The sequence below is a fragment of the Leptinotarsa decemlineata genome, unplaced genomic scaffold (genome assembly GCF_025532065.1).
Source record: "Leptinotarsa decemlineata unplaced genomic scaffold, Ldec_3_MD MMD2_tig00026314_RagTag_RagTag, whole genome shotgun sequence".
Classification (NCBI taxonomy): domain Eukaryota; kingdom Metazoa; phylum Arthropoda; class Insecta; order Coleoptera; family Chrysomelidae; genus Leptinotarsa; species Leptinotarsa decemlineata.
This window is the reverse complement of record NW_027412684.1, coordinates 18,151,712-18,253,529: the sequence shown is the minus strand read 5'-3', so window position 1 is coordinate 18,253,529 and position 101,818 is coordinate 18,151,712. Positions and strand designations below refer to the sequence as shown.

Genomic DNA, 101,818 nt, shown 5'->3' with positions numbered 1-101,818 from the left:
ACGAACAGATTATAAAAAAAATGAGATATTTTGAATGTTTCATCACCTTTTATTTTTTTATGTGTGAATGCATATGGTTTTCATTTGAAATGGTTTATATGTGAATATGTCGAATCCCTGTTTACTACCCATGATAATAATTGAACAATTTTCACAAACTTTTTATTTCTACACGCGTTTTGCTAGCACCGTAGCTTCCTCGAGGAAATAAAAAATGTCAATAAAAATTATTTAATTTTATCACCATGGATAGTTTTATTGATTTTCATCAAGTAACGGGTCACGGGTCCATTCCCAATCCATGTTTTATTACCTGGAAAGATACAAACAGAAAAAGATTTATTTTTCCTTTGATGAAAACAGGTACAAATTTCACTGCAAGAAACTACCTGCTAGGTAAGTAAGATATTAGATATTTGAAGTTCTCAAAACTTACTGGATAGCTGTAATGTCATTCGTAAACAGGTATACAGTTGATCTGGATTTTTTTATTTCACAGTGTCACGTCTGTGAATTTGACAAAGAGATTTGTGAGTGTATTTGAATTGACATGTTAAAACTGAACTCACATGTTTAATTTTATAGTATATTAATTCATATTATTTGAACCGAACAAAATATCAACGTCGTACAAAATATATGTAAATTTGTATCATTGATTAACAATTAATCTCAAAGATTTGATTTATAATCACTTCTAAATAATATATGTCTCATAATTTTTAGTTTTCTCACCAATAAACCCATTCGAATAAAATCAAAGATGATAAATGTTTTTTAAGTGTGAATTACATTGAATTACAGGAAAGAAAAATACTTTCGAAACAACTACTTTTAGGTATATGAACACTGAATTATACTAAGACGTCATTTTTTTCTCAGCCATTTTTACTACTGTCCCAATGGACTGTTCACTAGTACGCGGTTTGAATTGACCTGAGTGACGGCGGTGTTTCATTTTTAAATAAAAATAGCATTACCTTTTTTACTGCACCTCTCCGGAATATAATCACTATTCTGACTCCCACCTAGGAGTACATGTTTGTGAAGTTGTTTCCTAGCTTTGTCTGCTAGAGGCGCAGTGGACCATCCTACTGCATCAACTGCAGATGAAGTTCATGACTGGTTGGAATTAGTTTTGTTTGTACGAGATACTCAGACGGTTCTCTCCGTCTGAAGTGACCTGCCTGGTACTGATAATGGGCAAGTACCCCGAAACCGGTCTATCGGTTGGTGGTACCGACCAAATGAAATTAATTTCTGCTTTCCGTAGTGGGAAGTAACTTGAGACAACTTTTTCAAATGGAAGATGTTGCACAGGTGCCTGATGGTTTTGCTTCAACTCTCTGCGCGGCATTAGCTGGGTTAGCTGTTGTTTTCCCGTCGTACCTACAAAGTACGTGCCACACGTACCTACAAAGTCGTAGGTCTACATGTGAGGCAGGGGGTAAGGTGTTTTTCACCTGAACCTGGAGTATGTCATATATAAATATTAGAAAACAATCAAAATCACCACGTAGGCAGCTATATAGCTACCTGCGTGACATCCGAGTTCACGAAATAATACAAATATGAAGGTTATTGAGTGTCTTGATGTAGATACACAAGTTAATAATCCGACACTGCACTCAAGAAACTGGCAAACCATAGACACGTGTTTTTTTCCCAAAACTTAATCTCTCCCAAAAATATATACCTTAAATTGTATTGTAATTTCGTTAGTTTTACAAATGGTATAATACAGGTTGAATGAAATATTAATTTAATGCAACTTGCTTCAATTTCAATCGAATATAAAAAATATTAATCGTGCCTGATATAATTGAATGTTGGCAATAAATATTTTGAGGACGCCTGGTACAACGATGTTGCAACTGTGAAGAATATTACATTACCACAAAGTACTGAAGAAATTAAATTCCCTAGACCAATAACTGCACAATTCTTTGTTGATTACTTTTAATTTCAATTATTTATTATTCGTATACATTCACCAATATTGAGTGAACATGTATTCCACAAGATAACAGTTCTTTTATCGTTTATAAAGAACTTTCGCTTGGTAGCTCAAATAACGATTATCGTGATAAGTTAATAAAATACCTTCAATATGGGTGAGTAGTTTAAAATAATTAAAAAGTGTATTGGTATCTTATCATTTCATCAGTAGGTGTGGTTTCAAAACATCAGAGATAAGTCTGATTAACTCAATATAGGGTTTATATTAGTCATATATTTTCACCTGTATATGTTGTTTTAACCTAAAATATTTCAACAAAAATGCAAAGAAATTACAATAGGAACGATCATATGGCATTAAAGCCACTTGAAACCAATTTAGACTACGAATTATCTAGATCAGTAGAGAGCATTTATTCTTTGCAAACAGTATTAGAAGATGATAATCGCAGTATGGTATATAACTTATAATTGAAGCAATTCTAAACCTTTAATAATTTCAGCTTGCTGCGAAAAGTGCCTCACCCGAATACCTTATGCCACTTTGATCGCGACAATAATGTGTGCCTTAGGCGTAGTGATATATTGCAGCACCATGTACAGAGGAGCAACGTTATCCGTTCTGATGTTCAGCGAAGTCTTTGGGATGCAGGTGTTCTGGTAAAATCCCATTAAACCTGTTTAGATTAACTTAATGTCTTCGTATACATTTCAGGGTCGAAGCAGTAAAGATGGCGTTTGTTCTGATTGGTGCTTGCATGGGTGCCCTAGGTCTAATGATTCTAATGGTAGGATTCCTGGCTACTGGAGCAACGAGACACAAAGTGTACAGGGGATGGGGGTCTAGAGTGACAGGCAGACTGAGTTGTGCAACGGTTAGTAGAAAAGAATAATGTGGTGAAAACAAATTCAAGTTTATTTCAATCAGTTATTACAAGGAATGCGCTGAAGGATCGTAGATTATTTTTCAAATTGACAGTTTGAATAGTCACTTATAGGTGTTCAATTTTGAAAGCAAAGTTTCATAATGTAGATTTATTAGTTGGCTGTCTGTATCGATTATTATGAAAACTGCGCTGGATATATCTTTACAGAACGTTGGAAATGTATATTGGTTGGAGATCTCAGCTTAATCTTGATATAAACGCAAGTCAATGCCGAAATTTGAAATGTTCATTCCTAGTATAGGTGTTGATCAATTAACACATTTGAGGCAAGGGTGAGGTGTTTTCACCTGAAAATGGTATGCACCTCTCCGGAATATGTTTAACCTTACCTTAAAAGGAACATGAACTCACTATTTCATAGGGAGCTCTTAAGAGTACAATAAACTACCATATGATATTTTTTTCAACTATTTTTGTAGCCACTGTAATAATAACTTCAGCGACATATTACAATATAGGTCCGTATTACTTCCCTATACCTATTCGAAGAATACTGTTAGTCAGTATCCCTTCGATACATCCCCATTCACAAAGACAGAAATTCTAGGTACTCTGGAAACAATGGCAAATAAAAACTCCGCAGGTACTGATGGTATCTCAATAGTTACTGTGAAAAAAATTGTAGACCTTATAATCGAGCCACTATTGTTTTTGATGAATCAGTCATTTTTTGTAGGTTGTTTTCCAAATGTATTTAAAACGGCTCTCATATTTCCTCTATATGAAAAAGGCGACAAAACTGAGGTAGACAACTACAGACAGATATCTTTACTTTGTTCCCTCTCTAAACTGTTTGAGTTAGTTGTTAGTAACAGAATTCTGAATTACATGGATCAAAATAATCTTTTTAGTAATAACCAATATGGCTTTAGGAAGAACAAATCAATTGAATCAGCTTCATACCATTTATTAAATTTCATTTATACACAGGTTGACTCGAATAAACTAGTTGTAACACTTTTTTTCGATTTGTCAAAAGCATTTGATACCATTTCTTCCGAATTTCTTATAATTAAACTTGCAGGCCTAGGTTTCCCAAATAATCTATTGAACTGGGTGAAATCATATATGGAAAACTGTAGTCTAATAGTTAGCTGCAATGGAATTTTATCAAGTCCCAAAGATGTAAAACTAGGAGTGCCTCAAGGTTCTGTCCTGGGACCATTGTTGTTCCTCAATTTCATAAATGACCTGTCTGAATTCTTTTCTGAGTGTCACATAACCATGTTTGCGGATGACACTGCAATTACTGTGGCCGACAAAAACGAAGTTGAGTTGTCAGACAAAATAAATAAAATAATAGATAAATTCAGTGCTTGGTGTCAAAGTAACAAACTTATTCTGAATAAATCTAAATCTGTTTCAATGAAATCATTTATTAGGAAAAATTTCAGCAGTGACTCTTCCACAATAAATGGTATTCGATCTTCCAGCGAAGTCTTGTTTTTAGGAACGTCTTTAGACGAAAATTTGACCTGGAGCGGTCATATTCAGAAGGTCTGCAACAAACTCAATTCCGCATATTACTCAATCAAACAATTGAAAAACACTCTAGATAATTTTGGATTGATGAATGTCTATTTTTCTATGGCTTATTCTCACATCAGCTTTAATATCATTTCTTGGGGATGTGCAAGGGAATTTCCACGAGTTTTTGTTGCTCAGAAAAGATTGCTGAGACTAATTTTTAATATAGATTTTCAAGATAGTTGTAGACCAATTTTTTTAAGAGAGGGCCTATTGACGGCACCTTCTTTATTTATCTTGAAGTGTGTCACTTTTGCCCGTAACAATATAACTGAATTTGTCACAAATGCGGATATACATGGTAGAGACACCCGTCATGGGAAACTGTTAAGAACCCCCTCACACAAAACGGCTCACTTTAGATGCTCCCCACTATTTAATGCAACAAACTGTTATAATAACTTGCCGGCATCTATTAGGAAAATCGAGTCAGATAAACTTTTTAAAATTGAGGTGAAGAAACTTCTCTTACAGAAGTGTTACTACAGTCTTGAGGAATTCTTGCACGACACTTTTTCATGACATTTTGAGAGTATTTGCTAGAACTTCTCCGATTTTTTATATAATACTTCTATGTTGTGAAAGTTTGTGGACGTGAACCATATTTATTTTTTTGTATCGTTCAACTTCTGTAGCTTTATTTTTGTTTTTTAATTATGACTTAGCACATGTACTCAATGTACCAAAGTGTCAAATAAATAAATAAATAAATAAATATTAATAAAAATTGATGATGAAATCTAATGAACGAAACGTCAAATTGCGAATTGGTTTATATCAGATTATAACAAATTTGAAGCAGTACTGAAAGTTTCTCTGTCTTTTTTATAGAGCCAAGAAACGAAATTGGACCATTCTAGTTATTGGTGAATATTTCAAAAACTGATATTCTCGATCTGAAAAAAGATTATTCTAGTTCTCTAAAATAGGGACCTTTCATCAAATTCAGTTGAATTGCTACTGTACGTATTATCGTTATTATCATCATTAATAATTATTGATTATGGCGCCTAATAATCAACAATTTAATTATAGGTTAATGCCAGTTTAAACTGACAAATATATGTAAGTGAGAGTTTGAACTGTCAGTTGCAAAATTAAAATACTTTGTGGTCCTTTAGCACCTTTGTATTTTTTTTTGTTTCATCATGTGTTTTTTTTTTAGTTCATGTGCATCACATATGTCCTACAAATAATTTGGATTATAAAATTCTGCATTTTGGTCATTGTGACTTTTGTTTTCACAATATTTTGGAAAATGTGTGAAAATCCAAGGGTTGCATCCCTACAAGATGCTATTGATCTCACACAGTTCTGTAAGTATTTTATAATTGAAAAACTGTTTCCTTATTTTTTATTTTTCTACTTGTAGAACCAAATTCATCTCTTAGGTATATTAACGGAAGGTGTAATATCTCAACTTCTCTCATTATAATAATAATAGCATTTATTGAACAATAGATTGTACAATCCTCTTAAAGAGCCTTATAGTATGCCCACTGACTATATGTGATTTTTTTTTTGAATTGTTCAAAATTAAAACAAAAACTAGCCAACAAATCATACTAATTTTTTCTTCAACTTCAAATGGTGGCTTTATTGGAAATATTATTTTTCTGTACTGAGTTTAATACTTGAAAAACCCTTGTCCATTTTTCATTTCAGATTTTCTGTTTCCTGAGGGGACCGAAACGGACCACATGAAAGTATCTGGTGAAAGCAACGTAAAAGCCTTTTGCAAAGATTACGTTGAAAAAGTCGAAAGTATGTTCATACTGGCATCAGTAGCATCGATACTTGTCATATTAAGTTTGGTAAGTAATACAAATAAACAGTATTTCATTTGAGAAAAAGGGGACATTTCCGTTGTATGGTTGGGGAACCTCTGTTGTTGGAAAAGCTGTAAGGTTTGTCAAGGAAACGATAGGTTTGCCTTTAGCTCACATAATCAATGAATCTTTTTTGTCAGGACAGTACCCATTGATTCTAAAGGTCTCTAAATCTATACCAATTTTCAAAAACAAAGGATCTAGAGAGATAGTAGATAATTACCGAAATGTCTGCTTACAGAACGTCTCAATACATTTTTGAATCAACATAACTTATTATTTGATTGTCAGAATGGATTTAGAAGGAACAAATCAACAAATACCGCCATATCTGATCTCAATACTACCGTCTATAGCTGCCTTAATAATAAACAAAATCCCATTGCTCTTTATTTTGACCTAAGTAGAGCGTTTGATACAGTTGATCACCAACTACTCTTGGAAAAATTACACCGAATTGGCATACGAGGAGTTACAAGTGATTGGATTGCTTCATATCTCCATGACAGACAACAAATAGTGGTGATAAATGGTAAAAAATCTAAAGAAAATATTGTGAACATTGGTGTCCCTCAGGGGTCTATATTGGGGCCAGTTCTCTTCACAATTTTTATAAATGATATGGTTTATTCATGCTCTGAGCCAAAAAAAATCATTATGTATGCTGATGATACTAATATTCTGATTTCTGAGAATAAATTACAGGATACTGTAATCAAGGCAAATATTTGTGCTAATGATTTTCATGAGTGGTGTGTGTTCAACGGATTGCTAGTGAATTTGTCCAAGACATTTTTTATGGTGTTTACAACAAAAAATATAAATTATGATTTCAGTCCTCTAATAAGAGTTAATCATCAAACAATAGAACAGGTGAATTACATCAAATTTCTAGGTATCAAAGTAGATCAAAAAATGACATGGGATCCTCATATTAATGATCTAACAAATAAATTAAGCACAAGTTGCTTCATCATCAGGCAATTGAAAGGTACAATATTTCTGGAAACCCTTAAACTGGCTTATTTTGGAATAGTGCAATCGACAATAAGTTATGGAATAATGTTTTGGGGTAACTCTGTACATATGAATAGAGTTTTTGTTATGCAAAAAAGAATTATCAGATGTATGGCAGGAGTGCACTTCAAAACATCATGTAGAAAATGGTTCAATCAACTAGGAATTCTCACAGTCCCCTCACTTTATGTGCTGCAGATCATATTATACATTAAAAAAGATGAAAATTATTTGAGGAAAAAAAAAGATATACATAATTACTGTACAAGAAACAGTGAAAGATTATACCAGCCATACTCACGATTAGGAGTTGGTCAAGACTCCCATGTATATCAAGGTATTAAATGTTATAACAAACTCATGGCTATTCATCCTGAGTTAAGTTTAATGAGTAGGAATGAACTAAAATGTTGGTTGAATGAATTTTTAAAAAACAAGGTGTTCTACTCTCTTCAAGAATTTTGAAATTGTTGATGTTCATTGTATATTTTAATATTTTACTTATCAAAAATGTATATGTATAATCTTGTAAATTTTAATTACTTTTAAGCTCTCTTTGTGACTAGTCCAATAAGTTTCATGTATTTACACTTTTTTTATGTTGTACATGTGAACTTTAGTGATGAATAAACTTCTATTCTATTCTATTCTACTACAAATGTCAATAATTCCATCCTAGCGCTATTTTTATACACTTTTGAAAGATGAATAAGACAATTTTGACATTTTATTTGATACTTCGTAATAAACTTGATAGCGACCGTATCCAATATTAGTTACAATCAATGACATTTTTTATTGTTTCCTCTAGATACATTACCTAATGTGCCTGGCTGCAAACTACGCTCACATTCGAGACCAGGAGAAGTTTCTACAATTTCAGGACCTTCAGATGTTGAACGATAATGACGCACTAGTCGGGAAAAATAGATTCTAGGATACGGCCCAGGAAATCCACATGCCCGAAATCAGGTGGGAACACATGACAGCTAATTTATAGTATTTTCACAGCTTCTTTTTCAAAGCAAACAATAACTGATATGCAATGCGCTATTCTACTGTGATAGTAACCTAAAAGTTGTAATTGTGTTTTATTGGTTGATTTGAGAATGACACTCAACAGTTGTCATTAATATATCTTGAACTTTCTGTCTTCCCTTATACTTCATAATCGTTACCTGGTTGGGCGTCTGTATTTCCTGGGAACTGTCTTCTGCACATACTTAAGATGCATACTAACCATGGTACGACACCTTTCGTTACAGTCCACACTGTAAATTCATTTGAAAAAACAATCTCAAATCGATAGCTAGTTTTTTGTTTCTAGAGGCCGTACCAAGGTTTTAATGTATCTTGTATTTATTATTGAATCATATCAAGATGCCTATGAGCTCTGGTGAATTTTCTTCCATTGCTTTGGTGAGCTGTCAAACGACAACTATTTTTATAACGGAAATTAGTTGGCGATAGATGTGATTGATATTCACCAGGGTCCTTATGCTTTTGAAAACTGAACATTCTATTTGTCCGTCCACTGATTTCAACGGATCATTCCATATGTTGTTGCTTTCAACTTGAATTTTCAAGTTCATTGTGTAAGTGCTACCATATTACTTTAGGTATAAGCAAAGGATCTATTAATGTATTGTCATGTTTGTGAGAGATGTCAAGAATCGAAATTGTAGTTAGTTTTGCCAATGTAAGAAGTTGTATGAAATTTTTGACATTCATTTTCACGTTATTATTATATAAGGTGCGAATCTAGTAAAGTTTCTGATATTTTTTAAATCGATCAATGGTCTTTTAAGTTTATTAAAATTATATTATTTTTTCGTTTTTTTTCTCTTAAAAAGTTAGTTTTACAAAAAGCACGAATCCACAACCACTATATATTAATTTTAATAGTAAGTAGTAATAGTAATTAGTTGCCTCTAAGGCAAAGGATGTTTTTTACTACAAAAGTGTAAATATTCTAAGCGATGATAAATTAAAAAAAATATGTTTTTTATGAAATATACTGTTTTAAAATGATTGTTGTTTTTATTACCTTAATCTTATATAAGAGAAGGCAAGTAGTCAAAGTTGGAAAAAGTCTAAGTACTGAAAGAAATATTGAGGATGGGGTACCACAGGGATCCATTTTAGGACCCTTCTTGTATTTAGCTTTTGCCAATGTACCTAAATAAGAACTCGGCCATTCACTGTACATGTTATGCTGACGCAAAAAACACAGCTCTTGAGACCTACAAAAAAGTTATTATGTGGTCAAAGAAAAACAATTTAATGTTGAATGAAGCCAAAAGTAACTTGTTAATTTTTGTATAGGAAATACTTATTTATTATTATATTTATGTGGTATACATCTGTGTACGTTGTATGTATATATGTATATGTATATATATGTATATATATATGTATATATATATATGTATATATATATATATATATATATATATATATATATATATATATTTCAATATTAAATTTTTACAAAAAGGATTTGAAGCTTTATATCTTCTATTAATTATCTGCGAGCGCTTTCGACAGTTGGTAGTACTGTCATCTTCTAGACACTCCTCAGTTTGAGGAGTGCCTAGAGGAGTTGTTGCAACACACGCCATACAAAACAAACATAATTTCCCCCCACCAGAGAACATTAAACTAATAAAACAAATCAACAAGGGAAACCGCATGGACATTTGGGAAAACTTGAACATCCATAAATTCAACAGTCTTAAATCACTTATCGAGGAACAAGTACAAATCAAAACACAACAAGATCTCACATTCAATATATTAAACAAAACCATACACATTCCTAGAGAAGATCTAACACGAAGAAGAGTACCTGATGCAGAACAAATACAGGCAAATTTACCTAAAGTACCTGAAATACCTGAGTTAAGACGCTCTAACCGTATAAAGAGACAGACAACAGGATGACCAGTTCAGTTTGAGGAGTGCCAGAAGATGACAGTACTACCAACTGTCGAAAGCGCTCGCATATAATTAATAGAAGATATAAAGCTTCAAATCCTTTTTGTAGAATTTACACTTTTTATTTTATAACTTTGTGACACTATCTATTTCGTATAGTTTTATTTATTTTCAATATTGTACATTGACGTTTTCCTCTTTCATTTGTACTTCTGCTCCTTTGATTATACAAATCAATCTGAGTAAATAAAGAGATTATTATTGAAATCAAGAATATGATTTATGTAATAAAAGGTAAAACTGGAACCTTTTGCATAGAATACGAGGTTTGTTCGAAAAATGAGTGCACCAACATGCAAAAAAATCCCTAATCGAAGGTACGTAGCCTGCGAATTTTGAACATTCACCAAATTTTTTCAACAGACCTCGTAAATCCAAAACAAGCACTTCTCCCATTCACCAAAAATGCAATACTCTTATCGACGCTCGTTTCACCAACCCAGTTAGCATCTTCAGGAGATGAAGAAAACTAATTTCTAACTCTAAAAACTGATCTCTATATCTAACAGGGTACACTTTCCGACACACATCAATGATTTCAGGTAGAAATTTGCGGAAAATTTTCTGGTGAAAGTTACGGCAAAACTTTTAACAGAGTGATTCATAAAAAGGTAGGCAATGTGCTATTAGTATGGAGTATGTTCATAGTTCTCGTGCCAAACTGCTACTTCCAGACTTTCGAAAGCATCTAAAAATTTTGCGCCAACCGATCTCGAACAATTTCAGACAGTTTTCATTTATTTTGTGGCCATTTTCCAAGGCGTATTGATTGACACTGGATTTTTCTGATCTTCAGAATCCGATATGTGTTGTTTGTTCTTTGAAACTAGTTTCAATGGCTAGCTTAGTCTGACCCATATACTTTTTGTCACAGCCCTCTCTGCTTATTTCACATATGTACGAGTTTTCATTTTCCAATATCTTGTCTTCAGGGGAGCCTAACATTTGTTGAAGTGAGCAAGAAGTTTTGGATGCTACTTTCACATTCAACTTTATGAAAATACGATCTGAACCGTTAGTGTATCTTTGTTCATACAGAAGGACAATAAACTTTCAATCCGTTTTCATAGTATTAACGTTTTCTGGGAAGACTGCTTTCACTAGGTCTGCTGGTCCAGGGGTCTGAAACTCAATCTCCAAATATATTAGATTTCATCAAAACATTGTATTGTGCTCTCTGAAGCTTTCTATTATAATAAATCTTTATTAAACTAAAAAAAAAACTTCAAAAATTATATAATCAAAAATATTTTACAAATGGGACCAAGAAATTAATATCTTTCCGAATTTCCACAAAATCGGAACAAACTCTTTTTATTTATTTTCGATACTCATTAAAGTCCGCATGTGATCCTCCAACATGGAGGCCAAGTTATACCGTTTGAACCTCATTGACTCTCTTATGATCAGCTTGACCATCCTTGCTTGAACATTGTTGTCGCCTCTGAACGTTTTTATGCTCTCCAACAGTTCACTGAAATTCTTCCCGGGCTTGCGCACTAGCCTGTTCAACTTTTTCCGTATGTCAAAGTTCTGCTTCTCAATTTCCTTCTCATCTTCTTCTTCCTCTTCTTCTCTACCCTTCTCCTCTTCTTCTTCTTCTTCCTCGACCTCGACCTGAAGGCACAAAACATGGGATGTAATAAAAAAAATATCTACCTCTGCAGCTAAAGATGTTTTCAACACCACTTACTTTGTGCTTCGTCTCTGGAAGGAAACTATTCACGGAATTAGTGTTATGATTTAAGTTTGCCTCTTTTAGAATCTGCGAGATCTGTTTATCGTCTGTGGCGGAAATGCTGGAATAGATCGGAATGAAATTATCGACCGAAGTAGGAGGGGTGTAAGTGAAACTAGTCGGAATAGCGCGGACGTTGAAGTTGACTTCGTTGATACCGTAAGAGAGAGGTTCCGGAACGTTGGGCGGAGATGGAGATCTAGATCGTTCCGACATGGGGCTGGCGGAGGGGCTTTCCAAGCCGTTGATCAAGATGGGGGGTTCTTCGAAGCGGGGGAGATCCTTTTCGATGGAATTCAACCTGAAAATAAGTGCAGGAGTTATATATCCGAGTTCACAGAATTTTTGTTGGAAATGGTAAACAGAACAAGCAAATTAAAAAAAAGTGGTCTGAATATGCAGAAGTGGAAACAATTACTCATGATTTCCAAGTAATTCTCAACATTTTGTTTAATTCCTATCTAGACTGATGAAGGTTTCTCTGGAATCGTCTGGAATGCTTTTGAAATATTCCAAAATATACCACATATTACAAATAACCATAGAAAATAGATAAGTGTCTGAAAGATTGCATAATTCCTGAAGTCATCGAAGAGTCCCACTAAAATGGTTGTGAGAACTGTGACAAACATTATACTGGTCAGACTAAGCAAGCCATTGAAACTCGTTTCAAAGAACACGCAGCCCTATCCGATTTCGAAGACCAGAAAAATGTAATGTCACTCAACACGCCTTGGAAAATGGCCACAGAATACATGAAAAAAGAAATCACTGTCCAAACCAAAGAAAAATAATTTCACTCACCAAGGAATGGGGGAAGGAAGTGGTGAACTCTGAGGGCTAGGAGGAAGAGAAGAATCAGTGCTGGGACGATTGAACCTATAGTTTTTAGGAAGCGGACCTGGTTTCCTTTTCGAGGGCAACCTCATCATAACCTCGCTGGAGGGATTCGCTCGTTTGTTATTTCTGCTGCTACCTGTTGGTGAACCAACCAAATCTATATCGGCCTCGTCCACCTGGAATGAAATAAGGCGTGGTAATGTATGGCTGGGCCAAAGAGAGCTTTATATTAATGTTACCATCATCCTTTTATCTATCTTGAATGGATTGCCAAACATGTGTTGTCTAACCGGCGCTGACTCGATCTCTCGAAGCTGTGGCGTTTGCTTTTTTAGATACTCTTGGTAGTTGCCCATTTGGCAAATCGGCAATGAGTGAGCACTGTCTTGATCCAAAGAGATCCAGTCGGATTGCAAGAAGTTGTTCCTCATCCTCACTACCTATAAAATATAAAAGATGTTGGAAAATGAAAAATCGGAGTATTACGTTGAATACAAATTTTTGCAAAATTTGTAAAAAAAAATCCTATAACATATAGTAATTTTTACTATATATGAGCCAGAGTTATTTACTTTCAATACATGTTTCAGATCGTACTGACAGAGGATCTTAGAATGTTTACATATTAATCAATCCATCAATCATTTATTTACCCCAAGAAACATAAATGCTTATAACATAAACAAAATAATAACAAGAAATGAGAAACTTCTGAATACAAAACATATAATACATCTTAATTTGAAGAAAGAAGAAGATGGTCATCAGTTCATCAGGCGATTTTTTAATTTCCCCTTTGTTATAAACATAAACGAGGATTTTGCTATATTAATTGTTAATTTGTGACTATTCAACCATGATGATATTATTTTTAGATCTTTATCAATGCTTTGAAGTATTTCTTGACTTTTTTCTGAATAAATTAGGGTTGTGGCACCTGGAAACAGTTGAATTTCTTCACTCAAACTCAAATTCGGAAATTTAATATAAATAAGAAATAACACAGGTCCCAGAACTGAACCTTGTGGAACGCCACACATGTTACACGTTTTAATGAACCTCTTTTATCTCTCATACATAAAAACTACTATTATTTGAAAAATTATTGAATCACACATGAGTGGTCGATGTCAAATGATTTTTGTTATAAATATTGATCGCTGCTTATTCAAAACCTCTATATTTCCGCTTTTAAAAACTGATACAATTTTGGCTATTTTCATGTCATTTGGAAATTCCCCTTTTCAAATGAAATATCAATAAGTTCAGTTAACAGATACACGAGGTCTGATAAAAAAATAATATGAATGATCAAATTTCCCAGACTACGTACATTCAAGTAGAGATTTTTTATGTTGGTACACTCGTCTCGAACGTATGTTCACTGTTTAGCTGATTGTCATGTTTAGTTTGTTGGTGAGAGACATAAAAGTTGGAAGTGTTTAGCGTGTTCAGTGATTTTCTGCTATTGAAAAAAAAATTATCAAAGAATTTGCATTAAATTTTGTGTAAAAAATGGAATTGAAAAAACACTTGGAAATGTTAACAGTGGCATACTGTGATTGTACTCCGAATCAGATTTAGACTCTACGATTTTTACTCACTTGTTGTATGAGCCTGTTCCTAGGTATATCAAAAGCATTCTTGAAACTGACGGTTTGTCTTTCTTTGTCCAAAGTGCAAGTCCACGAAATCGGATGTTCAATAATGTGATCCTTCTGGGATACAAACTTATCAGTTAACAAAGGATGACTAATCAGCTCTTTCTTCGGCGTTACTTTGGGCACCACTCTTATTTGTTCGGGGCTGTTGAAGTTTGTTTTCAAAGCATTCATCTGAAAGTACTTCATTAGATAGTGAGCCATTATTTTAATATTCAACCACACTTACATTCGTTTGTCTCTGAATGATTTCACTGCACATTTTATCGTATTCAACCTTCGCTTGGTTTTTCAGTCTCTTCAAGTAGTTTGAAATGGAAAAACTGAGCCCGTTTTCAGCGTTCTCAGGAATTAGAGTCTGAGCCAAAGCAACGGGGGTACCTAAAAAGCAAAAAGAAAATCAGTGTGATTGTTAATTTATATCAACCCAACTGTTGTACCCATTCTAGTGAGAGCCCTTCTCAAAGGCCCTGCGTAGTAAGCTGGCAGAGTCCTCATGTAATTCTGAAATTGCGTCCGCCATTCGTTTGTCGGTTTCCACCTGTGGATCTTGGAAAACCAAAGTTATCTTATGTGTTTGAAAGGAAAGAGTGTGTCGGTAAAGCATTTTTCGAGAATCTTCAATAAAATAATTCCATGAAATTGGGTTCAAATCAATGATCAATGAAACAAAAATACTGAGTTATGAAAAATAATTCCCTTCCTTTATTCCATTGATCTTTTTCTAAGAGATCCTTGTCATATAATCTACATTATATTCATTTTCATTCATCTCTTTTGTTTCCATACTTATTTTCAAACTGTAAATTTTTATTTGTCTGTATGCTGTCATTATTTATAATTTTTATAGAAACCATTATTTATCTTTTCGTTTTTTATTGATCTGCTACAAATTACAGAAGTTACTTGATGTGGTGAAATGAAGTATTTATATTTCATATACGAGGTCTGTTAAAAAAATAAGGTGAATTTTCATTTTTCTCAATAAATACTTATTTATTCATCAATTTCTATTTTGAGCTCTCTCGGCGAATAGGTTTTTATCTCCTCGATCGTCGCAAAAAGACGTCCTTTCACGAGTCTCTTCAATCCTGGGAAGAAAAAAAAGTCGCAGGGGGTCAAATCTGGTGTATACGGTGGCTGTGCCATGATTACGGTGTCGTTTTTGGCCAAAAAATCACCAACAAGCTGTGATGAGTGAGTAGGTGCATTATTGTGATGCAAAAGCCATGAGTTGTTTTTGCACCAAACCGTTTTCTTAGTATTACTTCTCGCAAGCGGCGCATAACTTCAAGATAATACTCCTTATTGACTATACGACCATATGACAAGAACACCGCTACGGTAATCGAAGAAAACAGTGAGCAAAACTTCAGCATCTGATCGAACTTGACGTGCTTTGTCAGTCTTGGTTCTCCTGGGATCTTCCATTAGGGCGATTGGACTTTAGTTTTGATGACATAACCATATACCCATGATTCGTCACCAGTTATGATTGGATCGCCATTGATGTCATTCAACAATTTCTGAGCAATGCTTATGGGATGTTTTTTTTGGTCAAAATTCAATATGCTCAGAGAACAATCACCGTATGCCCCTGTCAACATTTCAAGTGTTTTTGAGCACTCATATGTTCATAAAAAAAATTAAAAAACCGCTTTTGATGCCTGGATTTTTACATTAGTATCATTTAAAAAAAGTAACCAAATATAGAAAATTGAAAAATACATTTTGACACACATTTTTCCTTGTTACAATACACAAAAATCAACATTTCGTTTTAAAAAAACGGTAAATAAATATCAACCTACCTTGAACAATTCGTCTAATAACGGTAATAGAACCGGATAATTATAAGGCATAACGAAAAGATTCACGCAAGTTAAATTTGTACTTGCTTTCAAGTAACCAAACGGATGACCAACCTCAGTATTTTTATAACTATTAGCTACAAACACCTGCGAAATTAAAACATTTTTTAATTCAAATGTATACAGGTTTCAAACATCCTCCAGCCACATGAAACAATTGATGATTTTTTCCTCACCTGCCAGCAAGTTTTCGGTTGCTTCCTAGATAAAATGAATTGCGTGAGTGGCGAGGGCTCCAACTCATACTTGTCGAAGGGGAGATTCTCTATGACTAAGGGCTCTGCATTGGTGCAAGCAAATTTGATATTCGGATGAGCCGATCTAGGGGGGAGAGCGGTGACGTTAATTTCTGGCCAAAACGATTCAGGAATTGGCCAATATCCTGAAGAAATACAGAATAGTAATAAGTTAGCTATCAATTAATATTACAATCTTGCTTCTTACCCACACAATATGCCTTACTGGCCTTTGGAACGTAAATCATCTTCCTGCAGTTATGCCATGAAGTATTCATAAGAATATTCGACCCCCTGTCACCAGACAAATCTGTCAAATCTCCTTCTTTGCACGGTTCATCCTTACCGTCTTCTTTATCATATTGGGGAGGAGGAGGATCAGGTCCGATTTTCTCAAAGTTTATCACAACCCCATTCTGAACCTGTTTGATACAAAAAAATTAACGAAAACAAGCTGGGAATTACTTCCAAAACTGAATTTACCTTTTGGACTAAACTGTCAATACACTGATTCAACATGCGATGAGAAGTGATGCAATACGATCTACCTCCTGTGACTTCACACATGGCATCGATAGGACTGCTATCACTGGGAACCAAGCCAGTGTCTCGCTCAACAGCCGGTGTACCTGAAAATCACAATAATTATGACCTTCGTAAAACTTTTTGTAATGACTCAAGATTACCAATACCAGCTTGTACTCTAGTCAAAGACTCCTTATATTATAATGGTCTTAAAATGTTCAATCATTTACCGGACGAATTAAAATTTTAGAGGAAAACTGTAAATTTCAGAAATTAGTGAAAGATTTATAGTAGACCCTATTAGTAGTATAGTAGACCCTATTAAAGTTTAGAAGAGTTATATGAGGACAGTTTTCTCTAATTTATTTGTACCATTTGTACTCTCTTCCTCTTATTTGATAGTAGTGAAGCTTCTGCAGCAATATTTCATGATTCACACTGTCAAATGCCTTTTACAAACTACATTCATTTTAGCAGAAGAGGGATTCTTACCTGATAACCTCAAAACTAGAGCAAATAATCTCTGATCCCACCGGAAAGGTTCTCTAGTCATTTCAGAACCTGGTATTGGTGAATTCATTGGCAAATTGAACTCTTCTTGGACTCCATTCACTGAAAATGACAACAGTTCATCTCTTCATTCGTCAAATGCAAATATAATACTAACCTGTGGTCAATTTCCCTCCATCAGTTATTAGGACAATAACTGCAGTCTCTAAAAAAAAAGGACACCTTCCTTGTCCGTATGTATCTATACCCGACGTCATCCTATTTATGTTCAGTATGTCAAATGCTTGTTTTACTGCAACTCCCATTGTTGTCAAAGAGTAGGATTGCAAGTTTTTCAGTTCATTCATGAAAGTAGCTAAATTCTCCTTCCAACCTTAAAAACAATTTTTGTTGAAATCTGCATGATACCAGAACTCGAAGGTATTTATATATGTGTACCTGCTTTTATGTTTGTAGGAGATTCTTCAAAAGTTAAAAGCATGTATCGGTCTATTCGGCTTTCGATGCTTCTCTGTCGAATCTTGACAAACGTTTCCACAGCCGATTTTGCAACATCAAGAAGAGTCGTTCGACCTCCAATATAAGTCCTGAAAATTCACTAATTATTCAATGAAAAACTAATAATTCCTAGGTTGGTCCAAAAATATTAAGTTCACGTCTGCCGGGGTAGTAGATACTGCCGATTATTAAATAAAATGTACCTCTGCAACATCGATGCCGAAGTATCAATCAAAAACACTATTATAGTCATTTTCACTTCCAGTTATTCAACTTTTTGGGAAAATATGGTATTCAAGAATTCAAGTGAAGTTTATATGTCAACAAAGACCATGAGTACTGACAGTATTGAACTAATTTCATATCTATCATGTCAGATCTTATGATACAGAAATTATGTTTCTTCGCTCAACAGCTTCATCAAGCCACGAAGTAGAAGTAAAAGTAATTTCTGGATTTCGCTTCTGCATCTAGCATAGCTACAGCTCATACTATACAGTTTTAATTAGACCTTTCCCCTCCTTAGGAAATAACTTCAACCACATTCGATGCTTGTAATAGAAGGGGGAGGCGGAAAGGGACTGTGATATGTGACGTAAAGTTTCTACTTGTGACATCTATGTATGAGAGTATGAACTTTTTTTAAGAAAACAAAAAAGAATCCTACTTCTAACACTTTCATCATTGTCTCATTATTATTTTGGTAACTGGCCAAAAGATGGCGGTAATAAAAAGAATGATTCTAAGGAATCTCGAAGAAATATGGGAACAATACAAAAAATAATAATATTTAAGCTAGATAAACAAAACAAATCATCAGATCATAAAAAAATACTCAATTTATACTCAATGCATATACTAAAATGCATAAAGTATAACCATTTATGAAGAAAAAAACCTATATTTTTTTACTTTTTTGAATAACTTGTGTAACAATTGACTTTCTTCTTCTTCTTCTTTTTCCATTAATGGCTTCAGCTGCCAGGGCTATCCAGCCAGGAGTTCCAGGATCATGTTGCTACTACAGGTGGAGCCCACACTAAAGTGGATCTGAGTTGGACCCAAACCCCACTTGGTTTTGCGCTATAACAAAGTTCGACTGTAGTTTGAGGTCAGTTAACAAGCAATGTCCGTCTGCATTAGAGTGTAAGCACTAATGTGAGGTGATGCACTACGGTTACGTGCATGGACACTACGGTTACGTGTATGGACACTACGATCAGGTCATGATTGGCGAAGCACTGCATGCACACAAGTATTAGGTCTGTCTTGATCACTACAGCTTTATATTGGATGCAATCAGGAATTTGGATATGGTTTGTATGTTAGATGGTGATATATGTTTGAAAAATATATCGTGGAAGGTAAGAGGCTGAATGGTTGAAGGAGGGATGCTAAGAGAGGCATGCAGTATTTGTATATTATGAGAATTATTAGGGCAGGCAAAGAATATATGTAGGAGAGTCTGTATTTCCCCACATTCGCAGCGGTCGTCATCAACTATCTTAATTTTGTGGAGATGCGCTTTATTGAGGGAATGAGTGCTCCTAATTCTGCACATATTGACGATTTCTTTACGAGAACAAGTAGCCAGATCCTTGAACCATGGAGTTTTGTAAGGTTGTGGTACGGAGGAAAAGTAAAGTTTGGCTTTGAATTGTCCGTCCTCGCTATATTGATTGGTCCAGTCTATCCAAATATTATGTTTCAATAATGCTTGAAACTCTCTATAGTCTGCTTGAGGGTGATTAGAGAGTGGATGATTTCTTCCAATATTGGCTAAAGTATCGGCTATATCGTTACCCTTGATGTTGGAATGACTAGGAATCCATGCCAAATCTATGCTGAATCCCTTTGCGACGGCTCTGTATATCAGTTGTCTTGTACGTAATGAAAGGTAATCATTGTTTGCCGATATAGTTGACCGGGAGATTTTTGCCAGGGCGCTTTTTGAGTCGCTAAAAATAACTGCGTGTTTGAGATCGTTGTCCACAATATACCTATTGTATTGCTTCTTGGATGGCTGTTATTTCAGCTGAGCATATTGAAAATAAAGAGGGTAATCGTCCAGAATGGTTTAGGTTGTGTGAAAAAACTCCAATGCCAACATTACCGCGTTCATCTTTAGATCCATCGGTGAAAAAATATGTGTGATTGGCAAATTGTTGCTGGGCGAGTCTGAGAAAATCCTGGTGGTTGTCGTTCTCTTTGGAGAGGTTCATTTCATGGTGGGGAATTGGGAATATTTGACCATGTAAACTATAACGGTAACAAGGAAAATAGGGAAGCAACATAATATCTGGGATGTGGGGTATTAATCTGATATATGCAGTAAGGATGGGGGGAAGACAATTGAGCCGCCAATATGTAGGATATTGAATATATGTATCATGCAACTTCATAACGGAATGAATATTAGGATTCATGTAGGATAACAATTTAGAAATGCATCTCACTCCCAACCAATTTCGCCTGTGAGCAAGAGGCATCTCTGAGCTTTCCGATAGTAGTATGTGACAATTGACTCTTTGGACTTATTGACAGCAAATCAGTAGTTATGGAGTGATAATGATGAGTGTTATCAAGTTCTGTGGTTTGTTATCTTTAAAGAGACATTACGCTCGTGCCCTATTCTGATTAAAAATCGAATCGTATGACGTAAATAAACGTCAAAATTAAAAACAAAACAAAGTCCAGTCAATTTCAAGATGGTGGAAGAGGTAGAGGGAAGATTGAGAGCAAAATAATTTAGAAAGTGGTTAACAAATGAATCTAATTCCAACAGCACCTTCCCGTAAAAATTATGTAATAAACTAAATATCGATTTCTGAGATTCAACCAATATTTACACCAGTGAAATAAAAGGCAATCCTACAATGAGTAAATTATTCGATTATTTTGTTATTTGTGGCTTTGACTACAATTCTGGGTTAGAGCCAGATAAATACGCAGGTAATCTAGAATGGCCATTACACTCTCATTTATAACATACAAGTTATTTCAGAAGACAACCTTCATGCCTCTCCTTTGGAAAGAGCCTACAAAGGCAAGGTATTGGCCTACTATCCACAGAACGAACCATCCAACCCATTTGATGAATCCGCCGTGTGCATGGTGAGAGAGGAAGTTTATAGGTTACTGTTTTGTCTCTATGATGAATTTTTGTAGTTTTCCTTGCCAGCTGGACTCAAGTTTCGCACACAGAAACATCAAGTGACTCAAACACCTTGTTTCCATTCATATGTAATAACCAGAGAGGATGGTAAACGCTGCTATGGATTCAGCCTTGTATTTTATGAAGAAGTTAAGAACAGAGATATTTGTACTGCCATGCAAACGTTACAGGTAGGGGCAGTCTCATTGTTTTACTTATTTAGATAATCATTTAGATATAGGGTTCACACTTGAAAAAAGTCATTGGATTTTTTTCTGCTTATCATGAATCTGAAGTCAAAATAATGTGGCGTTCCGATCTACTGGTAGAGATATGGCTATGTTAAATAACAATTGCCAGAAGTGAATTCCTGAAATTTTGGATGGCCGTATTTCTGAGAGTAAACCTGAGGCCCTGTTTTGACTTCAGATTCATAATCTGTGGACCAAAATATGTAAGTCTAATAAAATTTTTTTTTGGAGACGTGTGAGCCATGTATCGAATGATTAATCCTTTTGATATTTGTGGAATTTTAGGCTATGTACATAACCGAATTATCAAGTGGATTGAAAAGTCGCCCCTTGCCAAATTGCCAAACTCAAGGGCCTCAATCTAGATCCTTGCCTCGATATTTTAAATTGAGTCAAAATCCAAACGGAGCAGCCTTGATGTACTATGACATTTCCAAAGATAAACTGTTTGTTTCTAAGAGTATAGGTCTGATCAGTCGCCAAACTTATGTGCATGCAGCGAAAACATTTTTAGAAAATTTATACAGGTACAGTTATAGGTTAAAAATTATTTTTAGTTAGGAAAAAACTAGGTGAATATTTGTTTCAATGTCTCATGCAGAATCTAGATCAGTGGACAAACATTGTTCAAAAACTGGCCCGACTCATCGAAACAAATATTGTCATTATCATCTAATTTTCAGATGCGTTCCCAAACGTTCTTCTACTCCCTACGGACTCAGTCTCGAAAGTTATGTGTTCAATATTCTCTACGAGGTGTGTTGATCAGCCTCAGCGTGTTGTATTAATGCTTATTTGAATATTGGTTTCAGGTACAAATACCAGCCCCCGGTAAAAGCCTTCTGGTTCACTTGCCTCCCTCAGATCCGATGCTACCTCCTTCAAGTGCCATAATACAAATGACGTCGCCTCCCTCGGAGTTGCCCCATCTGGACTATTCGTTGCGGCTCATGTTCTTGTGGTTGGGCGTCGATAAAGTCGTGCAACTGTTCACTTGTCTTTTGCTTGAATATCAGGTCCTGCTTCGCAGCACAGGTTACTAGATTTCAGTTGAAATGTTTATTACAGGATCGTACTTGCGTGAAAATTACTGAAAGTGTAGTTTTTGGTTCTTTTTTCAGATTCTCAAAGATTGACGATCGTTGCCGAAGGGATAACTTCGTTGTTGTTTCCATTCAGTTGGCCCCACGTGTATGTGCCAATCTTGCCTGCTTCGCTGCATCACTTTTTGGATGCCCCCGTACCTTTTTTGATGGGTAGGTTTTGTTGTGCTTCATTTGAATAGAGGTATTGAAAAAACCGAGAGAAAAAGTAGATAGAATAGAATATAATAGAATAGAATATAGCTTTGTTTTCAGAAGTGCCAATCATGTCAAATAGCATATCAAAGTAATCAGAATTAAAGAAAGAAGTATCAGGTACAATTGATTGAATCAATTTGTAGTTTGAAGAAAATTATTTATATGGGTTTAAATATTAAAAGCATTTGCATGAGTTGAAATCTTGAAATAAATTAAGTGCTTTGAAAAAACATTTGTCTTATTCTTATTCACTTTGTAAGAATATCTCTTCTCCCAAATATTCTCCAGAGTATGGTTCTAGATCTACTACAATATCGATTATATCTTTTGAATACTTTTATTTTATATTCTTGTTTAACTGCGGGGGAAGAAAGCAAAAACTTGAGAAATAGGAGCGTCATGAGAAGAAAACTTACAGAATTGGGATGAAAAGATAGGTGGGGAGAAGAAAAGAGAGAAATAAATTCATTTTTATACTTCTTGTAGGTTTATATGCCTCATCGGATAATATCAAAGTAGCTTCCGAGGCCAATCTCTGTTTCGTAGACCTGGACAGGTGTAAAATTCAGTTACCGGAAGAGATGGCAGCTTTCCCTCATCTGGAGCCATTCACCGCTGAAATTTGGTCAACTCTGGATAAGTACAGCGTCCACGTGCCAAATTCCGAACAAGTCAGAGGTCCCCAGGTATGTACAAGATTTTTTTTTTAAATAGAAAATAATATAATGGAAAAATTGTTCTGGAACAGGTTGTGTTCTTCAAAATATTCTTTAAAATTAATACACTTGCAACCAAAACAATTTTTTTAACAGTTTTACCACTCTGAAGCTGATATTTTTTAAAGGCTTCAACAATTTCTTAACACAAAGAAAATCACTGTCAAAATATTTATTCTTTGACAGCAGAAAAAAGTCGCCGGGCAACATAATAAGTGTAATGTTTTTCTTCTTCAATTGAATCTAATTTTCTTTTATGTTTCCTATTGTTATATATTATATTACCATACTTTTGATGATAACTAGATATAAGTATTAGGATTAGGAACTGTCATGTTTGTTGTTAATTACAAAAGTACGTTGTTGAATAATTAAATGTTGAAGTGAATATTTCCTTTATATATTATATATTCATTAAAGAAAATCAAATATATAACACCTATAAAAACTGATTCATTATGGTTTGAGAGGTACCATTTTGAGTCTCCTCAGCTCCTATCTTGAAAACAGATATCAGTGTGTTGATCCCAATAATATCAAATCCGACATCAAACCGATACAACATTGGAGTACCTCAGGGTTCAGTACTTGGACCTTTTTTATTTATTGTGTACATAAACGACTTATGTCAAAGTATTACACCAACAAAATGTATTTTATTTGCTGATGACACTACTCTTGTGGAATCGGATAAGTCACACATCGATTTGATTCGTACTGTTGATGAGAACAAAAACTAAGTCAAAAGCTGGTTCACAAAGAATAAACTCAAATTAAATGAAAGTAAAACACAGAACTTAATTGTCTCCTCAAATCTACTCTATCAGAAAGGAGAAAATGTATCTTTTCTTGGTAAAATCATCGACGATTGGTTAAACTGGCCCAGCCATGTAGATTTTGTATTTCGAAAGCTCTCTAAAGTTTTATTTGCAGTCATCAAAAAGTTTCTCATCGAGAAATGTTTCTACAATACAATGGAATATTTGAACCAAGCAAGTTCATTAAAAAACCCATAATATATATTTTTTTAGCATCAAATGATAATTTGGTCAGCCAATAATTATTTTCAAATAATAATTTTATTGTGTAATTTATATGTATTCCTTTTATGTGTTTAACATTTTATTTTTATTGCAATGTTTCATCTTATGTACTGTGACCTGCCATAAATGTATTTATACGCAACATGGTTAAATAAAACTCTACTCTACTCTAATGTATAATGTCTCCATGTATACGAGATCTGCTAAAAAAATTGGTAGAGTTTTCATTTTTCTCAAAAAATATTTATTTATTCATCAATTTCCATTGTGTCCTTTTCAAAGTAGTCCTCCTCAGTTATAATACACTTGTGCCAACGAATGTCCTTCAGCTCTCTCAGGGATTCGGTTTTAATTTCCTCAGTCGTCGCAAAACACCATCCTTTCAAGGTTCTCTTCAGTCTTGGGAACAGGAAAAAGTCGCATGCGATCAAATCTGGTGAATACGGTGGCTGAAGCATGATTGCGGTGTTGTTTTTGGCTAAAAAATTTCGAACAAGCAATGGCAAGTGAGCACGTGTATTATCGTGATGCAAAAGCCATGAAATGTTTTTCCACAATATTGGACGTTTTCTTCGTTTATTAACTACATTACATTAGTATAAATGTTTGTAGCAAGTCGTTCAAGATACATCAATAGATTGATAAATTTTTTTAAAAGATTAACAAAAATTATTGATTGTATATAACATACATATGTCACAGATTTCGAAAATGGGTGACATATTCACTGACAGAATAAAAGCAAAATCTCAAAAGATAAGCCTTTAATGTTCTTTTAAATTTGGTTATACTAAGGTTCTTCAAATATTTTGATAAGTAATCGTGAAGACTATAATCTAAGGTATTTTTCTGGCTCTTACTGAAATGGTACCGATTGGTACGAATTCTGTTTGCATTTCTGATGTTATAAACATGTATATCTGATTGTTTTGTCAAAGAGTCCGTGTTTTTATGTATTTCTACCAAGACACTGTACAAAAATAAAGTTGGTAGCGGTATTATTTTCAGTTTTAAGAAAAGAGGTTGACAATGATATCTGTAAACGGAATTACTTAAAATTCTGATAGCTTTTTTCTGAACTTTAAAGATTTGCAAGGCATTAGTGGAGTTACCCCAAAGTATAACACCATAGGTTATATGCGAGTGAAAAATATGTCATTTTAAGGATATCATAACTGGTAATATCTTTAAGTTGTTGTAAAAGAAAAAGAGTTCTATATAATTTACTTTGTAGTTGGTCGATATAGTGAGACCAGGTGAGAGTACTATCTAAGGTAATGCCCAAATTTGACTTTATTTATACCTGATGAAGTATTACTAGTAGAAAAACATAATTTTTGAGTTTTTTCTGAGTTTAACTTGAAACGGTTAACTGAGAACCAAGTTGTAGCTTTATCTTCTACCTGTTCAGATACTTTAGAGAGTTCTGATGACTCTCTATGTGAATAGATGAAGGTAAACTGCAAAGGTAATAGTTTTGAAGGGGTTCATGAAAGATGAAATGTCATTCACGTAAATGATAAACAAAAGTGGACCCAATACGGACCCTTGAGGTACACCATGTTTTGCTAGTTTGAAATCTGATGTAATATTATTAATAGATACGGCTTGATGACGATTTTTTAGGTAGGATTCTATAAGTGAAAGAGGAATGCCCCTGATTCCATAGTAATGAAGTTTTTCAATCAAAATGTCAGCCTATCATGCCATCAAGTTTTTTCCCCATACATTACTGTACAGGGCGTTCACAAGATTGATTGAGAGTTTCAATTTTTTTTCGTTTAGGAAATAGTTTCGAGGAGCTGCACTTTGCCGGGGCGACCGCAGAATCGGCGAAAACTATCGATCCACGACACCCTGGATAACGAAAGGCCCCCTTCGCCCCCTGGGTCTGCTAGAACCGAGGCGCTCCAGAGGATCGTGGATATCGTTCGACGGACAGGGGTCGCTATAGATTCGAATGAAATAAACCAACCTACGGACTCCTACGTGGAGGATATGAGATTCAATAACTCCATTCGGGAGATATTTTTAAACAGATTTGTACATATTTTCCACTCATACGAGAACTTCGTAATATTCCCCAATCAGGACAAAGAAGACTGGTTCAACAATAGAGACTCGATGCAGAATTTCGACAAGGCTTCTTTTTTATCCGATCAGCCGGAACAAGACAGGCTGTTTCTGTGGCGGTTCTTGGAGTCTCAGATGTTCGCCACTCTCATCGACAACAAGATACTGTCCGCGTGGGGGGAAGTGGACAGCAACCTGCTGATATTCGACAATAGAATAAAGCTGCTCAGAAAAAGATACGGTGGAGAGAATCTGATGCGTTCGCTCTGCTACGAACCGTGCACCAGCGCCTACGACACACAGAAACTCATCGACAGACGACTGTCGTATCCCGACTTTGAATCTCCCTCTCCAAGAGAAATCATGAATAACAGGGCCGCGGTGTCGCGACAGTTCCCCTTGCTGAACAAGGAAGTGTTGAATAAAACTCCGGTAGTGAACAAAGGGAGTATTCCAAGGGCCAGCGCTCTCAAGAAGGGACTGTCCTTCTCGAAACCTCCCATAGGACCGACGAGCGATAGGAACGTCAAAAGTACCAACAACCAAGACACTTCACCTGCGCTCATCGCGCAGGCCAATTGGAAGTTCGTTGAGAAACTTCTCAAAGTGAGTAAATCCTCGCTGTGTGTGAGAAATTCTAATTTTTACTTTAGTACTGTAGCTCGATTCTAGAAATTTGAATTTTGCACGCTTTCAGTTAAAACTATACACACTATACGAATATTTTTCAGGACTGCAAAGCTAAAACCAAAAGAATGCTCCTTGCAAAATTGGGAGCCGAGGGAGTAACTCTTTCGAGCAGTGGTAACATAAACGACAGTTCCGGTGCCGTAGAAGAAAGCACCCTAGTGACTTCCCTTTGCGATTATCTCGAGAGAGTTTGGTCTCACGGCCTGCAGAAGAAGAGGGGCAAATCCGCATTGTGGTCGCATTTGCTTGCCTATCAAGAAAAGTACCAGCATCTGAACAAGAAGGACGATTATATATCGACGGATGCCATAGCTAGACTGATGCCTCACACCGACAACTGGAATGTCGATTCGAGGTTGAGGACGGAGCTCAACGAACTGCCCTCATCTTTGCTGTTTGATATAGCGTGAGTATGTGGAACTGAAGTAGTTTTTTTTTTCTTTTTAGAAATTGCTCGCTTCCAATTTTAGGTATGATTTCAATGTAGTTTTTTAGACTGATACATTGTTTAATGATTATAGCTTGGGCACTGTGTTTTCCAGTACAGAAGATTAAAGCAAAAAATAAAAGGAAGCCTTGGATAACTTCTGGTAACAGAGTCTCAGCGATGAATCTGCGATCATTGCAATATATCAATAAATACATGTCCGATGAACTCTTCTCATCATAAATAACCAAATATAAGCGTATTTACAGATCTATCATTGAAGCTGCCAAAGAAAAGTTCTATCGGAATAAAATTGACAAGGCAAAAAATAAACTGTTCCATTATAAATAACTTGAGAGGTAAAGCTGCAAAACTCCCCAAACAACCAATAATAAACCCAAACATACTCAATAACTTCTTTTGCACTATAGCTTAAAAATTTACCTCAAATATACAAGCGCAAATGGATCCACTAGACTACTTAGAAGGCATATTCATTCCTGATAGCTTTTATTTATTCAACACAGATATTGATGAGCTCAAAAACACTTTTAAGGAAATCAAAAACAAAAATTCTTCTGGTATCGACGAAATATCTGTAAGAAAATTAGAAAATCTACCAGACGAAGCATTACATACTCTAGCAGAAGAAATAAATAAATCCTTTGCTAGTGGTGTTTTTTCGTCATGTTTGAAAACAGCCGTTATAGTGCCAATCCATAAAGGAGGAGAGCTGGATACTCCTTCAAATTTCAGACCTATAGCTTTACTATCTTCCATTTCAAAAGTTATAGAAAAAATTGTAAAAAAAAGAGATTATTGGCATTCTTGAACCAACATAACATATTATCTACAGTACAATTCGGTTTTCAAACTTCTAAACGCACAAGTGATGCAATTTTCAAATATCACAAATTCAGAGAATAGCAATAAGTTAGTATTTTGAGATGTTATCTAACTAAATCCATGTTGATTCTCTACCATTACTGGATTTTATGGGGTATTAATTATTTCACAAACAAATCCAGACCAATTATCTACAAATCTTTTGGAGTTTCATTTTTATATTGTTTTTGATATTACATTCATTGGGTTGTTACATTGCAAAATACAAATTTTCTAAAAGTCTTTATTTTTGAGTTAGCGAATTTTTATTTTCAAATGTCCTCCATTGTATTTTTTATTTTTTTTTGTTTCTATTTTTCTAGTGATTGTGAGAATTTTAACTTTACCACTTAGACAAAAAGTAAAGTGAATCATATTCACTTGTTTCCAATGTTTGAATGTTTGTTAGGAATGTCCAAGCCATGTCGGACGTTAAGACAGCGATAGGGATGGCGAGAGCGTGGGTGAGACTCGCCTTGGAAAAGAAGCAGTTATCTAAACACTTCCGCACCCTTCTCTCCGACCAGACCACTCTACGCGCCCAGTACAAACGTTTCGCTTTCCTGCGATCCGAAGAGGAACGAGACCAGTTCCTGTACCACCTGCTCTCTCTGAACGCTGTTGACTATTTCTGCTTCACCAGCACGTATATCAGCACTGGTGAGTGAAATAATAATAATATTGATGTTTTATTGTCATAAAAAATCGCAGGACGTTGACATAATGGAAGGTATACCTAACTAAATAGAAAAATCATGATATAATGATAAACAAGCATATACTCTGTCTTAAGAAGATGTTCTTATTTACAAAGTCTACGAAGTAAAATACAGAAATATAAAACATGAAAACAACAATTAAAAAATCAAATTCAGTGATTATAATCAAATCACAATTCAAACTATACTCTCAAAAACATAATTCAGTGCTTGAATTACTTTGATAGAAACTCATCTATAGAAGACCCAATTGTTGAGAAAAAATGCAAAAACAAGTCGATTTTCAATTCAAGGGGAACATATTTTTATCATATCTTCAACAATCATACTTCCTCCCCCGCCCCTTGTCGACCATCACCCTTGAAATTCAAATAGACTGAGTCGGTCTACTATGGAGCTTACTATGAATTATTTCAGAACAAGGCCATTAAAATAATAGCCAAAGCAGGTTACAAAGAGCGCTGTCTTTTTTTTATTCAACTGGGCATTATGCCAATTCCAACATATTAAGTCTGTAAAGTTTTACTGTAGATTTTCGAAAACGTTCATAAATTTAACAGACTTTGTGATATTCATGCATATAGAACGAGAACCTCAAGTTTATTAAATCTGCCCAGACATAAATTAACAATTAGTAAGACAAATGAACTATTAACTTACATTTTTATATTCATCTCCACCTATCTCTGCAGTCACTAAGCCTTGTAAAATTTGAATCTACTATTGAACACTGTTTTTTAATAACATCGAGGGATATAATGACATGGCTGGGTATTTAACTTGTGAAAGACCTCATTGATTACTTGGTTTATTGATTATATTATACTTTTAAATGACCTATACTCTATTTTTTTTCTAGTAGATGATTTTATCTTCTATTCTATCTAACTATTCGTACTTGCCATAAATATACTACAGTATGTAAAATGGTCAAATAAAGTAGTCTAGAGTACCAAGTGTGACACATCATTATCAAATCAAATTATACTTTATTGTCCAAAAATTTGCAACTTATTGACAAAGTCCTAGAAATACAATGTTAATATAAAGAAAGTACTAAAAAAGTATAAATGTAGTTATAAAGAAGTTCAATAAATGTATAAATATAAATAAGTTCAAAAAATGTATAGATAAAATACCACCATGTACAAAGTGATAGTACAAAGAATAAATTGCTAATATATTGTTAAAAGGATTTGCTAAAATACTCTTCAAAACTATAATAGGGTCTATCAACAAGTAGGTTCTTCACCGCCTTTTTGAAATGAATGTTGCTTAAATTTGCAGATATCATTTTAATGGTAAATGATTGAACAATTTATCATCATTATAGTATATGGAATACTTGATTAAATTCGAAATTGGGATGAGAAGTCTAAAGGGAGATTCAAGTCAGAATTCTGACTTGCAACTCAGAATTCTGACTCGCAAGTCGGAATTCTGAGATGAAAGTCAGAATTATACAAGAAGGGCCACACAAAAATATATTTTTCGATTTGTATAATTCTGACTTTCATCTCAGAATTCTGACTTGTAAGTCAGAATTCTGAGATACAAGTCAGAGTTCTGACTTGCAACTCAGAATTCTGAGATGAAAGTCAGAATTATACAAGAAGGGCCACACAAAAATATACTTTTCGATTTGTATAATTCTGACTTTCATCTCAGAATTCCGACTTGCAAGTCAGAATTCTAACTTGTATCTCAGAATTCTGACTTGTATCTCAGAATTCTGACTTGCAAGTCAGAATTCTGACTTGTATCTCAGAATTCTGACTCGCAAGTCAGAATTCTGAGATGAAAGTCAGAATTATACAAATCGAAAAAAATATTTTTGTGTGGCCCTTCAACGCTTTCGTAATTTATATACATGGGCAAGCCCAATTCATTTCAATTTCAAATCAGTTTTTGTTGCATTGTATTTTTTAAACCAAGCTTTGCACCTCTGTGAATTGTGAGCTTCAGTGATGACTATTTCTATTTCAATTCTTCTGAATCTTTGGCAATTTCTTATAGATAGTAAGTTTTTGGAATTGAATTTAGGTATACCGAGAATTAATTAGTTTTCTGGAAGGATAAGTATGATCGTGTCTCAATATGCTGAATTCAGAAAAAATATTTTTCAAAATGAAAATTGAATGAAAAGGTAGAATGTCCTCTTTCTTTTTCAGTAATCCCCTACCGCATTGTGATAGTGCCCAATAAGAAAGGGGCAACTTGTTCAGCAAACGTTTGGGTCGTTTTGTCAGGGACCCTGCTGGAAACTAACAGGGTGGCAGTGCCGAGGGCAACACTCAACTTCGAATATAAGGTGAGAGAAGTGTCAATGAAGGGGATACTGTTACATAGTACAGTCAAAAATTGGTGGTATTTGCGATCTTTGATGAGTTTATGATATTGATCCCTAGAGCGGATTTAAGTTGTGTCTTCAGCAAATAAGACATTAATTGGGATGCAAAAAGTTGAATATATAATTTATATAAATTATAAAAAGTAGTGGCCCGAGAACAGAGCCTTGGGGTACACCAGGAGCGACCTTCATATATGGTATCAAATGCTTTGTCAAAAGCATTTGATACCATTTCTTCCGAATTTCTTATAATTAAACTTGCAGGCCTAGGTTTCCCAAATAATCTATTGAACTGGGTGAAATCATATATGGAAAACCGTAGTCTAATAGTTAGCTGCAATGGAATTTTATCAAGTCCCAAAGATGTAAAACTAGGAGTGCCTCAAGGTTCTGTCCTGGGACCATTGTTGTTCCTCAATTTCATAAATGACCTGTCTGAATTCTTTTCTGAGTGTCACATAACCATGTTTGCGGATGACACTGCAATTACTGTGGCCGACAAAAACGAAGTTGAGTTGTCAGACAAAATAAATAAAATAATAGATAAATTCAGTGCTTGGTGTCAACGTAACAAACTTATTCTGAATAAATCTAAATCTGTTTCAATGAAATCATTTATTAGGAAAAATTTCAGCAGTGACTCTTCCACAATAAATGGTATTCGATCTGCCAGCGAAGTCTTGTTTTTAGGAACGTCTTGAAAATTTGACCTGGAGCGGTCATATTCAGAAGGTCTGCAACAAACTCAATTCCGCATATTACTCAATCAAACAATTGAAAAACACCCTAGATAATTTTGGATTGATGAATGTCTATTTTTCTATGGCTTATTCTCACATCAGCTTTAATATCATTTCTTGGGGATGTGCAAGGGAATTTCCACGAGTTTTTGTTGCTCAGAAAAGATTGCTGAGACTAATTTTTAATATAGATTTTCAAGATAGTTGTAGACCAATTTTCTTAAGAGAGGGCCTATTGACGGCACCTTCTTTATTTATCTTGAAGTGTGTCACTTTTGCCCGTAACAATATAACTGAATTTGTCACAAATGCGGATATACATGGTAGAGACACCCATCATGGGAAACTGTTAAGAACCCCCTCACACAAAACGGCTCACTTTAGATGCTCCCCACTATTTAATACAACAAACTGTTATAATAACTTGCCGGCATCTATTAGGAAAATCGAGTCAGATAAACTTTTTAAAATTGAGGTGAAGAAACTTCTCCTACAGAAGTGTTACTACAGTCTTGAGGAATTCTTGCACGACACTTTTTCATGACATTTTGAGAGTATTTGCTAGAGCTTCTCCGATTTTTTATATAATACTTCTATGTTGTGAAAGTTTGTGGACGTGAACCATATTTATTGTTTTTGTATTGTTCAACTTCTGTAGTTTTATTTTTGTTTTTTAATTATGACTTAGCACATGTACTCAATGTACCAAAGTGTCAAATAAATAAATAAATAAATATATTCAGAGATATCATCACCATTGGTAGCGCTGATAAGACTCACTAAGTAATATTCCAGTTCATCTAAGGCCATAGTAAGATAACTTTTCAAGAAGAATGTGAGAGACACCGTCGAAAGCCTTGCTGAGGTCGCACAGGGTTGTAGCAGTGCTTGCCAAATTCAAAATTCTCCACTATCTCTCTATAACATGCTTATTTTCAAGACTATGCAGTCTGTAATCACGATATTCACCACCATAACACAAGATCCTTTAACAGTATTCACATCAACTACCAATAAACAAAGTACTATGAATTCTATACCCTTCAAAAGAGTTTACCAATTCAATAAACTTCCACTTAGTATTAGAAGTAATCAGAGTGTTACCATATTCAAGAATTAATTATACAATAATAGTCTCATTCCTAGCTGAAAAAATCAAGCCAAAGCTGCTTGAAATATAATAGTATTAAACATCTGAATAATGCTGAATTTTTTACAGCATCAAAATTTGGGCGTTTTGACAACCTTAAGGATCGGCCATGATGGAGCCGGAATCTACGCCAAGTGGATGATTGATCATGTTATCGTTCGCAATGAAATAACTGGTCACACATATAAGTACGTATTTTTTTGGAATTTATTCTGTCGCTATTATCATGTTCTCTTCTAGGTTTCCTTGTGGCAGGTGGTTGGGCAAAGGTGTTGATGACGGATCGACTGAGAGACTTCTCGTTGGGACAATACTCTCGAAAGCCGACATCCTTGAAGAAGTCACCGTGGGGCAGGGAGGGGGTAGTTTGGGTCGATCGACGCCAAGATCCAGGTCTCCAGCACCACTTCCAAGACCTGAACTGAAGCCTTCTCAGATCCAACACATGTTAGGTAAGAGAGCTATTCAACATTGAACCATAAATAATACCGTTTTGTGCTTTCCGTTACAGGAGACTGTGTCAATAAAATAGTGAAATGGCACTATCGAAGATCATCCGAGAGACACACAACCCTAACCGCGCTCTTGTGCAGCGACAATGGTCTAGTTTCTTGTCTAGAAAACGTCTTTCTGCTAGGTTTCAAGTCCATGAGACGTTTCATGGGAAAGCATTACTTGTGGGATTATTTTGGTATAGTTTATGTCTGTAACCTTTTTTTTTTGTAAAATACTTTGTTTTTCAGTGAGAGTCAAGGAACAGTTCGAGTTGGAATTGTTGGAAGAAGTTTCCGGCAATAGAACGGCCAGTTTGGAGAGGAATCATCAAGAGACTGTAGCGGTTTGGAGGTGCTACTGCCATCTCATAGACGAGATGACACACACCAGCAAAACGCTGGGAAAAGATGGGAAGTTTCAGCAGTTTATATGTCTAAGTGTTAGGTGAGTTTATGCCTCATGAAATACATTAATTCAACAAGTCTGGCTGCTTTAAGAAACAGTTCCACATGTTGAGAATAGATTAGCGTTTTCAGTGTTTCGGCAGATCATTCACCAAACAACTTACATGGCAGAAGATAACTGAGTCAAAGCTATTTCATTTTATCATTCGTTTGTTTTATTGATTCATGGATTCCAATACAACTTCAGAAAATACAATATTTGAATGTCGATAATACAATACAAAAAACACACAGAACAATATATAACAGGTCAGCGATAAAAAATGTAGTCACAACAATTGGAAACATTCGTAGGCTAACAAACAGATGGCGCCACTAGTATTGAATTCATATAATGTTTAGTTAACTCTAACCTTCAAAAGACACACATAGAAGTTTCACAGCTGTCGGACTATTAGTTTGTGGGATAAAAAATTTTGAATGAAGAAAATAAAAAAAAGGAATTTTGTGTGTTAATAAAGCATTATTTTTTGGAAAAAATGCTATTGAAGCCAAGGCTTGTCTTGATAAACATTGTTCGGACTTTGCACCAGAAAATTCAACCGTTGAAGAGGGTTTGCTAAGTTTAAACGAGGTGAAATGAACACCGAGGACTGTGTACGCAGTGGAAAAGTCCCCAAAATAATTTTTTGATGACCGCGAAGTGAAGTTGATCGAGATAGCTTAGGTAGATAGATAAAGTTCTAAAGATATCAAAGTAACGTGTTGGAAATATCGTGTATGAATATTTGGGTATGAGAAAACTCTGGGTGCCACACGAGCTCACAAGTGACAAAAAAAATAACGTTATTAGAGCTATCCCTCCAATAACGCTATGTAATAGTCGCGGAAAACGGCCTTGTTTGAAGAAAAAGAATGTGCTGTTTCAGCAAGACTATGCACGTGTCACAATCAAAGAAAACGATGGCAAAATTGCATTAATTGGGCTTCAAATTGCTTCCGCATTTACCATATATTCTCCAGATCTGGCCCCCAGCGACTTTTTCGTGTTCTCTGGAAAGAAATTTAGTGCCGATGAAGAGGTAATCTTCAAAACTGAGGCCTGCAACACGTATTTCGCTCAACAATAGCTTCTTCAAGCTTGTGTATACTAACTAAAGTCTACATATTCAATGCTTTTTATATGTTTTTACAATTTGAAGTACTTGAATTCTAAGTACCGAGTTTTAACTACCCAATTAATGTTTAAATGTGTGCCTGAGTTTGAGAATAAATCAATTGACATAAGAAGAAAAGAGAAACTGTACTAAGTCATTAAAAGAAACATATAATGAATGAAATTACCTGAGCTTACGTGTCAGTTTTCACAAATCTATTTGGTCATTCAGTAAATGACTCGAATTCTTAAATCTATTTATTTCTAAACATTCTAAAAGATTGAGTTCCAAACTTTCTGCTGAAAGATTGTTTGCACATGTGGAATTGGTCTCTCCATTCAAAAAAATACTTCTATGGTATTTAATCCTTTGGGAAAAAGTTCTCCCCGTTTGACCAATATAAAGTTTTGAGTACGCGACACAAGTCAGTCAACTTATATACTCCTGATCTATCAGAGACTTTGTTTTCAAAAAAATTGCTTAAATTATAATAAACTTCCTATCAACATTAAAAAAAGCAATTCACTCCAACAATTTAAACACTCCCTTATGGAATATATACGATCACAGAATTATTAGATTAAGATCTGCATCTATTGTTTTCTTTTCATTGTCCATTTTCCCACTAGTACATTTTTCTTATTTTCGCATGTTATATCTAATACTATATCTAACATCTAATAATATTATATATTTCGTCTAAAATTTTATTTAATATTCACAATCATATTACCATTTGTATATTAGGATGTCTATTTTGAATAAAGATTATTATATTATTATTATATTATAATTTGTTCTGTAAGCCACGTTCAAGCATTTCTTTTTTAAAAAATTAGTGATATTATCGGTGGGTTCACCAAGATATGACTATTGTTTCTTGAAGTTGGGTAGACCTAGTTCATGGTTTGTTTTCGTAGTTTTTTGGAAAGAATGGAGTCGAGAATATCTACCTTGTAACAGATGTTGGCGATTTTTTTGAGGAAATTCATCTCTCTCTGAAAATTACTTTCAGACAGTGTAATATTCAAGAGTCTGTGAAGCATACTATTGAATGCAGCTACTTTATGCTGGTTGTGTGGAGGAATTATGTATGGCAATTACTCTATAAGATGGTTGATGGAAAATTGCTAAATCATGTTTATTTATTTTGAGTTTTGCTTTTGTTAAACAATCACCTCAGTGATCAATGTAATATTTTTTTACTGCACAGGTTTTGTATAACTTGAAAAATAACAATTTTCTGCCTTGTTGAGAATAACGTATATATTCTAAATATAGTCATCAATGCAATGAACTTAATTTACGTATTTTTCAGGGAACATTTGCTCCATAGAATGTTATTGCCGATGTCATTGTGTAAAGTTACTCTAGAAATGTACGAAGAAAACTCTTTCCTGAGAAACAGAGGACTGTTGACTTTCCTTCGGCAGATACTCCTTCCGTTAGACGAGCTCGATGTTGTACTAGAAAAGTCCGTGTCGTACGGGATCTCGTCCCCGTCGCCCCGCGTTTAGATTTTTTTACTCAGAACCTTTCTAGTCTTTCCTTTATCCTGATTAGTTACCAATGATTTAATGATATTATTATCCAGAGTGATATTTTCCTTTCAATTTTTTCTCAGGCTCGGTGGGAAGTTTATATTTAGTTGTTTCGAAGGAAAATTTTGATTTCGGCTCTGATCACAGTGTATTTATTCCTTGAGCGAATCCAGTGTTTTTCGTCGAAACAGATCCTGGGAATGAGTAAATTGTAGTGTGTACCTGAGATACGCCAACCGAGCAAAGATTTTACTGATTTACCATGTGAATTTTTTTATACTTTTTGCATAGACAAAATATTGAATGTAATATCTATTTTGATGTTTTCTGTTATATCGTTTTTTATATGTATATATATATAAGAAGTATCTCGCCAATTAAAAGACATCTCGAACAATAAAGTATATTCTTGCCATTCCAGATTTTCATTTATTTTTCTCCCCACGACGCAAATGAAAGCCCCATTTTACAAATGATAATCATTTTATTAATGAGTGTGTGCTCGTTATAAATAACCAATGCTGAAAATTTACAAAATTATAACAATATCACTTTTTAAAAAAACATCAGAGCACGGAAATTAAAAAATGCACAGCATGACATGGTAATCACCATAATATATAAAACAGATTACGTACTTAGTCAATATATATGCATATTGATTGCTAATCTATCTTAATTACATTTTTCATATTATTTCATATAAACTCTCTCATTGAATGTACACAATTTTGATTTAAATTATTCGTCATAACTAAAAAAAAAAAGAAATTAAACTCATAACATTTTATAATAATCACTGTGACCGCACTGAATTTTTCGTATTCAAACTGTGTTCTATACTGTCTATCTCGGCCCAAGACGTTCGCACTTCTACGAACAACTGAAACAAAACAAAATAACGTTCATATTATGCCACAACTAAAATTTCATCAAAACCAACAATTCCAATCACCAGATGAATATTACTTTACTGGTTAATCCTTGACAACTTTATGCAACTTGAATCCAAAGGTGTAACTTTACAACAATATCAGTCGAGGTACTAACTAGGAAGGTAGAAATTCAGAATCTTTTGTGTGAAACTCATTATTTCAGGTTAAAAAATTATATGCAGCATGTATTTTTATTTGATAATCTATTAGAATTTCCAAAAACTTCATCATAGTGATATGTAGGGCAGGAGTAATTTTGGGACGAAAGTGTTTCAATATCCGCCGTGATATTAACCAGAGAAGTAAATTTCAGTATGAAAAATCGGAGAAAATTAAACCGTTCATAAAACAAAACACATTATGGAATGTTTCATTAAGAAAAATGAAAGAAATTCTGATGTACCTACAAAAAAACTCACCTGATTCAGCCAACTCTCATCGGCCAACAATTCATTTAATATACACGTTGTATCTTTAGTTGTATCAGTAGTCCGTTTTTCACTAACACGTTTCGCACATTCTATATACATAAGATACTTTTGATGCGTCACTTTGCTCAGGAGTTCTACGTGAGTTGCACATATCCTACACATCAAGAAATCCTGAAACAAAAAAAATATGCGTTAGTCTTGAACGCGATCTGAAATATCATTGGACACCTCGATACCATTTTGGGATCATGAATTTCAATTTTGAACACGTGCTTCAGTTAATCTGACACCTTTCAAATAAACAACAGCTGAACAAACTCCAATCATTTGTTGGGAATCTGCAATGTATTGTTTTTTCAAGTTCAAAATAGTTTTGTATCTATTTTTTTTGTTACGTAAATGGTTTATGCCAAAAATTTTTTATAAATTATGTTTTTAATCTTCCAAATTATGTTTTAATCATATGTATTTTTATTTCCAAGTTGTGTCTGAGTTATTTCTTTGCACAATCTGCACATCTCCGTAAAAAGGTTATTTTGAAATAAATTACTTTCTTCCTTTTTTCTCAAAGATTCCCAAAATTTTTTTTGCGAATGTTTAAAGAACAAACTGAACAAAAAAAGGGGATTCTTGTGTAAGTCAATGTTCATAAGAAATTAGTTGTTTCAAGAGGGTTCCAGAGGTATGTTCTGAAAAAAACATTATTCATTTCTCTACATCAATGTTGCCAACCCCAAAATAGTTTTTCAGCGCCCCTTATAATCTTTGAAACACTTTTCAAACTCGATCTTTAGGATACCCTTTTGCTCACACAGCGATACATTTTCAATGTCATCTATGCTTGTGAAATGACAGTCCTTTGAAAGTCTCTTTATTTTTGGAAATAAAAAAAAAGTCACACGAAGCAATGTCTGGTGAATATGGAGGCTGGGGCATCGTAACACTATCAATTTTTAGCCAAAAATTCATAAACAAGCAATGAAATATGAGCAGTTGTATTTTGGAGGTGGAAAAGACAAGAATTGTTCTTTCGATTCGGGACGCTTTTTTTCGAATAGACTCAAACAAACAGCGTTGAACTTCTTATTGACAAACTACCAATAAAGAGTACTTAGCTTTCTCTAGATGCTTGTCAAAGAAAACTGAAAAATTTAAATGGCTTTTTGTAGTAATTAGATATTTTGTTCTGTTCAATTTAAATGTTGTTATTTTGAACAGTTAAATTGATGTCAAAAGTGAAATTAAACAGCTAAAACATTGTGTAAATATTCTTTGATTTAACCGACACTTGAATACTGAACTGGAAAAACATTATTTTAGATTTCAAAACATTTTCTGTGTTTCATTCCCTTAGTAATTTCAAATATACGCATACATAATGCCTCAACATGGTATATCAATAAACGTCAGGCATAAGTTCGACGTTTCAGATATTGGGACCACTCACCTTTTCATTTATGGCATTAGGATCCGGCTGACAGCCCTCGAGGGTAGTCGAGTTGTACGGCTGGCCGTACATGAGAACTCGCACAGCGACTCCGATGCGGCAGCAGGCAGCGCACGTCTTCGCCAGCGAGTCGGAAGCGCTAACCTCCTTGATGACGTTGAAGCACGGCCACGTACATACCGCGCCCTGCACGGCTGCCGGCCACCTCAGCAGAGCGAATAGCTTTTGCTTCTTAGATTCCGTTACTTCGTCAATCGTCTGGACATTCGACAGGAAATAGTCATCTGGAAAACAAAAAAAAACTATTAGATAGATTCATTGGTGCCATACAATTTGTATACACAAATGTCATTGAAAAACCTGACTGAAACTAAAATAGAATCTGATATTATATAGAAGGTTTTTAAATCCCGGAAAGAACTAATAAAAAAGAAGTATAAAAAAAATAGCTGATAGTAACAATAATATTAAGCAAAAATAACCTGAAATGAAATGACAGTGAAATAAAATACAAGTAAAAATAGAACGATTGAACAAAAAAATCAAAAAATAAAAAGTTGAGAGATTCCAATTCACGACGTTTCGATTGTTAGTATCCACAATCGTCTTCAGGTGATGACTGGACTGATTCCTCCAAGAGATGACTATTTATGGGTCATTTATCTCCGCTTTCCTTTTTCTGCTTCACCGGTTTAGTGGATTTTATAATTTTGTCTAACAGTTTGAAATTATATATAATCATAAATATAAAGTAGTTGTTTCAAAAGTATATTCCTTTAATGTAATCCAATATTTATATAAAAGTAGTTGTTTCGAGAGGGCCAATATCTTTGACATTTTTCATGAGATATATGCAGATAGCTTATTCATTTCTCAAGATTGATTATATGAATCTCACACTCATTTGAATCTGTATGTATGGCTAAATAATTTCAAAGACATAGGTTGACTATTTGCAGTAGAAGCTAGCTGAATGTTGATCTTTACAACATACTCTATCGCTCCTTCAAAGCATTGGAATTGAAATAGTAACTGTTATGCTATAATAATAATATAGACACGTCTGAAAAAGCTCTGCCCGTTTGTTTTGGAATAAATTAATAAATAAATCATTCTATATACGTATGGCTACTTCTTCAAATTTATCTTCACAGTCACGTATATTTTTGAACTATTTAGTCAACATCTACCACAAATGATAATTTACCATAATTTGCTCAAATCAAGTACTCTATTATTATCATCAGTTTTTTCACGTATAGTCAGTGGGCATACTTGAAGACTGGCTATAAATCAAATCATCTAAAAGAACAATTCGTTCAGGCCAGTCTTCAAGTATGCCTACTGACTATACGTGAAAGATTTCTCTCCTTATACGAGGAATTGGGCAAATTTCGGATATGCAGTTGGTTACCTCGTTCACAGGCAGATGGGGCGACGACAAACCTGTTGTTTGTTGTATGTTTCAGTTTAGTTCTAGGAATGATACTCTGACGAAATTTGATTTTCAATTATCGGAAATCATCGACTTTATGTTGATGATATACACTACCTTGCACTGACGAGTGGCCAAACAGCCCGAAACCGGTCTGCAAGTGTGTTCCAATAATTGAAAATCTATTGCAGCAGTTGTATCGCCAACAGCATATGCAGGAATAACTTCAATGAAGAATCCTGCACTGACACCTGTCGGATATAATCCAACGCCCTTCGTGGTATTAGCCAGAGAAGTAGTTGTTTTCTGATAGATGTCAGTCCATTAACCTACTGTGTAGGGTGTTGAGATTGGCCTGAACGAATTGTTCTTTTAGATGATTTGTATTATTATTAGAGTGAAACTGTAGTGAAATACGTCCGACTTACCTTTCTCTTGGAAGATTTCCATCAGGAAGTTGCTATCGAGAGCTTGCGAGATGAGCGTCTGAATGTACACCTCAAAGTTGTCTTGGTAGGATTCGAACTGCTTTATCAACTGTTCCTGGTATTCGTAATCTATTATAGTCATTTCGTGTTTGAGGAACTCTACGATGGTCTCCAGTTGACCTTGCGACCTGTATTTTACTGGCACTGAAGTGTATTGCTTTTTACTTTCCGGCGTCCATGAAGTATACTAGAGAAATATAAGGACAATCAGGGATGTGATTCACAATACAACAAAAGTCAAGTCATGTTCCTGTGCCATAGGCCCACATTTGAGAACTTTTTTTTAGAATAAATATGTGATTGATTGTTTAAATGTATGAGGAATTTAGCAAATTTTCATAATAACATATTATTGACAGATTATTTACCATATACTCATTTGAATTTTTCATAAATAGAGAATCCTTGGATGTTGTCCTAAATAAAATTATTTAAATCTAATGAAACTGTTCTCCATTCTTCATTGGTTGTAGAAAAGTCAAATTTGCAGTGACTGATTAAAAAAAAATTGAGGACCACAAAAATGAACCATTTCAACTTGAAATGTTATTAGAAATTCTGATTTATTAACTCTTGATCCCAATTATTTGAAATGAAAACGTCTTTCTTATATTGAAAAATTTCCTACGATTTCTCAAGCTTGTTTTTCAAAATAGATTCGAGAAAAATACCAATGAACCATCTAGAAATGGCTCCGCACTCATTCATTTACCACCCAACTTACTGTAGATATGTTTCTGTACAGCGTGATACCGTTTTGTTCAAACGGTTCGTACTTCTGGAGCAACGTCTTCCCGTCCACCCTCCAAATAGGCGGCCAATCCAGCTTCAGGTCCGACTTGATGGCGACAAACTCTCCTGGCTGTAAAATGGTCCGAAAATCAATCGTGGCAATCACGAAAAATTCAATTCGACAGCTAAATTACCTGATGCTGTTTCTCTCTTAACCTACTGGACTGCGTGCGCAAAAAAGCACAATTTAGTTTGCAAATTCATTCATAACTAAAGAAACGTCTGACAAGTGTAAATTCGAAGTAAAATCTTTTATCTGCACTTCCCACCGTCGTGCACCTTATCGCTTCACCCGAAACTTTGAGATATGGAGGAAATTTTATGCTTACCTTCAAAGGACCGTCGTCGTTTATCTGAGGAATACTGTTATGTAACGAAGCTGCTATGTTGTCTTCTAACGTCGGTGGAATGTTCTGTTTGCTTCGGTTCGACTTCTTTTTGTGAGGCAGTGGATCGGCGTACATATCGCCGATTCCTGCCTCTTGCGCTGCCGCCGATATCAAATTTTTCATGCTCTTCTTAGACTTCATGCCGCCTGAAACAGAATTTGAGTTTTTTATCCGAGATGTTCGAGAATAGTGGAAAGAGAGGAATATAAATGAGAGGTAATACAAAAGGGAAAAACAAAAACATTTTCAGTACATCTTTATATTTATTAGCCTTTATTTTTGTGGCTGTAAATTTGTGACACCTTCACTAGTCACTCTCATTTCTTTTTTGTCTTTTAATCTCGTTCCTTGTTGAAAATGTTCATTTCTTGATTTGTTCTTGTTTCTGAGGACTATTTTTCACCAGTTATTTGTGTTTATTTTTTATTTTGTTTCTTTTATCGTATATTTTCTTTTAGTCATGTTTTTTTTATTTCAATTATCTTGCCTTGTTGAAACTAGAGCTATGGGCATTCGGTTCTCTATAGATTTTCTCAGGCTCAACCACAATTGCATAGCTAATCTCAAATGTCCTCAAAAAAGCAGCCTGAGAATGTAAAAGGGATGAATAATCTTCTTACTTATGAAGATGGCCTTTATGAAATCGATAAAACTCAACTCTCGAATTTCAAAGATAAGCGAGGCTGCAAAAGGCGTTTTGTTGCAACCCCAACTTTGATATTAACCTCAGAAGAGATTCTTCCTACTATCTTTCACTACCACTAAGTAGTCTCCCTCCACTTCTTAACTTTTTAAGGGAACAAGATATCACAGTTGGATAAAATGTATGTAAAAAGGTATAATTTCAAGTAATTTTTGATAAGAAAGTAAATAGTAGAAAACAGAAGTTTTGGCTTTTTACTTCTCCACATGGTCCTTGTAAAGTTGGTTTTCACTTTAAATATATCTTTTGTCCTCTATTTCATCAAATTCCACCTACCCAATTTCTCATTCATTAATGCTGTTCTTTCTCTCACTCACTCAGCGATCATTCCACTCACTCACCCAATGGGGAATGTTCCTCCTGACGAAAATTAAGTAGTTTTCATAAAACAGCTCTAAAACAACGCATTTTAAACTTGTCATTCCATCCTTTTTCTTTAAAAAATTATTTAAATACTTAAAAATGTGGAATGAAATAATGCATTCAAAATTTAAAGGGATTCGTTTCTATTTCACCATTTGGCAATATCGGTTATAGCTATTAAAGGACAATGAATATGTTACCTGTACGAGACAAAGATGACATATTTCAGAGGCGTGCTGTTCTGTTTACTTATGTTCCGAGTTCCGAGACATCTGTGACATATGATATTTTGTGCACCTAACCTATCTTCCTCTATATAAATAAATAACAAAACAACTGTTGTCTATGTGGCTTGTGGAGGTGGTATTGAACTGTAATTTATATTTTGCCTTAATTGTTGATTTATATAGATAATTCTCCTTATTTAAAGTAGAATATCTAGGTACGTATAAATTATTTCTAGGCGCTGTTGCCAATATGTGAATTAGAAACAATTCCCTTTAAAAATTAAAACTAAACATTTGAAACATCAATTTGAATACTTTTCAAAGTGAATTTGAAAAGCTCATGAATTAAACTCAACTTTATTTTGTTCAAACTTGCATTTGCTGTAATAACCCAAATTGAGGAACATTCCCCATTTCCGTTTGATTCATATTTTTTTCTACCCCTTCTCCCTCATCTTACCTCTGCGCGTCTTTTTGACGGGCAGGGCGAGCTCCTCGCCCTCGTTGCTCGCGGCCGGCGTCCAGGCGGGGTCTTCGTCCGAGTCCTGGAACTCGGCCGGCTCCTCGGGCTCGTCATCCTTGTTGATCTCCGCCAGGCTGTTCTTCCCCTTGGCCGCCCTCTTGGTCGACTCCCTCCGAGGAACGTTCTCTGCCGCCGCATGCTGCTGCTTCTGCTTCTTGCCCTCTTTGTTCTTCTCCTTGCCGCTTTTCTCCTTCTTCTCCTTGTGTTTTTTCTCCTTCTCCGGCTTCGGCGGCTTCTCGAGTTTCATTTTCTTCTTCTCTGCCGCCGCCCCCGCCTTGGCAGCCTTCGCCTTTTCTTTCTTCTTCTCCCTCTCCTTAACAATTCACAATTATAAATTAATAATTCACATAAACCGAAAATGATTTAACAATGCATTAGAGAGTGTAAACTTTGTTGTTCTCGTTTTTCCGAATGACCTACCTTCTCGCGTTGCTCCTTCTCTTTTTCTTTATCTTTTGGCTCTGTCTTGACCACCGCAGTAGCCGATGCCGGGTGTTTTCGGTGCCCGAAAAAGTCGTCGTCCGAACTGAAACCATCATCGGAGCTGTCGAAACTGTTTCGCTTCCTCTCCTTCGGCAGCGGGAAGTACCGCGGGTCGTCCTGCGGATCACCCTGCGACAGCCTCATCACCGGGGTTGGTATCGGCGGCGGTGGCAACACGACCGGCGGGGGCGGCGCTGGGGTCGGCAGCATTCCGTTGCTCTCGGGCGGTTTTTCATCCATGTTCTTCGTCGGCACCTTCGGCCACGGCTGCTTCCTGCCGCCCCCTCTGACCGGAGGCGGCGGCGAGGTGTCCCTCTCGCCTTGCAGGAACTTCAAGTAGCTGCTCATGAAACCCGAGCTGGCGCCGCCGGCCTGTTTCTCCGGGGGTTTCACCAAGGGTGATGCCGCGGTAGCCGATTGTACGGACTTCCGGTGGTTCTGCCCTGCTCCGGGCTGTGCTTGGTGGTTCGATCTGGTCGTATCTGAAACGAAACAGGCATTAGAAACATGCGTAGGCACATACATCAAAATTTTTTTTCTGGGTTCATTGGGCACCACTTCTTTTCTGATTCTATATCAGTGACATTGAAAATACTTCAACGACACTGATGACCTGAAACTATTCAGGACAGTACCATTTACCCAGCATTAACAGTGACTCTATCAATAGTGAATAATTATCAGGAACTAGAGTATGAATATTTCTACTTTGATTTTGAGAAAGCTGATTACTTTGGATTGAATTATTATTTAGCTGGTATTGATTGGGAATAACATTTGAGAAATATAACAGATATAAATGCGGCTACCAACATTTTTTATAATTTTTGTATGAGGGTATATGTAGCTTTGTACCGTATGTTAGGCAAACTAAGTCAAAATTTCCCCGTTGGTTCAACAATGATTTGAAGAAACTCATTATTGAAAAGAAAAAAGCTCATAAAGCCTATAAACTTAGTAAATCTTGGGATGACTACCAAATATTTTCAGATTTCAGAGCCTGATGCAAACTGGCGTCAAAAATTTGTTGTGATGATTATATTAAAAGAATTGAAAATAACTTGAAATCAAGCATGAAAAGCTTTTGGAATTTTGTTAACAACAAACGGGAAAATTATGGCTTTCCTGATACTATGTACTACGGGGATAATATTTATAAGAATGGAAATGACATTGTTAATGCATTTGCAGACCAGTTTCAATCAGTTTATAGACCACATAAAGATAATGAAATACCAATATTAAGTTATGAGAAAACAATTGATATCAATAGTTGTACAGTTTCCTTAGAAATTATCCTACAAAAATTATCGGAATTAGATCCATATAAGGGTCCGGGACCAGATGGCATTTCACCGATGCTTCTGAAAACCTGTAGATTTACACTAGCTAAACCATTATTCTTATTATTTTCAGCTTCACTTACTTTGGGAAAATTCCCCCTCATTTGGAAATCAAGTTATATAACGCCAATTTTCAAGTCTGGTAACAAAGCTGACAAATAATTTTAGACTGATCAGCATATTAAGTACAATACCCAAACTGCTTGAACGCATCATTTGTGATAATATAAAGAGTCCTTTAAAACAAGTGATTATTGACGAACAGCACGGATTTAGTAAAGGTAAATCTACCAACACTAATCTACTGTTGTACACCCAGTATATTTTGAATGCTCTGGAAAATAATCAACAAGTGGACGTAATTTACACGCATTTTTCAAAATCATTTGACATCGTGAACCATAAAGTTCTTTAGCAATTGGCTTTTTTGGGAGTTTGCAAGACTGGTTCTCAAGTTACTTTTGTAATAGATCTCAGTTTGTGAAAATTAAAGGATTTATCTCTCAGGAGATATATGTTACCTCAGAAGTACCTCAAGGGAGTCACTTGGGATCTTTTCTCTTCAATATCTTTGTAAATGATATCAAAGAAAAAATTACTGACTGTGAAATACTGATGTTTGCAGATGTTCTAACATTTTTTAGAGCAATTGATTTGTTGCAGGATTGTGCGAAAATTCAAATGGACCTTAAATCTTTTTCTGATTGGTGTAAGATGAATTATATGGATGTCAATGTGGCAAAATGTAAAAGTATTTCCTTTTCAAAGTCATTAAACCTTTATACAGCTGGTTATAGTATTGCAGGAAAGAAGTTGGAACGTGTACAATCTATACGAGATCTGGGTGTTATGATGGATGACAAGATGGACTTTCATTTAGAGTATGAACACATATCTAACAAAGCGATGAAAATGTTAGGATTCATATGCAGATCAACAAAAGATTTTACCAACATTTTTTCTATTAGATCAACATTGGTTAGATCAGTGACTGAGTATTGCACTTGTATCTGGTCTCCAACATACTTCAATCACACAGTTATGAAAAGTTCTGAATAAATTTCTTAGATATGTTGCCTACAAAATGAACATGCCAGCGAGAAGTCATTCACTTTTTAAAATTCGCTCTACTAGTGGATTGCTCAAACTCAGTACAAAACTCGGTACAAGACGTTATATTTGCTTTCGGGGTGTGTGTTCTACCACATGTCTTCAATCAGTATTACTAATACAAAAACGTGCAATACGATGCATATTCAAAGCCAAGCCTGGGGACTCTTGTCGGCCTCTTCTTGCCTCTAACATAATCCTAACTGTGGTCTCCTTATTTATATATGAGACAATCTGCCTTCTCTTCAAAAATAGGGTATTGTTCAACAACTTGGACGCGCCAATTTATCAAACCAGACAAAGATTCAGCTTCAAATTACCGCTGCCTTCTTCGACCCTAGTTAAAGATTCCATTATTTACAACGGTCTCAAAATGTTCAATCATCTTCCTCAAGCTATAAGAATCATAAATGACCTTAGAGCTCTTAAGAAAGAGTTGAAAGACTTGCTTTCTGTGAGACCTTATTATAGCTTAGCAGAATTCTACGATGATAATTTTAATTGAAAAGACTAACTGTTTAAAAATCTGTTTAAAATCTGTTTTTCCGTTAATCAGCTGCCGCCCCCATACGAAAGACAACTCTCAGAAGTTGAGAAACTTGTGCGAGCTAAGGACTAACGAGGTCTTACCTTTTAACGTGTGATTCCTAACACGGTTGCAGAATAATTCCAGCTTCAACCAGATAAATTCTCTCGAAAAATATCTGGTCAAGGCGGGAATCGAACACACGACCTTTCGATCGTGAGTCGGACGCACTACCACCGCGGCCAATTCCACAACTGTAGTAATATCTACGGTATTTTATTGATTTGATTTTATTCAATTCAGTTTAAATTGATTTATTTAATTTTATTGACCATGTTCCTATATCCTAAACGTTTATTATTTACATGTCTCTTTTCAGTTCATTTTATCACTTACTTTTAGTGATTTCATGTATATGAAAAAAAAAAAAAAATGTATATGTTATTTATATTTCGCATGAGGCTTTGTCAATAAGAATTTATTCTTCAGACAATAAAGTATATTTGAATTGAATTGAAAAAAGTTGTCCTGTAAGTAAGTTTCATACCTGTTTGGATAATAAAGGTTTATTTATTTGAAAAATTGTCTGATAGACATATTAATAACAGAGAGGAAAAAAATCTTCATTGTCACGTCATGAAATATTCTTTTTTTTTTTTCTAAAATAGAATAAAAAATGTCACCCACCTTGCGACAGAAAATTCAGCTCTTCTTCGATGTTGGGCACCACAACCTTGGGGTGTTCCTCGGGCTGCGGCGGTTGCTGCTGGTGCTGATACTGCCCCGGTGGCTGGGGCGACTGTTCGCCATAGTTAGCCAAGGGGGTTAGCTCGACGGAAGAGGGGTACTCTGACGGGTGTGGCGGGAGGTGGAAAGGAGCAAAGTACGGCAAGGGAGGCGGCGGATGGTGACCGTGTGGATGCGGCACCATGAGGCCCTGGTGCTGCTGGTGCAGACCCTGCGCCGCGAATATTTTGGAAGTGGGCGGCGGAAGATTCCATCGATCAAAATCGAAGTATGCGCCATTCTGCTGGGGTTGATTCGCACCCGAGCTGTGGGCTGGTGGGGGGATTCGACCTGGAATAAAGGAATGCCGACCTCGTGATGACACAACAACTACACATTACTTTTTTGTGTGGAAAACAAAGTGGGCGAAAAGCAACCTTTTTTAATTTTTTTAAATATTCAACAAGTGATAATTCTACAGTTAATGCTCTACATAAATTCAACTTCAAAGACAATATAAAAATTCAGCGTGGGGTATGAACAATTGATTCACAAATATAATAATTTTAACATTTATGAAAGAATATTTTTAAGATAATGCAGGTCCAAATTCCAACTATTACCAGATCATCACGCACTATCTATCAGACATTGATCAATAATATGAAACTCAATATGCACCTATTTTATTTTTTGATTTCATCATGATAAACCCCATAAAAATATATATACAGTAGATAAGAATACATTTCACATAATCTTATTGAAATAAAATACATTGATAACTACTCTAATCATCATCCTATACACATTGAACATGTAATTTAATCTGATAACATTATGAGAGTTGAAAAATTATAAAAATAAATTGCAAAAAAAAACAAATCTCCTATGAATGTTTTTAAAAACTTTGGAGAACCCATCACAGATCTAGTGAAAAAGCAAATCATATCACTGATTTTCTAGCACTAAATAGTGACATGAACTCGAGAAATTTCCATATTAGCTTTTCCATAATTCCAATAACACAAATAGATGTTTTTGAAATGATATTTAAAACACCAATAAAAACTGCCGAGAATACAAATGATATAAAAGAAAAGGTCCTGAAAAGCTGTTGCAGAACTCATCTCTGAGCCTCTTCGTGAAAAAATAAATGATTCGTTCACAACTGGAACTTTTCCTAGTGCGCAGGAGTCAAAATATATTCCTGTATATAAAAATAATTACTAGAAAATGAATACTTCGAAATATTCATCTCTCCCAACTACCTACACCTTAGGTTCTGCCTGTTGAAAAACAACTACTTACCCAGCTAATGCCACGCTGGATATTGAATGAATGAATGAGTGGTAATACCTCAAAGCTGGTCTGTAGGTGATTTACTCAAATAATTTCAAAATGGTGCTGCTGCTGGATGAACGATAAACATCTGCGAGACTAACCTCTGTGAGGTATCTTGCATATCCAGTGTGGCAGAGATGTAGCTGTTTCCGGCAGGTATTTACCAGAACTTACAATGCAGGTAGTTGGGAGAGATGAATATTTTGAGATTGCATTTCGAACTAACGAACTAAACATGCTAAACATCTGAAACTGTGAAAATATGTTTGAGACGAATGTTTCAACATAAAATCGCAAATCGAATGTCCGTAGCCCGCAAAGTTTTAAAACTCACCTAATTTTTCGAACAGAAGTGCAGGATAGTAAAAACTACAAAAAAATGATATTCTGAACATAGTATTATTAAAAAAGTACTATTCGCATATGAAGTAATTCAATATAATTTTTGACAGAGATCACTTTGATCCGTTTCCAGGAACTATTAAAAACAACTACAACAAGTTAGAGTCTATACTACGAACATCAAAAAGTAAATAATATTTTTCACTAACATTGCAGAAATGTTGAATAAAAATTATGGTTCAATAGACGAACTCCCAAAGTATAAACTTTTAAACTGCTCTTGTGCATTATACCTGATCATATTGCATATACAGTAGAATCTCACTCATTTGGCACTTCAATAGACTGATTCGTATAATACTCCGGCCCTGATTGGGAAAAACATTTTCACGTAATCAATTCATTGTTCATATACTTGAACATAATTAACTGAAATGTGAGCTAAGGGTTAACAAGGTCTTGCCTTTCAATAGAAACTCTGTTGATGTAATATTACTGTTTTAAGGTGATTGACAATGTTTCATGATGAATTTCACTAGTTCGGACTTCCATTGTCTAATATGTAAAACGATTTGAAATCCCCAAAACAACTGAAAAAGAAGAATTAAACATAAATAGCTGAAAATAACAATAATATTAAGCAAAAATAACCTGAAATGAAATAATAGTGAAATAAAATACACGGCGTTTCGATTGTTAGTATCTACAGTCGTCTTCAGGTGATGACTGGACTGATTCCTCCGAGAGACGACTATTTATGGGTCATTCGAGTACTTTCACTTATCCCCACTTTCCATTTTTCCGCTTCACTGGTTCAGTGGGAGATGACCGTTTGGCGGGAGTTGGCCATTTTTCGCTTGATGATGGGTTTCCATATGTTCTGCCAAGCTAGCGTATCTCTACACTAGCTTGGCTGAATACGTTGTTGGACAGCATGTAGGAGGCTTCCTTGAATTTTCTCCTAAACCAATGTTCCTCTCTGTGCAAGATCTCACCTTGGGACCACTCGATGTTGTGTTGATGGGTCCAAACATGGTCTGCTATTCCTGACTTACTGGTTTCCCCTTGCTGGGTGTGTTTCTTGTGCTCGGCAATGCGAACATTTAATGGCCTCTTAGTTTCACCAATATAGGATTTTCCGCACTCACAGGGTATTCGGTAATTGCAATTCTTGGAATCGCAGTCCGCGTTTGGTGGACTACGGATAGTATTACCAGATCTATCCGTATTTTGTATTTGTATTTCTTTATTTTCTGTTCAATCGTTTTAATTTTACTTGTATTTTATTTCACTATTATTTCATTTCAGGTTATTTTTACTTAATATAATTGTTATTTTCAGCTACTTATTTTTAATTCTTCTTTTTCAGTTGTTTCAGGGATTTCAAATAATTTTACATATTAGACAATGGAAGTTCGAACTAGTGAAATTCATAATATTACTGTATTTTAATTTTAATCAATGTTTAAAAAATCAGTATCTACCTTTTCTAGTAAATGAGAATTCATAAATTGAAAATATTATTATTGATATTTAAATTACTTTCTTCCCTTCTTCAGAATGTTTTCCCCAAAAGATAATCATCCCTAAAAAAATATTACCTTTTATAATGAAAAAAAAAATCAACACATTTTCTGTGATTTTCTTCACAAGCACCGACACAGAAACAGAAAGTGTGTTTTCAAAACTTAGAAATACTCACTGGGCAAATTGTGCAACTCTGGTACGGGGGGCTTATCGTTACTTTTCCTCCTCTTAATGGGCGGGGGCTTGACTTCCGCCTTAATTTCGTTCTGCTGCACTTGGCAGCTCTGCTGTTGCTGCTGTAAATTTTTGACAATGCTCATAGGGTCACCTCTACAGCTGGATAAGTCTTGAAGTGTTACCTGGTGTCCGCTGCTCGAATCAAAGTAAGTCTGTTGCCTCTCCCCCACTCCTATCACTATTCGCTGTTGCGCCGCCGATTCGTTCCTGCCCATGTCGCCGGCCCCCGAATTGTAGGGAGGGCCGTTCTGGAATTGCTGTTTGCGCTGCTGCTGGCCCTGCTGTTGCTGCTGCCTCTCGTCCCAACAATTCTGGTTGGACTGGTTGGCGTGGTTGGGGCGCTCGTAGCGCTCCGGGAAGGTCTTTTCTGGGTTCAGGGCTCTCGTGATGACAGAAGGGTAGGCGACGGTGCCGGTCTGCGAACTGGGCCGGGGCACGGACACGTCGAGGGGCGACGGAGGCGCCACCTGATTGCTCGAACTCTGCTGCGGAGACGAAATCGAGTTCATCGGGCTGTGGTACATGGGGTAAGCCGGACTTTGAGCGTGGCCTGCGAAACATACATTCAATTTAAATAAACTCGTTTCGCAACCTGGATAATTTATCATACATGATAATTATATTATTACCTTCAGAAGATACCACGGTTTTAGAAATTATCAAAAACTTTTCAATTACAAGATTGATTGATTGATAATATGTTTAGTGTTCAAGAATAAATTCTTGTTACAAATACAATGTCATAGATAAATATCACTATAAACATGAAGTATAAGATAAATATAAACTACTAGTACTATGTTGCTGTATCGCTGCTGTTCCAATATTTTGACAGAAACAACAAACTTAGGCGTGCCCAGCGTTATAGAACAGTGCTTTAAAAAAAAAATTTCTACAGCGCCATCTAGTGGCGAGTTACAGAAAAATTGATAGCCTAAAAACCTTCTCTATGATACAGTGTGTATTGAAACTTTAATAGATAAATTGGCGCCTCTAGGATTTCCAGCCAGTATAATAAAGTGGATACAATCATATATGACAGATAGAACCATGATAGTGAGATGCAATGATTCAATTTTACAGTCAGGCTGTGAAACTTGGGGTACCACAGGGTTCAGTTCTTGGGCCACTGCTGTTTCTTCTTTATGTAAATGATCTTCCACAATATTTAGAAAACGTTCATGTTACCATGTTTGCCGACGACACAACGATAACAATATCCGATCAGGATGCAGAACAGCTTGCAGTTAAACTGGAAATGGTTGTAAATCAATTTTCATCCTGGTGTCAGAGAAATAAGTTAATTCTAAACACGTCTAAATCGGTAATAGTCAAATTTTTTCACCGAAAATTGTTACCCAACGAACTTTTTGTAATTGACGACATCCAACCCTCTATGGAAACTAAATTTTTAGGCACTCATTTAGATGAGAGTATAAATTGGGGTAGACACGTTGAAAGTGTATGTTCGAAACTAAATAAAGCCTATTTCGCTATTAAACAAATGAAATCAACCTTGAACATAGCAGGCTTGCTAAGCATTTACTATGCTATGGCATATGCACATATTAATGGGGTCGAGCAAGATAATTCTTGAGAGTGTTTGTTTCCCAAAAGCGTTTAGTAAGACTGATTTTTAACTTGAATTATCAAGACAGTTGTCGATCTATCTTTAAAGAAAATAAAATTATTACGGTGCCTGCTGTGTACATTTTTCGATGTATTATCTTTACCAAACAGAATATAGATAATTATCCGTGTAATTCTGAGAAACATGAATATAACACCAGACACGGCAACTTATTGAAAATTCCTAAACATAGAACGACATTCTATGAGAGGTCTCCGGATTACAATGCAATCATATACAATAAACTACCAGAATCACTCAAACGGACTGGAAGTAACATCATATTTCAAAAGAAAGTTAAAGACTTGCTATTAGAGAAATGCTATTATAGTTTCCAAGAATTTTTAGACGATAATTTCTGAAAAATAAAATATGAACTAGATCTGTATACGTTTTTATATATTTCAATTGTGTATGTGTTTATATGTATGTATAAATTTATTTCTTTTTTTTATTTTTAGTGACGTCTTGTATAAATATTAACATTTTTAAATTTATACCTAGTATTCATTCTGATTATTGATTGACTTACCATATATACACTATGTATCGTGAATGGTGAATAAAATATTATTATTATTATTATTACTTATACATGTCGAGTTTCATCACGATCGGTTGAGCGATGTAGAAGTTTATCACTTACCAACCAACATCCATTTTTATATATTAGATATATACATACATAAGCAGAGGTTACTTGACAAGAACTTGGACAACGAATAAAAATATATGTTTCATACACAGTACAATCACAGTTTCATCACATTCTGAATTACAGGGCATCGTCAAAATATTCTTGTAGGTCATAATAGGCTTTATCACTTAATAGTTTTGTACATTTCTTTCTAAATATGATGAAAGGAGCCTCTTTGATTTCATTGGGAAGTTTATTGTATATTCTGATTCCATTATATATCAACGAGTTTTGAACCAAACATGTTTTTGGAATTGGTAGACTCAGTTCATTTGACTGCCTTGTGTGGTATGTGGCTGTAGCTGTAGATTCATAGTTCTCCCTATTTTTATGTATAATTGACACGGTTTCCAATATAAATATTGAAATAACCGTAAGGATTTCATGTTCTTGAAAAAGGGGTGTAAATGAATCCCGCCATTTCGCTTTACATAAATACCTGATAGCCCTTTTCTGTAAGACAAAAACCGACTGCAGGAAGGAACCCCAGTTCCTTTGAGATGATTCTCAGTGCGAAACATCCTGATGCCAATTTTTTGTTGACATGTGTAATATGCTGAGCGAATTTTAAATTTTTATCTAAATAAATTCTCAAAAATTTCAAAGTGGAGTTATTTTTTATTGTGTTATTGTCTAGGGAGATATCAGGTATATTACACTTGAATGCTAATATATTTGTTTTGCTAGTACTCAATGATAGAAGATTCGAGTCAAACCAATTCGTCACTTTTTTCATGTCTTGGCACATTTTGTTATGCAATCCCCGGTTTTTGTCCTTGTCATGCCACACTAATGTGGTGTCGTCAGCAAATAAGGTAAAGCTTCCTGTAATCGATATGTTGGTCAAATCATTAATGTATAACAGAAACAGTATAGGACATAACACAGAGCCTTGAGGTACTCCACAATTTATCTCTCCCACGTCCGAGTTAGATGACATTCATACAAATTGTTTTCTGTCAGAAAGGTACGAACTAATCCAAATATGACTGTTGTCCCTAAAACCATATCTCATGAGTTTCCGAAGCAATATGCTGTGATTGACACAGTCAAAAGCTTTGGATAAGTCACAAAGCACTGCTGTAGTGGCTTCCCTGCTGTTGACTTCATTATACACCAATTGCAATACTTTTGATATAGCTTCACTTGTACTCTAAAAATTCTGAAAGCCATACTGATGTGTACTCAATATCCCATTACTGGTCAAAAATTCCATTATTCTTTTTTTTACCAGTTTTTCAATTATTTTTGATAAAATTGGGATGAGCGATATAGGCCTAAAGTTTGCTGGATCTTCATTGTTACCATCTTTATGGAGAGGAATGACAACTGAGGTTTTGAGAATTGAAAGAAATGTTCCTTGCTCGAAGGATTTGTTAATCAGTACAACAAGTATATTGAGCGCAGTCTCAGGAAGCCTTTCAAGAATTTTAATAGAAATTTCATCAAAGCCAGATGCTTTCTTATTTTTTATGTTGCCTATCACTTCTTTCAATTCATTTATACTGATATGGTGTAATGAAAAGGTATTGTCTACATAGATATCACTGAGATATTCTAGGGGATCGTGAGTAGGTACAATGCTGATTTTATTTGAAAAAAAATATCTAAAAAACTGTTTTTTCTCTCTCGTATATGTAAAAAGGTGTCTATGTATGCTAGGTTGACTATTTTTAAAAGCCTAATACAACCTCATTTTGATTATTGTACAACATTACTTTTTCTACTTGGTGAAAATAAAATAGCGCAATTGCAAAAGCTTCAAAATCGGGGCATGCGATTAATATTGGGATGTAGCCATTACTCAGCAATTAAATCGATGTTACAGTGTCTAAACTGGTTTTCAGTTGAAGAACGTATATTATATATGACTATGATCTTTATATTTAAGCTGCATAAAGGATTGCTACCCAATTACTTTCAAAAATTTTTATTGAGAAATAATGAAGTTCATGATTACAATACGAGAAGAAATAACAATTTTTACATTAATAAAACTAACACTAAATTTGGAATGAATAGTATATTCCATAAAGGCTTAAACGCATTTAATGAACTACCACAATTTGTAAAAGAATCTAATTCAATAAACCAATTTAATTCATCATTAAAGAAGTATATTAGTGACAGCTCATTATGATATTTGTAATTTTTTTATTTTTAATGTGAACTAACCTAATAATCTATAGATATGTATGTATATTTGGTTTTCCTTGAAAGGTACTTTAAAATGTTATTATATTTACATAGTTAATGTCGTGAGATATTTATTAATTTGTAATTTTTCTTTTTTTGTATATTAGGCTTGCCTACTTAATAAATAAATACAACAATGTTTTGACTGAGCAGAATGTTGCGACGGAGCAGAAATAGCTGTTTAGAAGATCCGTATTCAAGGATGTATCTGTTGTGTTTGTAAACATATTTTTTCCTCAGAGTTCATTGGTTATTGACCAGCTCTCCTTAGCTTTGTTGTCAGCTTCCGTGATTCTGTTACTATAGTACAAGTTTTTTGCAGCCCTGATTACCTTTCTATAGACTTTCCTATAACTATTGAAGTAACAGTCAAAAAATAAACTATTAACAAACTTTCTGATTTGATGAAGAGATCTTACATTTTTTGAAGAAGTTCGTCAGTCAGGAGGGTTCTTACATTCGTTTGAAAAACTTATCACCTATTAATATGTTCTTTTCGAACGGATTCAGATATTAATTTTAATGCTGAAACTTCATTTTAAAATCAACTCATTAAATTCTAACACATAGATGCTAGATGAATATTAACAATACTCACCTCACTCTCGTAACCAAAAACAAAATCTTACTTACCCAAAGGAGACGCCTGGGAATGTGCTTGAAGGGGACTAGGCCTTCTCGGAACGACAACACCGCAGTCCGGCCCATTGGAACCGTTGTAATCAGACCCGCTCTTCGGCCTTTGAAACTCCTCTGAATTCGAGGCCCCCGCTTGCTGTTGTTGCTGGTAGTGCCTGTAGTTGTGTTGGAACTGCGGCGGCCTCTTGCCTGAAGAATTGCTGCCCGAGTAATTCAGCCTACCGGGGGCATCCATGATGGAAAAACTAATGGGCGACGATTGGCTCTGCTGCTGCTGCTGATTGTCTTCGTTGGCAGCTCGTTGCCTCTCCTGCTGGCTGCTGAGCTCTGAGTAGATCTTCGTCTGCGCCTTAGTCTGGATCTGCTGCGAGGGTGCTTGTTGCTGCTGCTGCTTGCCGGAGGTCGAGGCAAAAGACTTTTCGATAGAGCCCCGCGAGGGGTTTGGAGAGCCCAAGTAAGCGGAGCGTCCGGGCGGTTGGGGTACCCTGTACTCTTTCGAAACTGTTGTTGACGGAGAAGAGACTATGCATGATTGTTGGATGTTTGAGGAGTTGGACGATGGGAAAGTTTTGCTGCTGCTGTTGGGGCTATTCTCCGGAGGAACACTAGACGGCACCTGGTATAAATTCAAAAATATTTATACAATCCAAATAAGTGAAATTCGTTAGTACATGTGGAAGTTTTTGATCTCTTATAATAATAATTTATTTCTAAAATTACTTTTATATCATTGTTGTTATTTGTTACATTCTCGAGAAAAAAAACCTTACATTTGGATTCGTGAGACATTACTTTGCAGTACTTGCAAAGTTTAAATAATTTTATGATTTCGTATACCAGTAGCTTCTGTCAAAATATTGACAATTGGAACGTGAAGATTTACCGGTGTTAACTCTGTGATTTTTTAGGTCTTTCATTCAACAGAGATATTATATATGTTCTGTTGATTCAACATTAAGCTGGCAGAACACAAACGCAAAAAAAATTTTATCAGAATATACATCAAAAAGCTACCAAATCATACCGCTAATTTACGATGGGATATAAAGTAGGCATTTGTATTTGAAGTGTTTATCAACATTAAGATCTAATAAATTGGCATTTCGTCACCAATTTTAGAAAATTATATATTTTAAACTTTTATATGTTTATTTGGAATACAAGTCTTCTGTAAAAGATCTGGGAATGATTTTCAATGAACAAATTATGGATCTTGTTGAGAAAATTGATATTAAATCCTCAACATTGTTAGGTTTGATTATTTGCAATTATTCAGGATTCTTGATGGAAGCATTTAAAAGAGTTTATTTATCTTTAGTAGTTTCTCAGTCCTAGAAAGAATTTAAGAATTAATTTTAGATATATTGTACTTACAAAATGGAACAACAAATACTAAACCATGATAATTCCGATATTTCATATCTTGGGCTAAAACCTTTGAAGAGTAATAAAAAAATATTGAAAATAACAATGGCATGGTGTACCTCAAGAGTCTACACTGGGACATCCTTGTTCATAATTTACTACTTTTCTGGTGTAAGACAATACAACCTAAGAAATTAGTGTAAAATCAGAAGACGTGATGTCTAAAAGTGAGGAATAGTTTAAAGCCAACATACTCTGCTTAAATAAAAATAAAACTGACAACATATCTTTCAGGAAAAGAAATGAACTACCAGAAGATAAAACTGATGTAAAAGTGCTTGAATATGAAGTAGGCAAATAGTAAACTGAATTGAGTATGTGACAATGAGGAGTCCTGTCTCACTCAAGGTTCTTAAAACTGCTTACTAAAGTATGGTTCATTAACATATTGCATATGACACAATGATTTGGAGTGAGAGTTCCTCTGCACTAAATGTTTTATGTCAAAAAATACTTACAGTTTTCTATACTAGACAATTTTTTTCCAACATCATATTTCTTAGTGTGTTGGTTTTGTTTGTATGTTGTACGTAATATTCTCACAATATAAATCTACTATTACCAACTTGATGATTTTTGAACACAAAATATTGGATGTTTTGGAAAGTAAAGGGCAAATGGATACAGTGTATACGGATTTTTCAAAAGCTTTTGATCGAGTAGACCACAATATCTTATTGAAAAAATTAAACATATTTCGATTTTTTGACTCAGCTGTAACATGGCTCAGAAGTTTCTTATGTGATCGAACCCAACAAGTTAAAGTTGGAGGCGTTACATTGGTTAAAATTCAGGTGCCATCAGGGGTACCTCAGGGTTCTCACTGCGCTCCTATGTTATTCAATATCTTTATCAACGACATTGTTGAATGTTTCCATCATACTGATTTTTTGATGTTCGCAGATGATCTCAAAGTTTTCATGCCAATAAGATCACTATATGATTCAACACTAATGCAAGATGACCTAGATAGATTGGTTACATGGTGCTCTGAGAATAATTTACAGTTGAATATCGCAAAATGCTGTTTTATAAGTTTTTACAAAAGAAATAAAAAATTTGATACTTCTTATGTAATTGATGGCCATGGATTATCTTATGTTTCGTCTGTGAAGGATCTGGGTGTTTTTTTTTGATGAACAACTTCAATTTTTAGACCACTTGAACTATATTGTGGTAAAGGCGGCAAAATGTCTTGGATTTATTCTATGACATGGTAAACATCTGTCCCTTCAAGTCTTAAGGATAGTTTACTTGTCTCTGGTAGTATCAATATTAGATTATGGTTCAATGATATGGTCTCCATTTTATGACAATCACCATCTTACTCTTGAAAGAGTTCAAAACAAACTCCTAAGATTTGGTGCTCATAGAATGAGTATACCTGTTATTGACCATGATTGTAGCAACATTTTAGAAATCCTTAATCTCAATCTGTTGAGAAAAAGGGGGAAAACTTTGATCTAATTTTCATATACAAGTTACTGAATGGCTTAATTGTTGCTCCTGAAATTCTAGAAAATATTAATTTCAATGTCCCAAACAGAATTCTACGGTTCAGCGATTTGTTTCACTTACGGTTTCATTCTACAAATTATGGCTTACATAACCCTGTTGATCGTACACTTCGACTAATTAATGAAAGAAAATTGGAAGTAACTGGTATATCTCTCACCAAATTCAAAAACAATCTCTTAACTGCATGGTAGTATTATAATATGTATTTTATAATAACTTAAGTTAATGTAATGTAGTATATTACTTTATTATATAATTGTTTAATTTTATTCTCAAATGGGGGTGATCCCGTAAAATAAATATTTTTATTCAAGTGGCGATATGCATGCGCAAACATTTTTGGATGTTACGGAAATTTGTGTAAGATTCTATACCGCATATATCTTTCTATTGAAATAAAAAATATCTCTCTTTTTCTTTCTCATTTATGTATAGACCTCATGAATGAATATTTGCTAACATTATAAAGAATATCTCGACATACCTGATAGAAAGTGGTGGAGTTGGCCTTGGTAGATGATGCTGCGGTCGAGACTTGGGGGCTCTGCGCCCTACTTGCAGAGGCCGTCTTCTGCGCATTGAGGTGGTTATTGAGGTTCTGCGCGGCGGCGAAGTGAGCGTTGAAGTTTTCATAGTTCTTGCTCGACGTTGCAGACGCTGCTACGACACTCTCGTGCGGCAGAATGCCGAACGGGCTGTTCTGCTGCCAAGCGGCGTTCGCGGCGCCTTGCTCAAAGAACGCCTGCTGCGGATGGAACTCGCCGCCTTCGGAAGACGACTGCTTACCACTGCCGCCACCTGCAGCGGCCTGCGCGAGTGCCTGCGCGCGCTGCTGCGTGACCTGCTCAAATTCAAGACAAATTTACATTTGTGTAACCTGTAGTTTTATTTCTTTCATAAGTTTTCTCAGTTTGAAGCTATACCACAAGGAAAATTAGAGGTCTCAAATCTCTCAACTGATACATATAAGTCAATGGCAGTGAAAAATCACTTGTTATGAATTTTTAACAGCTTCTTAGTGTTTGAATTAATTACCTGAGTGACATAGTGCGCGGCCGGTTTGGCGCCGCCCCCGACGGCTGTGGCGGCATGGTGGAAGAGCGGCGTGAAGACGGACTCATATCCGACGGGCGGCGGGGAGAGAAAGCCGCCCGGGAGCAGCTGGGCGGTTGTGGTGGGCGGCGCTCCGGGGGCCGTGGTCGTCGCCGCGGCGGCTAGGTGGTGGTGCAGCTCGCTGCCGCCTCCCGATCCCGCCGCCTGCACGCTCGCCAGCCGGTTATACGAAGCGTACCATGGCCCGGGATCCATCGCTCCACAGAAGGGGGGTCACTTCAAGTCGCGTTGCCATCCCATCTACAAAAGAAAAAACAAAGATTCATTTATTTGCTACTCGAGATAAGAACTATTGGAGAATTGCTGAAATCTGGGTATTCCACAGGGGTCGGTATTGAGACCATTATTGTTCATCATGACACATAAATCAGTATGCTGATGAATTCTCGGTGGTTTTTAGTTCCAAGGCTCATGTACTTTTACACCAACACCACCAACACAAACACCAAACCAATACTTTTCCTTCAATAATTTAATTTCTGCAAATTATAAGAAACGCACCATGATACACGAATGAGCAAATAACGTTAAAAACTTTATAGAAGCGATTATTTCCAGGCATCACTAGAAAAGTCATCGATGACTTTGTTAGCACTATTTCAAAATATTGTTATGCTCTTGGAATATCTATTGTCTCAAAATATATCTAATGATGTTGCAAATCTTGTGAAAATCTTCGGTTTACCTATTAAAACTAGCCGCAAACAATATTTAATACAGAAAAAAATACTGTGCCCTATCTATTTTTATAAGAAAGCACCGTATTTGCATCTGAAAATAAATAATTATTCACTACCTACCAAAAGCACGCGAAACCAGAAATAGTTGGTCCTTTGACCAGACTATTACGGAGCAATGCCTGTCAAAGTTAAAACTGAATTGGAAGAATTTATGCAAAACGCGAAACATCTGCGACACTACCAATGTGAGATATGTTGCATAAATGTGTCGGATACAATTCAATATCCAGCGTGGTATTAGCCGAGGAAGTAGTTTTTTCCAGAACCTACGATGTAGGTAGTTGGGAAAGATGCATAATTCACGGTTTATAGTTTCAATACAACAAGTCAAAACTTCCACGTTTCTTTTCATAAGTTTGACATCTGTGTTAAGTCTTGGAAACACTTAGGTTTGAGAATTTACAACAAATAACCTATTGAAAATAAGTACAATTCAACTGTCATAAGGTTCAAAAGTGCTTTAATAGACAATAATAAAAAAAATCTGTTCAAAATCTGTTTTTCCGTCAACCAGCTGTCATACCCCTACGAACGACAACCCTCAGAAGTCCAGCGAGCTAAGGATTAACGAGGTCTTACCTTTTAACGTGTGATTCCTAACACAGAATAATATGTATCGATTGAATAAATATTTCTCTCTAAAAATTGTGTTATCTTATATTATTGTTTTAATTTCTAGTTGTTCTTGTTAATTTATTGTTTTTTTTTTATTATTATTATATGAATGTATCACTGTTTGTATATGCTATTCGTTATATTCCATTGTACTCATACTTAGTCATAGCTGTAAACTTAATTATATTTGTCTTGTAATTGGGATTACTCCTGTTAGACAATAAACTTTTTTTTCAATTTTCTATGTATGCCTAATTCATAATTGGGCAATATTGTGATTTTCTAGTTGCTCCTGGAAATAAAGATTATCATTATATTCAAAAAGTTTAAAATATGTCAGTCAAATCATCAGTCTGATCTAGATAACTTTCACAAGTGATGTAACTTTATACTTATTACATTTAGAACATACAAATGTCTGTATCACTTTCTCATATAAATTAAAAGATCTATGGATTATTTTTTATTCAAAAATGTCTTTCAAGTTCCGTATAACGGAAACTTCATCTCAAGCCGGTGAAATGTTAGGCTTCACACTTTGCTCAGCTTAGCAATGGTCGAAATAAAAAAATTTGTGGGATCTCAAAATCAGCAAACTATACAATTTTCAAAACAGAACTTGATAAAGATTTCCATAATCCTTTTTAAAATATAAAGTAATTTCTAACTATTATTCATTCCTAGGCCTAAAATCTATCAATAATCTTATATTGATGAATTAAATTAGGCAGCACAGGAGTTTTATTTACGAATAACATACAAATATTACCTGCTGAATGGAAACAAGGTGACATTTTATAACAAGAACTTATTTCAGCCAACTTGAAGAGATTATAAATAATGATTTAACAGATTATGCAAATACTAAAAAAACTGTATGGTTTGAGAAACTGATCATATACTTTGTTCTTAGAAAAAGCTATGAAAACAGAAAAAATTACAGAACAAAAAATGAAACCAAGCCAACTGAAGAAATGGACTTGAATTTATGGGTAGCAGTAAGATTTAAAGTGGCATAAAATATTTCAAAATTCATCAATCGATCACGAACTCGGATCTGAAACAATGGATAACCCCAATAAACTGAATGAAAAAACTAAAACAGGATCATGATAGAAGGGCAAAGAAACCACTTGATTCTTTCATTAGTAATTCAAACCAGACAATAATTGAGCTGCATAGAAACAAAAAAAATAAAAAAAGTGGAATTTCAAAACATGAGTTCACCGCTGAATTATACCATATCACAAATAGGTACTTGTGATGCACTTTTGAGGAAGATCTTCCTCTTGAAGATGATCACTCGGTGATTGAAACACGTTTCGAGGTGCTAAAATAATGGTTTGGTGTTGGGAAAAAACTCCAGTAATATTCATCACAATAGGTGTTGAATATTCTGTCAATGTAAATCTTAGGTAGGTCATTAAAATACTTATAACAGTGACAGCCTACCTCCAATCAAATTCTAAATAAAAACGAGTTCTGAAATTTTCATACATCAATGAAATTCAATAAAAAACTACGAGTCCTAGAACCATTCCCTGTGATACACAAACGAAAAGAATAGATAAGGATGGATGTGTCATTTCAGTTGATTCGTGTATTATTCAAATATTAGCCTTAATTTCATATCTTTTTGACTTACATTACGCTTATAATTTCACAATAAAGCTTATGAATAAACATCTGTCTTCGGTCAGGTACTTAAAAGTAGATGGCACTGTCCCACAGTATTTGAAAAATTCTCAATGACTTTTTGGGTGAATGCTTTGGAGATTTTATTGAACTACTGAAGCTTCACATACAACAGTTATTTTCCATTGAAAGGGGTATGTTTTTCAAGCAGAGATTAGTTTTTTGTAAAGGGTTTGGTTTTCTACGTGTCCATCTTTATAAAAAAACGTAGGAATCTTCCAAAGAAAGGGAGAAAGCAATAGATTTCAAAAATAAACTCTTGACAAAGATGCGTAGCTCATGCAAAGAAGTAACTTTCAGACAGAAACTGGAAGAAAATCGCTTCTAGAAACAACTACTTCTATAAGAACATTGAATTTTGATTCCAATGACACCGATATTAAATATGTCTTAGGTTATGTATGCATATGCACGAATGTTTACCTCGATTTCTTTGAATGGCTATGTGAATCTTTAAAAATCTATAGAACTATCTACAACTATCAACGTTCATCCTCTAATATATGTTTGTCAGAGTGTTTATGTTGGAAACAAACTTCATTTCAATATGAATATTGGAATGAAAAAATCTATACTACGATAAGTAAACATGTTTGATTTTCTATTAGCCTTCTGGAATGAAATAAAAATATTTCACAAGTAATATTACATCTTTGGGTCCTGAATCTCAAGAAATATCAAGTTTCATTTGTATTATTTACATAGGTAACGTCTATTCTCTCAGTTGGGTGTCCAAATACTCCTGTAACTGCAGCTCAATATTGTCAGACCATTTTTACATGAGAGTGAAGTGAGGATCAAAGTGTCATTTTTGATTGACGAGTTAATATATGCAGCTAAACATGCTCAAATCATTTGAAAATACCTCTGTATAGCACCCCCTCTGCTTTATAATTCAAAATGAGTTTGTTCTATATTTTTATCATTTATCACAGGGGTTTTGTACGAAAACACTAGTTTTCACAGCATCTTTCCAATATTTCTCAATACCAATTCAAATTCTCGCAAAATTTACCACTATTCAACAGTAATAAATGCAGACAGTTCCTAAAAAACACTAATAGAAGTGGGTAAATATTTTAATCCGTTATAGGAATTGCATTTATCGGAAATTAAGCGTTATCTTTCATAATATATTTGTATATGTAACTTTACCTGTGAATAATATCTGTTACGATTCTGTCACAAACTGAGTAATAAAGATGAGATTTCTGTGTAATTCATTCAAAAGGTATTATATTTCAAATATTGGAAAACTGTAGAAACACCCCTTTTTCTAGAAATCTAATTTCTCAGTTATAATCTGTGGAATAATCATATTTCAAAGACAACTTTCAAAATGTACTCTTCTGAATATTGAAATGATTTTTGACATATGTAGAATAAACCATGGAAATCTGAATATACAGCTGTCATGATTTTTTAAATATAGAAGAATTGATAGCACCATTCTTTGATTTCTTCAGAATTGTCATTACAATATTTATTTATAAAAAACACATATAACTACAGTAAAAACGTTGGAAAACAAAGTGCTAATACAAAAAAACAGGTCATTCTGAATTTCAACAATGGAAATTCACAGATAAGTACACAAAAATTAAACAATGCATTAAATAAATGTTATCACACTACAATTTTACATAATAAAAGAGTATAACAGAGCAACTCAATTTTCACTCAACATGAAAAATGGTGTCAAAATCTGGAGCAATATTTACCAACACTGAGGATTACATATCCATAAGTTTCAATCCAAACAGCCACATACTCAAATCAAAACCTAATGATGCCTACACAAGTCATGGTCTACTTAGTATGGGTTTTCCAAAAACCTCAGAAGACCATGAGAGTTGATTATTGATCAGTGCAATGTTTTGTGTTTTTATTTTTGGCCACATCTATTTCAGACATTCACAAAGGTTCAAATTGTGGGTTTGGCAAGCTGAAAACCGTAATTATGTAATGAATTTTCTCAACCATCCTCCTATATGAATTCCATCTTCCAGCATTGTCCAAAACCAGAATAACCTTGAACTATTGTTTAGTCCAAATCCTAAAAAAACTCAAATAACCCGGCGTGTACTGGAAGTTTTGGACGGCCCAGTTCTTTCGTGAGGTTCGCATGCTTTAATCGCTTTGAAATAAGCAGAAGCAGACTAATCTTGACCTCTGACATGAAAATCAACAAAATCAACGCTAAACCTTCGAGCCGTGCTTTCAGAGAAAATGACGCAAACCACAAAAATTACCAATTATGCATTAACTACGTTTACTCCATGAGTGAAAAATACTTACTTCTCATTTGAAAAATCGGGTTTCGAAAGGATTATTAATATAAATCTCATAAATATGGCTACATAAGACGAGGACAACGTCTATTCATAGGTACAAAACACTCGAATTCTCAGATGCGATACTAGTTTTTTATCTCAAAACTTCACAAAATTTCGTTCAAATTTTCCGGTTTCTATTTACGATATATTTTTATCAAAATGTACGTGTTTTTTCAACATAATTCGTATTAAATTCGAAAGCACTAGCTCACCAAACTTTGGTCCGCCATTTTACAATTTTCACTAACAATGGAAAGCGCCATCTTTGGATAGATGACTTCTGGCGGTAAACTTAATTTTGAGTTTCTAATAATTTCAATTTCGAACCGTTTCAATGAAAATTAAGGGTTGAAATAGGATGAAACAGTTTCATTTTCAAAGTTTTCGATTAATTAAATCGAAAGCTGACTACGTTTATTTTTCATTAAAAAAGTAACCGGTGTATAAGCAAAATAATTTCAAAAGCCCATCCTGGTTTCAAGACATTCAATAAAAACTAATAGATAATATTTCGAATAATTCAGAGAAACATCTGATTTCTAAATCAAAAAAGCACCGTTGTCTTATCTTTGCTAGTCGATGAAATGCCTTCAATTGTGATAAACGTGGAAAAAATGGCCAATGCGCCAAATTTATCAGAAAACATTCACTTCAAAATCACAATTCTCGAGTATCCACGCGGTTGGCAGTTTGATAAACCTGATTTGGCGACAATAAAAATGAAAAATAGAACAAATATTTTTGAAACGCATGAACAGTGCGACACCTTTTGCTGATTTAGCGAACTTCAGATAAATTCATGCGGTATTGATACCTGGAAATGATTTATTGACTTACAATGACATTCTTAGAATACATTACCATAGACGCTACCACAAGCATAAGTTGATTTGGAGGGTAATTATCATAATTACGGCCGACAATAAAATTCTTAGAGTACCACGGAGTGGGCGGCATCTAGATTTGATAATTCGAATGTCAAACTCTAGGAAAACAAAGGAACCCTATTCACAAGCATTTAAATTTTAATTATCGCATCTACCATTCTATCATAATATTTTTCGACAGAAATGTAAAGACAATTTTTCATACAAAAAGTATTGTTCAATGTACTACTGTGATAATTATGTTATCGGAAAATATTTCCCCAAGACCTGAATGTAGCAAAGAAATAGAAAATTAGTTGTGGCCGTATTTTACGTATAGTATTGTGCCTGGGTTACCTACAAACAGCTATTTATTTGCATAAAACATTCAGCCTTCCGTCCTTGTGCTAATTTCACTGCCTGACAAAAAAGTTCATATTTTATAAAAGTATGGTGCATTATGTCTCCCATTGTGACAATTTTCTTGAAGTCCACAATTTTTTCATTAGCTAATTCAATTTTCAGATTTTTTTTTCTACTTCATGTTTTTCCATGATGAGGAAATTTTCTGCTTCTATGTCCCGGAATTGTGTATCCAATATATGGAATATTTTTATTTTACATGTGATCTCTTTTACTTGAATTGCACAATTTTGACTTTTTGATTTCGACATGAAACTCTTCTTCTCTCTGGTTTTTGTGCTTGGTGACTTGAAGATTTCAGCAATTTTGAGGCGTTGCCACGTGTATTTTGGGCTTTAGAAAGCTTGGATTTTGGGCATTGATCAATCATAAAATTTTTGTGTTTGTAGTGAACACTTCGACAAATATAATTTTACTCCAAGTACATGAAATACTTTGTATATATGTATGTGTAAGTGTTAAATAATATCTAAGATAATTCATTTTGAAAAATTCATGAAGTTCTTCATTACTGATTATTGGACGCTTTTCGTAATGATAGTCCATAAAAATCAAACTTAGATGCTCTAGAATACATCACATCATTCATCCACACTATTCTTTAGAAATACCAAAGGTAATTCTACTTCGTGAGAAGATAATTTCATCAAAACATTTTTTAGGCAAAGAGCCAAAGCTTTGCACTTTTTTCCACAGCAAAGATCAGCTGGATTGATCTTCCAGATGATGCATTATTTCCGTCAACACTAGTCCCGCAACAGAGAATTTGGGAAAATTAACCAAATGGCATTTTGACATTTTCTTTGTGTTCCTTGAATTTTGCAACGCTACCTTGCGGCAAAAATTTCGAATTAAGATATAAAAAAAATACATTTGATATGAAACAAGTCGAAAATAAGAACTGTTCCCAAACATTAGAACTGCAATACTCTGTTCGACGCGATTCACCAACTAATTTGACGTCTTCAGGAGATGAAGTAAACTAGTGCTTGTTTCGGAAAAATATTATACACTCAATTGTTCAGTACTGTTTGGAATACCACTGTTCAATACTTTCAGCTTTCAAAAATTTAGTTATAGTGAAATTTCTTTTAAATATTGCTAATAGTTATATGATTTATTTCAATCATTGCTACCAAACATTATTGAAATTTTTATATTGAAAAATTAGATTCCACGAGAACTTCAATGATTTCCGAATAAAAAAGAATAGTCACATTCCCAAGTAATATCAGAAAAAACTATTACTATTAAAAAAGTATCCGCCAATAATTTGAATATAGCGCCAAATTTTGTATTGAGAACTTCCGTTTAAAAAAGCCAATGAACATGAAAGGAATGGCGGTTTCCGGTCGATGAAGTTTTCGGCTTTTTAATGTAGTAATCCATTGTGCTGTCAACAGTTTTCTCACTCTGAAAGTGTTCAATTTTTCAAAAAAGTGTTTGGTAACTTCTTGGTTTTTCCTTATCATCTGGGAGAATAATTTTAGTCTATATTTTACTTTAACGGTGATAAAATGCCCTCAGCGGCTAGTGTCAAGATTGACAAGCAAATTAGTCCAGAAAATGCTCTGGCAGATTCTACTCAAAATTTGACTCCTGTTAGGCAAGCTATAACTGTAATAGAACATAAAATTAGGAATTTGGAAAAACGGAAGGTGAGTTGTCTTGCAATGGACGATTGGGATCATTATGGTTTTCAAAAAGTATATTTTACGTCTTAGACATGTCCTGATTTTCTGCACAAATATTTGTTTTTACAAATTCCTTGGAATTGTTCGGCAATGTTTGGAAAATTTCGGTATGATAGATCTATATTGCGAATATATATAGTCCCATGTGAAAAAACTAAGTTCTTGAAGTACTTTTTACATTCACTGGCTCTAATATAGGCATTACTTTTGAATAAAAGTTGACACCTGCTTCAAAAGAGACTGTAGCAATTGGGGTTCTGCAACAACTTGTGAATAACTAATGAGAAATAAGCGCAGCTACTCTTTTATTCTGTATAATGATTTTTTACTCCAATGATGTTTCATGCACCAGTCTTGAGTTGCAAATCATGAATAATAAGTAGTTGGATTATTGAATCTTATCGACAAAGCATGTAAAAAACAAAGTGAAGAAGTTTTTTGTCAGTTGAATAAATCAGTGAATTGAATTGGACAAATACATATTCGAAATGATAAAGAAACTAGTTATAAAATGATGAGGGAACATTTAACGATTCCAAAGAGGTCATTCTGAATTCCGACGTATTATAAAACAAACTATTATTCTATATATCTGTTGGACTTATCCTTTTCTATAAACTTGTATTATGTTATTTTTCATGAATTATTAGATGATAATACATTCAAAATGCCATTATTTGAATTAAGTGATTCTTCAATTTTCATAATTTCTTTGAATAAAAAAATCCTTTTTCGTTCTGCAGTTTTTCCCATAGCATAAAGTATGCTGTAGGAAGCTATATATTCAAAAATACTCTTGAGAAAACTTTGTTGATGATAATGTCAGTGATGCATTTGTTATTTAAACTGCAGATAATTGTTTTTATTTCTTTCGTAGTAAGCATTTTGTATTCAGATAATTTGCTTTTGATTACATTGAGATCATTACATGACCAAGGCATTGAATAAGAAAATGTTGGCCAGATATCTGTAATATTTTCTATGGAAAAATTATTGAACATTTCAGCTATATCTAAATTCAAAACTACATAAGAACTTTCACATATTTATAGGGAATATTTGAAATTTTAATTGATTATCGCTAATCGATAAATTATTAAGAATAATATTAGTATTTATTGCCCAACAGATTGTGCTGTTGACTAATGAAATATAAAGGAAAAGAAAAAGAATGTTACTAAAAAATAAATAACTATAAGTAGATTGAAAGAATAAAAAGTAAAATATTACAGATCTCCCATTATTGATCAAATTGCTTTAAACTATCCCAGAGTAAATCACAAGAGCTACAAATTGTTAATGTTTGTACATGTGGTCATTGTCATGTGTGATTAATAAAACATAGTTCAATATGTTTTTGGGTTTATATTGAAACCTTGTTGGAACTCGATACCGACAAAATAGAATGATTAACCATCTTTTCTTTGGATAGCTCGAGTTCACTGGAAAGGACACGAACTACATAACATCTAGACTAGATGATAGTTTGCTTTTAAGAGCCTCAATATTATTATCAAAATTCCGTCTGCTATCAATGTGCAACCCCAGGAATTTCATGTGACATTTATTCTCAATTGACTCTTCTCCTAGTGGAATATTTTCAATCTGCCGTCTGAAAGAAACAACATTGGTCTTTGAGACATTGATAAAAAAAAAGCTTATTTGAGTTACTTCATTTTCTAATTAGGTTTACATTAAGAATTGATTTATTTAAGCACTCTCAATCTGAACTATGCCACATTATGGTGGGGTACAGTATGAAATGTTCAGATATTTTGACATTTGGCAAATCATTGATATACACCAAAGAAAGGCTCAGTATTGAGCCTTGAGGTACGCAGGTCTTCATGTACTCTTTTTCAGAGAGTATTGTTTTCACTTTATAGCTTCGACCTGATAGGTAGGAATTACACCATTCAAGGACAACTTCTCTAATTCCGTAGTGCTAAACGTTTCTGTAACAGTATTTCATGATTTACACAGACGAATGCCTTTGATAAATGACATCTCATCATTATTAAATTTAATGTATATTTTTTTAGGAATAAAAAAATGGCATCATTGTTATTTTTGCTGTCTTGAAAGCTAAACTGATTGCATTTCCATTATTTATTTTCATCATTTATTTTCAGTCAAAATTAGAATCTTACAAGGAGTTGCAAAATGCCGGAAAAGAACTGAACGCTGACCAAAAGACTGCAGTGGCGAAATTTAACGAAGTGATAAGTACATTAGATTTCGCAAGAGATTTATCTAAACAGTTCCTAAGTATAGCGGTGGCTTCCGAAAAGGAGGCCAAGAAATTGGCGAAAAAAGAAGCTGCCGCCAAGTACCAAGCAGAACTCGCAAGGCTAAGAGAAATTCTATTAGTTCAGGATGCTCTGAACCAAATGGGAAACGAAAATGTACGTGAAGACTTTTTGAATGGAAGGAATGGGGCTGCCCAACTTTGCGAGACTGATTTGAAGTGAGTAACGTCTACATTTTTTATCTACATTAAATATAAATATTTCAAATTGTTACTCTGAACAAGAAAACAATGTTTCTTATAGACTACTTGATGATCTTTATCCTGCTGTTACCCCAAAACACGAAGCTGGTAATCCTACGGCTTTCACGAACGAAGTGCAGGCTGCCGCTGAACATTTGTTAGCAGCCGTCGATGGAAAACCCAAAGAGGTGTTTGGTGGAACTTACACTCAAATCAAAGAAATTCTAGGGAAGATCCACGAGAGTGGATATTTCGATCAGGCTCAAGTGAGTTTTTTTATTTAAACAGTTAGGCTTTTGTACAATATCACACAGACACAAACTAATTCTTTGGCTAGTGTCTTAATGGACATTCTAGTGTGTTGGATAGTTTATCTATTTATTTATTTATAATAATAATAATGATAAATATCTTTATTTCTGAAGAATAATCGCAAAAAGATACAAAAACAGAAATAACATTAACAGTAACAGTACAACATTTGTTTGATACTGATGGGGAGTTTGCTGAACATGTTCATGCTTTGATAGAAAGGGCTCCTTTCAGTAACAGTTAGTCTATGTTTTGGGTATACATAGTCAAAATTTCTAGTGTTATATACATTTAGTGGTGGACTATTTTCAAAAAGATGTTTGTTTCTAAAAAGCAATGATAACTATTGTCCCGCAGGTGTTTGAAACGTTTGAAGAGGCCGAACCAGTTGAGGTAGAACCTGAGCCGGTTCCCGCCGAGCCTCTCCTCAACAACCACGAGGCGCTGCCCCCACCGCCCCCGGTACCGGAAGAGTTGCAGCTCGCCTCCTCCCCTCCAACGCACGTCCTTCCGCTCGTCGAGACTCTGACGATAGAACCGCAGCGGCCAACAATGCTCGAGCAGCCGCCAATCGAGCCGCAGCAGCAGACCCCCATGGAAGCCTCTCTGCCGCCTCCGCCCGAACCGATTTACTACCAACCGATGCCCCAGCAGCCGCCCCAACCGCAAGTGCAGCCGCCCAGGCCCATCACCGAGATGCTCGGAGCTGGAAACTTTTTCTTCTTGCAGGTGAGAACAATTGAAAAATGCTTCATGGTTTAAGCAGATTGACAATTTTTAAAGAATTTTATGTTGTCACTGTGAAAATGAAGTATTATTCTTATACATCAAAAACAACAGACGGCAAATAATTGAATCCTGTGGCACATCGAATTGTATTTTCTATCAAAAGTACTACCATTAAACTTATCATCTGTATAATATGTGTTTATATAAATATTTCACTACATTATAAGTTCCAACAAGCCAAATTCTATTATTTTCACAGGATTCGGAAATCGACCCACCTCCAGAACAAATACCTAGTCAGACGTTCACAAACCAAACCTTCGGCCCCCCTCATCCAGTACCGATGCCTCAGCACTTCGCACCGATGCCCAACAATCTGGCTAACCATCAGGTGGCGCAATTACCTCCGATGGGAAACAACGGCCTCGACGACAACCTCATCCAGCCCGAAGACCCGATTCAGCACGTCAAAGACACAGCCAACAGAGTCCCAGCCAGGAATGCCAGCAACAACAATCCGTCGTTCTACCAGAACAATGGCTACAACAGGCCGAGACAACAACAGCAACAGAACCGCAACGGAGCCCCCCGACCTGCAAACAACAGGCATACATAGAACTCTAGACGGAAAATGGCAAAGATATCAAGTTCTCATAATGTAACGATTGATTTTTATTTAATTCATAAGTCTAAGTATTCGAGGCTTCGTTATTCGGGGTGACAAACGATTTGGTTCGACGGATCTACGTCCTAAGCCTGTTTTAGTCAGTTGTAAGCGATTTCGCTATAACAGTATCAAAGGGGGATGCCTCATGCTCTTGTCTGCAGCAACGCGGTTTTGATTAGACACATTGTCAACTTGGGACCTGCCCAACCTGCCTAATTTTTACAATTGTAATGAAAATTTGCATAATTGATATTGGGTTCAGGTCAAGGATCTTTTTTTTTTATTGCTAACTCATAGTAGTGAAAAGTGAGGAAAAGTATATGGATTATAACATCGTACGACTTTAAACCTCGGAAGGTCAAACATACTATATGTTGAAAAAAACATACAAGATATTCTGTCATGTTTTTCTCTGGAAAACTTGAAGGTCACCTTGAATTTGATCTTGGTACATGGCCTTGAAAATTATTGGAAAGTCAAAGTCAGTTGTTGAATGGAAACTCCAAGAAAGCGTAGTTAGTTTCTGTTTCTGCCAAGAGGCCCACCATCACTTTATCATTCAAGGTTATGCAGAAATGATTTTTGTGTTTCCTGTTCAAAACGAAAACCTTCGAAAAAATTTCAAGGTCAAATCTAAGGTCGCCATCAAGTAGAGAAGAGAAGAACATGAATATCTTGTAAGTTATCTTTTTCTTGTGGTTTAGCATGTTTGACCTTCAAATAACCTTCAGAGGTCAATTTTGAAGTTACTCAGTCTTAAAAGCAGTGGAAAAATTTCCTGCTCTTCTCACTTTTGTGATGAAAAATTTTGGTTCCCATTTGAAATACTGGCCTTGACCTTGAAATAATTTGTAAGGTCACAAGCTCATCATCGAATAGCCAATAAAAAAACTGAACCAATGATAGTTGGGCTTTCTTGTACGGCTCAAAATTTTCAAGTGATTGAGCTGTTCTGGGTCTGTGTTTCTTGGTGTCGTTCAGCGCAGTTGCTGTCAGTTGATGAGAGTACGTTGCCTTACGCCAATCATTAATTTATTTGTACGAGAATAATGGAAATATTTATCTGCTTAGCTTTGCAAGAAAACTGAAAATTACAAATGACCTTTTCGGATGATTGACCCCTTGAAATTGACGTTTTCGTGACGATCTGTCCATTCGGAGTTACTGTTTTCTTTGTATGATGGACAACTTTTCTTTTTTCTTTTTCGTTTATGAGCGGTTTTCCGTATGGGGTATTTTTTTACATTTTTTTTTCTCAGTGAATGTATAATAGACACATTGAATTCAAATGAAATTGAATACTTCATAGTTGATTCCTTAGTATAATTTTAATTATATTTGGATTAAAAAAACTGAAGAATATTTGTTTGTTTCATTTCACTGTTTCTGCTGTTCCGGAAGGAATTGAAATGTACAATATTTATTTTTAGTAGTGTTCAACAGAATGTAATTTCCGTTTTTTGTGTTTGCTAATTTACATTTGATTTCTATTTGTCTTTGCAGTTGAAATCAAGTAGTTTTCATAAAAGAGCTCTAAAACAACGCATTTTAAACTTATCGTCTCAACCTTTTTCTTTAAAAAATTATTTAAATACTTTAAAATGAGGAATGAAATAATGCATTCAACATTTAAAGGTATTCGTTTCTATTTCACCATTTGGCAACATCGGTTATAGCTAATAAAGGACAATGAATCTGTTACCTGTATGAGACAAAGATGACATATTTCAGAGGCGTGTTGTTCTGTTTACTTATGTTTCGAGTTCTGAGACATTCTGTGACATGACATTTTGTGCACCTAACCTATCTTCCTCTATATAAATGAATAACAAAACAACTGTTGTTGTATGTGGCTTGTGGAGGTGGTATTGAACTATAATTTATACATTTGAAACATCAATTTGAATACTTTTCGAAGTGAATTTGAAAAACTCAACTTTATTTTGTTCAAACTTGCCTTTGCTGTAATAACCCAAATTGAGGAACATTCCCCATTAGTAAATTCAAACAGAAAAGTGAAATTGTTGAATTTATAAATGAATTGAGGTAGAAAGTACAGGCAGAAAACCTTTTTTCATGCCAAGAAGGGTAGTGGAGAAAAAATTAAACAAAAGAAAATTGTCCGTGGAAAATAAAATGGTACGAATTATACAAACTCATTAAAAAATGGGAATTTCTAAAACATGAATCATAATGTACTCTGTTGAAAAAAAATTGGTGAATTTTCATTTCTCTCGAAAAATATTCATCATCTTTTACTTGTGCCAGCGGTTTTTCCAATCCCGCACTTTTTGGTATGTCCTCGAGCTTTCTTAATGATTTGGAAGCCCATAAATCTTCTTGCCATCCAGTTGTTCAATCTTTGTTTGGCAAAGCCTAAAGCGACCTGAAGTGGTACTAAACGTTTCATTTGCAACTTCGGAATACATCATCAGTGCATTGCTTGCGGGGACGAAGGTTATATTCTGAAGTCTCAGCAACTAAGGACTGGTGGTGCGAGCTACACATAGATCTAGAGGGCGACCTGCCCTAGACAATAAAACACCAAGTTAAAATATGAATGTCTGAAAGATATATATATTACTCTTTACAAAATTATAATTAGACCATAAAGACAACGAAAAATATAAAGAAAAATATCAGAACGGCAAAAATTTTAATCATCAACCAACGATTCGATGAGACTGAGTTGAAATATTTCACGATTTGCGCATGGGCTGCTTCGATGTTCATTTCAGATTGCTCAATGTTGGTGTCTATCCGCTCCACAATTTCCCCTTGCTCCTTGACCATGTGGGCCAACTGCTGGAAAATCCCTCCAAGTTCCACTACCGTGGACTCAATACTCTGCATTGTTTCCGCCCGATCTTGCAGGTAGGTGTCGGTCTGATCATACATCAACGCTGCCTGCATTTGGTTCTGTTTTGGTATCAGGGCCGTACTCTCCAGATCTATGCTCACTTGGTCTGGCTCTTGCAGAAGGATGCTCCCTGAAACGGCCATCATATTACCTTCTGGTTCAGTCATAAGACAAAAAACTTACCTTGCGTGACTGGTGATGTGTTTGTGAGAGGGAGACCTCCTTGTGAAAATTGATCCCTTCTGTTTTTTTGGTGTCTCAGGTTCTCCGTTCTGACCTCTAATATCTGCTTGAAATCCGTAGACATGCTCGCCAGTTTCGACTGTAGTGTAAGAACTACGCTGCTGGAATGGGATTGTAAGTGCTTGCCATTAGTGGTTTGTTTTTGTTTCCTGGAAACATCTTGCAGTTGAGCAATTTGTTGGTTTAAACTGCTAAGATCGCCTTTTATTATGTAAGTCAACTCCTGGATCTCTGCCGTTCTGTCATCAAATAGAGATTTTCGTTTTGCCACTGAAACGCAACTCGTTTAGAAAGTTATTGCGATCTATGTCAAACAAAATGGTATGTCATGACTTTCAAATCAACACTTTACAACTACCTAATGAATATTACTCCATTTAATCTTCCTCTTGAAGATGATTACTTGGTGAATATTATTGGAGTTTTTTCCCAACACCTCGACACGTGTTTCGATCACCAAGTGATCATCTTCAACAGGAAGATATAAAATTATATTGGACATTCTTAACTTGAATACATTGCCAGATAAAGTACACTTAGTTCTTGGGAGAATTCAATTAAGACCATGTTCATATAGGCAAATGTGATCTCTTTGAAAAGTGGATTTGAACTATTTCTATCACTGTTCAAAAACAGTGATAGAGAAATGAAATTTCAATTCTCCATTCGAGCGGATTAAAGTTATCCAAGTCATTCTCTTGCAAATATTAATTCCTTTGCACTTACATAAAGTCAATTTCTCGAGTTTAGAATAGGTACTCGCGATATTCCTTCCAACATTTTTGGCAATGAGCATAAACTCTGAATGGCTCTGTATCACTTTCGATTTCTTCGGGTCTCGAACAGAAACTGCTCTAGCTATATTGCGACCCTGTAAAGTCTGTATGGTATTAATGAATTCATTAGTTCTGTCTCTTGCAGTCATGACTGCTTCAGGCTCGACGTATTCTTCTATGAAATCTTCTTGCGAGTAGTAGTCAGCAGGAACATTATTGGGATACGTATTGTTCAAATGGTTCAACGTTTCGGGTTGCGAATGGGACCAAAATCTTTCGCCACTAACTACCGCGTGGGGCTCGCTGTCTGAGCCAGTTCGGCGTCTTCTAGGAAGCATTGCATTATTGAAATATGTTACCACATAATAGTTTTGATGAGGTGAAGTTCAGTTATATCACATATGTTGCCTTAAATTCTAAGTATGCATACTTTCCAATTACGGTAGATACTAGACTTTTTATTGCTGATACATTAATAAATATATTTATTTTGTATTATTACTAATTTCGATTAAACTTTTTTTTACAAGTTTTTGACACGTCTTTCAAAACAATCAACTGTCAACCTCTAGTGCCACTTGTCACGTCACTGTCTTCTTCTTTTATTTGGTAGGTATCGTCTAGGGCACAGAAGAATATATATATTTTCTCTGTGGCTAAGGCATAATCAAAATATTGTTAGAATAATGGTCGCTAAATAATGCTAAAACATTTTCTAATACATGAATGTCACTACCTACTCGTTAGCTAGTGACACGCTTTAAAGGTTTTGCGACTTGACACCGGGGTATCAATGTGCCTACTCCTTAGGTTTCGTCACTGGTCTCCGCAAGGGTCTCATCTTCCTAATCCCCATTGTGAAAGGCTCACTGATTATTTGTCTATGTATTGAATATTGAGTCATGCTCATGAGCTATTCCTTCAAGTATTCGACCCTATCAATGTGGGAATGTTTCAGAAGCGGGTCTTTTTGAAACAATATTTTTTATTCACACACGTGTTTCACTATACGATAGCTTCCTCAAGCGTGTTCATATTATTGATACACTGAATGTTTTGAGTTATCAAAGTACATCAAGGATTTTTTTTTAGTATCAAAGGGTCATAAAACCCGTTGAGGCTTTCTCAAGATATGCAATGAAATAAAGTGTTACTTGAATATGTTATGGAGTTTCATCCAGCATCGGACAATTCCATCACATACAATAATTTTTCTACGGTAAAAATAAAGTAATTATTATACTTGGTAGTTAGTTATAGCCCCTAATTATGAGCATTTATTGTTTCTTGGGACAGTAAACTGAATTGAATTATTAAAAAAAGTTTACCTTTTATAGGTTGTAGGTTGAGTGTGTTCATAGAATCTCTTTAGATGATTATATAAGCAATGTCTACAGATCAACAACTGTCTTGGGAATATAGGCATGGCTGGAGGCAAACACATGTTTTGGGCATATAGGCTTGTCTAGAGACAAACCACTGATTTTGGCATATGACTCAAGAGGTGTTTTGGACACAAACGAACCTACGAGCTCCTCTAGAGATAAAGATCCATTCCAATCATATGAATAACAACTGTTCTGGGTATAAGAGCACTTGACAAAATATTAGCAAAAAATATGGTAGGATGGTAGCCGGTCGTGGGTGGTTAGCTCCACCCACTCAATCGATTGCTGTGTGAACCGGTGGTTTGAGTTGAAGGCTCGGATGATCGATTTTCACTTTCTATCGTTCAACTCGTGTTAGGAAACACACGTTAAAACACGTTAAAATGTAAAACCTCGTGAGTTCTTAGCTCGCACAAATTTAGACTTTTGAGATTTGTCGTTTGTAGGGGGCGAAAGCTGATTAACGGATGAACAGATTTAAACAGATTATCGGTACATGTCTGAGAGGTAATACTATTCAATTTCTTTATATTACCTCTGAATTAAACACTAATCAGGAAGTATATCTAAGCTAACCAGTGAAAACACGAAAAAAAAACGTGAAAACACAGGTTAGCTCATATCGCAATTATGTATATTCAATAATTATGATCACTTTAAAAAAAAAGTAATTAGGTAAAATAACCCAGGAATATTGATAAAATATGTGAATCAGCTTATACGATAATATATTTGACAAACAGTGTATAAAATCTAAACGAGTGTCAACATAGTTGCGATAGTTTGTTGAAATAAGCGGGTACTGGAAAACTTCGATGTCAACGTACATCACAGGTGCTGATGTCACGTCAACTGATTTTTCAGGGTTATTCTGTGGTCGAACTGTCAAGAGTGTCAAGCACAGAACATACTTTCTGTATTGTCAAGTACACGTCACGTATTGTCGAGTTTGTTTTTAAATATTTATCAACTTGGAATAGAACTAAAAGGAAAAAATAAAAAATTACACTATAACGATGACTAGTTTACGCCAAAAACAAATAAGTAAGATTACTCCGTGAACTTACTTGAGACTTAATAATATCCAATCTCATTTTAGATGCTGTGAAACAAATGTTGAATTTGAATCAACCCCAAACTAAAATGAGTTCTTCAGAGCCTGTTTGGAAAATACTTGTATATGACCGAGTAGGACAAGATATAATTTCCCCTCTAATGTCGGTGAAAGAATTACGAGAGCAGGGTGTTACATTATTTGTGTAAGTCATTTTATGATGGGTTAGAGGTCTACAATTCAAACATAAATTTTCAGTCAATTGCATTCAGACAGAGATCCTATTCCTGAGGTTCCAGCTGTTTATTTTTGTGCACCGACAGAGGATAATTTGGATAGAATTAGCCAAGACTTCCAAAAAGGCGTTTATGATATATATCACCTCAATTTCATTTCGCCAATTTCTCGGCAAAAGCTGGAGGATTTGGCAACCGCCGCGATTACAGCTAATAGTGTAGCTAATATACATAAGGTAATTATTTTACGAGATCTCCTGAGCTTGAGTTTATGACACAAAATTCACATTATAAGTATAACTAAGGTGAAACTAGGAGTACCACAGGCGTTAGTTATTGGCCTTTCACTAGTTTTTCTGTATGTTAATGATTTTCCACATATTTTAAGATGGTTCATGTAACAATTTTTACTGACAATGCAACAATAACAGTAGCTGATTTGAATGCTGAATTTTTAAATGTCATAAATCAATTTTTTTCTTTGATTCCAGAGAAATACTATCTCTTAACGAGACTTTTAATGTTGATAACAACCAATCTCTACAGATATTAAAATCTCTAGCACTCATTTGTATGAGGATTCAAATTTCAACAGACACAAAAAATGGTTTTTGTTTAGTAGTACATTTCTGTTACTCGTTTTTAACTGAGTTTGTGATTTACCTTCCACACACTATGTGTCGTCGTCAGTGATGATTTAATATTATTATTATTACCATACTATCAGTTTAGATTAGTTTTTTGCAGGTCTTTGATCAGTATATAAATTTCATCTCCTTGGAAGACGACTTGTTTATTTTGAAACACCAGAACAGTGACCTGATATCCTACTACAGTAAGTTTTCTGTTAACGATATGCAGGTTAGAAGTAATACTATCCTCCTTTCAGATATAAACAAAGGGGATACTAAAGATACTGAAATGGAAACCATTATGAATACCATTGTTGAAAGTTTGTTTTCAGTTTTTGTAACTTTGGGTGAGTCGAACAAATAATAATAATGTAGTATCAATACGTTTTTGAATGGCAATACTATATTGTTGAACATTCACTTTTATCCAAAAACAAACACTACTCCCAATCACCAGAATTCCTAGTTCCAAAACTAATCTCTATTGCTAACAGGGTACACTTTCCAATACACTAAGAAATCGAATCTCGGACCACTTCTATTATTATTATTTATTAATGACCCCAGTAATTATGTCAATTGTAATAAGTTATATGATGGAATTGGCCGATACTTGATGAAAATTCATAACTAATTTATTCAAAAAACATTTTATTGTGAAATTTTCACTAAACAGTTGAGTACTAGATTTTTCTGGTCTTAGTAGTTGAATATGTGCTGTGTGTTCTTTGAAACGAGTTTTAATGGCTTGCTTAGCCTGACCAATATATTTCTTGTCACAGTCACATATCTGAAGTGATCAAGAAGTTTTGATGGCTACTTTCACATCCAACTTTGTAACTTTTCAAAAGATTAGATCATATTTTCAATAAGTTGAATCAAAATTAGCCTTCAAACCTTCATTCTTGCTTCAACAAAAGTTATTTAACCCTAAAAACAAGATATTGGAAAATGGAAAGTCGGGGATTTATGAAATAAGCTGTGAGGATTGTGACAAAAAATATGTTGGTCAGATTGAGCGAGCCATTGAAAATCGTTTTAAAGAACACACAGCACATATTCATTTCGTTCAAACGTTTTGGAGAAAGGCCATAGAATAAAGTATAACTGTCTGAAATTGTTGAGATCAGTACGTGCCACTAGATTTTTGGATGCTTTCTTAAGTCTGGAAATATCAAAGTTTGCAAGATTTTCGCAAAATTTCTACCCGAAATTATTGATGTGTATTGGAAAATTACCTCTAAGTGTATCATGTTAGATATAAATAGAGACTAGTTTTAGAGTTAGGTATTACTTTTCTTTGCCTTCTGAAGACGCCAACTTAGTGGTGAAACGCGCTTAGAAAAGAATATTTCATTTTCGGTGAACGGGAGAAGTGCAGGTTCCAGCTTCACCTTTAATTCACTTTCATCCAAAACATTTTCAGGAAACGTCCCGATAATCCGTAGTCCAAAGGGTAATGCTGCTGAAATGGTTGCCAAAAAATTAGACAAGAAATTAAGAGAAAATCTATTTGACGCCAGAAATAATTTATTTGTTTCTGACGCACAATCGGGAAATTTCAATTTTCAGAGGCCCCTTCTAATAATTTTGGACAGGAACGTAGACATGGCCACACCTCTGCACCACACTTGGACCTACCAAGCCTTAGCTCATGATTTGCTCGATCTGGCACTCAACAGAGTTATCATCGAAGAGTCCACTCCCACAGGAGGTACCCACGAAAAAATTCTTCGCAATAGAATTTCAGTTCATTTTTTATACTTCTAGGTGCCAGGGCAAAGAATCGTGCTTGCGAACTTGATTCGAAAGACAAGTTTTGGACGACGCATAAAGGTAGCCCCTTCCCAACGGTTGCAGAGGCTATTCAAGAAGAGTTGGAACAGTACAAATCTTCGGAAGAAGAGGTGAAAAAGTTGAGGACTTCGATGGGAATCGACGGTGAAAACGACATAGCTCTGTCTATGGTGTCTGACAATACAGCAAAAATTACCTCCGCCGTGAATTCTTTGCCCCAACTGTTGGAAAAGAAAAGACTGATCGACATGCATACTTCCGTGGCAACCTGTAAGTTTAACGGTTTTGTTTTTTGCAGCGGGATCAGGATTGAGTTCTCTGTCGATCCCATAGATGGCGTCTTTGTAAAGGGAGATGTCGACTTTTACTTACTGAGGCTTGTCCTTCAAGGACAGTTGAGTCCAGCAACGCATTTGGGGTTTAGCCTAGCATCACTGATGAGACCTGTGGCGGGTCGAAACAGCGCTATATGGTGTTGAATCATGAATGCGTTGATTTTGGGCTCTGGTTTTCAACTTTTCATCAAGTTCTAATTCGGTATCTCTACATTTCTAGCTATTCTGAATTGCATAAAGTCTAGAAAACTGGACACGTTCTTTGAATTAGAGGAAAAGATCATGAGTAAAGCTCAAGCCTTGGACAAACCGCTGATGGACATCCTAACCGATCCTGGAGCCGGGACTCCGGACGATAAATTGAGATTATTCGTTATATTCTATATTTGCATGCCACACCTTTCGGACTCGGATTTGCAGAAATACGAGAATGCTTTGAACGAAGCTGGTTGTGATCTGTCTGCGCTGAACTATTTAAAAAGGTGGAAGTGAGTAGGAACGTTGGCGCTCTTCGTTTGTATACGATAGCTTTCGGGTGCTTACTTTGATTTTCAGGAGTTACACCAAAATGGCATCCGGAATGAATGTGAACCAGTACGAGGGTGCGGGAACTAGGACGGTCAGTATGTTTTCCAAGTTAGTGTCCCAAGGATCCAGCTTCGTTATGGAAGGAGTGAAGAATTTGGTCATCAAGCGGCATGTATGTTGGAGAAATGTATTTTTTTAATCACCAACACTTCAATTTCATTATTTCAGAATCTGCCAGTGACGAAAATAGTTGACAGTCTCATGGATTTCAAAAGCAGCCCTGAAATGGAAGAGTATCACTATTTAGACCCGAAGCAGCTGAAACTGACGGAAATACCGAGAAATAGAGCCCCGTTCCAAGAAGCCATCGTGTTTGTTGTTGGCGGAGGAAACTATATAGAATATCAAAATTTAGTTGATTACGCCAAGGTAAGAACACTTTGTTATTGCTCTGGTCATAAAAATAAGTGATCTATTCATCCTCATCATTTTCTAGGCAAAAACTACAGCAGGAAGTACGAAAAGAATATCTTATGGAACAACTACTCTAAATAACGCTAAACAATTTCTCAAACAGTTTTCTCTGTTGGGTCAGGAGTTATAGAAATCTAAGTATTCAGATATCGTTTGTATTATATAAATGAAAGTAATTATATTTGATATAATTCGCCAGGTGATACAATATATATTAGGCATCAATCTTGTATTTACCGTTTATATATTTATATTATTGTAAAAGTCTCGCTCATGTTGAATTAAAAGTTGGAAGAAAAGGAAAATGGTGTTCAAGTAATTTATATTTTATGGGTGACTTTGGAAGGTATTCATTGGATAGCATCTTCAAGCTGACACTCAGACTCACGTTGCCTGATTTTGAATGAATGGAAAAAATATTTTTACTGCCTGTCCCGATAAGAAACATTATGTATATTCTTGTGGTGCTGGAGTGCCTTGCTGTTGAAGTGGACTGTATTTGTGCTGTTATTTCTGTACTATCGCTACCACTCGAATCTGTGCTGGTTCTGGTAACTGAAAATACTGTTGCATATATTTAATGAATGTATATTTTACGGAGTTACAAAAACCAACATTTCTAACTGTCGTTGTTTGATAATCTCCAGTCTTCTGTCATCATGACAGTTGTCATAAAACATGACAGGGGCGTATCATATATAAGAAATTCAACACATTATAAAATTTTGATAAAGATTGCTTTTTGACTGATCTTAGATCAATTGACTGGGATGAAATATATAGGTTGGATAACGTTGACGACATGGTAATAACATTCAACCACAATCTCATTACTCTATTTGATATCCATGCTCCTTTTCGAAATATCAGAGTTACCAAGCCACCCGCACCTTGGTTGACGTACAACATCCGTCAGATGATATCTTTAAGGGACCGCGCATTTAAAAAATATAAGCAAACTAAAACCATTGTAGCATGGGATAGCTATAAAGAACTGAGGAACTATACGACATCTGCTATTCGTCGGGAGAAAAAAGCTTATCTTCAATTTGTTCTTTTGAAGAAAGATGCCAAGGCAACGTGGAGCACATTACGTAATTTAGACATCTTGCGTCAGAAGTCAAACCCTGAACTACCACCTAACCTAAAAAATCTAGATGAAATCAATCAGTTCTTTTGCAATACTACCCTCCCTGACAAAACACAATTTCAATCATCGCTTCTAGAAAAGTACCAAACTAAGAACACTGCAAATTCTTTCAGATTCTCTCCCGTTGACGAACATACTGTACAGAAATTTTTAAATAAAATCAGAAGCAACGCTGTAGGTTCGGACAGCATCTCACTTCGAATGATTCGTTTGGTGGAAACACATCTCTTGGAATACATCACCTTTATACTGAATTCGTGTATCATTTCCTCGTGTTTTCCTTCCCCTTGGAAACATGCACTTGTGATTCCTTTGGCTAAGTGTAACTCTCCGACACATTACTCTGATCTTAGGCCCATTAGTATTTTACCCTCCCTTTCTAAATCGCTTGAGCTGATTCTCAAAGATCAGATGATTGAATTCATCACTTCTTACAATATCATAACTAGCGTTCAGTCTGGGTTTCGTTCTCAACATAGCACGACTTCCGCACTCCTCTCCATAACGGATGATATTTTCAAAGCAACCGATAAAAATTATGTTACATGTCTAGTTTTATTGGACTTTAGTAAAGCTTTTGATACCTTAGACCGCAGTCTTTTATGTAATAAACTTAGTCACTTTGGTTTGGATAAATGTGCCGTAGATCTTATTGAAAGCTTTCTGGAACACCGAACTCAGTGTATCAGCCTTGATCACTTAAAATCTGCAGTTCTGAACACCAAATTTGGAGTTCCACAAGGTTCCATTCTTGGACCTCTCTTATTTAACATCTACATCTCAGATTTCTACAAATGTATTAAATTTTGCAATATCCATCACTACGCTGATGACACTCAAATTTACTTATCTTTTCCGGAAGGCAACCTGGAAGCACAAGAACTAATAAATAGAGATCTCAATTCACTGTATAACGTCTCGTGCGCACATAACCTCAAATTGAATGCTAAAAAATCATCATATATGTTATTTGGACCCAAATCTAAAAAGAGCCTTATTTCCAACCTCATCAAGATCCACATAAATGATGTTGCCTTGCCTTTCACTTCTGAATGCAAAAACTTGGGTCTGTGGATCGACTCCGATTTGAGATTTTCTAAACATATCAGTCATCTTTGTAAATCGTCTTATAACATTCTCAGACAAATTTTTCCCAATAGAGACATTCTTTCTACACAACTCAAACTTAAGCTTTGCGAAACTTTGATTTTCTCTAAATTATCTTATTGCGATTGCATATATGGACCTGCACTTACTCAATACGACTCTCTTCGCCTCCAAAGAATTCAAAACTCTTGTTTGAGATTTTCCTTCGGTATACGTAAATTTGATCACATCAGTAGTAGGTTTGATGACTCCGGATGGTTAAGACTTGAAAAACTACGCACTCTACACATCCTCACAAATACACATAGATTACTATCAACAAATAAACCTGATTATTTATATAATAGACTTGTTAGTTTTTCCCAGACTAACAATTATTATACTCGAAATGGATCTGTCTTGGTCATTCCCAAACACAACTCGGCACTTTTCACTCGAAGTTTCTCCTATATTTCCGCTAAGCTGTATAATAAGTTGCCCAGTGACTTCAGACTTTACACGATAATGACATTTAAAAAACGCTTGAAACTTCTGCTTAAATCATGGTAATTGGTGCTCTGTATGTCGATTTTTGCAAAACCCTTATTATTATTCATTTTAATCAAGCTTTTATTATTGTGTTTATTGTTGTATTGGTTGATTTATCTTCTATTCTATACTTGTTATTATTATAGTTTTTATTGTATATTTTTGTAAGGTTGATTTGAAAAACAGCTTATGCTGATAATCCGCCTGTTCATCTAATTTATTTTTGATGAATAAAGTCGATTTATTATTATTATTATTATTATTATATATAAACTCCTTTAAAATTTTTCAGTCTGAATAAGTTAGACGCAAAGTATCTTAGAAGAATAGGTATTTGTGTTCTTTCGGAGTTTGTACGTTTCCAATGAGAAAAATGTGGACTTTATCCAAATTCAAGGCAAATTTTTTGGAACTTAATCGAAATTACATTATTTGTTCCGAAGAACGTAGAAAAAGTGTTTATTGTCTTAAAATAAATCAAACTTTTGGATAACAATATAAAAGTTGTAATGAGATGAGAATCTTGTCCCGTTAAATTCGAATTAAAAATCGATTTCTTCTTATTTTCAATCATTTCAGAAATATTTATATTTTTCATTTTCAGTATTGCCCTCTCTCAAGCGGAAGCTGAATTAACTTTGTGTTTTTATTTTCGGTTTTGCCCTCTCTCAAGCGGAAGCTGAATCAACATTCAGGTTTGTGGTCTTGAAATGTGTGAATCATGAATTTTATTGAAACTTTTTAGTCAATACAGAAGTGAGACTCAACTGAAAATGTCTTGAGATAAGAAGATTCATCCCTTCAAACATGTAAAATATTTTGTTGAAAACTCTCAACCTAGTGCCAAAAAATATAAAGCCCATAGAGCTCAGAATTGGCATTTTCATGTATTCTAAAGTTCCTCCTCCCATTCACAGACGTGCTGAATACACTTGAAAGTGACACTGCTCGACAGGGTCCAGTTGGCACTTTAATTTCCAATGTTATTTACATTTGGGAGTAAATTAGTATAAGGTGATAGATTTTTTTTAATATGGTGGTCGATAAATTAAGATCTGAACAAAATTTCCATTCTGGCGGCATCTATCAACAGGTGTACAAAGTTAGGACAATCTCATTTCTCGCGTCGCGAGTATTTGAGAAAACAATAATTAATCGGGAAAACACCAGAGTTTCTTTGTATAATTGATTGACCTTTTATCTACACAAAGATTCACTTACTGAATTCGAAACAGGAGCTAGTTTTCCTGGTTCTTGACAATTTCAAATGTTCGTCGGTTCTGCCATCTCTTAAACGGAAGCCGAACTAACTTGAACAATATTGTTCATACTTTCAAAGTTTGAATATTTCTGATGAGAAATTGTAGATTTTACCAGATTCCAGCATGTTGTGGAAACATGCCCGGTTTAGATTATCAGATTGGAAAAGTGTGATTTTTTTCCAACTATTCCTAAACTAACTTGGTTGGCGTGTTCTTGTCCTGAAGACGCCAACTTGATTGGCGAAACACACGTCTCGACAAGAGTACTGCTTTTCTGGTGATTGGGAAAAATGTTTATTTTTAGATTCATACTACGCCAGAGGTTCCAGTTTTACTTCTTACATTGACAGGGTAAAATTTAAAACCAGTTTTGTTAACTTTAATTTACTTACATCAATTTTTATAGAAAAGTTTCATAATGGTTCTACGTGGCTGGTCAAATATATTTTGATCAGTAGATTAATGATCATTCACCACTATTTACAATATCATTTCATAGAATTTGTATTAATAGTACAGGAATCTAAAAATGCCTCCGAAACATGGCAATTCCTAGTGAAATATATTTCACTCCAATTTCCAGTATGTTCTCACAGATAAAGGACTCCACTGAAAGGATGAAATTCACATCAGTTTTTGTAGTTTTTCCGTGTATAATATGTTGATTTATAAAATATTTCGTGACCTCTACTGTTTATAAATCTATTATACATCTTGAAATAAATAAGTAGGACAATCTTCAGGAAAGATAATGATGCCAGTAGTAAAAACAACTAAAAACAATCATTAACTAGACAGGTATTTTTTTCCATACAGTTGTGCCTTCTTCTCAAAAGCAATGGATTTGATAGGTGTATCTTCTTCATAGAAGGGATTCATGGAATGTTTTATATAAGCCTCGTACATCTCTGAGAAAAAGTTTTTAATTCCATCATCGTTTCGGTTGTCGTGAACAATGACGAATCTGATCAAACTTGCCGTAACGAAAGCTGATACGAACCACTGGTTGAATTTGTCGACAGACTTCAGGTTCATGTTGTGGGTTTTCCATTTATGTTCGTCGATGAGGTCCAGAGCTGAATGAGCGATGAATTGATTCAAGTGGCGGTGATCTTCTTTCTGAAGAGAATAGCTTGTTAATCTAATTTTGAATTTCCCAAGACATTTTCAGTAATGAATAACTTTGGTTAGAAGTTACCCGATAAATATATGCAATACCTTAGGATCTTTACTATTGGTGAATTCCATTTCGAAAAGTGGTTTATCATTGTGGCCTACAATAACAAAGTAATACGTGCCGATCATTTTAGGAATTATCACAGAATTCCTGAAATTTTGAATGTTTGGTCGTGACTAAATGTACGTATCCGTAATTTTAATTCAATATTGAAATATTTTTTCTATATAGTGGTGTTTCCATCGGTGAAACTGATGCAAATTCAATGTAATTATATCCTTATTCAACCTATTGAGGAATAGAGGACAGAGAAATACCGAATGTTGTCAGTTTTTCCAAACGGGAAACGCCGTCTATGGGATGGGCCTTCGTCTTATCCCTTTTTAAAACTTTTTAAACCTTATTCACTACAAAAAACAATTATGACTCCAAATGGGCAACAGATACAATTGAGATAATTTAAAAGAACATATGCGTCACGAACAAAATACGCGATAAAATATACACTTTCATATAGCGTCACTTTCCTTTACAAATATACAATAATTATAATAATAATAATATTTATTTCTTTGGTTGAAAAGTACAGTTGACAGGAATCAATGCACAATAAACAAAGGAAATGTCAATTATAAAAGTAAATGTAAAAACATATAAATGTAAATAACTACATATAACCATTTTATAAAACTCAGTCCAAATAATATGTAACCATATTATAAGTCAGTCAAAATAATATAAACAACACAATAACACAAACAGTGATAAACATCCATAAGTAATAAAAGTAACATTTAAATGTAACAATAAACGAAGTGAAGTGTTTCAAGTCAAAATCAATGATTACTCGTCAAAATTGGTGTATGGTCTAGACGTGAAAAGTAAAATAAGATCTTTTGTTAGGCAGTAAAATCAATACAAGGACGGAAGGTTGAATATTGTAGGATATAAATATGTTACTTGTAGGTACAATTGTAAGTTATAGTGGTACTTGTTATATAGTCCACACCGCAAACAGAAAGCTAGGTTGGGTTCATGAAAGCTTAGCTTATCTTTGTGGGCTTGAGGCTGATTTTTATTCAATGCATATAAAATTTACGAATCAAGCTAACTTAAAGCCTAAGCTAGTCATGATGATACGGCTATCACTGGTCGCTCTTTCGTTATCTCTTTGTCTCATTCTACCCTTTCATAAAAAATTGAACTGGCAACCTTGTAACAGGTGTCATAACATATCTCAAAACTGTCAGATTGGCGAAAGATGATCGAGTAATAAATAAAGAAAATAAAATGACTTCCGTAAATTTATATCAATGTAGATTGTGCTTGAAACGCACCCCAACTAGAGTGAATATATACGGAGGAGATTTTCCCAAAATGTTAGAAGTATTAACCTCAATCAAGGTAAAAAATGGTTTACATGCACTTGTATGGGTTTTTTTTAAATTGTTTTTTTTTTCAATTAAGGTAAGAGAAAACGATGGTCTACCAAGGTATTCTTGTTCTAAATGTGCTCAAGAAGTTAAAACAGCTCTGCTAGTGAAAAAACGGATTGTCAAAGCTCACAAAACGCTCATGGAGACTCTCAAAAATAAACAGAAATTATTTCTGAAGAAAGCAGCAGAAATCGGCGCAGTAGAGTCGGTTATCAATATCAGAGATCAGGAAAGAATACCAACAACAGTGGTTCAAAAATCTTTGGAGGAGACCCGGGAGAAAAACTCCAATTTGTCTGATGACAAGCAGGAACAGCTCCCGATAGAATTCGTTAATATAGCGGACGAAGAAATAAAGATAGAACAAGAAGAACTCATTGACAGCACAAATGATCCTTCTCCTATTCACCAAATCTTTACTAGAATGCAAGAGAAAAGTCTCGCATGTGAAATATGTAACTTGTCGTTTCTTGACAAACCCTCCTATAATTTGCACAATGCGAAACACAAGAAAACCAAATGCCACATTTGTAGCCGCATGATAAGATCCGACAATATAAAAAAACATATAATGCTGCACACTGCAGGCCCATCGGTATGCCAGATGTGTGGGGCTACTTGTAAGAACATTGAGAGTCTGCGAGGGCACATTTTCTATCAGCACAAAAGCTCGGCTGAACAGTATGTTTGCGAAGAATGCGGCCAAGGGTTCCGAATCAAATATAAGTTCCTGCTCCATAAGAAGAAGGCCCACATGGGTTTGCGAAACTTCAAATGTGAAACCTGTGGGAAGGGCTTCTTCACCAATGGAAATTTGATGACGCACGTGAGAATGACGCATGAGAAGTTGAGGCCCCATGTTTGTGAATTTTGTGGGACTGGCTTCTCATCGACGTATGCCTTGAAAACCCACAAGCGACAGCACACCAATGAAAAGCCTTATGTTTGTGACTTCTGCGAAGAAGGATTTCGTCAAAGAGTCTCTTTACGCTCTCACTTGAAATCTAAGCATGGCGTCGAGGAATCTAAAGCCTTTGTATGCAAAACATGTTCTAAGGGGTTCGCTACCAATTACGCTCTCAATGTTCACGAGAGGCTTCACATGTCTGAAAAGTGTGAAATTTGTTCAGAGACGTTTTCTGGGGAATACCTGAAAAACCACCTTAAAGAAGTTCATAATATCATTAAGAAAAAACAAAATGAGGATGACACCAAGTGAACATTTGCAATTCTGATATAGTAAAGGAAATCATCTTTCAATACTATTTTGTGTAAAATTTGAAGTCGTCTAAAAGTTTCTGGAAAAACAAATGTATGTATTATTATATTCATTCGATTGTAATTCAAACTATCATTTCAGTTGTAATTTTGAATGATTTTTTTTTTACAAAATGTTGAAAAGTTGTATTAAATGTTATAATAATCATAATGTTTGTTTTATCAAAAAACTAATTTTATTTTCAAATTCACGATTTCGATTAATGTTCTATAAGTAGTAGAATTCAACTGATAGATAAGTTATAGTGTTTTACAATGAATAAAAACCAGATCTCGAATTGAAATTTTCCAAAGTAAACTCATTAAAGCTGCTGTATTGAATATTATCAAAAAAATATCTATAGAAAAGAGACAAATCCCCAACCTTTCTTCGATGTTCTAGACTATCAAAGTTGCAAGTGATATTCGTGTCTCCAGCCAGGCAGATGGCTCTGTTGTGGATAGAATCCAGAAGCTTCAGGGTATGCATACATAGTACAAAGTAAATATTTCAAAATGAAATCTAGAAACATTTTTCCCTACCAACTACATACACTGCAGATTATGTGAATGCTGCCCGAAAACAATTACTTTCCCAGCCAATACCTCGCTGGATATTGAATTATATCCGACAGACATTCATGCAAGATACCTTACAGAGGTGTCTCGCAGATATTTATCGTTCATCCAGCAGCAGGACCATGCTGAAATTATTCGAGTAGATTACCTACAGAATGGTTTCAAGGTATTATCTTTCAGCAGTGCAGGCTCGACTGCATGTATGAAACCTTCGTCCAAGAGAAAGATTGTTAACTAGTAACAGCTCCATCTCGTGAACAAAGTCCCAAGTATTTGGGAGAGATGAATGTTTCGAAATAACTTATATTCTAGTATTTAATTAAAAACAGCAACAATTGTTTGGTACTTGGTGGTGAGACGTCATTCTTTCTAACGGGTCGTTAAATCTGTCTTTTTATCTCGCTAACTAACCAGTTATTGTTTGGTCATCAATTAACAGAACTGTCAGATTGGCGGCACAAAACACTAAAATTTCTGTAATCTGTGATTGACGTAAAATGAAGGAGATAAAGGGAAGAAGTAATAAGTACAATAATAACAATAATAAAGCAATTTAATTAAATAAATATGACTTCTTCCATAAATGTATATCAATGTAGATTGTGTTTAAAACGCACGCCAACTAGAGTGAATATATACAGAGGGGATTTCCCGAAAATGTTGGAGGTATTAACCTCAATCAAGGTAGAAAATTGTTTCAATTGAATTATCAATATTTTCAAATCATTTTTTAAGGTGCAAGAAAATGATGGTCTCCCAAGGTATTCCTGTTCTAAATGTGCTCAAGAGGTTAAAACCGCTTTGTTAGTCAAGAAACGGATTCTCAAAGCTCATAAAATACTCCAGGAGAGGATCCAAGCTAAACAGAAATCATTCCAGGAAAAAGCAGCGGATATAGGTGCAATAGAATCTGTTTTCTCTATCAGAGATCAAGAGATTATACCAAATACAAATACTTTTGTGCAGAAATCTTTTGGGGAGACCCAGGAGACAAACTTGAACTCGACCAACGACACCCAGGAACAGACCCCCATTGAATTCGTCAATATAGCTGATGAAGAGATCAAGATAGAACAAGAAGAACTCATCGACACTGCAAATGATTCTTGTTCTATTGGTAGAATGCAAGAAAATAGTCTTGATGAATCCTTGAATAATTTTCACAAAGCCAAGTACAAGAAAACCAAGTGCCACATTTGTAGCCGCCTGATAAAATCCAACAACATAAAAAAACACATAAGACTGCACTCCGCAGGTCCTTCGGTATGCCAGATTTGTGGGGTAACTTGCAAAAACTTCGAGAGCCTGCGGGGACACATTTTCAATCAGCATAAAAGCTCACCGAAACAGTATGAGTGTAAAGAATGTGGCCAGGGGTTCCGATTCAAAGACAAACTCCGGCTCCACAAGAAGAAGGCGCACATGGGTTTGCGAAACTTCAAGTGTGAAACATGCGGGAAAGGATTCTTCACCTACGGGAATTTAATGACACACGTGCGAAAGATACATGAGAAATTGAAGCCTCACGTTTGTGAATTTTGTAAGACTGGCTTCTCATCAACGTACGCCTTGAAAACTCACAAGCGGCAGCATACCAATGAAAAGCCTTATGTTTGTTTCTTCTGCGAAGAAGGCTTTCGTCACAATGCTTCTTTAAGGCTTCACTTGAAACGTAAGCACGGTGTTGTAGAATCTAAAGGGTTTGTATGCAAAACATGTTCTAAGGGGTTCGCTACAAATTATGCCCTCAAAGTTCACGAGAGGTATCACATGTCTGAGAAGTGTGAGGTTTGTTCAGAGACATTTTCAGGGGAATACCTGAAAAACCACCTTAAAGAAGTTCATAATATCATTAAGAATGATCCAGCTGAGGATGAACATGTCACAAACTGAAAATTTTTAGACTTGATCTAAGTCATTCACAAATTTTTTGTGTGAAATTTCAAGTCCTTGAAAAGAAATACAAATTATGTGATTTATCTGAGAATGAAATAGGCTATACTTATCCATAAAGAAAATAGTTGATGAATTGCTGAAAAGTGATAAGGAAAAATTATGATGGAATCGTGTTTCACTACACAATAGCTTCTTCAGGCTTGTCTTTATTGCCTGAAGAAGGTATTGTATAGCGAAACACGTGTTGCGTTTTTGTAAAACTGTTTAGTTAAAATCTCGCAGTAGGGAAAAATGTTAACCGAGAAGGACTAGCATTTTCCCCAAATGGTGACATCAAGCAGAAAACAGTAGATCCATAATTTTAAACATGGTCATATTTATGTTCTCAGAGTGGTGGATAAAACTTCAACTTCTGTTTTGATATATTCCTTCATTAGAATTTGTATTATTACATATATTAAAACGTTTCCTGCTGATATGAAGATCATATTAGAAATTTTATTGGTTCAAAATATTATTTTACTCGTAATTTTGGATGATTTATTTTTACAAAATGTTAAGAATTTGTATTAAATGTTGTGATAATCATATTGCTTGTCATTATCAATAAAGTAATTTCTATTTTCAAGCTCATTATTTGGATGGACGTTCTACAAGTACTAGAATTCATCCTACATAAAAGATATAGTGTTTTACATTGGAAAACTAGGTTAATGAGAGTGAACCTTTTCACTAACATTGGGATGACCGAATAGGTGAAAGCTACATATAAACAGTACCACAAGGTACAAGTATTAAACAATTAATACTTTTTACATTCTTTAGTCGTTAATTTCTTCAAAATCGCTTAACAAAGATAGACTACTAACATTTGATACAAAATTGACAACACCGTAAAACTTAGAATAGTAAACAATCTGTTTTCTGTCTATACGTGCGACATATTGTTTTTGAGTTAATGGTTATGTCGTATTCATGTACTTTGTTCTGTTTAACAAATATTACAATATACATTTTGGAAAGTTGTTTAGAAGAGGGAGTAAGTCTCACTGCAAGTGACCTCTTGATATTTTTTGAAATTCGATTTTCTATCGAAATGGAATTAAACAGTATCGAACAGTCGTTTCCAAAAATTAACAGTTTCATTTCTGATTTATATTTTTTGTTTTCTCTCTGTTTTCTCTCAGAGAAGCTCTCTGAAATGTAATAAAGTTCAAGGTCAATTATACGTTTTCCCGCGTTTTCATCTCTTTGGAATTTTATTACTATATACTGTGTCAGATTGGTAGAAATCAGTGACATTATAATATGGACTAACCATTGAAAAGAGCACAGTGAGTTCAACAACTAAAAAGAGATGAAGAGATTCATATCTTGACATTTACATCACTCAGTCTCTCACGTCAAATACGTACGTTTTACGTGTTGCATATTTTAATTGTGAAAATTTTGGGATTTGATTTGTAATATTTTGCTGTCGGCAATACGTTGTGTGATCCACTGGTGGAACATAAGTAAAATTGACGTCACGGCCAGTCCATATTTATTTTCATGTATATGGTAGAAATGAGCGAATAAAATAAATAAAATAAAGCAAAAGAATTAACTGAATATGACTTCTCTCATGAAAGTATATCAATGTAGATTGTGTTTAAAATGCACACCAACTAGAGTGAATATATACGGAGGTGATTTTCCAAAAATGTTGGAAGCATTAACCTCGATCAAGGTATAACAAGTTAAGATTGAATTGTCAGAATTTACGAACTATTCATTCAAGTATGCCCACTGACTATACGTGAAAGATTTCTTTCCTTTTACGAGGAATTGGGCAAATTTGGATATGCAGTTGGTTACCTCGTTCACAGGCAGATGGAGCGACGACAAACCTGTTGTTTGTTGTAGTCTTCAGCTTAGTTCGAGGAATGATACTCTGACGGAATTCGATTTTCAATTATCAGAAATCATCGACTTTATGTTGATGATATACACTACCTTGCACTGATGAGTGGCCAAACAGCCCGAAACCGGTCTGCAAGTGTGTTCCAATAATTGAAAATCTATTGCGGCAGTTTATCGCCAACAGCATATGCAGGAATAACTTCAGTGAAAAATCCTGCACTGACACCTGTCGGATATAATCCAACGCCCTTCGTGGTATTAGCCAGGGGAGTAGTTGTTTTCTGATAGGTGTCAGTCCATTAACCTACTGTGTAGGGTGTTGAGACTGGCCTGAACGAATTGTTCTTTTAGATGATTTGATTTATAGCCAGTCTTCAAGTATGCCCACTGACTATACGTGAAAGATTTCTTTCCTTTTACGAGGAATTGGGCAAATTTGGATATGCAGTTGGTTACCTCGTTCACAGGCAGATGGAGCGACGACAAACCTGTTGTTTGTTGTAGTCTTCAGCTTAGTTCGAGGAATGATACTCTGACGGAATTCGATTTTCAATTATCAGAAATCATCGACTTTATGTTGATGATATACACTACCTTGCACTGATGAGTGGCCAAACAGCCCGAAACCGGTCTGCAAGTGTGTTCCAATAATTGAAAATCTATTGCGGCAGTTTATCGCCAACAGCATATGCAGGAATAACTTCAGTGAAGAATCCTGCACTGACACCTGTCGGATATAATCCAACGCCCTTCGTGGTATTAGCCAGGGGAGTAGTTGTTTTCTGATAGGTGTCAGTCCATTAACCTACTGTGTAGGGTGTTGAGACTGGCCTGAACGAATTGTTCTTTTAGATGATTTGATTTATAGCCAGTCTTCAAGTATGCCCACTGACTATACGTGAAAAATATTCATTTTAAGGTAGAGGAAAACCATGGCCTTCCAAGGTATTCCTGTTTTGAATGTGCCCAAGAGGTTAAAGCCGCTCTATTGGTCAAAAAACGAATTCTCAAAGCTCATAAAACACTCTTGGAGTGTCTCAAAAATAAGCAGAAATTGCTGCAGTAGATATCACTGTCAGAGATCAGGAAATGATTCCAAATATCGTTGTTCAGAAATCTTTTGAGGAGACCCAGGAGCTGATTGAATTCGTTAATATAGTCAAAGAAGAAATCGAGATACAATAGGAAGAACTTATCGACAGCACTAATTATCCTTCTATTGACAGAATGCAAGAGAAGAGTTTCGCATGTCAAATTTGTAATTTGAAGTTTTTCGACAAATCCTCGTATAGATTGCACAATGCAAAGCACAAGAAAACCATATGCCACATTTGTAGCCGCATGATTATTAAGATCCGACAATATAAAAAAACACTTAATGTTGCACACTGCAGGTCCTTCGGTAGGCCAGTTGTGCGAAGCCACCTGTAAAAACTTTGAAAGCTTATGGGGGCACAATTCCTAACATCTCAAAAGCTCAGCTAAACAATACATGTGTGAAGAATGTGGCCAAGGATTCCGATTTAAAAACAGATTCCTTCTTCATAAGAAGAAGGCGCACATGAATATGATGAACTTCAAATGTTAAACCTGTGGGAAGAGATTCTTCACCAACGAGAAGTTGATGACTCATGTGAAGATGATGCATGAAAAGTTGAAGCCCCACGTGTGCGAATTTTGTGGGAATGGCTTCTCATCGAAGTACACCTTGAAAACTCACATGTGGCAGCACACCAATGAAAAGCCTTATGTTTGTGACTTTTGTTAAAAAGGTTTTCTTTACAGGGTATCTTTACGGTCTCACTTGAGAAGTAAGCACAGGGTTGAAGAATCCAAAGGATTTGTCTTCAAAACATGTTCTAAGGGGTTTGCTACGAAATATACACTTAGTGTTGACGAGAGACATCACATGTCTGAGAAGTGTGAAGTTTGTTCGGAAACATTTTCTGGGGAATATCTAAAAAAACACCTTATACAATAAACTGAGTTTGTTGTATAAGTTTGAGAATGTCCAAATAGGACGAAACTGCAGTAACGTTAGTTACAAATAAAACTGGTAAAAAACAGAAATTTTCATTTCTCTTTTCATAATAATTAATTTGCAAATTGTTGATATGAGGATTACTTAAATTATGATAGAAAACACTTCCATTTGACAGGTTCTGAAATTTGTTAATGAACATTTCTTTTGTCACAGTAACTTTGGTTGAAAGGATGACTGTCCACTGGCTTTGATTCCAGAGGCCAAATAAAAAAGAAGACCTGAAATCTCTGAAAGCCGAGGCTAAACCTAAACACCCATCAAGCAAAGAAGGAGAACTGACCTATCTTCATTTATATTTTTAATTTCATACAAATTAAAATTAGGAGTTTTATATTCTCCCGATTTTGAATTATAAATTCCATCGACATGGGTACTATAAGTAACGCAGAGGGGGAAATCGAAATTCAACGATTGCCGGTAAACTCGGAAGAACACACTTTTAATGGTTGGACTGTGAAATATACAAAATCTCACATCCTTCATTCAATTTGTAGAACCAGTGAAAAATGCAAAGTAAAGTCAGAAGAGCAGTGCTTACTATGCCTGTAAGTCTAAACTTCACTTCTAAAAACTATTGCTTTGATATTCCTCAGTTGAATTTTCACAGGTATGAAAGCCAATTAGAACTTCCACATTTACCAGAAATGGTTTTCCCCAACAATAGATTGATTTTGACTCATAAAACGGGCGCGTTTATAGAATTTAACGCTTTGGATGCTTTGAGGCAAGTTTGTAATGGAAAAGAATACATCAAAGTGGAGGTGGCATATTCCGAAACTTGGAAGGAATCAAGGTACTGAAAAATATATGACTTAAAGCCCAAAATATTTAAAAATTAAAGTATCATTTTGTTTTTAATTGATCAAGAATTGATAGAGAAATAAGAAGTTTTTACCTAAACTTGGGTAAAATTATTAGTCATTAATTAGGTAGAAATTGTTATTGCATGAAGCACAAATTGTGTAGAATTTATTCAGTATGGCAACGCCTGATGAGGTTATTGTATAGCAAAACGTGCTGCGGTTTTGTAAACCATCCAATGAAAATCTCACAATAAAGTGTTTTTTTTTGAATTCATTAAAATGGATTTCCATGAAGTATCAGCCAATTCTTTCACATTTCTTCCGAATAACTTCTTTATTTTGTTTCATTACAAGCTTTGTTGATGAAATTAAGTTTTCGAACAATATTATCATTGTAATGTAATTATTTTCTTTGTTTACGAAAATTCAATTTCAAGGTTGCCAGAAAATCTAGGTCAGAAAATAAAACCATTTGATTGGACGTTCAGCTCAGATTACAGGGGTACAGTACACAATTCGGCAGTGATTACCCCTACAGAAGAAAGGATAAACATGGAGAAGTTGAAGGAAAAGGAGAAAATATTGTTCTACCAAGAACTTATGCTGTACGAAGACGAGTTACATGATAATGGAATTTCATCCTGTACACTTAAGATTGTGAGTAAATTACACCATTTTTTGTCCTTACAATGATAATGTATGATTTTCAGAGGGTCATGCCAAGTTCTTTCTTTGTTCTATTGAGATTTTTCTTGAGGGTCGATAACGTAATGGTACGGGTTAATGACACAAGAGTTTTCCATGATTTTTCCACTGATTATGTGCTCAGAGAATATACAAACAAGGAATGTGGTGTTAACGAACTCAGTCTGCCACTAACAGTCTTTGGAGACCCGAATCTACTGTCTCCTCACATGCCGTTAAGGACTGCGATTTATGAAAAAATCACTTTCCCTGCTACCAAACTTGAATCGACTGGATCTTTAGAAGGATAGTGTATGTCATACTAAGTTAGAATGTAAGAAAATTTCATTGATTATGTTGTAAATAATGTGGATTTGTTTCTGGTAATTATTCCTCAGTTTATTTTAAAATAAAAATAATTTAATGAAAAGTGAATTGTTCTGTTTGTGTACAAGGTCTTTCATGGGTCTCTTGAATCTTGGGAACAGGAAAAGGTCGCAGAGGGCCAAATCTGTGGAATATGGTGGTTGATACATAATTACAGTGTTGTTTTTGGCGAAAAAACGATGAGTGAGCAGGTGCATTATCGTGATGTAAAAACCATGAATTGGATTTCTACAATAACGGACGTTTTCTTTGTATTGCTTCTCGCCAGTGGCGCCTAACTTCAAGATATACTCCTTATTGACCGTACAACTATGTGACAAGAACTTCTAATGCACTATGCCGCGATAATCAAAAAAAATAGTGAGCAAAACCTTGACACTTGATCGAACGATTGGACTTGGTTTGGATGTCATAACCATACACCCGAGATTCATAACCAGTTACGACCCTTTTAGGCAAATCTGGATCGCCGCTGAAGTCATTCAACAATTCCTGAGCTAATGCTACGATTTTTCTGATAAAACTTCAGCAATTTTGGAACCAACTTCGTTGCCACACGCTTCGAGCCCAACATTCTGAAACTATGAACGTATGTACCAACATAAAAAATTTGCTAATCGAATGTACGCAACCTAAAAGTCCTTAGAAACCACAAGAAAAAGGTTAAGAAACTTTCACAAATAGTAAAAGATGAGAATAAAAAAGTTAAGGTACCACAGAAACGTGACTTGAATTTTGAAAAAACTAACAAGACCATCCATACGTACCTAGAACTAGAGGTTTGTCGATGGCTAACCCCCACCGAGCCTCTATCTATCAGAAGAGTCACCTATACCTTGGACCTTAACTATGTAACACGCTAGATGTCTCTATTA

The 101,818-nt window shown here is 35.1% G+C and overlaps 11 protein-coding genes across 15 annotated transcripts; 7 read left to right on the top strand and 4 right to left on the bottom strand.

Annotated features, from left to right (window-relative positions):
• The first annotated feature begins 1,893 nt into the window (after positions 1 to 1,893).
• M6 (neuronal membrane glycoprotein M6) lies at positions 1,894 to 9,310 on the top strand. 2 transcript variants are annotated; one of them, XM_023156188.2, is made up of 6 exons: positions 1,894 to 2,114; positions 2,463 to 2,619; positions 2,675 to 2,834; positions 5,599 to 5,749; positions 6,099 to 6,247; positions 8,091 to 9,310. In XM_023156188.2, the coding sequence occupies exons 1-6, from the start codon at positions 2,111 to 2,113 to the stop codon at positions 8,214 to 8,216; spliced, it is 747 nt and encodes a 248-aa protein (XP_023011956.2). In that variant the 5' UTR covers positions 1,894 to 2,110; the 3' UTR covers positions 8,217 to 9,310. The 2 variants fall into 2 exon arrangements, with proteins under 2 accessions (XP_023011956.2, XP_023011955.2); XM_023156187.2 differs by lacking the exon at positions 1,894 to 2,114 and adding an exon at positions 2,176 to 2,410.
• Positions 9,311 to 11,497: 2,187 nt separating this feature from the next.
• On the bottom strand, positions 11,498 to 18,722 carry IntS6 (integrator complex subunit 6). Its single transcript, XM_023156189.2, has 15 exons — positions 18,359 to 18,722; positions 18,096 to 18,244; positions 17,815 to 18,030; positions 17,640 to 17,759; positions 17,106 to 17,251; positions 16,831 to 17,044; positions 16,563 to 16,768; positions 16,327 to 16,473; positions 14,956 to 15,064; positions 14,745 to 14,896; positions 14,459 to 14,689; positions 13,094 to 13,294; positions 12,819 to 13,030; positions 11,970 to 12,315; positions 11,498 to 11,893 (listed from the first exon to the last, which is right to left on the bottom strand). The coding sequence occupies exons 1-15, from the start codon at positions 18,406 to 18,408 to the stop codon at positions 11,591 to 11,593; spliced, it is 2,802 nt and encodes a 933-aa protein (XP_023011957.2). The 5' UTR covers positions 18,409 to 18,722; the 3' UTR covers positions 11,498 to 11,590.
• Positions 18,723 to 20,827: 2,105 nt separating this feature from the next.
• pns (DENN domain containing pinstripe) lies at positions 20,828 to 37,666 on the top strand. Its single transcript, XM_074181553.1, has 17 exons — positions 20,828 to 21,107; positions 21,160 to 21,269; positions 21,324 to 21,500; positions 21,846 to 22,087; positions 22,244 to 22,316; positions 22,373 to 22,595; positions 22,682 to 22,816; positions 23,348 to 23,547; positions 26,406 to 27,299; positions 27,425 to 27,789; positions 29,105 to 29,355; positions 31,586 to 31,725; positions 33,724 to 33,842; positions 33,895 to 34,106; positions 34,166 to 34,345; positions 34,398 to 34,593; positions 37,029 to 37,666. The coding sequence occupies exons 1-17, from the start codon at positions 21,032 to 21,034 to the stop codon at positions 37,225 to 37,227; spliced, it is 3,792 nt and encodes a 1,263-aa protein (XP_074037654.1). The 5' UTR covers positions 20,828 to 21,031; the 3' UTR covers positions 37,228 to 37,666.
• A 49-nt stretch (positions 37,667 to 37,715) lies between these two features.
• On the bottom strand, positions 37,716 to 67,481 carry LOC111502173 (uncharacterized). Of its 3 annotated transcripts, XM_074181552.1 has the most exons (15): positions 67,189 to 67,480; positions 61,763 to 62,080; positions 61,212 to 61,568; positions 57,779 to 58,400; positions 52,745 to 53,172; positions 52,561 to 52,681; positions 49,134 to 49,523; positions 45,405 to 45,949; positions 44,922 to 45,297; positions 43,109 to 43,314; positions 42,712 to 42,849; positions 41,928 to 42,174; positions 40,065 to 40,348; positions 38,606 to 38,788; positions 37,716 to 38,134 (listed from the first exon to the last, which is right to left on the bottom strand). In XM_074181552.1, the coding sequence occupies exons 2-15, from the start codon at positions 62,033 to 62,035 to the stop codon at positions 38,048 to 38,050; spliced, it is 4,257 nt and encodes a 1,418-aa protein (XP_074037653.1). In that variant the 5' UTR covers positions 62,036 to 62,080; positions 67,189 to 67,480; the 3' UTR covers positions 37,716 to 38,047. The 3 variants fall into 3 exon arrangements, with proteins under 3 accessions (XP_074037653.1, XP_074037651.1, XP_074037652.1); XM_074181550.1 differs by having other exon boundaries at positions 52,561 to 53,172; positions 67,189 to 67,481; XM_074181551.1 differs by lacking the exon at positions 67,189 to 67,480 and adding an exon at positions 66,046 to 66,064 and having other exon boundaries at positions 52,561 to 53,172.
• A 2,361-nt stretch (positions 67,482 to 69,842) lies between these two features.
• Positions 69,843 to 75,770, top strand: LOC111502174 (caprin family member). The gene is made up of 5 exons (XM_074181700.1): positions 69,843 to 70,173; positions 72,342 to 72,676; positions 72,762 to 72,966; positions 73,370 to 73,741; positions 74,001 to 75,770. The coding sequence occupies exons 1-5, from the start codon at positions 70,033 to 70,035 to the stop codon at positions 74,355 to 74,357; spliced, it is 1,410 nt and encodes a 469-aa protein (XP_074037801.1). The 5' UTR covers positions 69,843 to 70,032; the 3' UTR covers positions 74,358 to 75,770.
• Positions 75,771 to 76,957: 1,187 nt separating this feature from the next.
• Positions 76,958 to 78,861, bottom strand: Syx5 (Syntaxin 5). Its single transcript, XM_023171975.2, has 3 exons — positions 78,238 to 78,861; positions 77,452 to 77,781; positions 76,958 to 77,398 (listed from the first exon to the last, which is right to left on the bottom strand). Exons 1-3 carry the CDS (start codon positions 78,623 to 78,625, stop codon positions 77,010 to 77,012), a joined length of 1,107 nt encoding a protein of 368 aa, XP_023027743.1. The 5' UTR covers positions 78,626 to 78,861; the 3' UTR covers positions 76,958 to 77,009.
• A 1,712-nt stretch (positions 78,862 to 80,573) lies between these two features.
• Slh (sec1 family domain containing Slh) lies at positions 80,574 to 85,036 on the top strand. The gene is made up of 11 exons (XM_023171974.2): positions 80,574 to 80,719; positions 80,775 to 80,934; positions 80,988 to 81,201; positions 81,713 to 81,800; positions 81,855 to 81,944; positions 83,024 to 83,311; positions 83,368 to 83,664; positions 83,950 to 84,217; positions 84,285 to 84,429; positions 84,486 to 84,686; positions 84,754 to 85,036. Exons 1-11 carry the CDS (start codon positions 80,692 to 80,694, stop codon positions 84,859 to 84,861), a joined length of 1,887 nt encoding a protein of 628 aa, XP_023027742.2. The 5' UTR covers positions 80,574 to 80,691; the 3' UTR covers positions 84,862 to 85,036.
• Positions 85,037 to 89,236: 4,200 nt separating this feature from the next.
• On the bottom strand, positions 89,237 to 90,161 carry Trs20 (trafficking protein particle complex subunit 2). The gene is made up of 2 exons (XM_023171972.2): positions 89,997 to 90,161; positions 89,237 to 89,897 (listed from the first exon to the last, which is right to left on the bottom strand). The coding sequence occupies exons 1-2, from the start codon at positions 90,081 to 90,083 to the stop codon at positions 89,565 to 89,567; spliced, it is 420 nt and encodes a 139-aa protein (XP_023027740.1). The 5' UTR covers positions 90,084 to 90,161; the 3' UTR covers positions 89,237 to 89,564.
• Positions 90,162 to 91,160: 999 nt separating this feature from the next.
• LOC141485215 (uncharacterized) lies at positions 91,161 to 92,820 on the top strand. The gene is made up of 2 exons (XM_074181487.1): positions 91,161 to 91,359; positions 91,423 to 92,820. Exons 1-2 carry the CDS (start codon positions 91,246 to 91,248, stop codon positions 92,608 to 92,610), a joined length of 1,302 nt encoding a protein of 433 aa, XP_074037588.1. The 5' UTR covers positions 91,161 to 91,245; the 3' UTR covers positions 92,611 to 92,820.
• An 881-nt stretch (positions 92,821 to 93,701) lies between these two features.
• LOC111515768 (uncharacterized) lies at positions 93,702 to 95,756 on the top strand. Of its 2 annotated transcripts, none has more exons than XM_074181425.1 (2): positions 93,702 to 93,893; positions 93,963 to 95,756. In XM_074181425.1, exons 1-2 carry the CDS (start codon positions 93,795 to 93,797, stop codon positions 95,118 to 95,120), a joined length of 1,257 nt encoding a protein of 418 aa, XP_074037526.1. In that variant the 5' UTR covers positions 93,702 to 93,794; the 3' UTR covers positions 95,121 to 95,756. The 2 variants fall into 2 exon arrangements, with proteins under 2 accessions (XP_074037526.1, XP_074037525.1); XM_074181424.1 differs by having other exon boundaries at positions 93,703 to 93,911.
• A 3,578-nt stretch (positions 95,757 to 99,334) lies between these two features.
• On the top strand, positions 99,335 to 100,986 carry LOC111505434 (TIP41-like protein). The gene is made up of 4 exons (XM_023160237.2): positions 99,335 to 99,614; positions 99,677 to 99,862; positions 100,310 to 100,529; positions 100,583 to 100,986. The coding sequence occupies exons 1-4, from the start codon at positions 99,436 to 99,438 to the stop codon at positions 100,865 to 100,867; spliced, it is 870 nt and encodes a 289-aa protein (XP_023016005.1). The 5' UTR covers positions 99,335 to 99,435; the 3' UTR covers positions 100,868 to 100,986.
• Positions 100,987 to 101,818: the final 832 nt, after the last annotated feature.

Coding starts and splice junctions, on each gene's coding strand:
- M6 (XM_023156187.2), top strand. CDS start 2,281: ATGCAAAGAAATTACAATAGGAACGATCATATGGCATTAAAGCCACTT. Junction 2,411..2,462: donor ATTAGAAGATGATAATCGCA/GTATGGTATATA, acceptor TAATAATTTCAG/CTTGCTGCGAAAAGTGCCTC. Junction 5,750..6,098: donor TATTGATCTCACACAGTTCT/GTAAGTATTTTA, acceptor TTTTCATTTCAG/ATTTTCTGTTTCCTGAGGGG.
- IntS6 (XM_023156189.2), bottom strand. CDS start 18,408: ATGACTATAATAGTGTTTTTGATTGATACTTCGGCATCGATGTTGCAG. Junction 18,031..18,095: donor TCCTACAAACATAAAAGCAG/GTACACATATAT, acceptor ATTGTTTTTAAG/GTTGGAAGGAGAATTTAGCT. Junction 13,031..13,093: donor AGATAGATAAAAGGATGATG/GTAACATTAATA, acceptor ATTTCATTCCAG/GTGGACGAGGCCGATATAGA.
- pns (XM_074181553.1), top strand. CDS start 21,032: ATGAGTAAATTATTCGATTATTTTGTTATTTGTGGCTTTGACTACAAT. Junction 29,356..31,585: donor CAGCACGTATATCAGCACTG/GTGAGTGAAATA, acceptor TTTCTTTTTCAG/TAATCCCCTACCGCATTGTG. Junction 34,107..34,165: donor TCAGATCCAACACATGTTAG/GTAAGAGAGCTA, acceptor TTTCCGTTACAG/GAGACTGTGTCAATAAAATA.
- LOC111502173 (XM_074181550.1), bottom strand. CDS start 62,035: ATGGATCCCGGGCCATGGTACGCTTCGTATAACCGGCTGGCGAGCGTG. Junction 45,298..45,404: donor AGAAGGAGCAACGCGAGAAG/GTAGGTCATTCG, acceptor TGAATTGTTAAG/GAGAGGGAGAAGAAGAAAGA. Junction 38,135..38,605: donor ATGAGAGTTGGCTGAATCAG/GTGAGTTTTTTT, acceptor GTTTTGTTTCAG/TTGTTCGTAGAAGTGCGAAC.
- LOC111502174 (XM_074181700.1), top strand. CDS start 70,033: ATGCCCTCAGCGGCTAGTGTCAAGATTGACAAGCAAATTAGTCCAGAA. Junction 70,174..72,341: donor GGAATTTGGAAAAACGGAAG/GTGAGTTGTCTT, acceptor ATTTATTTTCAG/TCAAAATTAGAATCTTACAA. Junction 73,742..74,000: donor GAAACTTTTTCTTCTTGCAG/GTGAGAACAATT, acceptor TTATTTTCACAG/GATTCGGAAATCGACCCACC.
- Syx5 (XM_023171975.2), bottom strand. CDS start 78,625: ATGCTTCCTAGAAGACGCCGAACTGGCTCAGACAGCGAGCCCCACGCG. Junction 77,782..78,237: donor ACTCGAGAAATTGACTTTAT/GTAAGTGCAAAG, acceptor GTTGCGTTTCAG/TGGCAAAACGAAAATCTCTA. Junction 77,399..77,451: donor CACATCACCAGTCACGCAAG/GTAAGTTTTTTG, acceptor TGGCCGTTTCAG/GGAGCATCCTTCTGCAAGAG.
- Slh (XM_023171974.2), top strand. CDS start 80,692: ATGACTAGTTTACGCCAAAAACAAATAA. Junction 81,801..81,854: donor TGACCTGATATCCTACTACA/GTAAGTTTTCTG, acceptor TCCTCCTTTCAG/ATATAAACAAAGGGGATACT. Junction 81,945..83,023: donor TTCAGTTTTTGTAACTTTGG/GTGAGTCGAACA, acceptor AAACATTTTCAG/GAAACGTCCCGATAATCCGT.
- Trs20 (XM_023171972.2), bottom strand. CDS start 90,083: ATGATCGGCACGTATTACTTTGTTATTGTAGGCCACAATGATAAACCA. Junction 89,898..89,996: donor CCAATAGTAAAGATCCTAAG/GTATTGCATATA, acceptor TATTCTCTTCAG/AAAGAAGATCACCGCCACTT.
- LOC141485215 (XM_074181487.1), top strand. CDS start 91,246: ATGACTTCCGTAAATTTATATCAATGTAGATTGTGCTTGAAACGCACC. Junction 91,360..91,422: donor AAGTATTAACCTCAATCAAG/GTAAAAAATGGT, acceptor TTTTCAATTAAG/GTAAGAGAAAACGATGGTCT.
- LOC111515768 (XM_074181424.1), top strand. CDS start 93,795: ATGACTTCTTCCATAAATGTATATCAATGTAGATTGTGTTTAAAACGC. Junction 93,912..93,962: donor AGGTATTAACCTCAATCAAG/GTAGAAAATTGT, acceptor TCATTTTTTAAG/GTGCAAGAAAATGATGGTCT.
- LOC111505434 (XM_023160237.2), top strand. CDS start 99,436: ATGGGTACTATAAGTAACGCAGAGGGGGAAATCGAAATTCAACGATTG. Junction 99,615..99,676: donor GAGCAGTGCTTACTATGCCT/GTAAGTCTAAAC, acceptor GAATTTTCACAG/GTATGAAAGCCAATTAGAAC. Junction 100,530..100,582: donor CATCCTGTACACTTAAGATT/GTGAGTAAATTA, acceptor TATGATTTTCAG/AGGGTCATGCCAAGTTCTTT.